The sequence below is a fragment of the Micromesistius poutassou genome (genome assembly GCF_964030765.1).
Source record: "Micromesistius poutassou genome assembly, chromosome: 10".
Taxonomy (NCBI): Eukaryota; Metazoa; Chordata; class Actinopteri; order Gadiformes; family Gadidae; genus Micromesistius; species Micromesistius poutassou.
The window spans coordinates 19,296,889-19,428,895 of record NC_140280.1 but is presented as its reverse complement, the minus strand read 5'-3'; the positions used below and the strand labels follow the sequence as shown (position 1 = coordinate 19,428,895).

The 132,007-nt window shown below is 44.7% G+C and overlaps 16 protein-coding genes across 27 annotated transcripts; 7 read left to right on the top strand and 9 right to left on the bottom strand.

The window, feature by feature from the left end:
- Window positions 1-18,914: 18,914 nt before the first annotated feature.
- On the top strand, window positions 18,915-20,990 carry LOC311354482 (uncharacterized protein; the record flags this gene model as incomplete). Its single annotated transcript, XM_084474278.1, has 3 exons — window positions 18,915-19,253; window positions 19,419-19,515; window positions 19,624-20,990. 3 exons carry the CDS (start codon window positions 18,915-18,917, stop codon window positions 20,988-20,990), a joined length of 1,803 nt encoding a protein of 600 aa, XP_084330404.1.
- A 4,735-nt stretch (window positions 20,991-25,725) lies between these two features.
- On the top strand, window positions 25,726-27,622 carry LOC311354570 (uncharacterized protein; the record flags this gene model as incomplete). The annotated part of the gene is made up of 6 exons (XM_084474378.1): window positions 25,726-25,766; window positions 25,909-26,023; window positions 26,286-26,535; window positions 26,684-26,757; window positions 26,885-27,136; window positions 27,575-27,622. The coding sequence occupies 6 exons, from the start codon at window positions 25,726-25,728 to the stop codon at window positions 27,620-27,622; spliced, it is 780 nt and encodes a 259-aa protein (XP_084330504.1).
- A 2,455-nt stretch (window positions 27,623-30,077) lies between these two features.
- On the top strand, window positions 30,078-35,796 carry LOC311354564 (multidrug and toxin extrusion protein 1-like; the record flags this gene model as incomplete). The annotated part of the gene is made up of 16 exons (XM_084474372.1): window positions 30,078-30,155; window positions 31,200-31,301; window positions 31,440-31,508; window positions 31,620-31,768; window positions 32,111-32,153; window positions 32,292-32,336; window positions 32,494-32,591; window positions 32,762-32,859; window positions 33,366-33,547; window positions 33,780-33,888; window positions 34,036-34,111; window positions 34,422-34,491; window positions 34,787-34,919; window positions 35,049-35,143; window positions 35,243-35,306; window positions 35,534-35,796. The coding sequence occupies 16 exons, from the start codon at window positions 30,078-30,080 to the stop codon at window positions 35,794-35,796; spliced, it is 1,674 nt and encodes a 557-aa protein (XP_084330498.1).
- Window positions 35,797-39,217: 3,421 nt separating this feature from the next.
- slc25a1a (solute carrier family 25 member 1a) lies at window positions 39,218-44,277 on the top strand. The gene is made up of 9 exons (XM_084474375.1): window positions 39,218-39,466; window positions 40,041-40,148; window positions 40,594-40,693; window positions 40,853-40,991; window positions 41,420-41,504; window positions 41,762-41,866; window positions 41,999-42,114; window positions 42,209-42,282; window positions 42,389-44,277. The coding sequence occupies exons 1-9, from the start codon at window positions 39,223-39,225 to the stop codon at window positions 42,501-42,503; spliced, it is 1,086 nt and encodes a 361-aa protein (XP_084330501.1). The 5' UTR covers window positions 39,218-39,222; the 3' UTR covers window positions 42,504-44,277.
- A 957-nt stretch (window positions 44,278-45,234) lies between these two features.
- Window positions 45,235-54,753, bottom strand: nle1 (notchless homolog 1). Its single transcript, XM_084474371.1, has 13 exons — window positions 54,723-54,753; window positions 53,770-53,921; window positions 53,136-53,356; window positions 52,908-52,987; window positions 52,568-52,644; window positions 52,179-52,276; window positions 49,846-50,038; window positions 49,511-49,646; window positions 49,334-49,380; window positions 48,859-49,061; window positions 48,087-48,246; window positions 47,295-47,365; window positions 45,235-45,661 (listed from the first exon to the last, which is right to left on the bottom strand). Exons 2-13 carry the CDS (start codon window positions 53,905-53,907, stop codon window positions 45,649-45,651), a joined length of 1,437 nt encoding a protein of 478 aa, XP_084330497.1. The 5' UTR covers window positions 53,908-53,921; window positions 54,723-54,753; the 3' UTR covers window positions 45,235-45,648.
- An 895-nt stretch (window positions 54,754-55,648) lies between these two features.
- LOC311354562 (uncharacterized protein) lies at window positions 55,649-59,259 on the bottom strand (the record flags this gene model as incomplete). 2 transcript variants are annotated; one of them, XM_084474369.1, is made up of 6 exons in its annotated part: window positions 55,649-57,178; window positions 57,684-57,747; window positions 57,897-58,186; window positions 58,440-58,500; window positions 58,627-58,736; window positions 58,965-59,259. In XM_084474369.1, 6 exons carry the CDS (start codon window positions 59,257-59,259, stop codon window positions 56,343-56,345), a joined length of 1,656 nt encoding a protein of 551 aa, XP_084330495.1. In that variant the 3' UTR covers window positions 55,649-56,342. The 2 variants fall into 2 exon arrangements, with proteins under 2 accessions (XP_084330495.1, XP_084330496.1); XM_084474370.1 differs by having other exon boundaries at window positions 57,924-58,186; window positions 58,440-58,503; window positions 58,627-58,721.
- Window positions 59,260-62,083: 2,824 nt separating this feature from the next.
- Window positions 62,084-65,396, bottom strand: LOC311354481 (uncharacterized protein; the record flags this gene model as incomplete). The annotated part of the gene is given in 5 exon segments (XM_084474277.1): window positions 62,084-62,953; window positions 62,955-63,250; window positions 63,747-63,813; window positions 64,701-64,795; window positions 65,039-65,396. Coding segments are annotated over 5 exon segments (1,623 nt in total). The 5' UTR covers window positions 65,334-65,396.
- A 1,735-nt stretch (window positions 65,397-67,131) lies between these two features.
- Window positions 67,132-71,422, bottom strand: LOC311354558 (uncharacterized protein). Of its 6 annotated transcripts, none has more exons than XM_084474364.1 (7): window positions 71,017-71,422; window positions 70,679-70,773; window positions 70,508-70,568; window positions 70,007-70,296; window positions 69,790-69,856; window positions 68,684-69,326; window positions 67,132-68,347 (listed from the first exon to the last, which is right to left on the bottom strand). In XM_084474364.1, the coding sequence occupies exons 1-7, from the start codon at window positions 71,309-71,311 to the stop codon at window positions 68,155-68,157; spliced, it is 1,644 nt and encodes a 547-aa protein (XP_084330490.1). In that variant the 5' UTR covers window positions 71,312-71,422; the 3' UTR covers window positions 67,132-68,154. The 6 variants fall into 6 exon arrangements, with proteins under 6 accessions (XP_084330490.1, XP_084330489.1, XP_084330485.1 ...); XM_084474363.1 differs by having other exon boundaries at window positions 69,790-69,853; window positions 70,508-70,571; window positions 71,017-71,401; XM_084474359.1 differs by having other exon boundaries at window positions 67,132-69,326; window positions 70,508-70,571; window positions 71,017-71,371.
- A 1,028-nt stretch (window positions 71,423-72,450) lies between these two features.
- On the bottom strand, window positions 72,451-75,391 carry LOC311354479 (uncharacterized protein; the record flags this gene model as incomplete). The annotated part of the gene is made up of 4 exons (XM_084474276.1): window positions 72,451-73,262; window positions 74,018-74,081; window positions 74,263-74,546; window positions 75,085-75,391. 4 exons carry the CDS (start codon window positions 75,389-75,391, stop codon window positions 72,451-72,453), a joined length of 1,467 nt encoding a protein of 488 aa, XP_084330402.1.
- A 1,128-nt stretch (window positions 75,392-76,519) lies between these two features.
- LOC311354478 (uncharacterized protein) lies at window positions 76,520-78,719 on the bottom strand (the record flags this gene model as incomplete). The annotated part of the gene is made up of 3 exons (XM_084474275.1): window positions 76,520-77,532; window positions 78,101-78,161; window positions 78,405-78,719. 3 exons carry the CDS (start codon window positions 78,717-78,719, stop codon window positions 76,973-76,975), a joined length of 936 nt encoding a protein of 311 aa, XP_084330401.1. The 3' UTR covers window positions 76,520-76,972.
- Window positions 78,720-81,843: 3,124 nt separating this feature from the next.
- LOC311354683 (uncharacterized protein) lies at window positions 81,844-85,918 on the top strand. 3 transcript variants are annotated; one of them, XM_084474511.1, is made up of 8 exons: window positions 81,844-82,252; window positions 82,506-82,600; window positions 82,729-82,789; window positions 83,051-83,367; window positions 83,517-83,580; window positions 84,188-84,504; window positions 84,649-84,715; window positions 85,259-85,918. In XM_084474511.1, exons 1-8 carry the CDS (start codon window positions 81,946-81,948, stop codon window positions 85,813-85,815), a joined length of 1,785 nt encoding a protein of 594 aa, XP_084330637.1. In that variant the 5' UTR covers window positions 81,844-81,945; the 3' UTR covers window positions 85,816-85,918. The 3 variants fall into 3 exon arrangements, with proteins under 3 accessions (XP_084330637.1, XP_084330638.1, XP_084330636.1); XM_084474512.1 differs by having other exon boundaries at window positions 83,514-83,580; window positions 84,652-84,715; XM_084474510.1 differs by having other exon boundaries at window positions 83,514-83,580.
- Window positions 85,919-88,704: 2,786 nt separating this feature from the next.
- Window positions 88,705-96,232, bottom strand: thsd1 (thrombospondin, type I, domain containing 1). 2 transcript variants are annotated; one of them, XM_084474701.1, is made up of 8 exons: window positions 96,161-96,232; window positions 95,409-95,533; window positions 94,200-94,591; window positions 93,351-94,065; window positions 92,254-92,415; window positions 91,351-91,765; window positions 90,538-91,063; window positions 88,705-90,353 (listed from the first exon to the last, which is right to left on the bottom strand). In XM_084474701.1, the coding sequence occupies exons 2-8, from the start codon at window positions 95,461-95,463 to the stop codon at window positions 89,724-89,726; spliced, it is 2,895 nt and encodes a 964-aa protein (XP_084330827.1). In that variant the 5' UTR covers window positions 95,464-95,533; window positions 96,161-96,232; the 3' UTR covers window positions 88,705-89,723. The 2 variants fall into 2 exon arrangements, with proteins under 2 accessions (XP_084330827.1, XP_084330828.1); XM_084474702.1 differs by lacking the exon at window positions 96,161-96,232 and adding an exon at window positions 95,991-96,127.
- Window positions 96,233-97,577: 1,345 nt separating this feature from the next.
- On the bottom strand, window positions 97,578-104,356 carry vps36 (vacuolar protein sorting 36 homolog). Of its 2 annotated transcripts, none has more exons than XM_084474726.1 (14): window positions 104,198-104,356; window positions 103,990-104,058; window positions 103,819-103,889; window positions 103,326-103,440; window positions 103,129-103,215; window positions 102,018-102,107; window positions 101,391-101,423; window positions 101,170-101,247; window positions 100,744-100,878; window positions 100,074-100,139; window positions 99,788-99,852; window positions 98,849-98,933; window positions 98,333-98,409; window positions 97,578-98,221 (listed from the first exon to the last, which is right to left on the bottom strand). In XM_084474726.1, the coding sequence occupies exons 1-14, from the start codon at window positions 104,291-104,293 to the stop codon at window positions 98,140-98,142; spliced, it is 1,149 nt and encodes a 382-aa protein (XP_084330852.1). In that variant the 5' UTR covers window positions 104,294-104,356; the 3' UTR covers window positions 97,578-98,139. The 2 variants fall into 2 exon arrangements, with proteins under 2 accessions (XP_084330852.1, XP_084330853.1); XM_084474727.1 differs by having other exon boundaries at window positions 102,018-102,104.
- Window positions 104,357-104,519: 163 nt separating this feature from the next.
- Window positions 104,520-114,189, top strand: proser1 (proline and serine rich 1). 2 transcript variants are annotated; one of them, XM_084474406.1, is made up of 12 exons: window positions 104,520-105,187; window positions 105,292-105,357; window positions 105,549-105,617; window positions 105,952-106,046; window positions 106,189-106,282; window positions 106,798-106,908; window positions 107,146-107,247; window positions 107,563-107,641; window positions 108,127-108,219; window positions 110,332-111,613; window positions 112,307-112,451; window positions 112,743-114,189. In XM_084474406.1, exons 1-12 carry the CDS (start codon window positions 105,143-105,145, stop codon window positions 112,866-112,868), a joined length of 2,307 nt encoding a protein of 768 aa, XP_084330532.1. In that variant the 5' UTR covers window positions 104,520-105,142; the 3' UTR covers window positions 112,869-114,189. The 2 variants fall into 2 exon arrangements, with proteins under 2 accessions (XP_084330532.1, XP_084330533.1); XM_084474407.1 differs by lacking the exon at window positions 108,127-108,219 and having other exon boundaries at window positions 104,522-105,187.
- A 1,377-nt stretch (window positions 114,190-115,566) lies between these two features.
- Window positions 115,567-122,061, top strand: stoml3b (stomatin (EPB72)-like 3b). The gene is made up of 7 exons (XM_084473949.1): window positions 115,567-115,700; window positions 118,194-118,297; window positions 118,404-118,476; window positions 118,848-118,930; window positions 119,063-119,266; window positions 119,721-119,855; window positions 121,370-122,061. Exons 1-7 carry the CDS (start codon window positions 115,637-115,639, stop codon window positions 121,556-121,558), a joined length of 852 nt encoding a protein of 283 aa, XP_084330075.1. The 5' UTR covers window positions 115,567-115,636; the 3' UTR covers window positions 121,559-122,061.
- A 3,667-nt stretch (window positions 122,062-125,728) lies between these two features.
- Window positions 125,729-128,911, bottom strand: slc46a3 (solute carrier family 46 member 3; the record flags this gene model as incomplete). The annotated part of the gene is made up of 7 exons (XM_084474274.1): window positions 125,729-125,840; window positions 126,227-126,383; window positions 127,083-127,329; window positions 127,499-127,603; window positions 127,751-127,977; window positions 128,062-128,347; window positions 128,726-128,911. The coding sequence occupies 7 exons, from the start codon at window positions 128,909-128,911 to the stop codon at window positions 125,729-125,731; spliced, it is 1,320 nt and encodes a 439-aa protein (XP_084330400.1).
- Between the last annotated feature and the right edge of the window lie 3,096 nt (window positions 128,912-132,007).

Here is a 132,007-nt window from a genome sequence, read left to right as displayed (position 1 = left end):
AATTACAAAATGCAATGAACAATTATATTTAATTGAATGTAATTTGAAACGAACATCAGTATAACTCCACCATAATTGGGGGATATGTATCAGTCTTATTTGATGGTTATCAGGCACTGTAAGGGCCTTGCCTAGGCCTGCCTGACCAGCGCATGTTGACTTGTAATATTACGGCGCTGGTGCAGTCAACAGCAGCCACCCAATACCTGTTTTACACATATAGCCATATAGTTTAGCGGCTCTGCTTACACAATTATGGTGCAGCTGTGTTTGATTGATGCAGAACAGCAAGCGTATCTGGGTGAAGTGCCTGTATTGTCCAATTTGCCTGCATGCAGACTCTTAAAAACCATCCACGACCTGGCCAATCACCAGACTCTTCATTCCGCGCGCCTCACCCGCCATTTTATTTGTCACGCTGTTGTTTGGAAAATTAGCCTCCCCGTGCGCTCGCACTTTCAGTGGGAAAAAAAAATCTGCGAAGGGAAGGGGAGGAGAGGGCAACTGATTGCTCCTATTGTTAAAGTGCTTGCCGCCTCCGATTGGCAAGCATGAGGGTAATGTCGGGGGAAGGGAAGCAAGCAAGATTCAAAGAGAGAGAGACGGCAAAAAGGATAGAGGAGAGGTCGCAGTGAGTGGCTTCGATTTTTTACTGGCAAGAAACAGCCAAAAAAAAACAATATGCAAGAGTGCTGGGTGAGATGTTCCCCAGTCAAACACAATGGACTCACCTGATGTGCACAGAAGGCCTTGCCTGTATCTCCTCGTCTCTGTGTTGCATTTAGCCTGGTTGGTGCTTTTCAATTAATTCAATAAATAGGCCTTTTTTTTTTGAAAGAGTTTTGCTTTCGCTTGTGATCAAGTGATTTTTTGGGGGATTATCTTAGTCCACAGAATATATAAATAAAATGTTATGATTGTTCCAGTAGAAAAAAAAGGCTGAGGTGTAAAAATAAGGAACACATAGGAAATAACACACATAGAAATGTGTGTTTCATCTTATTTACTGGTGTCTGTGTTGTGACATGTATGGCCTCTATATTGCATATGAGGAGATATCCAATACATTGAATATTGCATATAATCATAGGAAATAAATACAGTGTATGCTTGGGTGCAAAAATCATTTCTTTATAGGATCTTCTCTTTTATAGCCTTGCTCATGTCAACTGAGGAGGAGATATTCCAACATTACAACAAACATGCCTGCATCGCTGCAATGGAAAGATATTATTAATGCTATGGTTATTCAATAATAAAATCTTGTTACATTCTCGTTCTTCTCTTTGAAGAAGATCTCTGAGCATTGGGATGAACATTTGTTATATTATCATAGTTATTTTGTTACTGCTGTTAAACTGAAAAAAATAAATAAAGAAAAGGTGTCCAAACGGCTGTAAAAACCCTACAAATCCCCTGTTTATTGATTTTTTTTGATTCTTCATTTAAGTCCCTTTGTGGACTTCATGTTGCAGACCTGTTGATGTGTGCTATGCTTTTGGAACATTGTGATTCGGAGGATTCGATAAGGTATGTACCACTGGTGCTGTTGGTTATCCAATGTTGAAAGCAAACCAAAAACGAAACACAAACAAAATGTGTAGAGTTCATAGATCTAGTGCCCATTTTGCATCCAAACATCTTACAACTGTTCAAAATGGACGGTTGTCTTGCGGCTCAGGTTGCAGGTTATTTTGTCATTCTAGGATGTGATATATTTTTTATGTGGATGTTTGTGTACTTCTGTGTGTGTGTGTGTGTGTGTGTGTGTGTGTGTGTGTTGCGTGCACCTGCCAATCATAGGTTTGAGGAACAATGTGATTGTGTATGTGTGTGTGTGTGTGTTTGTGGGCATGTGTGTGTGTGTGTGTGTGTGTGTGTGTGTGTGTGTGTGCGCACGCATCCGTGCATGTGTGTGTGTCCGTGCATGTGTTCATGTGTGTGCGTGTGTGTGTGTGTGTGTGTGTGTGTGCACTTGTGTGCGTGTGTGTGCTTGTGTGTGTGTGTGTGTGTGTGTGTGTGCACGTGTGGGTACAGTGTGTCTAAATTGGAGAGCTGTAATTAGATGTGTAGACCTCTTTAGTATCTCCTCCTCCAGCCACCGCCAGTGACGCACACTGCCATGAGTCATCAAACCCCCAGGTTCACCAGCGCTCCTTCATCCTCCCCTCCGCCATCCCCCCATCCCTCCACTCCTCCTCCGCCATCACTCCATCCTTCCACTCCTCCTCCTCCTCCTCCTCCTCCTCCGACCCACTCTATCCCTCCCACATCCCCCCATCCCTTCACCTCCTTCTCCGTCTCCCCCTCCTCCACCACCTCCACCACCTCCACCTCCTCCTTCTCTGTCCACCTCCTCTCTCTCTCTCTCTCTCTCTCTCTCTTTCCACGCATTCCTCCACACCACTCTTCTTCTAAATTACCCACATCCCACTCCTCCTTTGAACACACACACACACACACGCACACACACACACACACACACACACACACACACACACAGCCTCCTTTATATTCTCCCTGGTACACACCTGAATCTGACACACAGAGCTTATCTGCAAATATCTGTGCCTCCCTCCCCAGCCGCCTCCTCTTCACTTGATTTGTTGCTCGCCTCTATATCTGTGCTGTTAACCTCCACAGCCCACCAGCTGGCTGGCTAACAGGTCTGCAGCCAGCACGCTGTGCAGCTTCTCCGTCCCTCTCTCCTGCCTCACACAGCCCTCAGCCCTTCTGCCATTTAGCCCTGTTCTCCTTTAGCCCTGTTCTCCATTATCCCTGTTCTCCTTTAGCCCTGTTCTCCTTTAGCCCTGCTCTCCTTTAGCCCTGTTCTCCATTAGCCCTGTTCTCCTTTAGCCCTGTTCTCCATTATCCCTGTTCTCCTTTAGCCCTGTTCTCCTTTAGCCCTGTTCTCCTTTAGCCCTGTTCTGCATTAGCCCTGCTTTCCATTAGCCCTGCTTTCCTTTAGCCCTGCTCCTCTTCTAGTCCAGCTCACATTAAGCCCTGCTTCCCTATGGTACTTGTATTTTAGCCCAGGTCCTCTTTAGCCAATTGGGTGGGAGAGAGAGCGTGAAAGCGACTGGAAGAGAGCGGGAGGGAGAGAGACTGTGAGAGTGGGTGGGTGAGAGACTGTGAGAGTGGGTGGGAGAGAGACTGTGAGAGTGGGTGGGAGAGAGACTGTGAGAACGGGTGGGAGAGAGACTGTGAGAACGGGTGGGAGAGAGACTGTGAGAGTGGGTGGGAGAGAGCGGGTGGGAGAGAGACTGTGAGCGGGCAGTGGCGGATGTGCATTTTACTGGCAGAGAGCGCAGAGTGCAGAACCAGTCAATAAGAGCAGCAAGGCCAGAGGAACAATGTGACAGAGAGAAAGGGGGCGAGAGAAAGAGAGAGACGGGGGGGGGGGGGGGGGGGGTGGGGGATAAAGTGAAAGGGGGAGGTAGAGAGGGAGAGCTAGATAGAGAGAGAGAGAGAGAGAGAGAGAGAGAGAGAGAGAGAGAGAGAGAGCATTTGAGACATTTGCCACCTGGCGTCCTGAATCATTATCTGATTCATGCTAATCTCTTAGTTCTTCTCAGCCACTGTGACGCACACACACACACACACACACACACACACATACACACACACACACATACACACACACATGACACACGGCACACAACACGGCATACACACATGGGCGCACACGGAGGAGGAGGACAGAGGACGCAAGACAAGGAGGAGAAGAGGAGAGAGAGAAGGAGAGAGAAGGAGAAAGAAGAGGAGGAGAGGGAGGAGGAGGGAGAAAGAGGAGGGGAGAGGAGGAGAGGAGAAAGGAGAGGAGATGGGAGGAGAGAAGACAGGGGGGGGGGGGGGGGAGCATGTAGATAATCTCAGCAGGGTGATGAAGCCTCGACTACGTTTGAAGAGAGAACGTGGGGGAGGGGGTGGGGCGGGGGGGGAGAGAGGAGGTGCTGTTTCATCTTGGACCTCGTCAAGGTTCAGAATGTGAGTAGGAAGGAAGAGCATATTGCATCTATGACTCACGGACGCGTGCACCGCCAACGCTCGTAGTGAGGCTGCAGCGCAGGGGAAAGAAGGCAATTTCGTGCTTTGCTTGGTGTGGTTATCCAATTAGTCACACAAAACATGTGGCTTAGCGCGTGTGTGCCAACAAGCCTCTGTTCCTGATAGATGTTTTATCCCCACACAAGAGCTCCTCACAAATATCACACTTCTCTTGATAGACTTTTTTTTCGGTATTCAGGAAGGGTTGGTTCACGTTCGTATATATACCCCGTTACCTGGAGACCCAGACGGGGTATAGTGCCCCCAATACTGCAGTATGATAATGGAGGGAATTAGTCAACAAAGTGCCGGTGTCTGCCTGCGTGTATTAAAGAAAATGTGTGAGGATCTCTAGGATGTGTCTTTACCACCGTGCGTTGTTCATTCATTCTGCTTTGCGATGTTTGTTGCTTGAATATTCACAGACAGAAATACCGTTCTGTTAATTGTTCTCACTCAGCTTATATAGTGAGGAAGGTTTAGTACCACAATGAAAACCTTAACGGATGCCACAACCTATCTCTTGTCTACGTTTGCTTCATTTGAATTAGAATTTGTATTCAATGAATACGGTAATAATCGTTCATTCATCTTAATAATCATAACCATTATAATATATTTTGTGTTCATTATTATATCATTTGTAACAATGGATTGAGTCATTTTAGGGGGAAGGTCTCCTAACTTCATTTGAATGCACATCACGACAGGAGCCACTTAAATGACTTCCATTTCATTATTTGTATTATTAAATCATACACTTAGACCCTGCCTAATTATTTAGTTGAAGAAAGTAGGAATGATTAAATAAACACATTTAACAATCGTGTCTCCATTAAGACTTAATTGTTGAATTTTTAAAACTGCTTGAGTTTCCAAACATTACCCGCTAATCAGGGCGCTCAAGAGCACGGCCCCCAGAGCGTGGCCCCTAGAGCGTGGCCCCTAGAGTGTGGACCCCAGAGTGTGGCCCCTAGAGTGTGGCCCCTAGACCGTGGCCCCTAGACCGTGGCCCCCAGAGTGTGGCCCCCAGAGTGTGGCCCCCAGAGCGTGGCCCCCAGAGTGTGGCCCCCAGACCGTGGCCCCTAGAGTGTGGCCCCTAGAGCACAGCCCCCAGAGTGTGGCCCCTAGAGTGTGGCCCCTAGACCGTGGCCCCTAGACCATGGCCCCTAGAGTGTGGCCCCCACAGCGTGGCCCCTAGAGTGTGGCCCCTAGAGTGTGGCCCCCAGAGCCTGGCCCCTAGAGTGTGGCCCCCAGAGCGTGGCCCCCAGAGTGTGGCCCCATCTTTGCAGCCAGTGGCTATATTTGTGCTGATACTGATTTCTGATGCTTTAAAGCGCTTCATCCACACATTATACTGTGTTAGAGAATCCCAGGTAGGCAGGTTAATCCTCATTTTCCTACACCAGAACATAACTGTATGTACACTCACCTGAGGTTCAGGAGAAATCATGCAAAAGGCCACCGGGATGGAACCTCAGGGTCAGGTGGTCCAAATCAACCACCCACACCACAAACCACAACATACTGCTCTCACATGTGAGCAGCATTTTGGTTTCCTTGGCGTCAACATTGCAGATCTTGTTGAAGACAAACAGATATGATTCAGAATGTAGCGCAGCAGGGAGCCAGGGCAGATTGGTGTCTTGGCGGGGGAGACAAGCTCTGCTCAACAAGCCCTGCACTGATGAAGCCCCTGATTACAACAAGGCTCATTGCGTTGCAGGGGGTGGGGGGGATTTCTTCCTGCTTACATATTGAATATATTTGGTTATATGACATATTTGCCATGTGACTTATTTTCTTAAGAAATGCTGCTTCGTTAAGTTGAAGGATCATCCAGAACGTCACTAAAGCCAGTGCGTGTAAACCATGAAGAGTTTCTATTTTGAGAGAGACTCTCTCAGTGACTCAATATTATACACCAATTAAAATGCAGTTCCAGTAATCAGAGCGGGCTTGCAAGGCTTAAAACGAAACCATTTCTGGATGTATTCTTCGGTTGGCCTATTTGGCTCACTCTTTAATTATAAATAGGGATCCATTTTTTGGTGTTTACAATTTAAATGTTCATGTAATCTAAAGCCATATTTCCAGCCTTAGTATGCAATGTATTTCTGGATGTCTGGATGTCATCCCTTACCTTTCATTACACGCTTTGCCTCGATGTAGGGGGTGGAGGGGTAGACCACTGGCAGCCCAGTGGGTATTGCAAAAACACACATTTTCTAGTCTAAATTTGCTTCATAAGCAAAAAAAAAGCTAGATAAGGCCCGGAAGTTAGGCGGATTTTAAGGGTTGTCTAGCAACCAAGCGTTAACCAAGTGAAGTTTGCCTTACTGGAACATACTGGGATTCGGTCCCAGTGTGGCCCTAAAGACATCCAGAGGCGTTGCATTCTGTCATCCCTTCTATTCTGACAGCTCTGCTGCATGCATGTCCTCCTTGCTTTAAAACATGCTAGTCTCAATTGAGGTCAATAATACAATATATGGTATAATATAAAGCATTCCAAGCATATCATGCTATAGTCATGTATAGTTTATGATATCTAACCCTATCTAATTATATATGGTACATAACGATTTGAACTACTAGTTGCAACACAATTCTATTGACAGCGGACACGCAGTGTTGACAGCAAAGCATTGTGGGACAGCATTGTAAGTGGGACACTTGCAACATCGTGACAGCTGAGTGCGGGTAACGATAATGCTCCAACATGACAGGGAACAGAGGGGGAAGACAGGCACTACATATAAAACCAGAGTCTGGCCAGGCAGGCGATCAGCTAGGTAATATATCTTCCCCATAAATTGCTCCAGCAGCTTTAATGGAAGCAGAGAGCCTCGGAGATGGAGGGACCTGATCTCTTGAGGTGTGCATTACCACAGTTTGGTGTGTGGATGCATGGGAATTCAAATGAGACCCGTGGGGGCGGTAAACAGTGCAGAACTCATCAAATTAAATGATCTAAAATCTTTTTGGGAGGATTTCCGGCGTGCCACAGTGAGATTGATAAGAGGTGAAGCGGTGGGTGTGTGTGATGGATCGCGCGGGGCTGGCAGGAGAGGTGCACTCCACAGGGATTGGTTTGTTACCAGGTTCCTTATTGGCAGCTCTGTTTGAGGGGTTCTGTGTCGGATTTAGATTAAATCTGTTTCAGCACATCCTATCATGTGTGTTATCAAATCGTATCTTAATTTGAATCACAAATGGAGATAAGGGCACTTCGTGTTAACTATTTAGCGCCCTAAAGGTTGTTCTCATCACAAAGGTAGTTTTAACAGCAAATGGTAAATGTACTAATGTTATTTCTCTTAACCAAGGCAGTAAGTGCTAACAGTATTCAGTAAATGAGCTTGTGTGTGTTTCAAAGGCTAGCTAGTTCTAAATACAACAAGATGAACCCACTTTTACACATCTAGAGGCTTGGCACGACATTGTTAAACATTAATCAATTCATATAGAAAACAAAAGGACCAGTTACAATTTCTGTTGTTTGTTTTTGCCTTCTATTCATTCTATTCATCATACAGCCCCAGTTCAAGGACTGGGCTATCAGCACAGAAGGGCCACAATGTTCTGTGTTGGCCTCTAGTGCTTTAAAATGCTATTGAATACTTAATTTACAGATTTTATATATATCGCCTTCGCTGCGCGTCGGGACGGACTAACGCCCCTTAACTGTGATATAATGAGAACATTCCACAGCCTGTCTATATATATATATATATATATATATATAAAGCATTTTTTTTCTGTGAAAGCAAAAGTTCTTAAGACACAAAAAGGTTGCGACAGCGCACGTTGATTTGCTCCACTGATCCATGAACGGTTCAGCACTACCGCAAACGGACAGCGAATGGAGAGACTACAAAACTCATCGCGGCCAACGCGGTTTTCTTTCAGGTAGGATAGTGCTCACTGCACAAAACGTATCTTAGTCAAACATGTGCAGCGATCACAACACCTAAAGCGTAGGCTAGACATTCACAATTAACGAGTAAACAATACAGAGCGGTCCATAGCGCAAGGCAAGGTGCAGTAGACCTAGCGGTCTACGGTGAATCCCACAGGGCGTTTGTCTCTCTTGCTCTCTCTCTATTACACGCTCGCTCACTTGTATGCGGTGCACAACGGCAACGCTATAAATGAAACACTACCCCGGGGTCTTACAAGGACTCGCAAAACACACTGCATAAGCGGCACGCAAATTCCCAATTAAAGTCACGCATATTCAATCGAGGCTGTTCAGGGGCCCAGCAACGTTAAACGCAGTGGTCTCAGTTATAAATTACAGGAGCTACATGCCTACGGTATAGGCAGATATCCTTCTATGGCAAAGAGATCTTATGCCCTGTCTGGGTTTGCTGCTGAATTGTAGAACAGGTGAACGTCTTAAAAGTTTTTTTTTGAATAAAACATGTGAACAAATGAACTATATGTACAGATCTGCAGGAGCAAGGACAGACTTCCGGCCCTAGGGCGCCTGCCCCTCCTGCCCAATCACAGCAATGCTTGAGTTGTATCTGTCTCTCCATCCCATGTTCCTGGATGTTCCTACATGCTTTGCGTTAGCAAGCTTGAGCAATCTTTAAGACTTTTAAGACCTTACCGCGTCGTATTTTAAAGGTTATGAACTAAGTGAGCAAATGCAAACTGAAAGGTACAATTGTGAAGGGTCGGAGCACATTTCACTCACACACAGACACACACACACACACACACACACACACACACCCTGTGCACATCCTCAGCCAAGACTATTCCCATTCAGTACAAAAAAAGGAATTTATTAGGTAGAGCTTTTCCACCCATTGCAGTTCAGTATTATTCATCAAGCATCGGAGGCGGAGAGATTAATACCAACTTCCTCCTGTCCTGTTCGACACTAGCAGTAATGCGGTGCAGTATTTTATTTCGGGTGGAGTGCGGAGGTAAGTGAAGTGGCGTTGAATGGATTTATGTTTCCGTTGTGCGCGGTAACCCATCACACCCTCCTATAGCGCACCGTGCTGTCATCAAGCCAGCGGGGGAAATGCATCACCAACTGCACTTCTATTTCTCTTTTTATGCCCAACTCAGCAACACTGGGCGCCAGGCGTCCGACCCGGGAGCACCTCTCCGTACCGCATGAGGAGACCCACAATATGGATCTGAAGAGAGGGGGAAGTCTTGTGGGAACTTTAATCCAAAGTGACTTACAGTGCATTTTGAAACCTGTCTTTGAAGGAGCAGGTGTGCGGTGAGGGGGCATCTTGGTCTAGGATGCCTATAGGGTTGGCTGGGGATCGAACCCGGGAGCTTTTGGCGTGGAGTCGAGCACCCTGGTGGCGTCACTATCCTGCGCCCCAGACCACAGCTTTCTGTGTCCTTATATTCTCCAGTGTGAAGATGGGCGTATGTGCTTGTTCTTGTTTTTATAAACAACACCAATTCAATGGGAGCCTTTGAGAAATGCTTCTGATATATCCATGAACCAGTGTAGCGCCAGTACGACTTATGAATGACGATCCTAGGTGTGTGATATGTGCTTTAGGTTATCTTTACACCTGCAACTCTGAAACATATATCTTTCTATGGCTGGATAAAACACAAACACGCACACACATACAGACACACACACATACACGCACGGTTGCATGCACGTATGCCCACACAAGCACGCGCACACACACACACACACACACACACACACACACACACGCACACACACACACACAGCTGTGAGGTGGGGTGGCGCTGGTCTTCGGTGGATGGGTGGGAGCGGTGGGTGTCTCGGATGAGTCACAACTGCAAATGACAGCGTTTCAAGCGCCGCTGAAACGACTTCACGGCCGCAGCTAACCGCTAACAGTTTTCATTTCAAACAGGAAGTCAGAGAGGACTCTGTACCCGGGTGTCCGTCTCCTGTGGGAGGAGACCCAGGCGGTAGGGCGCAAAGATTAAAGCCGCTGAACGCACTTGCACTGCAATCACTGATGCACTTGGATTTAAGTTGTGCTTCGTTTTTTTTAGGGGTAGTTTATACCATGACATTAAAGAGAAAATGTACTCTGTACACTGCACATGATTTATTTGAATTTTAACTATCTTTTTATATGATAGTATGATTTATTGTATGCACTACTTTGAATAGTAGAGCTTTGATCATGAGATACTGCAGACAGAAAAAGGACGGCAGACCTGTATACAGATTGACACTTTGTACGTTCACAGTTCACTGTAATGAACACATGAGGGAATGACTATGAAGCAATAGGCTACTTACATTTTGATACTTCTCTTATTTATATCTCAATAACTTCTGTAGGATGAGAATGTTTGAATAAGGACTGTTACTTTGTACTGTTTTACAGATTCAAGCTTTAAGATAAGATGAGATAAGATAGTCCTTTATTAATCCCCCTTAGGAGAAATTCGCAGTGACCAGCAGTACAGTGGGAAAAGAGAGTGCTAAACAAGAGTATATATACAAATAAAATTTACTAATTTGAAAATAACATAATAAAAAACTATTTGAATAAAGATAACATACTATACTATAACATACTCAATGAAATACATGACGTGAATACATCTTCCACCAGCAAGAGATGGCTTGTAGATGTTTTAGGTGGGCTGTAGAATAACCTTTCAGGTCTGGTCCGTATATATATATATATATATATATATATATATATATATATATACACGTGTATATATATATATATATCAGTGTGGCTAAAACCTCTGTTGTAAAGCTGTGGAGTTAATTTTGTAGTCAGAAATTAATTGACCTTGGTTTACTTTCCACTAATACTTTAAGCCACAGAGCAATTATAAATTTAAACCATATTAACTTTTTTCAGCTGGTAAGATCGTTGATAACATCTAGATTAACCTCTCGGCTGCATATTAAATTGAACACGTGTAGATTGTACGGACGGTGACTACACTATAATATGATAATACCATCACCACTTCTATACCTGTACCATCCTTATACTCATTCAAGCTCACAGGAAGCCCTTTAATCCACCTACGTGACAATTGAAGCCGTAACAGAAATACACTGAACTGTACATTAACCTGTGCATGTCACCAAAAAGGTTTGCTCAAATTTTACGCCAAAAATAACGTAGGAATGGACTTTTAAAAGGCGTATAGGGATGAATGTGTAACAAACCATGAGAGTGTTTTTCTTGAAAACAAAACACTGTGGATGGGAGCATCCAGTATAGTATATGGCACCCTTGAAGTTTTCTTAATTCTGTGTCTATGTTTGTGTGTGTGTGTGTGTGTGTGTGTTTATGTTTGTGTGCATGTGTATGCATGCATGCATGCTTGCGTGTGTCTGCACCCAAATGCTTATGACCGAGCATGTGTACTTGCCAGGGCCATGTACATGTTGGCTGGGGTCGCGTATGGGGAGGTGTCCGGGAGCGACCAAAGAGATGGATCACGGGACAAGCCCCCATTGAGTCGCCTCATCAACCCCCAACGCACTGCCGTGCCCCCCCCCCCCCCCCCCGACGCCCCGACGCCCATCTGTCAGCCGTATATATATACTCCCCGCTTCCCGGGGTCGGCCATTACTCACAGGGTAAGGTTTTCTGTACGGTAGACGAGCCACCAGAGGACAGCAGTCACCGTAATGAGAAGAGATTATTCACAGAGCGTCTCTCGCTCCCACGGGGACCGTGGAGTCGATCCATAACCCCGGCTCCGGGGCCTCGTCTCCCGCCCGCCTGTACAATCACAGGCCTTCCAACTCCGCCCTCATTCATTCCTTTAGATACTGGGCTGTCACTAGGAACACCGCCGTTCCCCGGAGCTATACCACAAATATGGGGAGATATGGAGAAAGCTGTTGAAGCGGCACAACTATGGTGGACCCGGGCCATATATGAGAAAAACAATGACACTGACTTTTGTTCAATTAAAGGCGCCCACCCCCCCATCTCAGGCCTTTGCAGACATTCAGAACGGTTTCAATTGTTTTGTTTTGTTTTTATCTTGAGCGGGTCTCTACGTGAGCAAGCCATTTGTTAAATATCCACAGAGTACCATTTAGAGGGCTGTCAGCAAGTGACAGCTTAAAGGTCCCATGACATGCCACCAGGTGTGAGTGTGATTAGCCGTTACAAGCCGTTTTGAAAATCGGGCTCTTATGACATCACAAGTGGGCGTGTTCACCGAGATGTGTGACGGATAGATGAGCAACGTTTGCTACGGTCCACTGGGTAGGCTGGTAGACTGATCTATCCAGCACACAGCTAGGTGGACACAGCCACTTGTGATGTCAGAAGAGCCAGATTTTCAAAACAGCTTGTAACGGCTAATCACACTCACACCTGGTGGCATGTCATGGGACCTTTAAAGCTTTTAATCACTATTAAAAACCTACGCTAATGTTACTCTTACAACAGAGGAAAAGAGGGGAGTGTGATTTTGCAAGACATGGCGTCGCAGGAAAGAGGTGAAATTGTTTTGATATGGGTTTAAAGAAAGGTTTGGCGTTCCCACATCCGTTTTTGGAGTCGGCTGCGATCTACGTTGGACATTTTTTGTTGACTGTTGTCTGCGAGACTGATCACACGCCTGCCTGTGTTTGCCTATTAAATGACTCTCATGGTCCCCTCTGCGATCAGATCCTTTATTGTGCATGAATAGCATTCTGTGTCCTGGATGATTAGCTGTAATTACCAGCTTTTACTGGCCATAGATAAGCAGATGGACCAGGCCTGGACAGAGGTTCTTCATTCTGAGCTTTATGTCCTGGCTGAAGATGAATCTTTTAGCACTGAATCTGCTCTGGCACAACATTGCACAGCTTTGCGAATGTAGTGCTTTGCTACGATGAAGACACATACATACATACATACATACATACATACATACATACATACATGCATACATGCGTTAAAAAAAAACAACATTTATACATTTATATAAAACACGGAAAAAATAACATGTCCTAAACACATTGTACCTTATATATTATACATTATGCATGATGCGACACACTAAACATGTACCTCAATTTAATTTGTGGGTTGAAGTGGTGTGAGGTACATTCTGAGCACTGGAGTGCAGGGATAAAATTACACTGATTGCAGTACTATAAAACCATGCGGCGTTAAGTGCAGGGCTGCCGTTGTGTGGCGAGAATCCCGTGGTACCTTTCTCTGCCTGCCGCACAAAGCCTCTATTCATCTGCACTATTCTGTCCTTTCCCCGAGCGGCGGCCATTTCTATTTGTGCCCCGCATACGGACACTTGGTGAAAGGATCCAAGGCAGCATTGCAGTAATTATGGCTGTAAGTCAGCACAAACAAGGAATTTGTCACCTGCCATTGCCTTTTTTTTACCAACTGACGTTTTCTAAGCTGTGGCTGTTGACCTTAGCACCTCCCCTTCACCTCCCCCTTAACCCTCCTTTCTCTTCTCCACCGCTTCGCCACTCTCCGCTCCTTTCTCCGCCCAACCGAGTCCCTCCTCACCTCTCGCCTCCTTTCTCCTATTCCCCCCTATCCTCTCCTCATCTCCCCTCTTCTGCCATCTCCCCTCCTCCTCCCCCCCCCCCCCCCTACTTTCTCCTCCACCCACCTCTCTTCTTCGCCTCCTCTGCACCCCTCCTCTGCCCTCTACTCTCCTAGCCCCTCCTTTCTCCTCCCTCCTCTCCCTTCCCCCTCCCTTTTTCCTACTTGCCTCCCCTCTAGTCTCCCCAAGGCACCCCTACTATCCTCTGCCCTCTCCTCCTCTCCTCTTCAACCCTACTTTCTCCTCCCCTCCCCTCCACTCGTCTCCCGCTCCTGTGTCACCAGAGAAAGAGGAAGGTTAATTAAATGGAACAATAGTCCACTGATGCCTGTGTTTCTGTTTATTTTCGCCTGGTCATCTGAACTAACCCGGGCCTCCACTTCCTGTTGAGGTGGATCATTTCAATTATATTGACACATCATTTGCACAAACTACACTATGTGCTGGTTTGTGATTGTTCATGTGGGGTGTGTGTGTTTCCGTATGTTTGGATGTGTGTGTGTGTGTGTGTGTGTGTGTGTGTGTGTGTGTGTGTTTGTGTGTGTGTGTGTGTGTGTGTGTGTGCAGGTGTGTATGTATGTGTGTGAGTGGTGTGTATGTGAATGAGACTAAGTGTCTCTTTCTCTTTCCCTGTGAGTTTGTGTGTGTGTGTGTGTGTGTGTGTGTGTGTGTGTGTGTGTGTGTGTGTGTGTGTGTGCATGTGCTACATTGGTTTGTGTGTCTGCGTATTTTTTTGTTGTGTGTGTGTGTGTGTGTGTGTGTGTATTAGAGCAGGTGTATCCGTGTGTGTGTGTGTGTGTGTGTGTGTGTGTGTGTGTGCGCACTCCATTAAATGGGTGGTGCATGTAAAATGTACTGGTGCTAATCTGTTTGAGTGGCCGAGCGGGCGAGAGAGAGTGAGTCAGTGCGGGGGTGCGACATAGAGAGCGATTTTTAGAGAGAGAGAGAGAGAGAGAGAGAGAGAGAGAGAGAGAGAGATGATAATACCAGGATGTTATAGCATCTTCTGCCCCCCAGTGCTGTGCTTACCTCAACACACACACACACACACACACACACACACACACACACACACACACACACACACACACACACACTTAAACACACACCCACACTCCAACACACACACACACACACACACACCCCACCCCCCCCCCCCACACACACACATACCCACCCTCTAACCACAATGTGTTACCCAGTCAAAAAGTGTCTTGTACAGAAATCTAATCAAACAGAGGTTATGCGCTGCCTGGAGCAATCCTCCATTTGATCCGTGCATATTTCAACAGAACGCATTCTTAGACACACACACAAGGCATTGAGAAGCCCTGCGGGAGCGGGAGAGAAAGGGGGGTTGGGGGGGTTGGAGGGGGGGGGGGGGGGGGGTGTGTGTTGAGCATTGGATGGAGAGCGGCTCGCCTCTAAAGGTTACCCCTGACTCTGGAGCTCAGCGTCAGTGCTCTGTCGTCACACAGAGTTATTTTAATCCCACCGCGCTGGAGCCTCAGTGGCTCAGATGTTCACAGGATAACATCTTTTTCTAGAAGTAACGGGGGGAAAAAAAACACCACATCCAGCCTAGAACTGATTCTGGTGCGTGGCCGGGAGATTGGGGCTATGGCATGTCGCAGCTTTTAAAACGTGTTCTTTCGGGGGTGGGGGGGGGGGGGGGCGTTTGGGGAGTGGATGCACGCGTCTTCACTCTCTGAAGTCCTCTGAATGCTCGTTAAAGTACGATTTAATAAACGACTCGGAGGGTGAATCGGAAGACATTTGTATGCGGATATGCACAATTACACACACACACACACACACACACACATTAACAAACAAACACACTTTCACAAATACACCCACCCACCCACACACACAGACACACACACAGCCGCACACACACATGCATTAACGTCTGATAATGGATGCATCACTATTGATTTTTCAATCTGTTCACATTTGTCTTTGAAAGCCACTAACATCACAGCGTGTTACAGAAAGCCGCATGGGATCTGTAGAGTTGAAATAAGGACTTATTTATGTATAAACAAGGCCTGATATTTTACATATATACAGGGGCTCATAATGAACATATAGGCCTTGTATACAGACCTTATGTAAGACCTGTATATGTAAGGCCTTTTATAGCTAATGATGATTTAGCTAATGTGTTTTTCACAGGCCACTGTAATTTTCTTGCAATGTTATTATGAAGAGGTCTTATATAGCCTGTTGCGGTTATGTCCACCGCCTAATATGCTCTGATAACCATATATAAAAGGTCTTATATGGTCTAATAAGACCCAATATTGCCTATATAGGCCTATTGGTCTGATGTAATTATATACAAGGCCTAATATGGCCAGATGTACCTTAATCAAGACCTTATATGTTCTGATATGTTCCTTATATGTTCTGATTCTGACTAATTTCGAGGGCCATATATGCCTGACGGACCTATATATGTAAGGCCTTATATGATCTGGTTTAATAATATACAAGGCCTTATATGGTCTGGTGTACCTATATGTAAGGCCTTATATGGTTTGATGAACGTACAAACAATGCTTGAGCAGGGACGAAAATGAAGGACATGTAAATGGTACCTACGTAGAACCACTAATACCTGATATAGCTTTAGTAATAGAAGATAAGCCTTTAACAAAGTTTACGACTTATCAACACAGACCTTTAGAGCTGTATGGAGGCAGTACAACAAAGATGAATCAAAGAGCTGGTGCTTATAACCTTCTGTTTCATTATAAAATGTCATAATATATTAGAAATATTTTAATCTAAATGTCTATTTAAACACCCCGTTGGGGAGTAAGCTATGGCCAGGAGTGCTCCATAGTGTTTATTTTATTATTTTTAAGTCAGAGACTGAGAAGATTTCTCTCATTCATAGTTCGGAGCCCATAAAAATAATCCAGATTTAAGAGGACACGTTTTTTTCTCCCCCTTGCTCCTGGAAAAAAGGGGGAAGGAAGGAAGCTACGTGTTGTTTTAATGTGGAAGCTCACAAGCTCATCTCTACAATTTTCTCTTTTCATTGAAGAAAAGTGCTATTTCATTCATGCCATTTCCGTTCATTCACCAGCTGGGGCCAGCGTAGACTCGGTTCCAGTTCGACATGAACGTTCTTATCAATGGACGTGACGTCAGCGTGGCGGGCAGGTCGAAGGGGGGGGGGGCGGTCACGTGGGTGAGCCAGGGGTATATACAATAAAGTTGCGCTGACCGCGGCGCTGAAAACATTCTCTCAATTGCATGTTATTACGACTTCACATGCAATACAAATACACCACACGACCGAACAAGTCGCCGTTTTTATGTTGGTTACAGGCTGAAGACAGTGGGGAAAAACAACACCTTTTTTATTTTTTAAGAATCAAGAGTCTATCCAGTATTATTGAAATATTCTGGGCTTTAACCTCGTTGTGAGTTGAACCGTTTACCCGCGTGGGACTACAGGTAAGAACAATGGACCATATATATATATATATATATATGCCTATATATTAATGCTTTGTAGGCACTTTGAATTAATTTGATTCGTATAGTCATTCCATTTTTTTTTTATCTTGGCCAATTTATTATTAATTCAGGTATATTGATATATTTAACATGTATCCAATTAAGATGTTAAGATGGATGTTATCTTGTCTGTCAAAAAAAATAAACCAGGGTTTATTTTAAAATATTAACATTCATTTGATTCAGAAGATCGTTTTGTAAGTGTTTTTTAGTTGTGATCTTATTCAGTTATAAAATATCATATTTTATGAAAATTCGCCACTGGAATTATGTGACCCGTCCGCCACATCAAGCAGTCTTTATGTGCGGTTATTGTTTCCGATTTGGTTTTCAGAACACTATTCGAAAAATAAATGAAATCTAGATTTAATCATGATTTATCTCAGTGTTAATCGACAGTGCAGATATTTACACGTCATTATTAATTGACAAATATTTTACAATATTATTTCTTTAAACGATGGTGCATGTCCAAAAAATAAAAAAGGGTGTGAAACCAGCAGTGCTTTAAGAATAAAACCATGTTAACCAGTGATCTCCGTTGAGCAACACGTGGTGTTGATCAGCTTGCTGATCAAATAAAAATATAGTTCTTTGGACTCGGCTTCTCGGTGCATTGTTCATCCATAATTGGACACGACTGCATTCCGCCACTGCAACAGTGGACCATGGACGAGTCGTTGCAAAAAACCCAAAACAAACCCCTTCTCTTCAACCGACTGGTCGTTTTGCAACCTCGGTGCCTAAACACCAAGCCTTAATAACGCACAACCATATGCCTACATTTTAAAATTGAAAATCGCTGCTTCAGAGCCCGGAGGGTTAAATCGCCTACCGTAGCTGGCGCCTTTACGCATGACTCCTCTCCCAGTGCCGTCATCCTGATGGCTTCTGTGGTCACATCGCCATGGCGCATGGCACACCAGACTAGCATCTGAATAGAGCCATCTCGGAATAACCACTATGTTAAGTTAATGCAATCTGAACAGAGACATATCGGATTAACCACTATGTTTGGTTTGAAACGAGGGAGCAGAACGCGCACTTGGAACCGATGGCGCTCCTTGCGTTTAAAGGAGAATTGGGACGTTTTCTGAATGCAATTAACTTTGAGCCGGGGGCTCGCAAGACTCAAATAAATAATGATGACGTCCTACCGGGCTATTCTTCTTACTTTAATTAAATCCATAGAAGGAAATCATAAAACATATTGAACATCATCAATGAATATGTTTCCCTTTTTTTTTTTTGCTTTTCCTTGCGCTGTTTCGATTCGATTAACGCATGCTGGACATAAAATAGGCTTCTCCTTTTCGATAATGGCATTCATCTCCAAATCAATTACCTCTGCCTCTCACCACTCTGCGAACTACTGTGATGCGAAGGCAAATTGGGTTTGTTCGTTCAACGCTCGGAACAGAAATTGTCACGAGAGCCTCAGCGCACAAAACGGAACGCATAATGGGATATATTTCCAAATGTATGTAAATGTGTGCAAATATGACATCGTGAGTAAGTATTTTTTTTTTATGCATAAGTTTCTTTCTCTGCGTGTATCTCGTCTCAATACGTTTATTCCATCTGACATTGATCGAATTCTGTAAATGTGACAAAAATGACGATCAAATAATAATAATAACACAAAAATAATATATCCTAATAAAAAAATATAACAATCATCAGGCGCTGCAGTCATTGTCTCATTGAAGGAGGTATGTGCTCAGCGTTCTCACACTGTGTCTCTCTTTGTGTCCCTCCCGTCCGCACGCCATCCAGGTGCTTAACCTCCCTCCTGCCAGTTCTGCATGGTCATGACCTGTCGTCACGCCTCTTCCCCAGCCCACCTCGTCCTATTGGTCCTGCTCTTTGTCACTCCACAGCTGGCTGGCGCCGCCCCTGTGCGGGGGGAGGGAGGCGAGGGAGGGGCGGCCGAGGGGCGCGCACGGACAGACCTCAGGGAAGACAGCCTCGGCGGCGGCGGCGGCGGCGCCCTCTCGCTCCCACGCCTCCGCCTCCCGGAGGAGGAGCCGGGCCGGGGGGAGCTCAGAGATAACCCCCCCCTGGACCCCGCGCTGCTGCTCCACGCTCTGCTGGAGGTCCTGGACCGCCCGGGGGCCCGGGGGGTGCAGGAGAACGGGACGGGGGCCCGGATGGAAACCCAGGGGGGGGAGGATGGGGGGGATGATGGGGGGGACGCAGAGCGAGGGGCTGCCAGGGGGGAGGAGGAGGAGGAGGAGGAGGAGGAGGAGGAGGAGGAGCAGAGGGGGAGAGCAAGGGTCGGCGAGCAGAGATATGTGACGGCGTCCCAGGAGGACATGGTGCAGGGAGCGGGGGCAGCGGAGGGGGAGAGGCCTGGGGGGGATGCGGGCTGGCTGCTGGGGGAGGTGGGGCTGGCCCTCGTGGGGAGTAGAGAGGGAGGGCCGGTCCCGGAGGAGCGGCGGGAAGAGGAGGAGGAGGAGGAGGAGGAGGAGGAGGGGGGGGAGGAGGGGGGGGATCCGTCGCTGGGGGAGCCAGACAATCCGGGCCCCCGGGGGGACGAGTCCAAGCTGCGTCGCAAGACCAGGGGTTACTTTCAAAACATTGACCTGGGTCTCCAAGACAACGAGATCCTGCCCCCGCTGAAGGGCTACAAGGCCTACAACACGCAGCTGGCCCGCGCCGGCAAGAAGCAGCACTGGCCCGAGGAGCAGGCCCGCAACCGGCCCGCCCAGGGCGGCAACTTCATGGACGACTTCGACAACGAGGGCGAGGAGCTGGAGGAGGAGGTGGAGAAGGAGGAGGAGAGCCTCTCCCGCCTGGAGGAGGAGGCGAGGGCCCGCGCCGAGAAGCAGGAGGTGCTGCGGCAGCAGGAGGAGGCGGAGCGCGCCCGCGAGGAGGAGCAGCGGCTGGCGGACATCGCCTCGGACATGCTGCTGCAGTACATGGGCCGCAAGACGCCGCCGCCGCCCTACTTGAAGCCGCGGCAGAAGAGCAGCGCGGGCGCCGTCGGCAACACGGCCGAGGACAAGCGGTCCGAGGAGGTGGTCACCGGCGGCGGCGGCGACGACGACGACGACGACGACGACATGGACCAGCAGATGATCGACCGGCTGATCGAGATCAGCAGCAAGCTGCACCTGCCCGCCGACGACGTGGTGGAGATCATCAGCGACGTGGAGGAGAAGAAGAAGAAGAGGAAAGAGCTGCAGCAGCTGCCCGCCAACCTCCACCCCGTCACCCAGCGGTTCCGGCCCCTGGTGCCGCCGCCGCTGGCCGCTCCGCCCATGTACCACTACACGGCCTCCAGCAACCCCAAGAAGGCCGGCTACAAGTACAGGTCGGGCAAGAAGTGGCAGAAGGACAAGGTCAGGGCGTACAAGCAGGACTTTTGGTACAAGCCGCAGAAGCAGCGTGACTACTGGTACAAGCCGCAGAAACAGTTTTTGGCCTTCCCCTCCTATCCCTACTACCAGAAGCCATATCGCGCCTACTACCCTGTGTATTTCCCGTACCCTAAGCAACACTATTATGGCAAAGCGTCCCCTTCCATGGACCAGCAGTTCGGACCCCCGGAACTCGAACTCCCGACCCCGAGGCGCAGGTTCCGGTCGGGGGGGAAAGGTCGCGGGGGGCAGGGCTGGAGGCAGCAGCCCCCGCCCCAGAGCGCCATCACCCCTTATATCTCCAATTACATCCTCCCCCACCCACGGACCTACCAGCCCTTACCCCCCCCCAAACCAATAACTCCGGCCAGGAGAGGCAGGCGCCCCCACTACTTCTACCCCCAGGTGACCCCCCACGCAGACGACTATGAGGAAGACGGACTGGTTCCTCAGCTGGACAGTGAGGAGGAGCTGGAGAACTTTATCGAGAGGATCTACATGAAGCGCAGAATGTACTGAGGGGTGTCCGGACCTGGGTCTGAGCAGAGCCCAACCCTCTGTGGGGAACCGATAGAGCAGATGAGAGAAGAGAATGAAGAGATTAAAATATTTAAAAAAAGAATCAAAGGCGATGACGTGGGAAGGGAATGTGTACATTTAAGCCCCGAGGGAATGCAAGGGTTAGGAAGAAAAAGGGTTTGCTTTTGTGTTGTTGATTTCTTCTCCTGTCGTTTTGTTGATTTAGGGTCGGGGAGGGGAAACAGGGGTTTCAGGTAGAGTTTCGCCCTGTGACCGTATTCAGCCTCTGGATCAGTTTACATTCAAAAACAGAACGTACCCCAGTGTATGTCTGGCTCCATTCAGGTCAATCTCTGATGTTCTTACGTTCTGTGTTTCAGAGTTCTTGGTGAGAAGGCACACACACACACACACACACACACACACACACACACACACAACCGCAAGCATGCACCCACGCACGGCGCACGCACGCACGCACGCACGCACACATATACAGATACACAGTGACAACAATTCATAAGAAAATGTGCCAAATGTGTGAAACTCATGTTTACAAATGTTTTTATTTTTGGTCTTTGACATATTAATGTCATGGTACATATCAAATATTACGCACAATACTTGTGTTTTTGTCTTTCATGCCAAATATAACATCCATTATACCATCAACCAAATTCAGATCTATCCCATCATGTAACAACAATCCTAAATGATCCCAATGAGTGAACCCGTGGATTCCAAAAGCACAACTTTCACCATTGAACATCTCTAGCCTGGTGCTCTGAGGGTTTATCAGTTGTTTTGGGATACAGATGTTGTTATAGTAAAGACATTGTATTTCAAATCACGTTTGCCAATATTAGTTTAGTATTAATAGTCATGGACAACCCTTAGTTGCCAAACATCTATTGTGTTTTAATTGTCTTTCCCAATGTGTTACTTGTGTAACATCATTAGCTGCTGCCAGGGCACCTGTCTTTTATTTCGATTTTATTATAATTTCTTTGACCTTTTTCACCCCTCAAATCTGCTTTTTCTTTGTTCTGAAAAAATACTTGAAGTCACACATTTATTCTGCAGCCTGCAGCCTCAATGGGATTGAGAGAAGATATGAACCAAGAGGCAAAACAAATGTTATTCATTTCTGAAGAGTTGGTATTGAAAAGATACAGGTTGGAAAGTCAGGGATTGCGTTCAAAACGTTAAATGCACGTCTTTTTACTTGCAACAAAAAAAATAAACAAAAAAAAGATGAAAAAAAAGAGAAAAAATTAAACAGTGTGGAGAAATCAAGATGGCTGTTTCTCTGAATAAACTGTGAACATAAAAAAAAGAATTATTCTCAAAGGAAGATAGCCACTGTGTCTGCAGGTAGGCCGTCTGTCTGTCAAAGGAGAATGTTGTGGTCCATGTCACTTTTAGCATTGTAAGATGTACAGTGTGAAATAAATATTCCTGTGCAATGTGTAAATAACAGCATGATGATTAATAGTTTTGCTATAAGAGAAAGAATAAAAGCAATTATTTTATTAAAGCTCAGCTTTTTTTCATGCCTTCTTCAAGAGCGCCATGGTGGAAGGACTGAAGTCCACGGGGGGGAAAAAACATACAGTAAATAAAATGTGGCTGAGGAAAACAAGGGAACGCGCTTGCAACCAACTGTAGCGTGCTTAGCCTATGAATCCGCTGCACCTAGAGAATGGACAACGACACAAAGAAGTGCAGAGGAGCAGAAACAATATGGCAGAGGGCTGGAGACAGAGGACAAAGAGTTATGAGAACCAGAAAGGGAGAAGTCACCAAAAAAAGACGGGTAATTTTCAGGATGTGTTGGGGGAGGGGGGTGGGTGGGAGGGAGAGGTTGCAGTGGGTGTGGGGGGGGGGGGAGAGAGGTTGCGGTGGGTGGTGGTGGGGGGGGGGGGAGATGGGCACTGCAGTGATTGATGAGTCACATGATTGGTGTATGAGTCATCCATCTGTACACTTTACTCCGCAGTATTGCACACACTACAACACACTAACACACTCACTAACACACTCACGCACGGGCACACAGACACGTAGAAACGCCCGCACGCACGCACGCACACACACACACACACACACGCACGCACGCATGCACGCACTCACGCACGCACGCACGCACGCACGCACGCACGCGCGCACACACACACACGCACACACACACACACACACGCTCAAACGCACGCACACACACACACACATGCACGCACGCACGCACACACACACACACACACACACACACATGCACACATGCACGCACGCACGCGCACACACACTCTCTTTTAACTGTATAAAAATGTAGCTGCTGGCATTGGAGATAGTGACTGACTCATGGCCCCTCAGTCGTCCAATCACAGAGTGAGGTGCTGTTGATGGACAGGTTCTGCCATATCTTGTTTGAATTCCTCTCCTCATTCGCTGGAGTTGGAAGTGTTCTCCCAGTGTGCAGCACATACACAGCCATTAGGTGTCTCTGCACTGTCGCCGGGTGTCACTATTAACCATTATAAGCACTCATGCATATTAATGCATTAATCAGACTAACGACTACATTATCACTAGCTATTAGGTCGATGTAGACAGACTCTGATTGATGCACATTGAGTGGGTTCAATGTTTGCATCGGGGAAGTTTGTTCCAGATGAACGGTACTGTACATTTCACCCATCTCATACAGACTTCCTTCCTTTTTCATTTGTTCCTATTGAATTTGCCCTTCCGTTCCTTCCTAGATTCAACGTTGAGGGTAATCTCTAACCTCATGAGATGAGCTTTTGGGCCAATATATTGTCATGATCCATTTAAATGACAAAACAAGGTTCAGGGTCCAGTATTAAGTATATTGGGGATGCACTTATTATGGGATAATGAACAAACACTCATGCAGAGACTTCGACTTGGAACAGCAATTTGAATACATGCCCCGGTTGTGACCCATGAAATGTGCTTCAGTCCAATCACAAACGTTTATTAAATAATGGGGATAATTCATTGTAATGCAACAGAAAGGCTCATCAAAAACATTCATGTTCTCAAGCAACACTTCACAGGTCAAAGCCCTTTCTGTATAATCCCTTTAAGCTGCAATTATAAAAACCCTACCTCCTGTCACTATATTTGCTTTTGTTTGTTCTTTGTGGAATATATTCCCCTTCTTCCCCGAAACCACAACACAACAAGCTTTTACCAGCCATTTACAGACCAGACGCAGCGTTTCAATTGTGCCTGGCCACATGCCTTTCTTTCTTTATTAAATTTTCAATCCTCTTTCCTTCTTGCCTTTCATCTATGTTTGCTGCTCTTGAACCTTGATCATCTTCTCAGTGTCCTTACCTTCTCTCTGTGCTATTATCAACGTCCCCTATTCTGGTTAATTCTGCCTCCCAGCCAGTCCCTGCCCTGCACTGTGTGTTATAGAAAGCCACTCTCTCTCTCTGCACCACTGTCACAAAGGACCGGTGAGTCATCGCCTCTTATGTTCCCGGAGCCCTCCTCCCACAAAAAGGCACAAAATACACGGAAAACACTCAATTTATCCTGTACCTGCCATGCCATTACAAACAGGGCTACACACACACACACACACACACACACAGATAAACACGCATATACACACACACATAAACATACACACACGCACACATAAACACACACACACACACACACGCGCACGCACACACACACATTCAGTATATACACACACACACGCATGCACAAACACACACGCGCACACACACACACACACAGATATACACACACAAACAGACACATGTGCACATACACACACATAGTACAATGGATAGTCTATGTCCATACGTTGTATATATACATGGAATATTGTGAAATCTCAATCATGTAGGAGTGTGGATCTAACTGAATGTGGATCTAACTGAAAAGGAAATATTTTAACAAAATTGACAAGAAAAGTGATTGAGATTGAAAACCCCCATGGCGAACAGACAACAAGAGATAGAGAAGAGAGGAGAGAGGAAGAAAGACCAATGCTGAGGCGTGGGTTTGTCAGCGGTGCTTCATTGTTACGCCTCATTGACGAGGCGAACCTCTACCGCCATCTTCTGGACAGACTTCATACTTGCAGCTTTGTTACTCTTAAATTATGTGTAAGAAAATACCCCAAGACAAACAACATTTTTATTAAATCTCAAATTACACTGCCATGTAACAACATGATCTGCTGGACATATTTACATCAAAAATGGCGTTAACAATGACTAGGTTCATAACTTTTAACATTAGTGCTCTGTTGACTGAGTGTTCTGTTGATCTGTTGACTTTCTGCCTATTTGATAGATGTAGGTTTAAGTTGTTTCAAACATAGGGTGTTAGAAGTTACACTGTAGCCTATATGCCCCAGTATGTCAGGGTGTGTTAGACAACGGAGACATCGGAGCCCTAACCTGCTTGCTCTTTACAGCAAAGCTGCTTGTGAGCTATTCAGACACATGAAATATTCAGACACTGGAGTTTCCGTTTCAGCGGGAGTGGAGTGAGAGTTGCGGGGAGGAACGGAGAGAAAGAGAGCGATAGATAGCACAAAGAGGGGAAGAAAGGTGTGGAGAGAGAGAGAGAGAGAGAGAGAGAGAGCGAGAGCGACGTGCATCAGGTAAAAAAAAAAAAAGTCAGAAGTCAGCGAGAGGAGAGATTACGGTAGACAAGCCGGACATCCTGGGCGGGAAACCAAGAAGGGATGGAGGGAGAGAGCGAGCACGAGGGAATTTATACGCCACGGTAGGACGGTTGTGGTAGGCCTATATGTGCGTGTGCGTGTTGTTGTTGTTGTTGTTGTTGATGCTATTAATCAGCTGTAGTAGATGTCCATGTCGATAACCTAATCTTGTTCTTGCACTCACAACTCTCGCCCTCGTTTCAGCGACGAGCCTTTAATCCCGGTTGACGGACAGGCCGAGGTGGTGGGTGGTGGTGGAGGGGATGACAACACAGCCCCCCCTGCGATCCACGTCACTGAGGAGGGTGGCCCCAACCAGGTCCGATTTATACACTTTTTTAGATTCCTATTTATTTTCATTGACCTCAGCTAAACTCAAATCAACAAAGGGCCGAGTGAAGGCCCATCCTATAGGAAAATAACCACGATCAAACCACCACACACCACTACACGTGCACACAATCACACAACTGTCATCCACTCAATGTATTTTTCAAATATTCTGAATGATACAAAAAGACAGTCTGTTGACAGACGCATGTGAAAAGGGGGGTTGTTGATCTGCGCTTGTTGTTTTCCAGTCGGAAGACGCTAGCTGTTATGTCGCAGCGGGGGGCACCGCGAGTGTCATCGACAATGAGTCGGACGCACGCAGGCTGGGTGACGCAGAGACCTCGTCGTCATCATCATCATCACAGGCCCCTCCCGTGGCCAGGGACTCCCGGGAGGGCCAAGCCAACCGCCTGTCATTGTCTGACGGGCTGCTGGGGGAAAATTCACCCCAGACGCAGCCTTCGTCGCCACTCTCTTCACATTTCACCGGGGTACAGGGTGAGGCGTTGTGGTTCGGCTGATGTCCTTTGCCCCTCGATGAACGAATATGGCCTATTTTGGGGTTATTGAAATCAACAATAGTGCTTCAAGGGATTTGAAGTGAAAAGTGCATCAGTTTTTCTATTTTTTTTTTTTTAAATCTAAGATCGAGTCTCTGAGCCCTGCTGGTATTGCCTGAGGTCTCTTGAGCCAGAGCATCGCCCTCATGATCCCGAACAGGTTAAAGTATCATTGTCAATGTTGCTCTGTTGAAGTGAAGAAAGACTAAACAGTAACAGATCTGAAACATTGTTAAGCATTAACAACACAACATGTTTCTTTTGGTCCCTCCAACTCTCTGGCACAGCCTGACGTGATGGTGTTGCAACAGGACTACAATTCTGTGACACCAGTGCCGCCCAGTGGCCAGAGAGTGAACTACCAGACGGACCCTCGGCCTCACTTTGGCGTGGCCTACTCCTCCCGCTCCACCGCACTCCCCCTGTGGGGGAGCGAGGGTCCGAGCTGGGTCATCAGGAACCAGGACCTGGTGGATCAGACTCACACCTGCCCTCACTGCCATATAGCACTACCCCCAGACACACTGAGCTGGCATGAGGTCCGCTCACACACACATACACAATTATATTTTATTTCAAATTGGTAAATTTATTTGTATATATACTCTTGTTTCACACTCTCTTTTCCCACTGTACTGCTGGTCACTTGTGAATTTCTCCTAAGGGGGATTAATAAAGGACTATATCTATCTATCTATCTATCTACAAACAAACATACAGTTGTGTGCACACACCAGCACAAATACACTCTCACACACACACACACACACACACACACACACACACACATACATACACACAAACAGTTTGTTTGTGCACGTCTGTTCCTGCACAAACTAACACACATGCACACGCACAGTAACACAAACACACACACATCCACACACACACACACGTATGTGCTTGCCTGTGTCAAGTGTAACAAGTATAACAAGCAAAGCAAAAGCAAACTGAGTCTTCTTCTCTCCCCTCCCCAGGCAAAATGTTTGCTCTTTGATGGATTCAAGAGTATAGTCAACAATTAAATCTCCTGTGGGATGAAGCTTTGTCATGTATCCTGATCGATTTCACACACCTACAGGATGCTGTTTGCGCCTCAGGAAACACATCCATGCCCATCCTTGTACAAAAGAGTATTTTTTTTTAACTATGATTGCAGAGGACGTGATTGTCTGTTGTTGTTGTTTTCAGAAAACATGTATATTTCAAGGACACCAATAAAGAACATACATTTATGTCTGATCTTGATAAACATTGTCAACAAAACTACTGGAAGATGTATTATCTTTTAGAAACAATGTGGTATTAAACATGTCATGGTCGTGATTTCAGAGTTAATATTAGACCTACTGGTTACTGACCGGTTGAGGGTAAAACCCGACCATGACCACTATTCAGAGTTCAAGCATATAGAAAAGCCTAAGAACGAAAAACTAACAAGGTTGTGCAGAAGAACAGCAAAGCCAGAGGGGCAAATAGTATACGATAGGATACACTTTGTTTATCGATAAGGGGGAAACTGGGTTGGTCGCTCATGTACACAATCAAACAACCTCATAGAGAAAGATAGAATACATCACATTCCAAGAGGGCTTGATGATAGCTCAGTGTAGCATACCAAAGTAATAAAGCAGCATTGAGTAGTAGACCTTTGACTACGCCCCTTGTCCTTGCTACTTTGGAGCCCAATGTGTATGTTTTCTCTAAAACCTTTATGACTTTCACGACTGCTCAGAACCACACACTTACAAATTGAGTGACCCGATCCCCTCCTTACTCCTCCAGGCCATCTCGAGTGACATCCTGCTATTTCTCACATTTCTTATCAACTCCTTACTCACTTCAGGCCTCATTCCAGCATCCTTCAAGATGGGGAATAAAGTTAAGAAACCGACCCTTGACACTACCGACATCCAGAACTACAGAGCGATATCTTTTCTTTCATTCCTTTCTAAAACACTGGAACGTGCCATCTCTAACCAGCTGTCCTCCAAGCTCTCACAAATCAATCTTGCTTGACCCTCATCGGTCAGGCTTCAAGACGGCACACTCCACTGAGACGTCTCTCCTCGCGGTGACTGAGTCATTCTGTGTTGCCAGAGCCTTGTCCCTCTCATCGGTTCTCATTCTCCTCGACCTGTCCACAGTGAAAAACCAGATCCTCCTCGCCACTCTCGCAGAACTTGGCATTGCTGACTCTGTGCTTACCCATCAGGTCACATGGAATGGCTTCTTCTCAGAAACCCGCACTCTCGACACTGATGTCCCTCAAAGCTCTGTACTTGGTTCCCTTCTGTTCTCTGTATATACTAGATCATTGGGCTCTGTAATCACATCACCGTTTTTTCCTATCACTGCTACGATGACAACACTCTCACAACACTCTTCCTCTCTTTCCCCATCCTCTGACAGCACACTGATTGCAACACACATCTCAGAATGTCTGGCAGCAAGCAAAGGTCGATCATCTCATTGATCATCATCAACGAGCTCCCTGTCGATGCCCAGACTGCAGAGTTGCTCACCAGCTTCCGCAAAAGAGTTCACCTAGACTCTGCATAGCCATCCCCTCCCACCCACTTATTGTATGTGTACGTCCTGGCACTTAATGTAGGCACTTATTGTATGTTGTACATCCTGGCACTTAAAAATAGTACTAAGATGTGTAGCATCTTATCCTAGCTATCTTTGTTGTATACAGGGAATGGGTTAACCTATCAATTGTTGGTGCTGGCACTTGGTCTATGAACATTCTTACTGTACCGACAGTGATATATTGTTTCTCCTTCTTCTAACAAATGTACTTTATTGTAAGTCGCTTTGGATAAAAGTGTCTTCTAAATGCCCTAAATGTTATGTAAATTGATTAGACCAGAGCTGGCCCTAGTGTGACCTCTGAAGCAGTTATCCTTCTGTAGTCAATGACCTCACTCTATTTCTCAGTTCACTTGGATATTAAGGTTAACTTGGTATTATTACGATTAAAGCTAAACGTTTTCACTGATATTTACCATATGGTTAAAGGAGCCATTATCCGGCCCATTTGAAGGAAAGGGAAATACACGTGTCACTTATTCACACCATTTGCCTTTAGGTGAACCTTGGTTACTGAGCCGACTGTTTTGACCCCTCACCATGAGAGGAGACGAGGAGGGCTTTGTGAGGTCCAAAAGGGAGAAAGGGCGCCCCCTGCAGTCTCCCTCACTCATGGTATTTACACTTTAGTTAACCAGTCAATACTCCAGTTAGAGTCCATCTCGACCTCTCATATTTTGTTAAAGGGTCGGTTTTTATCCACAACACTTTCTCCCAAGCTCAAAGTGTTTGTTAGCAGCTAGACTGGCAGTTGACCATCACAGGCCAAACCCATGGATGTATGACTAACTACAGTATCGTGTGCTTCAGGTCAAAGTTGAAAAGCGACACAAAACCGAGCCCTTGTTCCAGGACGGTGTGTTTAGGCCGGGGAGAGTGGACAAGATGGAACCCATCCGAAACTGGAAAGCTGAGGAGTACAAGAATGAACTGATCCTACTCTTCAAAGTGACAGCTCCAATCGTAAGATTGAATTCACTTGCAAATGGAGATCCTGTTGGTCATTTTACGAATTTCTATAGAGCATTTGATTCTGCTTGTAAAAATTGCTTTTAAACATCAGATTTGGTGGTAATACTTTACAATGAAGGACCATTAATCAGATAATGTAGAAATAAGAACCAACTAACCATAAACTAAGACAGTTAGACTGTTAATTAACAGTTACCTAATGTTTGGTGTTCATGTATTGATTTATACAATATTTAACATGGTTAGTGTTAGTGGTTATGCCGGTTGACCTAACCTTAACCTATCCCGTATACTAATGCTATATAATAAAGCTTATTACTGCACCATTGTTAATTTAAGGTTAATTAATGTAGACTTATTTCAAATTGCTACTGATTTTATAATAATTATTTAGCTTGATATTTTTTTAAAACCTTAATATACTTCTTCTTCATAATAATATAAATAATAATAATAATAATAACAACAACAATCAGTCAAATAATAATTATTAGTAGGCCTATGTTATTTGTATCATTATTTCATTGTTTATTATTTGTAGTAGGCTTTTATATAAAAGGTGACCATTATGAATAAATCATCAACATCGACAAAAATTAACATAGCAAATGTTTAAACCTGCATTGGGTAACTTTCTGAACCTATGTTTAGTTCAAACCTTTTTTTTATGAATAAGTAACCATATCAATTTTGGCTCAATCTATCCATTTATATCCTCTCTCGATGGTCTTTGGGGAAAAAACAAATATGATGCATTAATAGTAAAAGTAAAAGCTGCAGTAAAAACATTACACACTGCAGGATTAGTGTAGGCCCTTGCTTTGATTAAACTGTTTTAATAATCAAGATTTATCGTCGAAACACTGTTTGAATTATTGTTTGTATATGAGTATGAGATCCTGTAACTATATTTTCCCCCTTATTTTTGGACTATTATCTTGACTGATTAATTTATTATTAAATCAACATATTAGATAGATGCCATGGTGTTGTAAATCCACCACATGCATTTATAAACCACTGTACTCTTCTTAGTTCCTTTCACAGTTGATGACCTTTCTAATCGGTTTTGTCAGTATGGTGTTCTGTGGCCACCTTGGAAATAATGAGCTGAATGCTGTAGCATTGGCAATAGCGGTAAGAAAATAGTGGCTTTAACCTAAATAACAACATTTTCCCCCATAGTCAAACACCCCAAACAGATGTTTTCTGTCTACTACCTTTGTTTATGTCAAATTCATGGCGGAAATGATGTGTCATCGAACTTCTATACAGGTGATTAACGTCACTGGTATCAGCATTGGCTTTGGACTGTCTTCGACCTGTGATACTCTCATGTCTCAGGTAGAGGGCACTTGTAGACATCATACTTTTATATCAATTATCCATACATTGCCAACATTTATATTATCATGATTACAAAGTTGATATTTTGATAATCACTCGTTACCACAGACCTTTGGTAGTGGGAATTTCAAGCAAGTGGGAGTCATTCTCCAAAGAGGAATCCTCATCCTGCTATTGGCCTGTTTCCCCTGCTGGGCGGTTCTTATCAACACACAATCCATTCTATTGGCTGTCAGACAGAGTGCTACGATTGCCAGGTCAATAACATGATCAATTCCTCTGCTTTTATCCCCCTTGAATACCAGATAGACTGAAACTCTGTTGCTCAGCTGTGTGGGAGGCGACAGTGGGAGGTGTTTTGTGATTGACAATGATTGACAATTGCAATATGAGAAACGTAGGAAGTTATTGTAAACAAAAAGAGAGGTGCGGGCTGGCCAGCAGTTAGTATTTGTAGAATATATCAGTTATTGTATGTGATTTTATTGATACAGTTATTGAAATCACTTTTAATCAGCATTGACTACAGATAAGTCCATTAAGCTAGTTGAAATGTTATGTATTGCAACTTTAACATTAATGCCATTTATTTTTCATAGACTATCCCAGCTGTATGTGGAAATCGTCATGCCTGCTCTGCCGGTAGGTTCTGTTTGCATGTTTACACAACCCCAATAGGGTCAGGAGCTAACTAACCTACCGTCACCCTGCGGTATTCATTGTTTAATTCCTCGTGATAATGTGATCTTAGCTGTGTTTGTTTGTTTTATGTTTTTTCAGGCTACTTTTATGTACCTACTACAGGGACGATATCTCCAGAATCAGGTCATTGATTATGACAAACTGAGAAAAACTGGAATTCACCAGACTCTGCTCAAACACTAACACACCAATACAGAGTATCTGTAGGTATCATGAGGGTTTGATTCCTAAAGCTTTTTGTTGACTCATTTCCTTTGTTACTATTTGTGTTGACCTGCAGGGCATCATGTGGCCCCAGGTGATAACTGGGGCCATTGTGAATGTTGTGAACTTACTCATCAATTACATTTTCATCAATCGGCTGGATATGGGTGTTGCGTAAGTAAATAATTTAAATCGAGTTTCCAAAATGTACAGATATCTAGTGATAATTGTGCATGATTTAGGGAGGTTCTAAAGCTAATTCTGTTTGTAAGCATAATTTAATTATTGTGTGTATAACGTGTTCTGGCTGGATTCTCTCTGTGCTGTCCTTGCACCCTGTGAAGAGGCTCAGCTGCAGCCAATGCGATATCGCAGTACGCTCTGGCTGCGTTCCTGTTCATCTACATTATCTGCCGGGGGCTGCACCGGGCTACATGGGCAGGTCAGCTCTCTCTCTGATTCCTCACCGCCTCAGTGAGTATCTCCACTCACAACCGACATCTGCTCTCACACTGGTCCGCTCCTGAGCATGAGAACGACCACACCGTATCCAGGTGTTTGCTCCGGTGGAGGTGAAAGGGATCTGTTCGGTAGCTCTCTACTTCCTGCACGGGTCCAGAACCTTCTCATCACTGAAGTGACGTTCCATGTACCTTGACCCTGCATCTTTTGAGGTCCAGAGCGTCTAGAGGCGCTCTGTCCTTTCCCGTTCCCGTTGTGTCTGAACATTACTCATGGTCAACCATTGGAGGTGGTCTAGGACTGTGTTTGTCTGGATCTTTCCCCCCGTCCCCAGACCTGTTGCCCATACCAGGGTACGGTGCCACCCCACTGAATCTGGGTCAGACGTCACTCTTCAGAGATGATGTTCACAACAGACCTAAACTCTGCTGGTAAACCCTAAACTCCTGTTGTTGTGTTGTCCTACTATTCACCTGTGACCCATAGGTTGGTCACGTGACTGTCTGCAGGAGTGGGGGTCCTTCATCCGGATCGCCATTCCCAGCATGTTGATGCACTGTTTGGCCTGGTGGGTCTATGAGGCGGGGGGCTTCCTCACCGGCCTCATCAGTGAAGTAGAGCTAGGCGCTCAGGCCATCGTCTACGAAACAGCAGCTTTTGTTTTCATGGTAATCTCAAGAGGCGCTTTCCAATGTCAGGGCTTCCCTGGACATTTTATTTTCCACACACTTTGGGCAGTAAGCAAAACATTTAGATTATAATCAAAAGGGATTCCCACATATCAACTGGGACTGGGAGGCGATACTGCGTCGCCTCCAAGGATACACAGGATACGCAGTATGCCCCAAGTCTCAAGGTGGGCCTGGCATCGCTGAAATTGTGGTTCATGCTTTGGTACAGCTCCCAATGGGAGTGTCTGTGGCGGCCAGTGTGCGTGTGGGAAACGCCCTCGGTGCTGGAAATACGGAACAGGCCATAATGTCTTCCAAGCTCTACACCATTGTCGGAGGTATGAGTGAAACCCAACTATACGTATATAAACTGGTCCCTCATATACGTGTCATTCTCATCTTGGTGTTTAATATTTGCAAGTATATTGCCCCATATTGCCTATTTAAATGATTACCTCCCATTACCACCATAACCTCCCTGATAGCTATAGGGGCATGCACTACCGCGGTTGTGCTCGGAGTCTCAAAGGACGTGATTGGATACATTTTCACTACAGACCCGTTAGTATAAAAAGCATCATTGTGTTAATACGTCTTTTGCACAAAATCAAAAACCTTAACTGCAATCGTTCATGTATTAGCTCCAATATAGAGACTTCATATTGACTCTGATAAAACAACGTCTCATGATTTTGATCAACTTTATTGTAATCAAAGTTAGGCAATAGGGCTGTCGATCAGTAGCATTCAATATGCACGTGAACATTTACAAATTAAAGCTGCATGAAAATTTCACAATCAATACATTGACATGAATCATCATCATTGTATATCCTAGTTTACGTTTCTTTCTTTGTTTGGGGTCCTTTAGAGAAATTGTTCAGCGGGTTGGTGATGTCATGATCTTGTATGGCTTTGTACATGTCGCTGAAACTATTGCGGTGAGCTCTCATAATAGCATAATAAAAATGACCTTCTAACCAGAAGCGATAATTTTGTAAATTAAATGACTTTTTATTTAATGTCCCCAGCCCATGCCATAAAGTGACTGTTTGATGTCAACAGTGTGTGACGTAAAGGGACTTCCTTTTTGTCCTCAGAATGTGACATAAATTGACATTTTTTTATGTACCAACAATGTTATATACTGCTTTTACTGTCCTCAGAATGTAGATAAATTGACTGCTTTTATTGCCCCATAATGTGATATAAAGTGACTGTTTTGAATGCCTGCAGGGTGTGACTGGAGGGGTAATCCGGGGTGTAGGAAAGCAGAAGGTTGGTGCACTGTGTAACCTGGTGGGGTACTACATCATCGGATTACCAATTGGACTTTTGCTCATGTTCCCAGCTGGATTGGGTATTGTAGGTAAGGATGAGTTATGTATTATGACTGTTATAGTGACTGACTGTTGCACAAAATTATCTAAACTCTAAAATTATCTAAAATTATCTAAACAAAATAACTGCTATTTTGATCCTTTCGTTTCCTTTTCAGGTTTGTGGTCAGGACTATTTGTTTGCGTTGCAATAGAGAGTAGTTTCTATTTGGTGTATCTGCCCAAAATGGACTGGCAGAAAGTCACCAAAGAGGTTGGTACTAGAAACATGCATGTACATGTTTGTTTTGTTCCTATCCCATGATATGATATATAATGCAGATAATTAATTGTGGTTCTTGTCTCTGAAAAGGCATTAGTGAGAGCAGGTGCACACCAAACAGATAGAAAGGAGATGCCTGTAATGCAGAACAAGGGTAAACTGACTTTGATCTGTCTTTATGATTTAGTGTGGTTGCAAGGCAAGCAATGCATCATTATCCAAATTCTGAATTATCTCCTGCCTGATTTTGGAACTGTATCTCCTTCTCTAGTTTAATCTTTGCAGGCTTGTGACCAATCCATATGGGTCTGTTAGTACACAACAAGCTTGATATAACTGCATGCAAATGTATGGATATAACTTCATGCAAATTTCCTCCAGATTGTTGGCTGGAGAAGGTCGGTGAGACAGATCAGGAGAAGGCCCAGGTGAAGGCCTCTGGGCCCGCTGATCCAGGAGTCCCCAAGGTGACCCGAGAGCAGGGAGCCCCTAGTCCCAGCCAGAGCGGATCAGCTAGTGGAGAAGTGGTCACAGTCGGGCAGCTGGCTGCACGGCGCGGCCTGGCGCTGCTGCTCATGTCTCTCATACTGGCTGCTGGGGTCCTGACCAACGAGCTGCTCCTCAGGTTTTTACAAGTGACTTGAATGACAGAACTGCTCGTCGCTGCCGGTCGACCACAGAAGTGCTGTTTTTGGCTTTAATCTCCCTTGCCCCTTTTTGGGCAGAAGTGCAACTCTGATACCTACATTGAATGCAGTACCCTCATCCTTTATTGTCTAATGTATTGCCGTCCAAACTACAAACAACCTAACATCACATTAATAATATTGGTGTGTTTGCTAGAACCGCAATGTTACCGTCCTTATTCTGCATGGTGTTCTGCATTATTCATCTGACTGTTTTAGAGGTATCAAAACCAAACCAATTCCAAAATGTTGGGAATGTCGCCTCTATGTCTCTTGCTGATTCAGCTTTTTTGCTCATTCATTTTTTTCCACACATTGAAAAGATAAAAGTGGGCCGATGGGTATAGGGCGAAAAAATAATGCCCTGGTCCCTAAAGCCTTTGCAATGCCCTTATCCTGACCAGTAAGAACAGCCTAGCAATGCACCAGTATATTAGCTTTAGCATTTTAGCTAAATTGTTATGCATGAACCTGGCTGGCAGCCAGGTATGAAATACAGACAATCATGCACCTCCTAGTTTTAGTTTGTCATTTCTAGAGAGAAAGAACGACACACACATCAACTCAAGGTCATAGGTCAGGTAAATCACCACAAAGGTAAATGTGTCACCCGAAACGTGCTTGAGCAAGACAAAGGAGATTTTTCACATGTCACAATGTAACAAACACCCACAACTTTATATATATCCTTTTGACTTGAGCTGATAATCTCCCCTAAACCACAGAGATCTATTGCACATAAAATGAATCAACAAAACATTTTAACATAATAAGTAAAAAATGTTTAACATGCGTGTACGCTCTCTATATTACAATTTTAGCATTTATTCCCTGGGTTGGATCTGTTAAACAGGTCCTGTCATACCCTAATACTGCTAGATATAAAATTGTGGGGTTGTGTTCGGCTCTGACCAGGAGAGCAAGGTTAAGGATGTATATGGATGGTGAATTTCCCGATGTATCAACACATTTAGGTAAATATGCACAAAGGGGGTGTGTGATTTGTCTAAATATGGCACAGACTATAAATGTACACTCTAAAGTGTTGACTATGATTGGTTCTTTCCATAAAGAAAGCAGTGCAAATTACTTATAACTAGTCTCATATCCCTCGACACTGGTTTACATATTTCAGTGAATGATCATTCAGCATGGCATATTTTCGCCATGTGGATTGCTCATTAAATGTTAGTTAACTGCATTTGGTTTGCAATTGCGTGCTGAAAGTAAGAACTAAAAATAAAACATACTTATAATATATTTGACAATGATTTATTATTTAAATGTTTAATTCAAGAAAAAGAACCAAACACTTTAGAGGTCAGAGAGAATGACAATTAAAGCTGCAAGCAGCATTTTACGGTGCCAAGCATAGGCTGACCAATAAACCATCAAACCAAACCCTAACCCTACCGACCAATAAACCATCAAACATAACCCTAACCATTAAGACCATAGACTAACCATAACCTAACCCTAACCATTAAGACCGTGACGCAGACCATAAACCTAACCCTAACCATTAAGTATAACCTAACCAAAAATGGCCAACTTTGATGGCACGCCACGGACATACCCTTCAACGTACAGTCACAAAAAGCACAGCGTTCATTCAGCAACATTATTCAAGTGTACTGTCCAGTTTTGAAGCAGATCTGATTTGTTTGTTTGTTCAAATACAAGACCACACAATTCAAAATGGCCAACTTTGACGGCAAGCCATGGACACGCCCTTCAACGTACAGTCACAAATAGAATGGCGTTGATTCAGCAACATTTTTTGACCGTACTGACCAAATTTGAAGCAGATTTTAATTGTTCAGAATTTGATTCTGAACAACTTTTGTATCGGAGTCAACATCATAGGAGTCAAACTTGATGTTGATATGAGCATTTAACTCTTTTCGAGGTTTAAACCACGCCCCTTATAGAAGACTAATCTTAAAGACCGATTGAAGATAATGGTCCATAGATGATATGGGCTAAAGGATTTTTGTTAAAGTAAAAAAACCTGGGATCCTTAGGGAATTTAATGTTTTTAACTAAATTCAAAATGGCGGCAAATCTGGAAACCGGAAGTTATAGGTTCTTGAGGCATATTTGTTCAGCATGAGGATATGTGTGAGCAAAGTTTCATGAGTGTAGGTCAAACCGGTTACGAGATATGCTTGTGCAAACTTTGCATTTTTGGACAGTTGGTATAGCGCCACCTTTGGGCCAATCAGTGTAATATTTGCTGTCTGTTAATCTTGGGTCAACCTCGACAGGTCTAGTAAGTTTCATAAAAAGCGTGCGAGCGGTTTAGGCTGTGTAAGTCAAACGTGGCGGAATAATAATAAAAACACGATAAACACGAAACGATTACAATATTGCCTCGCACTTTGTGCTTGGCACCTAATAATAGTATTACGCCTAAGGAAGGGATAAGAAGATGAGCTATAACGTGGAAGAATTCCATGTTGGTGTCAACTTAGTCATCAGAGGTGATTAGTGTTGCCAATTTGGATACCTGACAGGCAACAGCACTTATGCGATCTTGCGTGAAGCACGCACGCACGCACACGCATGCGCGCACCACGTGTGGCATAGAAGAACACTATCAATTTCGCATAAAAGCTACACTTCCTAGCATTGATGCAAAGCAAGCAAAAACAAACCTTCTAAGGATAAGGAATAATCTATATTTTGCACTATATTTGGCTGTTTACAATCTTCATCTGTGATATTTGTCATCAATGAGATTTAACCACAGACTACGTCGAGGGTCACACCCATCGGGGGGAATATAATGCATGACCCAGTTCCGTTGTGGGGTTGAATTACACAGTTTAAAGGTATGGGGATTGACGTGAGGATTGCGAGAAAGTCACTAACACCTACAGGAAAAAAATACATAGAAATACACAGAATCTACAGGGCTTACACGTTGTTAAAATGTATGATCTAAAAAATTAAAAGCTATAGATATTTTATGAATATATAAATTTTACAAATGTCACGTGTCTCGGTATGACGACAGGTATTAAATGTCACAATGACAGCCACAATTCAAGACAGTTGCGTTTTAAGTAACCTTTAGAAAATGCATTCGGTCTATAGTTTATTCATTGACTTTAGAAAATTCAGATCACCAGTCCATGTCAAGCGATTGGTTATGAAAAATGTCATGCTGGGACACGTGATTGAATTACCCGGAAAAAAAACGCAAGTGTGAGCCAATGGCGTGCTGCATCACGAGACTACTATTTTAATATTCATGATCCCTCTGAATCCACACCGGAGCGTCTGTGTGTTGTGTTGTTGACTGTCTGTCCGACATTGTCCTCGCTGGACCTGCGCTATTATTGACGGACGATCCCCGTCTGTTGACAGTTTGACATAAACATGTCTTCGCTACTGAAGCCGTTTTCGGTACGCGAGGGCCCATGCGAGAGGCACGCTGGCAGCAGTGGATGCCTGACCACATCACTGCCACCCCCAACCCAATGTTTGGGTGCTCGAAATGCCGCGGCGGGGTTGAGCCCTCGACCCGTCGCCGGTTACCAGGCGTATGGAGCAAGGCGAACCCTGGCAGCGGCTGCCATCGGAGGAAGGAAATCGACCCACCCGGGGAAGGCAATTCTTGCAGGTATACTTGCAGAATAGGATCCCCCAGTATGTCTATTTCCATGTCTGCCCCATCACTAGCACCAGATTCACCTCGGTCTGTCGCCGATTAGGCTGCTCAACCGAACTAGGTCGAAAACGCACTAAGGAATCAACTGATGCAATGCAATATCTGTTTGTTATTACAGTGTATCATCTATCTATCATCAGTGATTGATTGATCACACTCTGTGATCAATGCATTCATGTATAACTTATTGCGTTCCCTGCTTAGGATCTGAGGATGCATCTTAAATGATTAATTACCTAGACAAAGCAGTCCATGTATCTAAGTCACTGACATCCAAAGCACCAGACAGTGAAACTGAAGTAGCTCCCCTGTCATTCTATAATACATTTATTTTTATTCTGTAGACATATCGGCCATACATCCCTATTATATATATATATATATATATTTTTTTTTTTACGCATCTCAATGCTTAACTGTAGCCGGCCAATGAAAGATAGCTGTGCTAATAGAACGTTCAAGAACAGATCTGCCCACCATGTGGACTGATAAACACAGCCACTCCCTGGCTCTCTCCCCCCCACAGGCGGTATCGCAGGAGGCATAGAGATCTGCATAACCTTCCCCACAGAGTACGTGAAGACCCAGCTGCAGCTGGATGGGAGGGCCAACCCACCCAGATACAGAGGCATCGGTAGGACATCTACCTACTTCTCTCCACCACAATATGTATGCATGTGTGCGTTGTCGCATGGTGCAGACCGTGTATTGCTGGTTGCATGCATTGTATTCCAGTGTCCATGCAGCACACCATTGCTGGTTGCATTTATGTTGATGCATGGCGTTGCAGAATGATATGCCTTGCATTAAAGGGGGGGGGGGGGGTGGGGGTAGCAATTTATTGCTGTTAGGTACGTAGATCGTTGGATGCATGCGTTGCATCTACAGAGTTGAGTTTATTTTGTTTAAGGGACCATGTATAAGATACATTAGTCACATAGTGCAAAAAGATGTTCTGTACCAGATTCTAGCCAAAAGCTCTGCAGTCCCTGTCCCTGGGGGGGGGATCTGTCACTGGAGCCCTGCGTTGTGGCTCAGGGTGACGTGACAGATGGCGTGTGTGTACTTATCGATTGTAGGTGACTGTGTCAAGCTGACGGTTCAGGACCACGGCCTGAGAGGGCTGTACCGTGGCCTCAGCTCCCTGCTCTATGGATCCATCCCCAAGTCGGCAGTGAGGTCGGTGCACACACTGTGTGGGCTGATTGTTTGTCACCATTCCCATGACGCAATCTTTTTTTTTTTTTTTTAAATGCTTTTTGCCAGACATACCGGATATTTACATTCAACATAGTAAAAGTAGCACGAGTTTCATTTCACCTCTTCTTTCCTTCTCAGATTCGGCACCTTTGAGGTGCTTAGCAACCCGATGCGGGATGCTACCGGTCGCCTAGACAACACGCGGAGCCTGCTGTGCGGACTCGGGGCGGGGATAGCGGAGGCCGTGGTGGTGGTCTGTCCCATGGAAACACTCAAGGTGGGCGGGGCTTCTATTCTCCTTCCTGCCTCGGTTCAGCGTCTCCATGTTGAGAGTACCCGGCGCTGCCTTTCAAATGTGCCTGTTTAACTGGTTCAACCCTGAGATGTAGTTTGAGCATTTTCCCATGTAGTTGTTGTGAGTGCGTCACCAAGCCCTACTATAATAATATAATAATATGGATAAGCTTTTGAGGCAGAATATTCTAGCAGTCAGCGTGTTCATCGACATCCAGCAAAAAGGTTCTGGGTTCAAACCCCCAATGTCTGATCTGATGGCTTCCTCGAGCAAGACGCCTGACCCTACCTGCACATGAATGAACTGCGTGTAAAAAAAACCGCATTCATTTATTGTGAATTAATCGTTACATTGAATCAAGCCACAGATACGCACTCTGTCTGTAACGTCTGTAACTAATTACCTGACAGGTGAAGCTGATCCACGACCAGTGTTCTCTGCGGCCGCGCTACCGGGGATTCTTTCATGGCGTCAGCGAGATCATCAAAGAGCAGGGTAAGACCCCCCAGCACTCCATTTATGCCTTACTCACCTAGCGGCCATCTTGACTGTGAATGCTAGCAGGGCAGGGGGAAGAGGAGTAGAGGAGTGTAGATGGAGTAAACACAGAATGTGACGAGGCCTTTTCTCCTTCGTTGTCTTCGTTGTCGTTTTTTTTTATTGATACCTTGGGATTCTGGCCGGCTCTGGTGTTTGGTCTGCTTGAAATTGCAGCGGAGGCTGTCTTAAATTGATTTTATATTGATTTCTAGGTGTGAGGGGGACGTACCAGGGCCTGACTGCGACAGTGCTGAAGCAAGGAAGCAACCAGGCCATCCGCTTCTATGTAATGAACTCGCTCCGTAACTGGTACAAAGGTAGGACGGCTGAGCCTTACGCTTTCAGTTAACATCAGTTTGTTATTATTACGGAAATATTTAAGTCGATTTATTTTGGAATTTGTTTGTTGGTTCATTCACTTTAAAATAATCGTACAATCGATGTACAAGGGGACGACCCGAGGAGGGAAATGCACCCGGTTGTCACGGCGATATTCGGAGCGACAGCCGGAGCGGCCAGCGTTTTCGGCAACACCCCGCTGGATGTGGTGAAGACGCGAATGCAGGCGAGTCTTCACACACCTTAAGAGACAACCTATCCTATCACGAGTCTCATTGCGAAGGTCAAATGTTAACACGTTGTGTGTGTGTTTTCTGTAGGGCTTGGAAGCTCATCGGTACAAGAGCACACTGGACTGTGCCTTCCAGATATTAAAACACGAAGGGCCCCAGGCGTGAGTGATCCCAAACAAAAAAACATTTTGTATTGAACAGTTCTGTATCCAGTACATACACAAGGCTGCATGGAACTGACCACACCTGACCCACATCTCCCCCAAGGTTCTACAAAGGCACGGTTCCCCGACTGGGCCGCGTGTGTCTGGACGTGGCCATCGTCTTCGTCATCTACGAGGAGGTGGTCAAGCTGCTGAACAACGTGTGGAAGACCCAGTGAATAGAGTGAAGCAGGTCAGAAACACAAGAGAGGGTTCAAAGCAAAGCACAGACCAGGGTCGGAAGCAAAGTCCATCCCGTGTCATTCTACTATCCTAGTACGCAGCGCCCTACTAAGCCCCATTGACAATATCAAAGCATCAGTGTGAATCCACCGCTCTCTTGATTATCCAATACTAATGGGGTTGTGATAGATCGGGTGAGATTGGTTACACGATCCAAGAGAAGAGTGGCCAGTAAAAAAAAATCCCATTCCAAATGCATGTATTCAATAGCACGTGCATTCCACAACTCAGTTCAACTAGAATGGATTTCCAAAACGAGGCTAAGCCGTGAATGACACTACTTTGACTTGCCAGGGCAAAGACAGGGCTTTTAAAAATAAATTAAACCGATTTTTTGACAGATAGAAGACTAATTGGCCAATATCCTGATATAGATGTCCACCTCTAAGTAGCTTATAGAATAAGGGCGCAGGATACTAAAGGGATTTTATGAGTGGTAGACTGGTTGGAAACACTGGAATTATAATGCAAACCTGCAGAAAGAAAAGTACTAAACAACATTAACATTTTGGTGTGGATGCAGAAAACTATAACCTCTAGGTAACCATATGTGTGTCTTTTTCAGCGTATAGTTGAGCAGAAATAAGACATTTCACAATGTCACTACTTTAACAGGACTTTACTGAAGCGCTTCAACATTCTTTAATAACCATTGTACGGCTACAATAATATTGCCATTTTCACCCTAATGTAGTCACAAATATCGGCTTTTTAAAAGATTGAGATTTTTTCTCATTTGTATTTAGCGGCAGTTCTTTCTGGTTCACACTGAAAAGTCCACAGATTTCTTCCCAAGATGTAAAACCTTGCAGAGTTTGGATCTTTTATGAGTAGGAAATGCAACATTGTTTGTAAAACTCAAGGTTATACAATTTAGGCCAAAATATACTGATACGGGAGGTTTTTAAAAACTAAATGGCAGTCAAAAGATTGCAAAAATGTAATGGTTACCAATCTAGCCACATTAAACCTGGCAAAGAAGGTTTCAGAAGGCCAATATACATTTCGACCACCAAGCACCTCAATAAAACATATACATACATTTAAAAAACATCACACCAACTGGACCTAAATTGTAATGGTATCGTGTAATGAAGTGTTTTTAAGTTTCCATTTTTTATTTTTTTTATTTACCCCTTGTTGAAGTTCAGGTTACGGTATAATTGTATTTGATAACTGGCTGTTGAATAGATAACAGGACTAATAGGACTCTGGTCTCCTCGCTCTCCTTCCATGGAGTTTAGAAAAGGTAAACCAGAAGGAGACTAAAGGAATGTGACAGATACCCACTGAGCCACCAGGACTGTGACCTTTAGTCCTCCCAGTTCCACCATAAACGGCCTTGCACTTGAGTCCTTAAAATTCTCTTTGCCAAACTGCTTCGGTTCAACCCGTTACCAATGTAATGTAAGTGTAATTTCCTAAAAAATATTATTTAACCCATATTTATCCACTCTGTTCAGTGTATGTATAGTAGCACATTTGTATGTATATCTTGTTATTTTTCTACATAGGCCAAGTGCATGTCAACATTCCCACAGCATATCAGTTACGTTTTTAAGGGTTTTCGATAAAGTGTGGAGATCCTTGCCTATTTTACTGGTCATTGTTCATGTTTTCATTCAATGCTTCAATGCTCATGTTTTCATTCAAACACCCATTGGCATGGTTACAAGAAAAAAACAATCAAACGATGATCTGGTTCTGGTGAAAAAGCCTTCACTGCTAGACTACATTGCACAGACTTTGTATTGGCCTGAGAATAAACTTGTTATAACAACAATCTGATGTCTGTGTTTATGGATAACATTTACCACTAAACTGGTTTACTATTCCCAGTGGAGGGAAGGCGGGAGAGTGAGTGTGGCTAGATGAATGAAGCCAGTAGTAAAAGTTTGATTGGTTTCACTTTAATCAAACCGCTTTGAAATCCACGAGATTACAGCGAAAGCAAAAAGCACATTGCTAGCATATCGAGTCACCTCCAAGATGGCGTTTCCACCACTTCCTCTCAAGAGGTGACCTTAACAGACATTACAACACAGAAGCCAAAAACACATTCAATTCATAACAATGTGTTCCACTGTACTCCGTTGTGGGCGAGAGAGTCAGATAACTCAGTAGGAGATAATCTCCTCAGTCAGGAAGAGTCTCAGAGCCAACAGGAGACGGCCTTAAAGCTGGCCCCACCTGTCGCCATGGCGCTCAACCTGTCACCTATATAACCCCCGCCCGTGGCAGGGAGCAGACACCAGCTGCTTCGGAATGAGGAGGCCGTTGGTTTGCAAGTCTGACCTTGCTGGCCGTGCTCCACTTCCTCACCTAGTTCACGCTCAGACAGCTGAGCCTCTGCTCGGCTCACGGATCCCAAAAGAAGCGGTAAAGGCGCGGGACGGTTTTGTTTCAGGGGGTCATCGTTATTACAGTTACGTTAAATCTCCACTATGAGGATCACGTGTCAAAACATTGACCTCCGATTGAGATTTTTTTACGTTGGCTTAAAAGGTCTCGTGACATGCCACCAGGTGTGAGCTGTTACAAGCCGTTTTGAAAATCGGGCTCTTCTGACATCACAAGTGGGTGTGTCCACCTAGATATACCCTGGATAGATCAGTCTACCAGCCTACCCGGTGGACTGTAGCAAACTTTGCTCATCTATCCGTCACACACCTAGGTGGACACGCCCACTTGTGATGTCAGAAGAGCCAGATTTCCAAAACGGCTCGTAACGGCTGATCACACTCACACCTGGTGGCATGTCATGGGACCTTTAACAATTCTAGGTAATCTTATATACAAGGCTTTGTGGAGCAGGGGGAAAGGCTCATCATTCCTACTGCAGGTCAACTCGTCCGTCTGCATGGTACGGGGAGCCCTCGAGAAGACCTATGCTGGCAGAGTGAGGGGACGTCCCCGGGCCCGCTGCCCTGGAGCTGCCCACAGGGTGCAGATGGAGGCACTGGTTCTAGCCCGTGTCCCAGGCCCCGCCCTGCAGAGGACAGGGGGTGGAGAGGCTCCGAGAGGGGTTGGGGGTCAGAAGCCAGAGAGAGTCTTCAGCCCAGAGAGATCCCAACACCCAGGCTACCTCCTCCATCTAGAAATCGCACACAGTAGGAGTGTCATGGTTGTGCAAGTGTCATGATTGTACAAGTGTAATGCTTGGCCACCGAATCTTGGAACAAACAGTCCTACATATTAAGAGTAAAGCTTCTGAGGGGGACATTGCACAGAGCATGGGTAAGAAACCAGAAACAGCAAGTGGCTGATTTATGACTTGTTTGCGATTTAAATTTAAATTATTGCCGTTTTGAGACCGGTTGCAACTAATATAATGATAATATAATTAGGGCTGCCCCCTAATAGTCGACCAAACGTTAGTCGATGAGAAGAGTCTTTTTTTTTTTTAACTCCAGCAAATCATACTAATCAAATCAAACTAATTATGATATTGACGGTGTCGGATCTGGCTGAGAGTTTATCTCCAGCTGAAGCTGCTCAGAGAGAGGATGGTGACAGCAGTACAGAGGAGAGTGAGCCCGGCCCCGCACCAAAGAAGAAAAGGGAAAAGCAGCAGGAGAGATCCACGCTGATGGCTGCTGATGAAGAGGAGCAGACTGAAGGCTCCATTTTGGAAATAAATGTACAAGATGTTCAGTCTCCTGGCTGGTTGTTCTGACACATTCAAAACCAATACCGCTTTGCCGTTAACAGGCGGCTCGCTTTGTGCGTGCGCTTGTAAATTTATTATTTTAAAGGCTCATTATTACGGTTATATTATTATTATAACATTCTTTCTCAGCCTTGGAACTCAAACCATCTTCTGATGCCCCCCAAAAAAGATAAAATACTAATCGACTAATGGCTTGTACTAACGACTACTAGTTGACTAGCAAAATCTTTGGTCGGGGGCAGCCCTAATAATAATATAATGATAATGATAATAAGTACAACCTTTCAAAGATCAATAAACTGTTATTTCTAAAGAATATTTAACACTGGAACTGGAAGACATTTTAAATATCCAAAATAAAACCAAAATAAATAAAATGGACTGTCTTTAACAAAAAATGCACTTGAATAAAAACCAAACACAACAAATAAAATTAAAATAAAAACGACATGAAGTGAACTACACTGTCTGAGTGCGCACCATTTGCACTGTCCTGTGTACTTTGTTCGTCAACTAAACGGCCCTGTGATTGTGAAATGTCGGGAAGACAAGACATCCCATGATCAGTTTTTTTTTTTTTTTTCGCAGCTGGGAAAACTGCATCGGATGATTTATGCTTTAGGTGCAGAAGTATGTTTGTTGTATTGGCGCGTTTAGTTACTACCGTTTTACAAAAAAAAAAAATGCGACATACCGGGCAGCTCACACAGGTTAAGTTGTGCTCCCACAAGCAAGCTGTCGCGTTCCGCTTTGAAACTCCATCTTTGTTTTTTATTCCTTCAAATCATTCAAATCGCAAATTCCTTCAATAGCGTTTTCTCTGGCTTGCTACTCCTCACGAGGCTCTCATGCTGCACTGTCAGAGAATGTATATTCGGAAGACGGGCTCTGAAGCGAGAGGGGTCTGTTGAGACCGACGCTCCGGAGTATGCGAATGGGAATTATCGCGGCCGGCAAAATTATCAAACTTGTTTAAATTGATCGCGCAATTACTTGATTTATTGCTTATCGCGACAGGCCTAGCTAGGTGGATCATAAAGAAGGTTAAAGAACTCACATTCTCAGACACTTGTCTTTTCCTCCACTGACCACTCTCTGTCCATCCGGGCTCCAGTCCACAGCAAACACCTGTACAAAGGACATTAATATTAAATCATCTATGGGAAATAATAGCCGTTTCTCAATTCGCGTTCTCCTGTACTTGCGTTCTCGATAAATGTCATCAGTGACAGCCCAAGCACTGTTCCATTTTCCAAGTACGCGAGTACTGTCGTAAAACCCGTGTGTGTTCTCGATGCGTTCTCGATGAGGCCGTTCTACCGAGGACGCATCGGAGGTGACTCGTGTGGACTTGGGACCGTTAAATATCCCAGGATGCATCATCGAGTCCGCTGCTGTTCCAATTGCAGGTGCGTACTCGCGTTCTCGGAAGTCTGTACTTGAAAGTCCGGACTTGCCAAGTACGTACTTCCAAGTCCGCGAGAACGTAGTCCGCGTACTTGGTATTGAGAAACGGCTAATGTCAATTCTATGAATATTCCAGTACAAAACTAACACATATACTTTTCACTCCTATATTATATTTTATGTTATGCATGTTATGTACCCCTTTATTAATGTATACATATAACATAATACCCTTGACCCACAATAGAAGCAGAATTGGGCCCTGATGCACTTTGAACTACAAAACCCAAACACTTTAAAAAGGGAATAATCTCTCAATTATATGGAAGACCCTACAAAGTGAGGACAAGTATCAAACAGGTTGTCGGGAGTGAGATCATTGAGAGATCTGTGGTGGGTGGTGTTGGGGATCAAACCCTGATCCTTTGGGCCAAGGGCTCACCTCGTCGGCGTGTCCGGGGAGGTCCATGCTCAGCTTGGCCGTCTTGACGTCCCAGACCTTCAGTGTGCTGTCGCTGCTGCCGCTGACCAGCAGCCTGCTGTCAGCGGACCAGGCCACCTGGTACACTGAGCCCACGTGGCCGCGGAGGGACTGCAGGTACCTGCCGTGGACACACAACCATCAGCTTGTGTACCGCTACCCTCATTACCAGGCCTCGGTACAGGGGCTCCAACCTTTTGGTGTGGACCCAACCACACACGCAAGGCACACAGTCTTAAAGGGCCCATGACATGGCACAAGGTGTGAGTGTGATTAGCCGTTAACAACAAGTTTTGAAAATCTGGCTCTACTGACATCAGAAGTGGGCGTGTCCACCTAATGACAGATAGATGAGCAACGTTTGCTACAGTCCACTGGGTAGGCTGGTAGACTGATCTATCCAGCACACATACACACCCACTTGTGATGTCAGAAGAGCCAGATTTTCAAAACGGCTTGTAACGGCTGATCACACTCACACCTGGTGGCTTGTCATGGGACCTTTAATGTCTGACCTTTGTGTTGTACTTTAAATCTCTATTCATCTTATTGTATAGTATTTGCTATTGTGTCATTGCTGTGTTGGCCTGGCGACTACTGCAAATGAGAAGCTGTTCAAGGAACTTGCCTCGTTAAAATATATCATACACTTATTAACCAGGATTAGTCATCAGCCATTTCTGCAGTATTTCACACAGTTTTGTTGGCTCTCCATGTTGCTGTCGTTGCTCACTTTCCGGTGCGTCCATCCCAGATCTTGATGGATTTGTCGAAGGAGGCCGAGGCGACCAGCCGGGTGTCGGGGGAGAAGAGCACCTCGTTGACCAGGGCACAGTGGCCGGTCAGGCGGGCCAGGGGCTTCTTCTCCTCCGCCGGGTTCCACAGGAACATGGTGAAGTCATCCGACCCCGACACCAGCCTCTCTGGGTTGGAACCCTATGGCACCAGAAAACCGCCAGGATGGCGGGCAGACACGGTTAGTGGGTCAAAGAAGTGCAAGTGTTTTACTCTTGTATGTTTATGAGACTATCTGCAGTCTACTGCCATCTACTGAATGGGTATGGAATTGCAGTTATGCTCAAAAGTTGTGTCAGAATACAAGTCTACTCTTCTTTGGTGCGCTTAATATTGACTAAAATAAGAAAGATTATGAAAAATTGTTACCCCAAAAATAAGTGTACAATGTCCACAGACAAAAGAGCACTCACCCTGACTTTGTTGTATCTCTGCAAGGCTCTCTCCTTCACGTCCTCCACTAAGAAACCAAGAACAAGAGAACACTCCATTTCAGAACAGATCTACGGAACCGGTTCATGGACAGGCTTTGGCTGTATCACAGAGGCTAGGAGGTCTTTAAACGTGGGGAGGTTCTGTTGAGGACTCACGTGAGCCGGTCACGTCCTGGGCGTTGATGGTGGCATGGGCCGGTTCAAAGGCCCCGGTACGCAACACGTAGTCTGTACTCAGAGCCAGCGTGTTCACCCAGTGGGCATGGCCCTGGAGAGTCCTGCACTGGACACCCTGAACACACGTAATACATGAAAGTTACTTTAATCCATCCAGTGAACACATGGAACAGACACAGATTCTGATATAGATCAATCAATTATCACAGTAGTACTTCCCCATAACAGTGAAACATTACAGCTCTGCTGATGTCTTTGAATGAATTTTACAAACTAATGTAAACACAAGGTACGGCATTAGCCTTAAACCGTACATCCTTGGCCCTCCAGACTTTGATGGTCCTGTCCTGGGAGGAGCTGTAGAGCAGACCGTCTCCTCCCCACTTGACACAGGTCACCGACTGCGTGTGTCCCGTCATGATCTTCTCTGTGCGACACAGCAGCGTGTCCCAGATGCGGATGGAGCCGTCCTTAGAGCTGCTGGCCAGGTAGCGACACTCAGCGTTCCTGGTGAGGAGATCACACTGTTCACACTATCTATCCAGGCTATGAAGTATTGGATGCCCATTTTCATAAGTGATCGATAGGAGCTGCGCTAACATGTCAAGTGCCATGACATCCTAATGGCTCCGTGTGTCATATACAACACGTCTACAGGAACTAGGAGACGACCTATGAGAACATGGGGAGAACATGCCAGGTGCATAAGAAGAACCCAGGACCTTCTTGCTGTGATGTACTTCTACTGACTCAGTGACTATGTGTTGGTCTATATATTAGTTGTGCTCCAAACTTGTCTGTGGTAATCTATACATTGGTTGTGTTGCACACTGGTCTATGTAATAGTCTTTATATTGGTTGTGTTGCACACTGGTCTATGCAATAGTCTTTATATTGGTTGTGTTGCACACTGGTCTATGTAATAGTCTTTATATTGGTTGTGTTGCACACTGGTCTATGTAATAGTCTTTATATTGGTTGTGTTGCACACTGGTCTATGCAATAGTCTTTATATTGGTTGTGTTGCACACTGGTCTATGTAATAGTCTTTATATTGGTTGTGTTGCACACTGGTCTATGTAATAGTCTTTATATTGGTTGTGTTGCACACTGGTCTATGCAATAGTCTTTATATTGGTTGTGTTGCACACTGGTCTATGTAATAGTCTTTATATTGGTTGTGTTGCACACTGGTCTATGTAATAGTCTTTATATTGGTTGTGTTGCACACTGGTCTATGCAATAGTCTTTATATTGGTTGTGTTGCACACTGGTCTATGTAATAGTCTTTATATTGGTTGTGTTGCATGCTGGTCTGTGTAATAGTCTTTATATTGGTTGTGTTGCACACTGGTCTATGTAATAGTCTTTATATTGGTTGTGTTGCACACTGGTCTATGTAATAGTCTTTATATTGGTTGTGTTGCACACTGGTCTATGTAATAGTCTTTATATTGGTTGTGTTGCACACTGGTCTATGTAATAGTCTTTATATTGGTTGTGTTGCACACTGGTCTATGTAATAGTCTTTATATTGGTTGTGTTGCATGCTGGTCTATGTAATAGTCTTTATATTGGTTGTGTTGCACACTGGTCTATGTAATAGTCTTTATATTGGTTGTGTTGCACACTGGTCTATGCAATAGTCTTTATATTGGTTGTGTTGCATGCTGGTCTGTGTAATAGTCTTTATATCGGTTGTGTTGCACACTGGTCTATGTAATAGTCTTTATATTGGTTGTGTTGCACACTGGTCTATGTAATAGTCTTTATATTGGTTGTGTTGCATGCTGGTCTATGCAATAGTCTTTATATTGGTTGTGTTGCACACTGGTCTATGTAATAGTCTTTATATTGGTTGTGTTGCACACTGGTCTATGTAATAGTCTTTATATTGGTTGTGTTGCACACTGGTCTATGTAATAGTCTTTATATTGGTTGTGTTGCACACTGGTCTGTGTAATAGTCTTTATATTGGTTGTGTTGCACACTGGTCTATGTAATAGTCTTTATATTGGTTGTGTTGCATGCTGGTCTGTGTAATAGTCTTTATATTGGTTGTGTTGCACACTGGTCTATGTAATAGTCTTTATATTGGTTGTGTTGCATGCTGGTCTGTGTAATAGTCTTTATATTGGTTGTGTTGCACACTGGTCTATGTAATAGTCTTTATATTGGTTGTGTTGCATGCTGGTCTGTGTAATAGTCTTTATATCGGTTGTGTTGCATGCTGGTCTGTGTAATAGTCTTTATATTGGTTGTGTTGCACACTGGTCTATGTAATAGTCTTTATATTGGTTGTGTTGCATGCTGGTCTGTGTAATAGTCTTTATATTGGTTGTGTTGCACACTGGTCTATGTAATAGTCTTTATATCGGTTGTGTTGCATGCTGGTCTATGTAATAGTCTTTATATCGGTTGTGTTGCACACTGGTCTATGTAATAGTCTTTATATTGGTTGTGTTGCACACTGGTCTATGTAATAGTCTTTATATCGGTTGTGTTGCACACTGGTCTATGTAACAGTCTTTATATCGGTTGTGTTGCATGCTGGTCTGTGTGTTGGTCTATACAGGTATCTGTTGTGATCCAGGAGGGTCAATGTGTTGGTCTTTAATATCTTGGTTGTGGTCTACGTTGGACTCACAGGTGCAGAGGCTCCCAGCAAAGCCAGGTGATCCACTTGGTGTGTCCAATCAGAGTCTTCCCAATCTGCTGCCCTGTGACCGGGTCCCATATGCAGATCTACACACACGCACACAGGCCGGGTTCAGTCTTCAGGACATTTTATCATCCTTTTGTTTGATTACTTCTTACATCATATAAACATGAATATGGTGATACAAATATATATATAAGAGACAGGTATAGAAGAAGCCCTCTAAATTAAACAAGAAAGTAATAAATTAACAATAAACTGCAGATATGGCTTTATTCATCAGTTCCAATTACGATTTGAGCTACTCCTATGTAGCACACTGTTAATAAACCAGGTCAAAGTGCAGTTGATTTGAGCCAAAGTCATCAAGGCCTCACCTGGCTGTTTTTGCAGCCTGAAGCCAGCTTCTTGCCATCCGGGGACCAGGCGATACTCAGGATCCAGTGGGTGTGGCCTGAGGGAAAGGAAATAGCATTACTTTCAAACTAAAAGCCATTATATTATTCTAACACTCATATAGAGCATCACTAGATACTATGGTTTACAATGGTGAGAATACATTTGTTTTTTTTTAACATGGGATGTACAGGGTATTATAAGACCTTTTGAATAAAATAGTCCATCAAATGAAAAAAAAAAGTATTAACCCAGTTCAGGTCCATAACCAAGAATTGGTGAATCAATCTAATGGTAGAATAATGACAGCATTATACAGACCTCTGCTAGTGTGGTGGGGCGTCTCTGTGGTCAGGTCCCAGAAGCGCACGGTGGTGTCACCAGAACCACTGGCCAAGTACCTGCAAAAACCACAACAACTAAGTACAGCTATCTAAAAGGTAGGAGTACCATGTCAGGTGTCAGCGAGCAGGTTTCCAAACCACACTACGATCTCCATAACTATAAGCTTGGCTCTCAGAAAAGACCATTCAAATCTGCGTGACGTACTTTCCGGTGGGACTGAAGGCGGTGGAGATGACCGCCTCTGTGTGTCCCTGCAGGGAGCTGGTGCAGCGGGCCACAGCTCGCACCCTGAACACGGCCTGTGGCTGGTACACCACGGGGAGGACCTGCTCCGTCTCAATCCCCAGGGCCTTCACACACACGCCCAGGCTGGACACCACCTCCGCCTCCCCGCGCGCATAGAACGCAAACGGCACCGGCTCTTCCTGCCGAAACAGAAAACAAAATGATATCAGTGTGGCTGGATAGTGCAATGGCTAGGGTGCCGTTGACTGTTGCGCAAAAGGTACTGGGTTTGATACCCAATGTCCTCAGTACAGCTGTAGGCATCGTTTAGCCAGATGAGTCAGATAACTCCTGACTCGTCCTCCTTTCAACGAATAATACAAATAGTCAAATAACCAACTTTGTGTCCCGAGTCCTGACACATAAGCAAGAAGTCCATTTGCTCTTTGGTTGCCAATTGCGTTAGTGACATCATTAATGAAGGGGATGCGTGGCTGTTTGACACAGGGTGTATACATGGAATTGACGGGCCAAACTATTCTCAAATCTCATCTTGTTTTTAGCAAGCCAATGTGCACAACAGTACCGTCTGTCACGTAATTCAATGCGTTACCTTCTCCAGGAGTGCATTGCAGACCAGCTGGAGTTTGTCTGGGGTGATATCCAGGGGCACGTCGAAGGGACTCCCCAGAACCTCTCCGCTCTCATCCTGAAACTGGATCAACAGTCGCTCCACATCTCCACTTGTCATCCTGGCTTTATGTTCTAGAAAATAAATTATTCACAAAGCTAAGCGAGTTACAAAGTTAAGTAATACGAGACAAAATATATTGTTCACAGTAACATTATAAACATCTTATTCTGATAATATTAAATCACACCATGAAATTGATTGAAGATCAAATCTTCCCATCACAACCAGTCGATATCTTCATCTCACGACTGCACAATACCCCTCAAACACGAAAAAGTGTTACCCAGCTCTATATCGAACCGACAGCCTTTTGTCATGCTGTCAGTTCTATACTGAGCAATACCCAGCCCTACTTGAATACTACATTGCTTTGTAAGACATGTTGTAAATATTTCGTTGAAACACAGACAGCATTTGAGGAGGTTCACCAAAAGGAAACTGTAAAGGTTTAGAAGGGTTTCCGTCCTGCTTGTTGTGATTGCAGATAATATAAATCGTATTATGCACATGCAACATTAGCGTTATATTCCTGTTATAGCCCATCATAATTGAAATAGCTTACTACAAAATACAGCCATACTCCAAGTGGTTACATACGTTAGTATTTAACGTCAACATTTACCTCTATTGTTTAAAATATAAACTTACAAAATACATATAAATGTAAAGGTATTCCATGTGAAGAGGCTTTAGGTAGCATAGTGTTAGCTTACAGAAGTTTGTGTGTGACTTCTCGTGTAAACCAGCTGGCCATCACTGACACCATTTGACTTTAGAGTCAATATACCTTTAAATTGATCATACGTGTATAGGTACGTGTTACATTCCACACTTGATAATACACATTTTACAAACCCTCGTCACAATCTTACCAGTTATTGCTACAAGCGCCGAATCCACGTGTTTTGGAATGGGGAGATGGGCTGTAGCGTTTGTGGCGCAAGGGATTATGGGAAGGTGCGGTTATGCCAAATGCAACCAGTAGAGGGAGCACATTGATGGTGTGTTTTTAGATCTACTTGGGTCCGTGTACGAAGTATAATTAATTTACAATTGTTCATGTTGTATAATATATAACAGGCCAGTTTAGGGGGTATTGCCTAATTTCATTGTCCGAGACGTGCAATGCAATTCAGCGCGCCAAAGCGTCAGCTTGTTTCATTAACCAAGTTGTACAATGATATTTGAGCAAGGAAGTCGAGAGCCGGAAACGGAGACAGCTCGCCTTCAAAGTAAAGCTCGCCTTAGAAGTAAAAGTCGTGCGTTTTGAAGCGTGAATTTAATTTAAGGAGCGCCAAACTAAATAAATAAACAAATAGCCTAAATAATGAACATACAACATAATTCATAACTGTTATATTATTACTGTCATATTTCTGCCACTTTCCCACAACTGATTGTCAATAAATTGCCAATAGGCGCCAACACTGGAATCATTATAGAGCGCTGTGATTCATAGTTATATAGTGTTGCGACCTGCAACACTAACAACTAATAACCCCTTTGGTTACATAGTGTTGCGACGTTATTGAGCTAGTTTACTTCAGGTGTAGGCCTACGCCTTTTTTGGTACTTTTTTGGTATTAAACATTAATGTGTTTTTCACTTAATTGTGAGTATTTGAACACACCTACATTATTTATGTTCATTCAAAAAAACAATCTCCCAAAAATGTTTTGCGCTTATGTAAGCCTCTAGGCCAGTAGAGTACTCAGATATGGACTAGTGACTAGGTTCGTAAGGAGGGAAAGAATAAAGTGACAACACAATGATTAACTGGAGCCACAGGTTACTTTTAAGTTGACTGTATTCAACTTTGTAGAAAGAAATAATATAGATGAGTTCAGTGCAAGCAAGAATATTCAGCAGTTTTCAGTTTAGACAATAACATTAGGTCAGAAACAACTCTTTAAACACCATTAAATGTTGGACAAATGTCCATAAGAACAAATAAAAATAAGAAAATAAATCCCTTGGAAATGTTCCTTTAAGTTTTGTTTTCCTTGAAGTTCAGTTTTTGTTCCTTTAGTTTCCTTGGTTCAGTCAGTTCAGCATACAAAAAGGGGTGTCAAGTAAGATTAAGAAGTCAAAAAGTCAAGGCTTTGTGTGTGGCGCTTCAGAGCGCTTTCACCTGATGAACTCAAGTGATGGAGGTAAAGGAAGAATGGTCTCTTCCTCGGCACAGGTGGTCTCGGCCCACTACTTTGGATAAGGAGGTATGTTCACTAGCTCGTCAAGGGGAATTCGATCCAGATTCTCGAGTTTCCAAGGACTCCAAAAAACCTAGCCAAGTAATAAAAATCCCGGCGCACGATCATCAAGTCACTCACTCTCACTTTGGTTATGTTTCAGTTCAATTTCACACATACATCAATCATTAACAATAAAAACAAAGTTTTTTTTAATAAATATCAAAAGGTGGGAAAGCATCCTTAATCTTTATAAAAAACCTTAAAGCAGACATTTCATCACATACAGGATAACGGTGTCAATCAAAGTGTCCCGTTGACCTGTGTCAAAGAACCGCATTGCCCGTGTGCATTGATCATGTGCCCACGCAAACATCTCGGGTCGCTGAAGCTGGCCTTGCACTGGTGACACACGCAGGGCTTCTCCCCAGAGTGAATCCTCATGTGGATCTTCAGGTCGTAGTTCTGTCTGAAGCCCTTCATGCATTGGTCACACCTGTAGGGCTTCTCCCCGGAGTGAATCCTCATGTGGATCTTCAGGTCGTAGCTCCGTTTGAAGCCCTTCATGCATTGGTCACACCTGTAGGGCTTCTCCCTGGAGTGAATCCTCATGTGGACCTTCAGGTTATAGCTCTGACTGAAGCGCTTCATGCATTTGTCACACCTGTAGGGCTTCTCCCTGGAGTGAATCCTCATGTGGATCTTCAGGTCGTAGCTCCGGCTGAAGCCCTTCATGCATTGGTCACACCTGTAGGGCTTCTCGCTGGTGTGGGTACGCATGTGGATGGTCATCTTGGAAGCGTTGGGAAAAACCTTGCCACACAAGACACAGGGCCGGCCCTTGCGGCCGCCCCGATGCCCAGTCAGCTCCTCACAGTGGACGAGCCGCTCGCCGCAGTCCAGGCTCTTGGCCACACTGTGGTCCGCAGACAGTGAGTTCAGGGCCTCCAGTTCGGACGCGGTGAAGAGGGTGTCATGGCCGTCCAACACCAGTTGCCTCCCCCCTTGTCCGTGGACACTCAGGATCCGAAGCTCCCCGTCGTGACCGGATATGTGGGAAGAGCCAGGGCCGTCCGGATGCAGACTATCCGAGGTGGCGTCGTGCTGTTTGCTGCATTCTCTAATGTCATTGCAATCTTCTTCAGAGAGGAAAACAGAGACAGAGAAAGTAATTGTATTAATTCATTATTACTTTGTACACACTTAACATCGAGAATGTGTACTGCAGTCAACAACACGCCCACTTGCTTGTTATAAATTCTCCGGCTCTCCTTTATACTAGGGGCCTGGCTGGGTGAATTCCAGAAGGGCAGATTCTGCCAGTTAGGTTCCCACATACAGCCCCTCAGGGTGTAATCCCGAGGATGTCCGGCTTACAGTGCATGTGTGAAAGGGCTACCTGTAACTTGATAAGCTAACATTTACACGTTTTTCAATTTATTATTATTTGAAAATGATAAAACAGCACATTTGTCACCCGTCTTGATAACCTGGGCTCTTAGGTATTTCCCTCTTTGAAATGTTTTTATGTCATTATGCAATTTCAAAAGAGGTCAAGACGTTTTAGTGCAGGATGAATCGAGTACAATCTCAGTGGATCGAGGTAATTTGCTTGCTTGTATGGCTACAATGGTTATTACTTACCTACAGGTAGCATGCATCCACCCATATCCTCTTCATCCTTGATCAAAATGGTGTCTGGGGTCTCCTGCTTTCCACATTAAAAAGGAAACACAAACACAACATATTCTTGCATTTGCACTGAAAAGTTGTCAATCCCCACTAACGACAAATTGAATCATAACGGTGTGTGCTTTCTATGGTTGCGTGTTGGAGTGGTAACAGAGAAAGCCTCACTTTTGGATGGTGAATGGGAAATTTCAACTGCACAGCCAGCTCTCTGCGGCAATCCAACCGCTCGCCACAGTCCAGGCTCTTGGCCGCGCTGTAGTCCGCAGACAGCGAGTTCAGGGCCTCCACTTCAGAAGTGGTGAAGAGGGTGTCATGGCCGTCCACCAGCAGTTGCCCCCCCCCTTGCCCGTGGACACTCAGGATCCTCAGCTCCGGGGTTTGACTGGACAGGCTGGAGGAGCCAGGGGCGTCCACACGCAGAATCTCAGAGGTGTCTCCAAAGGCATCGCAGTCTTCTGCAGAGAGCAAAAACAAAGACAAAGTAATTATTTGCACAAAACTGTACTCTGTAGAAGTCGACAAAACTAATTTAAAATACAATATATAACATTGCCTTGAACCCCTTCTGGGCCCCTGACTGCTTCCATCTTTGAAATGCAACTCCCAAGTTTTACTTGCTCTGGTCATGATACTTTTTCAAAAGAGGACCAGCCTTTTAGCGCAGGTAGAATCTAGCCTAGACTCTATGCTGCAATATGTATGACTCACCTGCTGGTCTGCATCCACTGATATCCTCTTCAATCTTGATTAAAATTATGTCTGGGGTCTCCTGCTTGTCGTAAAAAGGGAAACACACAAGACATATTCTTGAATTTGCACGGAAAAGTTGTCAACCCCTATTCTAAACACATTGAATCATAAAGGTGTGCGCTTTCTATGTGTATGTTGTGCCTACCTCTGCTGGACTTGTAACAGACGAAGCCTCACTTTTGGATGGTGAATGAAAAGGGGAATGTCCAACCGCCTTGTGGTCCACCAGGGGCTTTAGACCTGATGATGAATACATTGCATCCAAGCCCATTCAGAGTTCAGGAAATGGGCATATCGTCAAATTATGCTAGGCATCTGTTGTGAAGCAGCCTGCTTCTCCGATATAAATCATTATTAATTGTTAATTTTGAATCATGATTATTATAACTATTTCCTTTTACTGCAAATGTTACAATTAATAGTACCCCCCAATTAACACTTGTACCGTCCTGTTTTCCACCCATTAGTCTGAACTCCACTCACCATTTCCCAGTGATGTAGTCCGTGGTTTGCAGATGTTGGCTCGACGACTTGCCGCACGCGATGCATTCGTTCTTGTTTGAATCCGCAGTGAAAACAGCTCACTCCTCATCACCTTCATCCTCGTCCTCAGCGCTTCGTTTTCTTTGCGGCTCTCAGTTATTTGTAAGCGAAGAGTAGCCGACCCATCCGAGAAGAGTTGGCTAATTTCAGATACAGCCGCTTTCGCAAGTACGTCCATTATGGATGAAAGCTGTTCTTCCAAAGTTGAGCCGCACGGTGACATGTTTATGGACATATTTTACTCGACTACCGGCGAGCGGTAACAGTTACTGACATCAAAATGAACCCTGTGAAGTGATGTATTGGCCTATGTGTGATGTTTATCCCAGAACGGCATGCGCCCAATGGCCTCTTCCGGTATATTACCGTAACTACTGGAAAACCAAATCGAAGAGCAAATGGGAGTACGCGTACCCCTAGGGGTACTTTGGAGTATTGCAGTGTGGTATTCCACAAAGCCGGTTTTATCACTTACCCAGGTAAGTTAACCCAGGGTTAGCGGCAACCCTAGGTTTTCCCAAAATGAACACGGTATGTAAGTTGCTATAGAAACATATGCTCTCAATCAAACCTGGTCGGAGCAGGTTTTGCGCAGGTTAAGTTTGGAAGATAAACCGGTTTTGCTCAGGGTATTTAAACCCGCGTTCACCGCAGCTTTTACGTGTTCACAATGGCATGCCCTTTTGACGAGAGGCCTGTTGATATCGGAGCGAAAATAATTCGTGCAATTCACAGAGAGAGATTAATTAGACCACGGCTTGACATATTGTCCTTTTCGGATGACTTTTTGCCGGAGAAATATCGTTTTTCACGCGATTCTTTGATATATTTAAATAGCCTTCTCCAACCCTACATTGCAAATGTTACCAATCGTGGATCTGCCCTCAGTTCACTACAAACAATTTGCATCGCTCAGTTTTTTTGCGACGGGTAGCTTTTTGTACAGTGTAGGAGATGCTGAGCACATAGTCAAAGCCGTCTGCCGCTCAGTGCGTAAAGTCTGTCTTGCGCTGAAGCGGTTGTTGCGTAACTTCATCGTAGCCTATTTCCAGGCCATAAACCCACGAGACGCATTAAAGTGGAGTTTCACCAACTTGCAGGTCAGCATTATCTACTTTAAGTGTTCCCAAATGGCACATCAATTATCCTTGTTGTTGACTTTTCATCTGGGTGTTATATTTCAGGATTTCCAAATGTAATTGGGTGCATTGATGGCACACAAGTGCCAATAACGGCCCCATCTATAAATGAGGCTGATTATGTGAACAGGAAAGGCTATCACAGTATAAATGTTCAGGTAGGTACGCAGCCTATATTGGCTATTTTCAATATCTCCATGATGGTTTGTTAATCGCTGTCGATCTTGATTTTTTTTTTTTATCATTACTAGATGATATGTAATGCTTCCAACATGATCACGAATGTAGAGGCAAAATGGCCTGGTTCGGTCCGCGATGCCAGGATGTATCGTGAATCCAATTTGAGCAATAAATTTCAACAGGGTGCGTTGCATTATGAACATATCATAGACCTCATATAATTGTTGTGCTTGTGCAAGATAGCTCAAAATTTGTATTTGATCGCAGGGCAATTCGATGGGGATCTCCTAGGAGATCGAGGGTATCCATGCCTTCCGACGCTCATCACCCCGTAGGCCTACCCTAATCCCGCTCCTGGACCACAGACAACATTTAACCTGGCACACAACAGAATCCGCGTCGGGATATTGAAGTCCAGATTCCAACGTGGACTAAGAGTTTGTCCGGAACGAGCGATGTAATTGTTGCATGCGCTGTCCTCCACAATATAGCCACTCTGCGCAAAGAGATGCCTCCCCCCCTTTGACCCGTTCCTCGAGGAGGAAAAATGGAAAAAATGGTTGTAAGGGCTGGACAAAGGATGCGAGACCACATTTGCAGAAATCATTTCAATAATAAAAAATAAAAAAAACACACCAAACACTGTTTTCATCCATAATTTTTATTCTTTAGTTGCTGAGGGAGGAAAAATAATATAATTAGTAGGCCTACCTTGAATAGCAATATCATGTCCACTTTGAATTTCTGCTCGAGATCAGTAAAATATGCGGCCCGTTGCACCATTTTGATCGGGATTTCCATGATCCATACATCACGTCTTTATAGGTTTGCAGTGAACGCGCACAACCCTGTGTTAACCAACCCTGTGTTGATTGAACTAATTCATAACCAGCTCCGGGTTAGTCGGCACAGGGTCAATCAACCTAGAGTTCAGCGTTAACTCTGTGTTTGTTAAACCTCCGTTCTTGGAATACCCCACTGAACAAGTTCATTATTTGTGAATGTGTCTCTTAAATCAAAATCAGACACGTTTAACAAAGTTGCATTCATCAAAAATCATTCAACAAGTGTATTTTGTCAGGTAATTATTACATTTAACCAATATTTGAGATCTGTGAAACACTATTTGACTGAAATGGTTATCAGAAATAATGTTATTTTTAAAAAGACTAAAATGTTTAGACTAAAACTTGACTAAGATATATTGAGTTTTCTTTTGACTAAAATGACAAGACTTTAAGTCGACTAAAACTTGACTAACAAAAAAAGATATGTGAATGACTAAAACTAACAAGGACATTTGGCACAAGACTAAGACTACATTAAAAATAGGTGACAAAATTAACACTGACCCAAAGTGTATTGAATTTTAATTTGGTCTCTCCCACCGTGGCTGACTTCAGCCATGGCCAATCCTAAATTCCCCACGACGGTCATTCCTCAACTTTATTTCCTTTGCATTAACCCACGATGTGACAGTTTCCCAATAAGAAACATGTAAAGCCATCGTATCATTGAACATATGCTTGGTAACTTTGCTGCCTGTATGTTCCCATGATCATGCTTTAAAATTGAATCAAATATTTTGCTATCCCAAGTTTCCTAAAAATAAGTAGTTCTTCATCACACAGACATAGGTTATTGACAATAGAAACAGATTTTTTTTTATGAATATCAAAAGGCTGGAAAGAGTCTTTAATCGTGATAAAAAAAAAACCTTAAAGTATTCATTTCAGCACATCAAAGCATCCCGTTGACCCGTGTCAAAGCACCGCATTGCCCATGTTCATTGATCATGTGCCCACGCAAATGTCTCGGGTCGCTGAAGCTGGCCTTGCACTGGTGACACACGCAGGGCTTCTCCCCGGAGTGAATCCTCATGTGTATCATCAGGTCGTAGTTCTGTCTGAAGCCCTTCATGCATTGGTCACATCTGTAGGTCTTCTCCCTGGAGTGAATACTCATGTGCTTTTTCAAGTGGCAGCTCCGACTGAAGTGCTTTGTGCAGTGGTCACACCTGTAGGGCTTCTCCCCGGAGTGAATCCTCATGTGGATCTTCAGGTCGGAGCTCCGTTTGAAGCCCTTCATGCATTGGTCACACCTGTAGGGCTTCTCCCTGGAGTGAATTCTCATGTGGATCTTCAGGTGGCAGCTCTGACTGAAGCACTTCATGCATTGGTCACACCTGTAGGGCTTCTCCTTGGAGTGGATCCTCATATGGATCTTCAGGCTAAAGCTCTGACTGAATTGCTTCATGCATTGGTCACACCTGTAGGGCTTCTCCCCGGAGTGAATCCTCATGTGGATCTTCAGGTCGTAGCTCCGTTTGAAGCCCTTCTTGCATTGGTCACACCTGTAGGGCTTCTCTCTGGAGTGAATCTTCATGTGGATCTTCAGGTTATAGCTCTGACTGAAGCGCTTCATGCATTTGTCACACCTGTAGGGCTTCTCCCCGGAGTGAATCCTCATGTGGGTCTTCAGGTCGTAGCTCCGTTTGAAGGACTTCATGCATTGGTCACAGCTGTAGGGCTTCTCGCTGGTGTGGGTACGCATGTGGATGGTCATCTCGGAATTGCTGGGAAAAACCTTGCCACACAAGACACAGGCCCTTGCAGCCGCCCTGATGCCCAGTCAGCTCCTCACAGTGGACGAGCTGCTCGCCGCAGTCCAGGCTCTTGGCCACACTGTGGTCCACGGACAGCGAACTGAGGGCCTCTAGATTGGATGCAGGGAAGAGGGTGTCATGGCCGTCCACCACCAGTTGGCCCCCCCCTTGTCCGTGGACACTCAGGATCCGCAGCTCCCCGTCGTGACCGGATATGTGGGAAGAGCCAGGGCCGTCCGGATGCAGACTATCCGAGGTGGCGCCGTGCTGTGTGCTGCAGTCTCTAATGTCATTACAGTCTTCTGCAGAAAAGACAGAGAAAGTAATTGTATTAATTCATTATTACTTTGTACACACTAAACATCGAGAATGTGTACTGCAGTCAACAACACGCCCACTTGCTTGTTATAAATTCTCCGGCTCTCCTTTATACTAGGGGCCTGGCTGGGTGAATTCCAGAAGGGCAGATTCTGCCAGTTAGGTTCCCACATACAGCCCCTCAGGGTGTAATCCCGAGGATGTCCGGCTTACAGTGCATGTGTGAAAGGGCTACCTGTAACTTGATAAGCTAACATTTACACGTTTTTCAATTTATTATTATTTGAAAATGATAAAACAGCACATTTGTCACCCGTCTTGATAACCTGGGCTCTTAGGTATTTCCCTCTTTGAAATGTTTTTATGTCATTATGCATTTTCAAAAGAGGTCAAGACGTTTTAGTGCAGGATGAATCGAGTACAATCTCAGTTGATCGAGGTAATTTGCTTGCTTGTATGGCTACAATGGTTATTACTTACCTACAGGTGGCATGCATCCACCCATATCCTCTTCATCCTTGATCAAAATGGTGTCTGGGGTCTCCTGCTTTCCACATTAAGAGGGGAACACACACACACAACACATATTCTTGCATTTGCACTGAAAAGTTGTCAATCCCCACTAACGACAAATTGAATCATAAAGGTGTTTGCTCTCTATGGTTGTGTGTTGGAGTGGTAACAGAGAAAGCCTCACTTTTGGATGGTGAATGGGAAATTCTAACTGCACAGCCAGCTCTCTGCGGCAATCCAACCGCTCGCCACAGTCCAGGCTCTTGGCCGCGCTGTAGTCCGCAGACAGCGAGTTCAGGGCCTCCACTTCAGAAGTGGTGAAGAGGGTGTCATGGCCGTCCACCAGCAGTTGCCCCCCCCCTTGTCCGTGGACACTCAGGATCCGCAGCTCCGGGGTTTGACTGGACAGGCTGGAGGAGCCAGGGGCGTCCACACGCAGAATCTCAGAGGTGTCTCCAAAGGCATTGCAGTCTTCTGCAGAGAGGAAAAACAAAGAGAGAAAGTAATTATTTGCACAAAACTGTACTCTGTAGAAGTCGACAAAACTAATTTAAAATACAATATATAACATTGCCTTGAACCCCTTCTGGGCCCCTGACTGCTTCCATCTTTGAAATGCAACTCCCAAGTTTTACTTGCTCTGGTCATGATACTTTTTCAAAAGAGGACCAGCCTTTTAGCGCAGGTAGAATCTAGTAGGCAGCCTAGACTCTATGCTGCAATATGTATGACTCACCTGCTGGTCTGCATCCACTGATATCCTCTTCAATCTTGATTAAAATTATGTCTGGGGTCTCCTGCTTGTCGTAAAAAGGGAAACACACAAGACATTCTTGCATTTGCACGGAAAAGTTGTCAACCCCTATTCTAAACACATTGAATCATAAAGGTGTGCGCTTTCTATGTGTATGTTGTGCCTACCTCTGCTGGACTTGTAACAGACGAAGCCTCACTTTTGGATGGTGAATGAAAAGGGGAATGTCCAACCGCCTTGTGGTCCACCAGGGGCTTTAGGCCTGATGATGAATACATTGCATCCAAGCCCATTCAGAGTTCAGGAAATGGGCATATCGTCAAATTATGCTAGGCATCTGTTGTGAAGCAGCCTGCTTCTCCGATATAAATCATTATTAATTGTTAATTTTGAATCATGATTATTATAACTATTTCCTTTTACTGCAAATGTTACAATTAATAGTACCCCCCAATTAACACTTGTACCGTCCTGTTTTCCACCCATTAGTCTGAACTCCACTCACCATTTCCCAGTGATGTAGTCCGTGGTTTGCAGATGTTGGCTCGACGACTTGCCGCACGCGATGCATTCGTTCTTGATTGAATCCGCAGAGAAAACAGCTCACTCCTCATCACCTTCATCCTCGTCCTCAGCGCTTCGTTTTCTTCGCGGCTCTCAGTTATTTGTAAGCGAAGAGTAGCCGACCCTTCAGAGAACAGTTGGCTAATTTCAGATACAGCCGCTTTCGCAAGTACGTCCATTATGGACGAAAGCTGTTCTTCCAAAGTTGAGCCGCACGGTGACATGTTTATTGACATATTTTACTCGACTACCGGCGAGCGGTAACAGTTACTGACATCAAAATGAACCCTGTGAAGTGATGTATTGCCCTATGTGTGCTGTTGATCCCAGAACGGCATGCGCCCAATGGCCTCTTCCGGTATATTACCGTAACTACTGGAAAACCAAATCGAAGAGTAAATGGGAGTACGCGTACCCCTAGGGGTACTTTGGAGTATTGCAGTGTGGTATTCCACAAAGCCGGTTTTATCACTTACCCAGGTAAGTTAACCCAGGGTTAGCGGCAACCCTAGGTTTTCCGTTCCAAAATGAACACGGTATGTAAGTTGCTATAGAAACATATGCTCTCAATCAAACCTGGTCGGAGCAGGTTTTGCGCAGGTTAAGTTTGGAAGATAAACCGGTTTTGCTCAGGGTATTTAAACCCGCGTTCACCGCAGCTTTTACGTGTTCACAATGGCATGCCCTTTTGACGAGAGGCCTGTTGATATCGGAGCGAAAATAATTCGTGCAATTCACAGAGAGAGATTAATTAGACCACGGCTTGACATATTGTCCTTTTCGGATGACTTTTTGCCGGAGAAATATCGTTTTTCACGCGATTCTTTGATATATTTAAATAGCCTTCTCCAACCCTACATTGCAAATGTTACCAATCGTGGATCTGCCCTCAGTTCACTACAAACAATTTGCATCGCTCAGTTTTTTTGCGACGGGTAGCTTTTTGTACAGTGTAGGAGATGCTGAGCACATAGTCAAAGCCGTCTGCCGCTCAGTGCGTAAAGTCTGTCTTGCGCTGAAGCGGTTGTTGCGTAACTTCATCGTAGCCTATTTCCAGGCCATAAACCCACGAGACGCATTAAAGTGGAGTTTCACCAACTTGCAGGTCAGCATTATCTACTTTAAGTGTTCCCAAATGGCACATAAATTATCCTTGTTGTTGACTTTTCATCTGGGTGTTATATTTCAGGATTTCCAAATGTAATTGGGTGCATTGATGGCACACAAGTGCCAATAACTGCCCCATCTATAAATGAGGCTGATTATGTGAACAGGAAAGGCTATCACAGTATAAATGTTCAGGTAGGTATACGCAGCCTATATTGGCTATTTTCGATATCTCCATGATGGTTTTTAATCGCTGTCGATCTTGATTTTTTTTTTTTATCATTACTAGATGATATGTAATGCTTCCAACATGATCACGAATGTAGAGGCAAAATGGCCTGGTTCGGTCCGCGATGCCAGGATGTATCGTGAATCCAATTTGAGCAATAAATTTCAACAGGGTGCGTTGCATTATGAACATATCATAGACCTCATAATTGTTGTGCTTGTGCAAGATAGCTCAAAGTTTGTATTTGATCGCAGGGCAATTCGATGGGGATCTCCTAGGAGATCGAGGGTATCCATGCCTCCCGACGCTCATCACCCCGTAGGCCTACCCTAATCCCGCTCCTGGACCACAGACAACATTTAACCTGGCACACAACAGAATCCGCGTCGGGATATTGAAGTCCAGATTCCAACGTGGACTAAGAGTTTGTCCGGAACGAGCATGCGATGTAATTGTTGCATGCGCTGTCCTCCACAATATAGCCACTCTGCGCAAAGAGATGCCTCCCCCCCTTTGACCCGTTCCTCGAGGAGGAAAAATGGAAAAAATGTTTGTAAGGGCTGGACAAAGGATGCGAGACCACATTTGCAGAAATCATTTCAATAATAATAAAAAAAAAAAACACACCAAACACTGTTTTCATCCATACTTTTTATTCTTTAGTTGCTGAGGGAGGAAAAATAATATAATTAGTAGGCCTACCTTGAATAGCAATATCATGTCCACTTTGAATTTCTGCTCGAGATCAGTAAAATATGCGGCCCGTTGCACCATTTTGATCGGGATTTCCATGATCCATACATCACGTCTTTATAGGTTTGCCGTGAACGCGCACAACCCTGTGTTAACCAACCCCGTGTTGATTGAACTAATTCATAACCAGCTCCGGGTTAGTCGGCACAGGGTCAATCAACCTAGAGTTCAGCGTTAACTCTGTGTTTGTTAAACCTCCGTTCTTGGAATCTGAACAAGTTCATTATTTGTGAATGTGTCTCTTAAATCAAAATCAGACACGTTTAACAAAGTTGCATTCATCAAAAATCATTCAACAAGTGTATTTTGTCAGGTAATTATTACATTTAACCAATATTTGAGATCTGTGAAACACTATTTGACTGAAATGGTTATCAGAAATAATGTTATTTTAAAAAAGACTAAAATGTTTAGACTAAAACTTGACTAAGATATATTGAGTTTTCTTTTGACTAAAATGACAAGACTTTTAGTCGACTAAAACTTGACTAACAAAAAAAGATATGTGAATGACTAAAACTAACAAGGACATTTGGCACAAGACTAAGACTACATTAAAAATAGGTGACAAAATTAACACTGACCCAAAGTGTATTGAATTTTAACTTGGTCTCTCTCTCTCTGACTTCAGCCATGGCCAATCCGAAATTCCCCACGATGGTCATTCCTCAACTTTATTTCCTTTGCATTAACCCACGATGTGACAGTTTCCCAATAAGAAACATGTAAAGCCATCGTATCATTGAACATATGCTTGGTAACTTTGCTGCCTGTATGTTCCCATGATCATGCTTTAAAATTGAATCAAATATTTTGCTATCCCAAGTTTCCTAAAAATAAGTAGTTCTTCATCACACAGACATAAGTTATTGACAATAGAAACAGATTTTTTTTTATGAATATCAAAAGGCTGGAAAGCGTCTTTAATCGTGATTAAAAAAAAACCTTGAAGTATTCATTTCAGCACATCAAAGCATCCCGTTGACCCGTGTCAAAGCACCGCATTGCCCATGTTCATTGATCATGTGCCCACGCAAATGTCTCGGGTCGCTGAAGCTGGCCTTGCACTGGTGACACACGCAGGGCTTCTCCCCGGAGTGAATCCTCATGTGTATCATCAGGTCGTAGTTCTGTCTGAAGCCCTTCATGCATTGGTCACATCTGTAGGTCTTCTCCCTGGAGTGAATACTCATGTGCTTTTTCAGGTGGCAGCTCCGACTGAAGTGCTTTGTGCATTGGTCACACCTGTAGGGCTTCTCCCCGGAGTGAATCCTCATGTGGATCTTCAGGTCGGAGCTCCGTTTGAAGCCCTTCATGCATTGGTCACACCTGTAGGGCTTCTCCCTGGAGTGAATTCTCATGTGGATCTTCAGGTGGCAGCTCTGACTGAAGCACTTCATGCATTGGTCACACCTGTAGGGCTTCTCCTTGGAGTGAATCCTCATATGGATCTTCAGGCTAAAGCTCTGACTGAATTGCTTCATGCATTGGTCACACCTGTAGGGCTTCTCCCCGGAGTGAATCCTCATGTGGATCTTCAGGTCGTAGCTCCGTTTGAAGCCCTTCTTGCATTGGTCACACCTGTAGGGCTTCTCTCTGGAGTGAATCTTCATGTGGATCTTCAGGTTATAGCTCTGACTGAAGCGCTTCATGCATTTGTCACACCTGTAGGGCTTCTCCCCGGAGTGAATCCTCATGTGGGTCTTCAGGTCGTAGCTCCGTTTGAAGGACTTCATGCATTGGTCACAGCTGTAGGGCTTCTCGCTGGTGTGGGTACGCATGTGGATGGTCATCTCGGAATTGCTGGGAAAAACCTTGCCACACAAGACACAGGGCCGGCCCTTGCAGCCGCCCTGATGCCCAGTCAGCTCCTCACAGTGGACGAGCTGCTCGCCGCAGTCCAGGCTCTTGGCCACACTGTGGTCCACGGACAGCGAACTGAGGGCCTCTAGATTGGATGCAGGGAAGAGGGTGTCATGGCCGTCCACCACCAGTTGGCCCCCCCCTTGTCCGTGGACACTCAGGATCCGCAGCTCCCCGTCGTGACCGGATATGTGGGAAGAGCCAGGGCCGTCCGGATGCAGACTATCCGAGGTGGCGCCGTGCTGTGTGCTGCAGTCTCTAATGTCATTACAGTCTTCTGCAGAAAAGACAGAGAAAGTAATTGTATTAATTCATTATTACTTTGTACACACTTAACATCGAGAATGTGTACTGCAGTCAACAACACGCCCACTTGCTTGTTATAAATTCTCCGGCTCTCCTTTATACTAGGGGCCTGGCTGGGTGAATTCCAGAAGGGCAGATTCTGCCAGTTAGGTTCCCACTTACAGCCCCTCAGGGTGTAATCCCGAGGATGTCCGGCTTACAGTGCATGTGTGAAAGGGCTACCTGTAACTTGATAAGCTAACATTTACACGTTTTTCAATTTATTATTATTTGAAAATGACAAAACAGCACATTTGTCACCCGTCTTTGAAATGTTTTTATGTCATTAAGCATTTTCAAGAGGTCAAGACGTTTTAGTGCAGGATGAATCGAGTACAATCTCAGTTGATCGAGGTAATTTGCTTGCTTGTATGGCTACAATGGTTATTACTTACCTACAGGTAGCATGCATCCACCAATATCCTCTTCATCCTTGATCAAAATGGTGTCTGGGGTCTCCTGCTTTCCACATTAAGAGGGGAACACACACACACAACACATATTCTTGCATTTGCACTGAAAAGTTGTCAATCCCCACTAACGACAAATTGAATCATAACGGTGGGTGCTTTCTATGGTTGTGTGTTGGAGTGGTAACAGAGAAAGCCTCACTTTTGGATGGTGAATGGGAAATTCTAACTGCACAGCCAGCTCTCTGCGGCAATCCAACCGCTCGCCACAGTCCAGGCTCTGGGCCACGCTGTAGTCCGCAGACAGCGAGTTCAGGGCCTCCACTTCAGAAGTGGTGAAGAGGGTGTCATGGCCGTCCACCAGCAGTTGCCCCCCCCCTTGCCCGTGGACACTCAGGATCCGCAGCTCCGGGGTTTGACTGGACAGGCTGGAGGAGCCAGGGGCGTCCACACGCAGAATCTCAGAGGTGTCTCCAAAGGCATCGCAGTCTTCTGCAGAGAGCAAAAACAAAGACAGAAAGTAATTATTTGCACAAAACTGTATTTGCCTTGAACCCCTTCTGGGCCCCTGACTGCTTCCATCTTTGAAATGCAACTCCCAAGTTTTACTTGCTCTGGTCATGATACTTTTTCAAAACAGGACCAGCCTTTTAGCGCAGGTAGAATCTAGCCTAGACCCTATGCTGCAATATGTATGACTCACCTGCTGGTCTGCATCCACTGATATCCTCTTCAATCTTGATTAAAATTATGTCTGGGGTCTCCTGCTTGTCGTAAAAAGGGAAACACACAAGACATATTCTTGCATTTGCACGGAAAAGTTGTCAACCCCTATTCTAAAGGTGTGCGCTTTCTATGTGTATGTTGTGCCTACCTCTGCTGGACTTGTAACAGACGAAGCCTCACTTTTGGATGGTGAATGAAAAGGGGAATGTCCAACCGCCTTGTGGTCCACCAGGGGCTTTAGACCTGATGATGAATACATTGCATCCAAGCCCATTCAGAGTTCAGAAAATGGGCATATCGTCAAATTATGCTAGGCATCTGTTGTGAAGCAGCCTGCTTCTCCGATATAAATCATTATTAATTGTTAATTTTGAATCATGATTATTATAACTATTTCCTTTTACTGCAAATGTTACAATTAATAGTGCCCCCCAATTAACACTTGTACCGTCCTGTTTTCCGCCCATTAGTCTGAACTCCACTCACCATTTCCCAGTGATGTAGTCCGTGGTTTGCAGATGTTGGCTCGACGACTTGCCGCACGCGATGCATTCGTTCTTGTTTGAATCCGCAAAGATAACAGCTCACTCCTCATCACCTTCATCCTCGTCCTCAGCGCTTCGTTTTCTTTGCGGCTCTCAGTTATTTGTAAGCGAAGAGTAGCCGACCCTTCCGAGAAGAGTTGGCTAATTTCAGATACAGCCGCTTTCGCAAGTACGTCCATTATGGACGAAAGCTGTTCTTCCAAAGTTGAGCCGCACGGTGACATGTTTATGGACATATTTTACTCGACTACCGGCGAGAGGTAACAGTTACTGACATCAAAATGAACCCTGTGCAGTGATGTATTGCCCTATGTGTGCTGTTGATCCCAGAACGGCAAGCGCCCAATGGTCTCTTCCGGTATATTACCGTAACTACTGGAAAACCAAATCGAAGAGCAAATGGGAGTACGCGTACCCCTAGGGGTACTTTGGAGTACTGCATTAAACTTTGTAGAAAGAAATAAAATAGATTTGAGTTCAGTGCAATCAAGAATATTCAGCAGTTTTCACAGTTTAAACCATAACATTAGGTCAGAAACAACTCTCTTTAAACACCATTAAATGTCGAACAAATGTCCATCAGAACAAATAAAAATAAGAAAATAAATTCCTTGGAAACGTTCCTTTAAGTTTAACAAAAAGGGGAGCGTCAAGTCAGAAGAAGCAACATTTTCAATTTTTGGTGTGTCCACCTCCAGTCAATAGATCACTTCTCTTCGATGGCAAAGGTGACAAACCTAAGACAGGATGTTTTGGAAGACTTGGTCAGTAAGAAGTGGTTTGAGGAGGACAAGAAAAGGGAGTGTCTGAGGTCCAGCCCAGGAGAGGAACATCCCTTTTACTGTGTCCACCTCTCTGATGTTGCCCAATCTTTGTGTGTCTGTTTATGAGCCATCTGTGGCTTATTACAGCCGACTGGAACGTGTTATGGTTGTATATAACAAAAAGCTTAACACCTGGCATTGCTGCTGCAACAAAACAAGGCGGTCATGTCCTCACAAATACATTGCCAAGTGGCACTTTTTCCAGGAGTGTCCTAGTGTATTTCAAAAGGTCAGGTCCAGTGAGTACATCTCAATTTCTATACATTCTCCTTGGACCTAGAGATACCTCCCGTCCTCTCTAATTAAAAAGATGTTAAGATCGTTTTCATTTGAACTGAACTAGACTCCCCACGATGTCACCCCCCTCCCCTCAACTTTGTTTTAACACGCGATGTGAAAGTTATACTTCATCACACAGACATTTATTAACAACAATAACAAAAATAAATATATATATATATATATTTAAATATCAAAAATTTGGAAAGGGACTTTAATCGCGATAAAAACTAAAAGCAGTCATTTCAGCACATACAGGATAGAGGGGTCAATCAAAGCACCCCATCGCTGTGCGCATTGATCATGTGCAGACGCAAATGTCTCGGGTCGCTGAAGCTGTCCTTGCACTGGAGACACACGCAGGGCTTCTCCCCAGAGTGAATCCTCATGTGGATCTTCAGGTCGTAGCTCTGTCTGAAGGCCTTTGTGCATTGGTCACACCTGTAGGGCTTCTCCCTGGAGTGAATACTCATGTGGATCTTCAGGTGGCATCTCTGCCTGAAGCGCATCATGCATTGATCACACCTGTAGGGCTTCTCCCCGGAGTGAATCCTCATGTGGATCTTCAGGTCATTGCTCCGTCTGAAGCCCTTCATGCATTGGTCACACCTGTAGGGCTTCTCCCTGGAGTGAATAGTCATGTGGATCTTCAGGTTGCAGCTTTGACTGAAGCGCTTCATGCATTGGGCACACCTGTAGGGCTTCTCGCTGGTGTGGGTACGCATGTGGATGGTCATCTTGGAAGCGTTGGGAAAAACCTTGCCACACAAGACACAGGGCCGGCCCTTGCGGCCGCCCCGATGCCCAGTCAGCTCCTCACAGTGGACGAGCTGCTCGCCGCAGTCCAGGCTCTTGGCCACACTGTGGTCCACAGACAGCGAGCTGAGGGCCTCCACTTCAGATGCGGTGAAGAGGGTGTCATGGCCGTCCACCACCAGTTGGCCCCCCCCTTGTCCGTGGACACTCAGGATGCGCAGCTCCCCGTTGTGACTGGACATGTGGGAAGAGCCAGGGGCGTCCACATGCAGACCATCTGAGGTGGCGCTGGGCTGTGTGCTGCAGTCTCTAATGTCATTGTAGTCTTCTGCAGAGGAAAACAAAGACAGAGCGAAAGTAATTTAATTAATTCATTATCTGCAAAAAGGGATACAGTATGTACTTTGTACACACTTGTATTGGAAAAATTATATTTAGATACCCTAACCCTTTCTTTCTAACTTCCATTGGTTGATTATGCCTTTTCCTTGTCCCCCTTGGGGTGGTCAAGGGTCAAAGGCTCCAGCTGCGAAAGCACCGCTATGTGTCCCTCTTTTAAGCATGTGGGGAGGTCATAAAGACACATCCCAGGTCATTCTACTATAAACTATATAGGTAAGTTGGCGGGAATTTACAGACCACGTCAATCGTTTTCTATGTAAACCGTGTAGAATTGAGAGTCATCCAAACTTATAACAATTATGGTCATATATTTGGGTAATAACGTTTATTTTATTCACTAATTACATGGTTAGTAGTCAGCATACAAGATCGATCAGGCGGCGAATTGCATTGCGCATCCTGACGGAGAACTTTGAATGCTCGAGGGGTCTCCATAGTTATGGAGTCTGATTACAGATACGGAGTAGTATACTTTGGCCTTTAGGGAAACCTCACATGAGTGAATACCGAATTGTCCCATTACAGTAGTCCTTCAGCAGTGTTTTAGCAGGGCTCTGGTCATGATGCGCTTTCAAACAAGGTCCAGGCTTTTTAGCGCAGGAAGAATCGAGTACATTCTCAGTGGATCCAGGTTGTTTGCTTGCTTGCATGACTTCAATGGTTGCAATGGTTATTACTTACCTACAGCGGGCATGCCTCCACCAATATCCTCTTCATCCTTGATTAAAATGGCTTCTGGGGTCTGCTGCTTTCCACATAAAGAGGGAAATGCACACAGACATATTCTTGCATTTGCGCAGAATTGTTGTCTATCCCCACCAATGACACATTGAATCATGAAGGTGTGTGCTTTCTATGGGTGTGTGCTGGAGTTGTAACAGAGTAAGCCTAAATTTTGGATGGTGAAAGAGAAGATGATTTCCAACCTGCACAGTCAGCTCCATGCGGCGGACAAGCTGCTCGCCAACATCCAGGCTCTTGGCCACGCTGTAATGTGCAGACAGCGAGTTCAGGGCCTCCAGTTCGGACGCGGTGAAGAGGGTGTCGTGGCCGTCCACCGCCAGTGGGCCGTCCCCTTTTCCGTGGACGCTCAGGATCCTCAGCTCCCCGTTGTGACTGGACATGTGGGAGGAGCCAGGGGCGTCCACATGCAGACCATCTGAGGTGGTGCCTCGCTGTGTGCTGTGATCTCCAAGGGCATCGCAGTCTTCTGCAGGGAGGGAAAAACATTTAACTTTAACATTCATACGTTTTGAATTTATTTGTGTTTGGGAATGATAACCCAGCACATGTGGCATCTGTCTTGAAACCCTTCTGGGCTCTTGACTGCTCTTTAAAATGCAACTCCCATGGTTCACTTGTTTTATCCGGCCTCTGCTCATGATGCTTTGCAAGAGGACCAGGCTTTTTAGCGCAGGTAGAATCTAGTAGGCAGCCTAGATCTGTGGGTGGTGTAAGACACGGGTGATTTCAAACCGCCTTGTGGTCCATCAGGGGCTTTAGGTCTGATGACGATGATGAAGGATACATTACATCCAAGCGCATTCAGAGTTCAGGAAATGGGCATATCGTCAAATTATACTAGGCATATGTTGTGAAGTAGCCTACTTCTCCGATATTAATCATTATTAATTGTTAATTTGAATCATTATTATTTTAACTATTTCATTTTAATACAAATGTAAAAGTTAATAGTACTGAACACTTGTACCGTCCTGTTTCCACCCATTAGTCTGAACTCCACTCACCATTTCCCAGTGATGTAGTCCGTGGTTTGCAGATGTTGGCTCGAGCCAGGGCAAAACGACTTGGCGCACGCGATGCATTAGAACTTGTTTGAAGCCGCAAAGAAAACAGCTCACTCCTCATCACCTTCATCCTCGTCCTCAGCACTTCGTTTTCTTTGCGGCTCTCAGTTATTTGTAAGCGAAGAGTAGCCGACCCTTCCGAGAACAGTTGGCTAATTTCAGATACAGCCGCTTTCGCAAGTACGTCCATTATAGACGAAAGCTGTTCTTCCAAAGTTGAGCCGCACGGTGACATGTTTATTGACATATTTTACTCGACTACCGGCGAAAGCTAACAGTTACTGACATCAAAAGGAACCCTGTGATGTCGATTTATCCCAGAACGGCATGCGCCCAATGGCCTCTTCCTGTATATATTACCGTAACTACTGGAAAACAACATCGAAGAGCAAATGGGAGTACGCGTACCCCTAGTGGTACTTTGGAGTACTGCAGGGGGTACTTCTAAGAAAAAATAAAAACAGCCAACTATCATATTTATTTCACCCTGAGCAAGTTTAAATTCTGGAAGCTAGACAAAAGAAAATCGAGAAAATTGACAAGTGGTTGAAATGTAAATTTGAAAACAAGGAGAAAGGAGAATCTGTGAAAAATAAACTGCATCCAAGACCAAAATGTCGTTTGCAGCAACTATATTTTATTGCATAGATAGTGCCTATGCTGATGAATTCGCCAGTGTCATTCTAATGTTGATACAAAGGATAGGTAGGCTAGACACAATCAAGTTGGCAAATATTAACCACAACTGTATAACAAGCATGTAGTCTAATATATCAAAGTTTGTGAGGCTGCCACCTGTGAATGATTGAATGCCTCAGAGCAACTCTGAACTCCTCCTTCAGAAAACATCTGTTCACTATGTATTAGCTGATAAGTACGCAGCAATCAACAAAGTCAGCTAGGGGAGGAGGAGGACTCAACCAACACCAATCGCCATCAGGGGCACGGAGGTGGAGGTGCTCACCAACCCCTGGTACCTTGGTGTGCAGCTTGACAGTAAGCTGGATTGGAAGAGTCACATGGAGGCGGTGTACAGGAACGGACAAAGCCGACTATATTTCTTAAGGAGCGTTGGTCGGTTCGGTTGGGTTAAACTTTATCGTCCCAGTGGGGAAATTTGCCTTGGGCACAGTGCATCATTGCTTTTATAACATATACAGAGAGAACAATAAAAAATAGACAAACCAACATTTTAACATCGACAACATGGAGCTTGGTACACTGTGCGTTAAATTGCGCTTTGCTGTATAGACATCTGCAGTATGGGGATATATTGCAAAAGTTATTATATTGTGTTGCATATTGCCCTATTGCACTAGAACTAAAACTGAACAAAAACTAGAACTGCTAAAGTGCTAAAGTGCTTTGCACTTGGTCATTCAACATCTGCCAACCTCTGCTGTGCAGTGTCTACCATTCAGTGGTGGCCAATGCTCTGTTTTTCGCTGTGGCCTGTTGGGGAGAAGGCGCCCGCAAAGCGGACAAAAACAGACTGGACAAGTTGATCAGGAAGGCTGGCTCCGTGGTCGGGGCTGAGCAACAAACGGACTGATTGCACCAATGTGCAAAACAGAGATATAGGAAGTCTTGTACAATTAGCTATACGGTTTTACAATGCACAAAAATAACACACTCTTTGCACTTTTTTTTTGCTATCCAAAAGATAAGTAGTTCTTCACCACACAGATCAATTATTAACAATAAAAACAGAAATAGGGATATTTATTATAAATATCAAAAAGTTGGAAAGTCGTGATAAAAACCTTAAAGCAGTCATTTTATCACATAGAGGATAAAGGCGTCAATCAAAGCGTACTTTTGCCCAGTGTCAAAGCACCCCTTTGCCCTTGTGCTTGGTCATGTGGCGACGCAAACTGCTGGAGTACCTGTAGCTGATGTTGCAATGGTGACACACGCAGGGCTTCTCCCCGGAGTGAATCCTCATGTGGATCTTCAGGCTACAGCTCTGACTGAAGCGCTTCATGCATTGGTCACACCTGTAGGGCTTCTCGCTGGTGTGGGTACGCATGTGGATGGTCATCTTGGAAGCGTTGGGAAAAACCTTGCCACACAAGACACAGGGCCGGCCCTTGCGGCCGCCCCGATGCCCAGTCAGCTCCTCACAGTGGACGAGCTGCTCGCCGCAGTCCAGGCTCTTGGCCACACTGTGGTCCCCGGACAGCGAGCTGAGGGCCTCTAGATCGGACACAGTGAAGAGGGTGTCATGGCCGTCCACCACCAGTTGGCCCCCCCCTTGTCCGTGGACACTGAGGATCCGCAGCTCCCTGTTGTGACTGGACACGTGGGAGGAGCCAGGGGCGTCCACACGCAGACTATCCAAGGTGGCGCCGCGCTGCATGCCGCGGTCTCCAAAGGCATTGCTGTCTTCTGCAGGGAGGAAAACAAAGACAGAAAGTAATTATTTGCACGAAACTGTACTTTGTACAAGTTGAAGGAACTATTTAAAAATACAATATGTAACATTGGCATAGAGGGTTTAAAATATGTACTGCACTCAGATTCAAAGTTTCAGAGAGAGAGGTCTCCTCCAGCCCCCTCCTCCCTAGACTTGAAGCTCAAGTGTCCAGGTCAAGGACACTGAACGAACACCAGCGCAGAATGATCTGAGCACATTACATTTGAGACAAGCTCAATTATTGTATTTCGAGTCGACCATAACAAGAAACAACGTGCCATTCCCTGTATGCTGATCATCTAACATTTATACATTTTGAATTTATTTATGTTTCAGAATGATAAACTAGCTCATGTGGCTTCCGCCTTGAACCCCTTCTGAGCTCTTGACTGTTTCCATCTTTGAAATGCAACTCCCAAGTTTTACTTGTGTTTTATCACGGCTCTGGTCATGATGCTTTTTCAAAAGAGGACCAGCCTTTTAACGCAGCTAGAATCTAGTAGGCAGCCTAGACTCTATGCTGCAATATGTATGACTCACCTGCTGGCCTGCATCCACTCTTATCATCTTCAACCTTGATTAAAATGATGTCGGGCGTCTCCTGCTTGTCGTAAAGAGGGAAACACACACAAGACATTCACACTCTGCTGCACCACAAGACCCGGGCATGGCAGCTTCTGCACCTCCCTCTCTCTCTCCCTTTCCACACTACCAGGGAGGCTGGACCAATGTCCAGCCCAGAGGGCAGTCATCCCCTCAACACACCCCCAACTATCCCAGCGATCCCAGCAACAACAACCCCAACCATCAACAGCAACACCAGCCACGTGAGACGGCAGCTCACCAGGACCAGGACAAACAAGGCCAGAGGACCGGACGACATCAGCCCGGGGGTGCTCACGGTCTGTGCGGAGCAGCTGGCAGGAGCGTTCACGCATCTTTTCGGCCTCTCCCTGAGGCTGAAAAAGGTGCCAACACTCTGGAAGACATCCTGCGTAGTCCCTGTGCCGAAGAAGGGACGACCCAGCGCTCCAAAAGACTTCAGACCCGTGGCTCTAACGTCACACGTCATGGAAACCTTCGAGAGGCTGGTCCTGAAGCACCTCAGGCCCTTGGTGTCGTGACTGCCTGGACCCACTGCAGTTTGCGTACCAGACATGCCATCATCTACTTGCTTCACAGAGCTTACACGCACCTGGAGAGGCCGCAAAGCATGGTGAGGATCATGTTCTTCGACTTCTCCAGTGCTTTCGACATCGTCCAGCCAGTCCGGCTGGCTGAGAAGCTCCAAGTGATGCAGGTGGATCCTGACATGGTGGCATGGATTACAAACTACCTCACGGACAGGCCGCAGTATGTCAGGCTGCGACACTGCTTGTCAGACGAGGTGACAAGCAACACCGGCACACCCCAGGGAACTGTACTTTCACAGTTTTTGTTCACCCTCTACATCTCGGATTTCTGCTCCCTAACATGCCACCTGCAGAAGTTCTCTGACGACTCCTCCATTGTTGGATGCATCACAGACAATAAGGAGGAGGAGTACAGGGAACTGGTTGAGAACTTTGTGGGATGGTGTGACAGGAACCACCTTCAGCTCAACACTGGAAAAACCAAGGAGCTGGTGGTGGACTTCCGGCGCAGAAAGAGCCCCCCAATACCTGTTTCCATAAACGGGGAGGGGGTGGAGATGGTGGACACCTACAAGTTCCTTGGGGTGCATCTAAACAAAAAACTGGACTGGTCAGACAACACTGAGGCCCTCTACAGGAAAGGACAGAGCAGGCTGTTCTTCCTGAGGAGGCTCAGGTCTTTCAATGTGTGCACTAGGCTGCTAAGGATGTTCTACCAGTCTGTGGTAGCCAGTGCCACCTTCTTTGCTGCAGTGTGCTGGGGAGGAGGCATCGGGAGCGGAGGTGCCAGCAAGCTGAATAAGCTGGTGAGGAAAGCGAGCTCTGTGGTGGGGATGAAGCTGGACTGTGTTGAGGCTGTGACAGAGAGGAGGATGAGAGGAAAGCTGCAGGCGATCATGGACAATCCCTCTCACCCTCTCTACACCAAGCTGAGGCAACTCAGGAGCACGTTCAGCCACAGACTCATTCAGCCACTTGCCTCAAAGCGCTTGGGGGGGCTCTTTCATCCCCCCGCTCCAAACACCTCCAAAGCCCCAACACCTCCTTTTCTAGACTTGATTAAGGACTAAACCCCTTTATTTCATTTTCATTACCTCAGGAACCCTGCACATTGGCACATTTATACTTATAGTCATATTTATTTTTTAATGCACAAGTCACCTACAAATGGACAGTTACGTGTATATAGTATGTTTATCTTATTCAAATAGTTTTTTTTTTAAATATATTTTATTTCAATTGGTAAATTGATTTGTACATATACTCTTGTTTTGCACTCTCTTTCCCACTGTACTGCTGGTCACTTGTGAATTTCTCCTAAGGGGGATTAATAAAGGACTATCTTATCTTATCTTATAATTTGAACAGAAAAGTGGTCAACCCCCGTTCAAGACACATTGAATCATAAAGGTGTGTGCTTTCTATGTGTATGTTGTGCCTACCTCTGCTGGACTTGTAACAGACGAAGCCTCACTTTTGGATGGTGAATGAAAAGGGGAATGTCCAACCGCCTTGTGGTCCACCGGGGGCTTTAGGCCTGATGATGATGATGATCATGAAGAATACATTACATTATTGATCAAGACCATTCAGCGTTCAGGAAATTAGCATATCGTCAAATTATATTAGGCATATGTTGTGAAGTAGCCTGCTTCTCCGATATACATCATTATTAATTGTTAATTTTGAATCATGATTATTACTATAACCACTTCCTTTTACTACAAATGTAACAATGAATAGTACCCCCTGAAAACTTGAACCGTCTTGTTTTCTTCCCATTAGCCGGAACACAACTCACCATTTCCCAGTGATGTAGTCCGTGGTTTGCAGATGTTGGCTCGAGCCAGGGCAAAACGACTTGCCGCACGCGATGCATTCGTTCTTGTTTGAAGCCGCAAAGAAAACAGCTCACTCCTCATCACCTTCATCCTCGTCCTCAGCGCTTCGTTTTCTTCGCGGCTCTCAGTTATTTGTAAGCGAAGAGTAGCCGACCCATCCGAGAAGAGTTGGCTAATTTCAGAAACAGCCGCTTTCGCAAGTACGTCCATTATGGTCGAAAGCTGTTCTTCCAAAGTTGAGCCGCACGGTGACATGTTTATTGACATATTTTACTCGACTACCGGCGAGAGTTAACAGTTACTGACATCAAAATGAACCCTATGAAGTGATGTTTTCACCTATGTGTGATGTTTATCCCAGAACGGCAAGCGCCCAATGGTCTCTTCCGATATATTACCGTAACTACTGGAAAACAATATCGATGAGCAGGGCTGAAATGGGCACTTGTCAGCGCACATGTTACGACGGCACGTGACGCGGCCGCAAGCCGGTACGAGGTCCCGTTCATCACTGCGCGCAGTTTTAAAAAAGCGCAGTTTTAATTTATCTTTAAATTATTAAACTAATTAAGTGCCCTTTTAAGGTGATAATAACTCATCTGAGTGGTGCTTACATTGATATGCTTATATATATATATATATATATATATATATATATATATATATATATATATGATAGAATTGTCTTATTTCCCATGGCCCCCCTGACTGGTTCTTGGTCCCCTCCTGTTCAGTGTTCCACAAGTGTAACCCTTCTAAGATATGTTTTCAGCTGAGTACCCCCTTCACAAGCACAAAACTTTTTTTTTAATGAACAAAAATATTGTAATGTGCGTTCTATTTGGCAGTGTAAAGAAGAACAACAAAATGGTGCAAATACTCACAATTTAGTGAAAAGCATGTGCCTGTGCTTCAACTGTTGGCTAATACAAATACTTCTCCCCACAAAAGAAGGACAACACCAGGGGATGGTGAGAGCATGTAGCTGTAAATTCCGTAAAAATATATTCTTACCTCAAGACCTTTTGGTCTTTCTGGATGCGGTTTATTTTTCACTGATTCTCCTTCCTCCTTGTTTTCAATTTTAAATTTCAACCACTTGTCAATTTTCTCGCTTTTCTATTGTCTAGCTTTCAGAATTGAAACTTGCTCAGGGTGAAAAAAGATGATAGTTGGCTGTTTTAATTTTTTCTTAGAAGTACCACCTGCAGAACTCCAAAGTACCACTAGGGGTTCGCGTACTCCCATTTGCTCATCGATGTTGTTTTCCAGTAGTTACGGTAATATACCGGAAGAGGCCATTAGGTGCATGCCGTTCTGGGATAAACATCACACATAGGGCAATACATCACTTCACAGGGTTCATTTTGGGATCAATAACTGTTACCGCTCGCCGGTAGTCGAGTAAAATATGTTAATAAACATGTCACCGTGCGGCTCAACTTTGGAAGAACAGGTTTCGTCCATAATGGACGTACTTGCGAAAGCGGCTGTATCTGAAATTAGCCAACTGTTCTCGGAGGGGTCGGCTACTCTTCGCTTACAAATAACTGAGAGCCGCAAAGAAAACGAATCGCTGAGGACGAGGATGAAGGTGATGAGGAGTGAGCTGTTTTCTCTGCGGATTCAAACAAGATCGAATGCATCGCGTGCGGCAAGTCGTTTTGCCCTGGCTCGAGCCAACATCTGCAAACCACGGACTACATCACTGGGAAATGGTGAGTTGAGTTCAGACTAATGGACTGATTGGCGGAAAACAGGACGGTTCAAGTGTTCAGGGTTAGGGGGTACTATACATTGTAACATTTAGTAAAAGGAAATGGTTCTAATAATCATGATTCATAATTAACCATTAATAATGTTATTTCACAACACTTGCCTAATATAATTTGACGATATGCTAATTTCCTGAACTCTGAATGGTCATAATCAAGAATGTAATGTATTCTTCATGATCATCATCATCATCAGGCCTAAAGCCCCTGGTGGACCACAAGGCGGTTGGACATTCCCCTTTTCATTCACCATCCAAAAGTGAGGCTTCGTCTGTTACAAGTCCAGCAGAGGTAGGCACAACATACACATAGAAAGCACACACCTTTATGATTCAGTGTGTCTAGAATGGGGGTTGACAACTTTTTTGTGCAAATGCAAGAATATGTCTTGTGTGTGTTTCCCTCTTTACGACAAGCAGGAGACCCCCAACATAATTGTAATCAAGATTGAAGAGGATATGAGTGGATGCAGGCCAGCAGGTGAGTCATACATATTGCTGCACTGGTGTTGCACTGGTGTTCGTGTCCTCAACCTGCACACCCGCTTGAGCTTCAAGTCTAGAGAGGAGGGGGCTAGAGGAGATATCTCTCTCCGAAACTGTGAATCAGTGTGCACTGCAGTACATATTTTAAACCCTTTGCTTAAAATGTTACATATCATTTTTTTAATAGTTTTGTCGACTTGTACAGAGTACAGTTTTGTGCAAATAATTACTTTTATGTTTTTGTTTTCCTCTGCAGAAGACTGCGATGCCTTTGGAGACCGCAGCACGCCTAGCATAGCCACTTTGGAGAGTCTGCATGTTGACGCCCCTGGCTCCTCCAGCCTGTCCAGTCAAAACACGGAGCTGAGGATCCTGAGTGTCCACGGACAAGGGGGGGGCAAACTGGTGGTGGACGGCCATGACACCCTCTTCACAGCTTCCGAAGTGGAGGCCCTGAACTCACTGTCTGCGGACTACAGCGTGGCCCAGAGCCTGGACTGTGGCGAGCGGTTGGATTGCCCCAAGGAGCAGGCTGTGCAGTTGAAATTTCCCATTCTCATTCACAATCCAAAAGTGAGGCTTACTCTGTTACCACTCCAACACACAACCAGAGAGCAAACACCTTTATGATTAAATTTGTCGTTAGTGGGGATTGACAACTTTTCAGTGCAAATGCAAGAATATGTTGTGTGTGTGTGTTTCCCTCTTAATGTGGAAAGAAGGAGACCCCAGACACCATTTTGATCAAGGAGGAAGAGGATATTGGTGGATGCATGCCCCATGTAGGTAAGTTGTAACCATTGCAGCTGTGCAAGCAAGCAAACGACCTGGAACCAGAGAATGTAGTAGATTCTTCCTGCGCTAAAAAGCTTGGACCTCTTTTGAACCGACCAGAGCCCTGCTAAAACACGAGTAAAACTTGGGAGTTGCATTTCAAAGATGGAAACAGTCACGAGCCCAGAAGGGGTGCAAGACGGATGCCACATGACCTGGTTTATCATTCTCAAATATCCACATGACCTGGTTTATCATTCTCAAACATAAATAAATTCAAAATGTGTAAATGTTAGATGATCAGATTACAGGGAATGGCACGTTGTCTCTTGTTATTGTCAATATACAATAATTGTCTCACATTTAGTGTTGTGCTCAGCTCATTTTGCGCTGGTGTTCGTTCAGTGTCCTCGACCTGGACACCTGCTTGAGCTTCAAGTCTAGGGAGGAGGGGGCTGGAGAAGATATCTCTCTGAAACTGTGAATCAGTGTGCAGTACATATTTTTAAACCCTCTGTTTAAAATGTTACATATTGTATTTTTAAATAGTTTTGTCGACTTGTACAGAGTACAGTTTTGTGCAAATAATTACTTTCTGTTTTTGTTTTCCTCTCTGCAGAAGACTGCGATGCCTTTGGAGACCGCAGCACGCAGAGCGGAGCCGCCTTGGAGAGTCTGCATGTGGACGCCCCTGGCTCCTCCTGCCTGTCCAGTCAAAATGCGGAGCTGAGGATCCTGAGTGTCCACGGAAAAGGGGGGGGAAAACTGGTGGTGGACGGCCATGACACCCTCTTCACAGCGTCCGAAGTGGAGGCCCTGAACTCACTGTCAGCGGACTACAGCGCGGCCAAGAGCCTGGACTGTGGCGAGCGGTTGGATTGCCCCAAGGAGCAGGCTGTGCAGTTGAAATTTCCCCTTCTCCTTCCCCATCCAAAAGTGAGGCTTACTCTGTTACAACGCCAGCACACAACCAGAGAGCAAACACCTTTATGATTAAATTTGTCGTTAGTGGGGATTGACAACTTTTCTGTGCAAATGCAAGAATATGTTATGTGTGTGTTTCCCTCTTAATGTGGAAAGAAGGAGACCCCAGACACCATTTTGATCAAGGAGGAAGAGGATATTGGTGGATCCATGCCCCCTGTAGGTAAGTAATAACCAATTGCAGCCATGTAAGCAAGCAAGCAAACGACCGGGATCCACTGAGAATGAACTTGATTCTTCCTGTTCTCTTCTCTTTTGAAACGACCAGAGCCCTGTTAAAACACAAGTAAAACTTTCAAGGAGCATATGAGCGTTTCAAGGATGGAAACACCAAAGAGCCCAATAGGTTATCAAGACGGATGCCACATGTGCTGTTTTATCAATTTTCAAATAATAAATAAATTGAAAACGTATAAATGTTACTCATCAACTTGCAGGTAGCCGTTTCACACATGAACTTTAAGCCGGACATCCTCCGGATTACACCCTGAGGGGCTGTATGTGGGAACCTCAATGCCAGAATCTGCCCCTCTGGAGTTTACCCACCCAGGCCACTCATGTAAAGGAGAGCCGAAGAATTTATAACGAGCGAGTGGGCGTGTTGATGACTGCAGTACACATTCTAAACCCTCGATGCTAAGTGTGTACAAAGTAATAATGAATTAATACAATGACTTTCTCTCTATCTTTGTTTTCCGCTCTGCAGAAGACTGCAATTACATTAAAGACTGCAGCACACAGCACGGCGCCACCTCGGACAGTCTGCATCCGGACGCTCCTGGCTCTTCCCACATGTCCAGTCACAAGTTCAGTCCAGTTTACTCCAGGGAGAAACCCTGGAGGTGTGACCAATGCATGAAGGACTTCAAACGGGGCTACGACCTGAAGATCCACATGAGGGTTCACTCCAGGGAGAAGCCCTACAGGTGTGACCAATGCATGAAGGGCTTCAGACAGAGCTACGGCCTGAAGATCCACATGAGGATTCACTCCGGGGAGAAGCCCTACAGGTGTGACAAATGCATGAAGGGCTTCAGACGGAGCTACGACCTGAAGATCCACATGAGTATTCACTCCGGGGAGAAGCCCTACAGGTGTGACCAATGCACAAAGTGCTTCAGTCAGAGCTGTAGCCTGAAGGCCCACATGAGGACTCACTCCGGGGAGAAGCCCTGCGTGTGTCACTATTGCAACATCAGCTACAGTCGTGCCAGCAGTTTGCGTCGCCACATGTCCAAGCACAAGGGCAAAGGGGTGCTTTGACACAGGAAACAGGACGCTTTGATTGACACCTTTATCCAGTATGTCATGAAATGATGAAAGCTTTTAGGTGTTTTTTTTTTACGATTAAAGGTTTTTATCATGATTAAAGATGCTTTCCAGCTTTTTGATATTTATAAAAAAAACGTTCTGTTTTTATTGTTAAGAATTGATGTCTGTGTGATGAACTACTTATTTTTAGGAAACTTCAGTTAGCAAAATATTAGATTTTCTTTTATAGCATGATAATGGGAACATACAGGCACCAAAGTTACCAAGCATATGTTCAATGAGACGATGAATTTACATGTTTCTTATTGGGAAACATTCACATCGTGGGTTAATAATAATAACCTTTAATTTACCAGGTTAGTCTCATTGAGATATAAAATCTCTTTCAAGAGAGACCTGGCCAGGATAGCAGTAGCACATACAGTATAAAACAATTAAAAACAAAACAAATATGACAGACAAACTTAAGTGCAATTACAGGGCATTGGACAAAATAAACTACTTATAACATTTGCACGTATGGGTAGCCTCATGTTTTATAGTTTTAACCAGACCTATAAAATAATTTAATGGAATTAAAAACTTTAGCTTGAGGTTGCCCTGTAGATCGTTCCAAGTAGATGGAGCAGCAAACATGAAAGCCCTTTTGAACAACTCTGTCCTGGCTTGTGGGACGTTCAATAAAACTATCCTGAGACCTCAGGCCATATGAACTTTGATTAAATGACAAAAAGTCTGATATGTAAATGGTAATCTGCCCATGATATCTTTGTAGATGAAGATATAAAGATGACTAAGCCGGCGTGTTGATAGAGATGGCAAGTTCACCTTTGAGAATAATGTACAGTGATCAGTGAGGGGCTTGCAGTTTAAGATGAATCTTAAGGCACCATGATGTACAGAATCCAGCATTTGAAGACTCTGAGATGGGGCATTCATGTACAAAAGATCACCATAGTCCATAATGGGGAGAAATATGGCATAAACTAGTTTTCTCCTAGAAGAAAGAGAAAAACAAGACTTGTTCCTAAGATAAAAACCTAGCTTCAGTTTAAGTTTCTTTACCAGGTTATGTATGTGATGCTTAAAAGAGAGTTGGCCATCCATTAAAAAAACAAGATATTTGTAGGAAGAAACTTGTTCAATAGTTACCCCCTGAACTGTTCCAATATTCAGGTTTAATTCCCACTTCCTAGAGTTTGAGAAGACCATGCATTTGGTATTTTCCTCATTAAGTACAAGCTTCAGTTGGTGAAGCTGAGCTTGCACTTTGTTAAAATAAGTTTGCAAATATTCAAGTGTGTCGATGTGTCGATGCGCAGCAATAAACAACTATCATCTGCATAAAAATGAAATGATGCATCCTGTACATTCACTCCCACACTATTGATATAGATAGTAAATAAGAGTGGGCCTAGAACAGAGCCCTGGGGGACCCCCTTGTAGACTGACACAAATTTGGATTCTAAGCCTTCAAGTTTAGTAGCCTGAGTCCTATCTGAGAGGTAATTGATAAACCAGCCAACAGCATGATGAGAAAAATATGGACAAGTCGCTGAAATAGTGTGGCATGGTCAACAGTGTCAAATGCTTTGGACAAATCAAAAAATAAAGATACACAGTGTTTCTTGCCATTCAAAGCTTTGGTAATATCATTAATGACTTTAATGGCAGCAGTGGTAGTACTATGCCTTTTTCTGAAACCAGAAATCAAACCTAAAGCTGCAAGTTTGGAAATGGGCCTGTAGTTATTTGGTAAGGATGGGTCACCCCCTTTTAAAAGTGGTAAAACATAAGCAGTCTTCCATCCCTTTGGAATTTTATTTGTGACCAATGAAAGATTAATGAGATGAGTCAGAGGTTCAGCTATGATATCCGCAGCTATTTTTTAAAAAGAAAGGTGATCTGGATCGGCCGGTTTACGAGGATTCAGTAACATAGAATTATTAACATATTATTATTAACATAGAAAACACTTACATTTGTGGTTTTCGATCCTGTCGCCTCTTTTCGCCCGCCATCTTGCCTGGGATTTTTCTTGATTTTCCATTTTCTCGCAAGGTACTGCGGGAGCAAGCCACAACCTGCATCTGCTAGTGTGCCCATCGAAAATCTCAACTTTAAGGGGATGTTAGCCCTACCCCTTAACCTTACCCCTCAATAAATGGGACTAATGAGACAACCCTACACTGTGCGTGAACGCGCAACAGCGAGGGGTAGGGTTGAGATTTTGGGTTAAGGACAGTAATGGGATTCAGCGTTATCCAGAGGTCTATACTAACTTATTTTATTGGGTTATTGGGTCAAATCTAAACGTCAATCTCACGTCTATTGGTATTGATTGATGTTTGTAAAATAATAATAATCCCGCCAGTTTTTTCAAAACCAGCCCAAATTGTATGTACCCGCCCAATGCAAATTTTTCCAGCCTAACGTGATTAAAATGATCCTAATTGGGCGGGGAACCGCCCAATATGGCAACACTGAGCATGACATGAAAAATATGAAAAATGATATTCATTTGGGATATTATAATTTCAAGATATGGTGGTAAAAGTTCTTAATGTAACAGTTTGTGCAGGACCTTATGGTCCCATTTATGAAGTTCGGGCTGAAATGCGTGACGGCAGTTCACGATGCAGACTACTGACATTAACAATGTTAGTCAATAAAATACATTTCTAATCACTTAATATGATTATTGAGTGTGGTTGAAAAGCAAGCCACACTATTTATATTTGCAATCTGTTACTCTTTCTGAAAACTTTTCATAAGTTACTTTCAGATTTAATTTAAAGATAGGCCTACTTTTCATAAAAAGTAACATTACTTTTTTTTTTTTTCATAAAAAGTAACATTACTCCTACTTTTTACCTTTTCAACTTTTCCTGTTTTTGTTTATTTTTTCCATTTCATTTTATGGTTACAAGGGACCAGGTCAGTATAAATGTATAAAGGATCATTTTTTGAAGGAACTTAGCCTCAAGTTTTCTGAAAAATAAGGAAGTAGGTGTCAGGAATTGATCACATTACCTGCTGAAATATAGTCAAAGAGCCTATCCTCCCAATAATTGTTGACACTTAAACAAACCTGGTCCATAAATTAATAAGGGGAAGAAAAAAACAAGCATGTCTTAAAGGTGGGTGGTGGGGATTAAACTCTTGATGGTAACCACAGACCACGGGCACTAGAGACCATCCAACAGCTCACATTTACACCGACAACTAAAGTAACAAAAGGGGCAAATAAACAAAACTGAAAACATGTGGAAAAGGAAAAAGAAAGAAAAGTAATCCTTAAATGTAATCCATAAAAAAATAAGTCTGAAAAGTAATACTTCACAGTCTTTTGCTACTCTTCAGAAAAGCACATTCAAAAAAGCCAGATGGAGGGAATTGAACTCACAACCAGTTGACAGAAGAAATTCTTTACACAATCCTAAAATTGTTATCCGTACATGCAATCCATTAAATTACACTAAAAAGTAATACTGAATTGGAATATGTTACTTTTATGAAAAGTATTCAGTATAAAGGTTTTTTCCTGCATAGGTATGACAAATTATAATCTCCTCCCTTTTTTCCTCCTCTTCTATTATATTAGTAATGTGGCAATATAGCATGTTTAGTAATTTATAATGTGGCACATTAAGGCTGTGATTTCAGCATTCAGGGTTTGATGGGCAGCAATGGGAATACCTTCTTCTTAATTTCTAAATAGAGCAGGCTTTGGTTGTAATGTCAGACAGACCCACCCCCTTGCACTTGGTGCCACAAGTCACAAGTATGTTTTAGAGAAAGTTAAGGTTTCATTTAAACGTTAAATTAGTAAAAAATGATTTTATTTGTACATCATTTGAGAAAAAGGGTGAAAAGTTCTTCATGGTGATGCTTGGTGTTCAAGTGGAGGGCAGATCAAGGTCCATCATCCTCTGCTCTGCGTCACTCAGCCTGTAGGGGGAGCCCGACATGGGCAGAGAGCGGCAGCGCCCTTTCCTCTGCTCCTCTGTTGAGGCGCTGAAGGTGGCGCTGCGCTGCCTCCCACCAGGGCCCCCCGGGGCCCCAGAGCAGGCCTGAGCCTCCTTGAGCCTGCGGGCCAGGATGTTCCTCTGGATGGGCGATGGTCCGCGGCGGGACCAGCACTGCTCCGCCCGTTCTGCCCGATCCAGGGCCAGCTGGTTGGCACTCCAGGGGGGACAAAGGGCACCGTTGCGCGGGCCTCCGTGTCGCGGGGGACCGCTACTGCCCGGAGGCCCGCACCCCGCCGTTTCAAGCCTGTCTCTTTCCACAGTGCCGTTGAGCAGAGCTTTGTTGTGCCTGTCTCGTGGGCAGGTCCCTATGGGCTGTGGTGGAGAGAGGCTGACACCAGGAGCTGCAGCAGCCTCCGGCCAGGTCCTCTTTGGGGCGGAGGGCCCCCAGTCAAACGGCCCCAGCTCTGGGATGGGATAGGAAGGGAAGGCTTGGTACGGCTGGCCCTCGCGGACGCCTCTGGCCCTACAGCTCCCCTCAGGAAGGGTCCTGGAGGCCACCTAGCAAAGAGAAAAGACATTTGTTTACATTTATGACAACGTCCAAGTTTTTGAAATATATATATCACAATACGTGGATAAAACGGAACCCTTTGGATGCAGATCCCTGGCACGTTTTAAAAGATTTAGAACACAGAGCAGAAGTAAACAGTTGTTAGGGCTTTGAGTGAAGGAATCGGCTGACCTGGGTCATGCTTCGCTCCCTGAAGGCCTTTGAGCCTGCCAACGCCGAGGGCTGCGGTTTGGCGTCCGTAAAACTACACGTCCTGCGGAAATGAGGGTTCACCGGGTAGGAGGAGTTCACCGCTCCCACGCCTCCTCCCCTGCCCATCCCGCTCCTCTCCACCATCTCCACCCAGTCGGCGGTACGCTCTTGTCTCCTGGAACTCCCTCCTCCACCTCCTCCTCCTCCTCCGTATCCAGGTAGAGGAGGCCCCAGACGGAGCTCCCCCCTTGGACTGAGTCTCTGCTCGGCAGCGTGGTGGTGGTGGTAGTGGTGTTGGTCCTGGATCCCCGGGCTGGCGGGCGGTGGAAGAGGAGGTGGAGGTAGGTGGAGCCCCGTCGGGTTGGAAGTCAGGGTGGCGGTCGGCGAGGCAGTGGGGCTTAGCATGTCGTCGTCCACCGGGCTGGAGGAGACGTGGTAGACCTGGGTGGCCTCCGTCAGACCCTGCTTCTTCATTTCCTTCAGCTGCTGCTGGGCCAGCCGGTAGCTGGGGTCAGAACACACAGCTTACATTAACAATTGGTTTTTTAATCGTATTAAATCATATATAATCATATTAACCCAAAGCAATTTACAGGGACCTTGAGATCCACAAAGGAGTAGTGCGGTCAGAGCATCTTGCTTGAGTATGCCTATTGATGGTGATGTTGGACCTTCAACTGAGAACCTTTTGGCTGCTGAACACCCCGCTACAATTACACTATAAAAGGATTGAAGGTGGACGTTTGAGGACATTGACGACAAAAACCCCGGGATCTTCCATACAGTACATACCCGAACACAGGGGGCAGCATTTTCTGTCCAGACGGAGACAGCCTGTCTGGGTCTGGAGAAAGAGGGAGGACCAGGGGCTGCGACAGAGACTGGCTGCCCAGCAGGGGCGTCTGTCTCTGGCCTGCTATGCCAATCCCCTGTAGCCCCTGCGCCTCCATCAGGCTGGGTCTCTGGAGGCTGTTCCCGAAGATGGAGGCCTCGTCAGAGAGTTTGCGTCCCCCGGTGGAGTGCGTGGCCCCTTGACGCCCGGAGCTGCAGGGAGGGGCCCGGCACAGCTTCCTCCAGGCCGTGAAGAGGAGGGTGGCCAGGATGACAGCCAGGCAGAGGGAGATGCCGGTCACCACCATCAGGTTACCGGCCAGGGCCGTGGCTCCTGCGGGCGACGCCGGCGGGGAGGGAGAGGGGGCGGTCGTCACTGGAGGAGACAGAAGGACATCTGAAACCCAATACAACTATCAAACTGGTTTTTTTATGTGTGCCCTTATGGACAGGACAGTAAAGACACACAGGAGAGTGGGTTGAGAAAGAGAGGGAATGAAAGAATGATGCTTAGGACCCCAGATGAATAAAACTCCTGAATATAGCTAAAGTAAAGTAAACTAAGCGAAAACAAGGTAAGCCAGACTAAGATAAAAACAAATTTAGACTAACCAAGCTGGTCTAAAATTAGCAAAGCTAAACAGCGCAGCACAAATAGCTAAACTAAGCTCAGCTAAACTAAGGAACAAAAAAAAGTAATTAAACAAGGTAGACGGATGTCTGCGCAGACTTCCCATGTGGACACAGACAAACAACAATTTGTAAACAGAATAGAGTTATACTATTTTGGATTATTCACAGCAAATTCAAAGTTCAACAAAGCGACAAGACTTTGCAGGGAGAGGCTGACACCAGGAGACTTACCCGTGCAGTCCTCCAGGGAGCAGGGGGACTGCTCCGTGCCCGAGCCGGGGCACTGCACCCCCACTACGCCCTGCAGCGACTGGCACTGGCGGACACGCTTCCTGAGTCCTTCCCCACAGCTCACGCTGCAGGGACTCCACGGCTCCCACGGCCCCCAGGACTCTACAGAAAGAAGAGAAATAGGACTCTATTAAAGAAGGTCAAAAGGTCAAGATCCTGTCCTCATCTGAATCGTCATGGCATTCTGTCCCGGGCTAACACCCAATATCTTCCTCCCGAAGCCTCTGTGCCCAAGATAGCGTCCCAAAGCTAACTTCAATTCCCAAGCAGACCAATCAGGCTAAAATTCCATTCCAACCAAAAAGATGTTCCCAAGATAACATCCATCCCTAAGCAAGAATCCCCAGGGTACCATCTGTTCCCAAGGTAGACCCTATCGAGTCTCCCAGCCCTTTTTTAGAACCAGATGGACTTTCATAGGATGTAAGCCATTCCAATGTAACACAGGGTTCTGCAAATATGCTATTAGGTCTCTTGTTCACAGCTCAACCAGCCTACATAGGCCTATTCCCTACAGGCAGGAGAACACAGATTTTATTGAAACAGTTTTTTGGAATAAAGGAGACAGATGGAAAGAAAAAGAAACCCACAAGGTAATTTGGATGTCACGTGATTCCAAAAACTATTCGTGGTCTTACAAAGTTGACAAAAATGGGATGATTTCTACCAGCATATAACGAAAAGCAGAATGTAATGAAATTACACAAAAACGAGCCTCAGCCCGCATAAAATAACGTGCCGAGACCACATATCAACTTTGAATCAAACAAAGTACTATTCAAGTCTATTCAATTGTACTGTGTTTGATCTAATGCATACAAAGCACCAATCACTGAAACCCTGCAAACCTATGGCCACAGGGCTGGGGTAAAGATATTGTAAAGAACCCTGACTTTCCCAGGTGCCCAGGTGTCATTTTCCCTGTCCGGGCTTGAAAATGAATACAACTAAGCCCTCTATTTCATAGATAAGATGATCCAAGATCAATCCCAGGCGGGACATTTGTGAAAGTAGTCTCATTAGAAACACATTCTCACCTACACTTCTGTGGACCACCAGACAGGTCTGGGCTGGGCTGGGCAAACGGCTGTAGTTGAAGACAAAGCGGAAGCAGTATTTGTTCTTCCCGGGCTGAAACACGGAGCAGTTGAACTCTGTTTCGTTCTCTCCGTGGGTCAGCAGGTTGAAGGCCAGCAGTGCCGTTGGAGCGGAGGGCTCGTCCTGCGGTCCGAACCCCAGCAGGGGTGTCCCGAGTGACGGAACCAACCCGGGGGAACCGGCCATGGTGGAACCACCAGAACCACCACCACCACCAACCTCTCCAGCTCCAGGCCCAGCAGCATTGTACCGGTACAGCTGCACCTTCCCGTTGACGGCGGCACACGGGGGGGCGAGAAGCCTCACGGTCATGGTCCCGTCGCAGCCGGTACGGTAGATGCTGGCGTCGTCCACCTGCAGCTTGTAGGAGAAGATCCGGGACAGGTAGAGCGGACCGGAGCTCTTCACCTCCTGGCTGGTGTGGGGCGAGCGCAGAGCCACGCGAACAAAGTCCTTCTCCGTGAAGGGGAACGCGCAGGGCAGCTCCACACTCTGGGAGCGCAGCGCCCGGATGGGGTGGTGCGTCCGCACGCGGACCTTGTCAATGCTGTTTCGCCCAATCTGGTTGTACTCCATGTAGCTGACCTCGAGGGAGAGGGCGGAGCTGTGGTCACCTGGGCATCCCTGGAAGTGTTCATTGGTGGATATCCCCACCTGCCCCAAAGGCAAAGAGAGATTCATGAATGTCATGCTTCATGGTGGATCCACATTGATCTAGAATAGGGTATTTTAAAATAATCTTTAACAAACTCTAGCTATAGCTACATGTGTTCTGGGGGAGGCCTTACCTGGAAGGATCCAGAGTGGTTTGCGAGACGTTCTATGCCGATGTGGAAGGTAGGCCACTGCACGTGCAGTTCAGAGCTGCACCACCAGGAGGTGCTATGTGTGCTTTCTGAACCACGGGAATGGCCGTCAGGCTTTGGAATGGCTGTCTGCTTCAGATGGAAGCGGAATATTCCGGCGTACAGAAAATAGGAGCAGTTGAACTCAACTCTGCCCACTGATTGGTCCCCGGGTAGGGTTCGGGTCAGCAGGGTAGAGTTAGTTTCCGTGTCGACCAGGGAGAGGGTGGTGTTGCAGACTGAGCTGCTGTTGCACGCCGTGATGAAGTCAACAAACACGCTGGCGTTGCTAAGGGCGATGTGGAGCGAGGGCCAGATGCTGAGACCCGCCATGGCTACAGAAGACATGGAGAAAGAGAACCTAAAATAGGAATCTACCCCGTACTCAATATGAATCACTTAGCAGATACATTAAGGAGCAGGTAGGCATTGGAAATCTTGCTCAAGGGTGCCTAACATTAGGCCGGACATTTTGGGGTTCAAACCCAGGACCTTTCTGCTGGGAGTCAAAAGCCTAACGACAAGACCTTGCCTCTGAGTGACTGAAATGGACTGCAGTCATGTATCTCTTGAGCAGTCATGGAGGCAGCTCAAAACATACATACTATGCCTTACATTTACACAAACACAAAAAAACTGACTTGTTGAGACCAATCAGGAGTTGGGTATTTTTCACAAGGGCATCTCAACAGGGCCGCTCTCCTGTGGACCACCAATCCCTCTATGAACCTTTTTTGTAGGGTCAGTTTCATTGCCATAATGTTTGTAGTGTGGCTTATAAACTAAGCGTGATCATATGTGCTCATGTGTCTAATGTGTGTGTGTCTACTTTTTATGAACTCACTGTTTAACAAAGCAGAGCCTTCTGTAAGGAAAGAGGGTGTGGGCAAAGGAAGAGAGCACACCACCCTCCCCCCTGCTTCCTTAAACAACACCACTCCACAACCCAATTGTTGTATTTGAATTCAACGTATTAAAAAGCATTTTCAATGTTTTTACTGGTTGCTTTCTGTTAATGCACAATACTAAAAGATAAAATATTTAAATATGTACTTCAAAACTCCTACCAATGAATTCAATGATTGCTATCCGGCTTTCCACCATTCTATGCTAGGTTTAATACTCAAGTGTAAACATTTGTCTGCGGCTCACCATATCCTAGGAGCACCAAAAGGAAGGGCAGCAGCGGCGCACAGCGCTGCGCCATTCGGACGGCAGTGGCGCGGCGTCCCCATGCACCACCACATGACCCAGTCCGTCCACCGGCCGGTCCCCGTCTGGACAGCAGCGAAGAATCAAAAATACAATCAAAAATAAAAATACAAGGCATGCGGGCGATAAGAGTAAATAATTGAAAACAGACCCTGATAATACTTGAAACAATTCAAAATATTGTGTATACATTGTCAACGGAGTCACTCACCTCTACCACGTTCTCTAGTAACCAATAAGTCAGAACTGTATAGCATTTCGTCCAGAAACGGATTTGTATTGACTTGACAATGACATTGTTGACCTAGGCTATGCAAACAATTGTGTAAGCCATGAATAACGATCAAGTTCCACCGAAAATGAAACACCAATTGAGTCGTTAGTAGATAGACCTACAAATATTTAGGCACTCTCTTGAAAAACAATAATTGACCTTTCTAGTGTTCTTCTGGACTCACACATTCTAACCAGGTTTATTTGATTGAACTTTTCTAGCATCCTAAATAATATGAATGTAATTACCGCTCGTCTACTCGGCGACAGGCGACATCATTGTCAACTTTTTAGACGCAAAATAGCCGCAAAATTGTAGGCCGACCTACTTTTCCTGTGGGCTCACAAGAGTAATAACCCGATCCAAAAAAGCATCCACGAAAAACATCCGAAATATTAGTTGATTTAATAAGACTCACAAGACAGCAGAAGCCAAAGTATTCCCTCTGCTCTCCAATTCAGCAGGTCTGCCAAACCCTCCCTGCGTGGAAAGTGCGCGGAACGTGAGCGCGCAAAGCCGCGCATTCTGAAGCGCTCTGGTCAGCCACAAGTTACAACCATTGATGTAGGAGCTAGGACTATAATGAAGAACTGTTTTGCCTGCAGCGCGCAAAACATAAAACCAAATATTGTGATTGAATAAGAACTAAAGATACATTAATATGCACATAGGCGTATATCCCTATTATAGAATATGCATCATAATTAATGAAACGCATTTCTTGTGAGCACAACCAGATTCGCCAGCGAATTTCCTAAATTATTTATTTCTGTGCTACCTTTGAATTCGAAGAATAACTATTTATTTTCCTTTCTTTATTTTCTTTGGCAGTCACATCTTTTTGAAGCCATAATACCACCAGGTGTATTATGGAGGATATAAAGCGCAGGTGCGCAATGAGTTCATATTTTCTTCGTAGGACGATGCCCTTTTAAACTCAATTTGATTAGATGAACATTTATAAGCATGTCTGAATACATATCGTTTTCATGACATAATAAGGAGGGTGTTTATAGGCTACAAAAAAAGAGCCCTATATCAATGACTATTTCATCCATCCTAAACATACACAAGTGTCTGTCTGCATTACAGCCTAGAGTGAAACATCATAAGTTACTAATGATACTAATGATGATAATGATAATGATAATGCTACTATAGTTCTGTGAATTCCTGGATGCCAGTGGCAGTACACAAAGTGGATATGTCTCCTGTGCGGAGCACGAGGAGACATCCACTTTGTTTACTACAGTCAGGAAGGAATGAAACAGAACTGCACACATTAAAATGTCATGAAATTCTTGTAACTATTCAACCAGATTTCTCAAAGGTCTTGTGCACAACGCACCCTTCCAATTCCCAGATTAAATTAATCTATGATCAATGAGCAAGCCACATGCCGCGGTAATCTAATCAGCCCTTAATCAGAGGAGCCACAGGCCTCTGCCGTCCCTTGCCTCCATCCCAACAACACATCCCAACTCAGGGCTAACAGGAAATAGGAAGCCAGACGAAACTGATTGGCGAGATGGCGCCAGGTTGATATGGTAAAAGGTTATAGGCTGTGTAGTAAGCTTCTGAATATCTAATATTTCTAAGCAGGCGTTGCGGCACACTCGGAGCTGTTCCTGGCAGGAAGGGACCTCCCCTGTATGTTCCACCTCAAGGTTTCCTCCTCTTCCTCACCGGGTTTTGAGTATTTTCCAGGGTCTGGTCTAACATGAGCCTGTGGAACCCTTCGAGACGCTACATTGTCATGAAGCACAATAAAGCTCAGGAAAGAATACTTGACACCTCATCATTGACGACTGCAATGAAGAGATGCAGAATGATGACAACGCCAGGCTTTATTAGAGAGTGGAAATGGTTATTTACAAGTTGCACACCAAACCAGACAAATGAAGCCAATGTTTTGTTGTTTCATCAATGTGTCATGGACTAATAATGATACATATGTGAATGAAGTGCTGTTTTCTTGAAACAGGGCGTAGCATTGTTGACATACAACAGTATGATTACAGAGTACAGTATCGAGGAAGACATAACGTTTTGAGGTCATGTGTACAGAACGAAGTGAGACAACACAAAAGGATCCCAGCATAGCGCATGTCCAGGAACCTGCTCATGGAATATAAAACTGGTTTGTGAATACAAAAATAGTCACATGTTGTCACTTGTAGTCATTTGAATAATTCCATAATACCATGTTCCACTTGCAGGGACCATTTTGTATTAACAGCATCTCTTATCCAACCAATAGGACACCAGCTTCCCTCCCAAGCACAATTTTCTGTGCAATCATTTAGAAATATTCAGTAGAAAGTACACTGGGCGAACAGGAAAAGACATGAGCCAATTGCTTCGCAGATGTGGATCGTGACACCACCTGTAAACCAATCAGAAGAGGTTTGGGTAGAACCTCAGTCCCTCGACGGAGTCATCTCTGCATAGATGGCCCATCTTCTCAGCCAGGAGCAACCTGTAGCCCAAGAACCACAACAAAGAACCAAAGTGACGAGAGTGACGCTGTGAAATTCTATTCTAACAATGTTCTTAAAAACCGCGGAACCGGAGGACGGCGGGTACTGACCGCTCTTTGGACAGCAGCACGGACAGTCCTAACAACTTAGCAAACTCCTCAGAGGTCAGCGACCCTTTGTCTGTCACCTGCAGAAGAGAGACAGAGACATTGAGACATACCGAGACAATAAGAGTGGACGGAAAGTGGGGAGAAAGACAGACAGACAGGAAAGACATTGAGACAGACCGGAGAGAGAGAGAGAGACAGACAGGAAAGACATTCAGACAGACCGGAGAGAGAGAGAGAGAGACAGACAGGAAAGACATTCAGACAGACTGGAGAGAGAGAGAGAGACAGACAGAGAGTCTGAACCAGACGAGAGAGAGAGAGAGTCTTGAGAGACGGACAGGAGGGACGGGAATATTGTACAAAGTTTGAGACGAGGAGCAGGGCGATCCCATCACTGCTGCCTGTGATGCGTCCGGGTTAAGTCAACCAAATGGCCCCCCTCTGGCCCAGGGGGCCCCCCGCTCGGGGCCCGGAGCGCCAGGGTCACCGTACTGTTGGTTCCCGCACAGAGCTTACATTGTCCAGAGCCGAGGCGATCATCTCCTCCTCGCTGTGAGACTGCAGCTGTACCACCATCACGCCACTGTCAAACACACGCAGCCTGCGGCAGACCGACAGAGCGCAGACAGGGTTAAAACAAGGTGGAGGTGCGGTGGAAGGGAGGACAGGGAAAGGGAGCAACATCGGCAGGCTTGTACATCACAACGAGTGGCGCAAGTGGTTTCTATTGTTGGGTTGCGCTCTCAATAATGAACTCCAAATGTGCATTATGGTAAACCATGTGAAATGCTGCTAAAAAAACTGATGGCTAAAAAAGTAAAATGTTGGCTGGATCAAATGTTTCAGACTAGGTTGAACACAATGGGATGAGTTACAACATGTTATGCTGATAGTAGGGGAGGTGTGATCTCACACACACACACACACACACACACACACACACACACACACACACACACACACACACACACACACACACACACACACACACACACACACACACACACACACAGCTTAGAGTGCCTTGAAAATAAATGCTATATAAATACAATGATTGAGTATTATTATCATGCTAGTCTCAAACATGGTCGGCTAGGTCAAACCAAATACACTGAGCGTAAACTTGTTTATTCAAAACCTGATGTACGGTTAAACACGCTGGAACGGGTTAGACCAGAAGGTGACAGATCTTATCGGGTATGGGACCTGCTAGGTATGGAAACAATGACTTATTTTTATTTTTTGCTAACACACTGGGAAGTCACAGGAAATGACACGGCCACACAGGGGTGGAGCCAAGGCCCAACAACAGGAAGTCAGGAAGGAAGTGTCTGAAGTGCTGATTCCAATGTGAATGAGGCTGCTACAGTTCCACTTAGCTGAAATGCACACAGATAGATCTCTGTAGTGTAGTGTAGAGAGTAAGGTGGATAGCAACCATGTATGCCTACAGACCTCAGTGGAAGCTGCATGGACTCAAACATCTTGCATGCGTTGACCAGATCTTCTGGAGACAGCAGCTGAGGAAGGGGGCAGGGGGTTGGGAATGGGACAAAGAGGTTAAAACAATCACAGGAAATGCTACAGTATTACTGCGTCAATCACAGGAAGTTCTAGAGGGACGGAGGAATGCGTACGAACGCAAGCAATGTTGTTACTACGACAACATCCCGGGAAATAGTATAATGATTCAAGAAACACACATACCTAGTGTTTGTGTGTGGGTGTGCGTGTCTGTTACCTCCATCCCTCTGGCTCTGTTCACAAGACAGTAAACCTCAGTTAGAGCCATCATTCCCCCGCGCTCCTGGGAGACAGACAGACAGACAGACAGACAGACAGAGAAATAGTCAAGAGAAAGAAACAAAAAGGTTGATTTGAATAAACAAATCTTTGAACGCGGAATTATGGCCAAGCAAACCCCCCAAAAGACGTTCTCACGTAAACTAACGGTGACATATAGCATGAGCACAACATCTACAACCGACACGTGGGCCAGTATGCATAACCTTCATATATGTCAACACGCACACACACACACACACACACACACACACACACACACACACACACACACACACACACACACACACACACACACACACACACACACACACACACAAAGACACAGACACAGACACACACACACACACACACACACACACACACACACACACACACACACACACACACACACACACAAAGACACAGACACAGACACAGACACAGACAGACACACACACACACACACACACACACACAAAGACACAGACACAGACACAGACACACACACACACACACACACACACACACACACACACACACACACACACACACAGACACACACACACACACACACACACACACACACACACACACACACACACACACACACACACACACACACACACCTCCAGAGGAGCCAGCAGCATGTCTCCCAGCTGTTTGGCGAGCTGCATGTGGTAGTGTGTCCCTGAGCCATGGGTTTCCCTGGTTACCGGGTTGGCAATGCCCATGCTCAGCAGGTACGACTTGAACCGGATCGTCTGCAAATAAGAAACGACATGCAGGTTCTCTTCCATACAAAAAGTGGGGAAATGAATCAGATACTAATATGTTCTTAGATATTTAGCCGTGCAGCCTATGTTTTTTATCTGAGGCGATTAAAAAGTTGATTTAGGAACAGGCATGAGGTGAGGCTAGCCCATCAAGGATATCTTCAGGTAGAGATTGTTATTCGCTATTACACTACCCCTGCCTCCCTGAAATAGTGTACTTCAGTCCCAGACAAGGCGATCTGGTGTATCTACCATAGATTTACATGGAGGTCTCCTTACCTCGTCCTCTGTGATGTCCCCATGCTTGTCCTTGATCTTGTTGGCTATGGACCTGGACAGCTCCACCATCTCCTTAGCCTGAAAGGAAACAACTACACTCTCACTCATCATGACACAAACCCTCATCTAGGAGCTAAGGCAATGAGTTCATAGAAGATTTGAAGACAGTACATAGGACTGTGAAAGTACCCAGTAATGCCATTGTAAAAGGTCCTTCTTACCTTCACCATCAGCTGGCTGAGGTCCTCAAAGGCCTGGAAAAGACAGAATTAACCGATAAATTAATGATTGAGGAAATCAGATGTCGTTACCCAGCCAAATATTGTACAGCTTCACTCTTTTCCTGTTCATTGATCTCTGGCAAACATTTCAAATGTTAAAGTGTACCCCACCTCCCTTTAAAAAACAGAAACACAAATATGTGCTAGAGATTTAATTCCCCTGATTATTCCTGACATGCATCATGAATTTACTATGGCTTCATAAAGTAGTAAGAGGAAATGCTTGTATAATGAGAGACACGGATCATGTTCAAAGTAATTGAATTTGATTTAGGATGACTAAAACTGACTAAAACTATAATAAAACTATTCATTCATGTCCCAAGGAAAGAAAGGAAAATAGTTAATAAATTCAATCTAAAAACACACTTAGTACATCTTAGATTTTAAAGACAGCTATCCTTTCCAATTTATAAGGGCTAGATGACATATTCTTTGGACCAATCATGGTCGGAATGAGATAATTTAAAGTTAAGTGAAGACATTTAGAGCAATGAATGAATAGATATCATAATATAACCATATCTTAGGTAGGTGGAGTGTAACTGAATTCCCTCTTGTCCTCACCTCTGATATATTCTGTTCAGTTTCCTTCCTCTTCTGCTCGATCTTCCTCTCGATGCCAACGATTCCCACCGCCCGCGTCTTTCCTGTCTGCTGAGGGAAGGAACCAAGAAAAGATTTTAAAGAAGTTGACAAATAGTCCTGTCCCATTCTGTACTAACAAGCACAAATTTACTACAAATAGTGTTGGGGAATACTGAACTAATGAATGAAAGCACAAGGTGAATCTTATAATTCATTCTAATATTATTAAGATTATAAAGAAACGCAATACAAAGATGCAGTTAATAATGTATCAATTTATCAGATCGTTGGGTGTATGGAATAAACAGTGCCACCATGTGGCCAGAATCCACATAGGCCATATTAACACAGGCTTTCCTCTCCAAGACACCTGAAGCAACAATATATATACAGTATATGTAAGGGATAATGTATAGTACACCGTCATTATGGAAAATAAGCCATGACAGGATCAGAAGGGGATGTAAAGAGGAGAATAGGCAAGGCAAGATCTGCATTTGGCATGATGGGGGCCATATGGAGAGCAAGCAAAATCTCGCTCAAGACCAAAATACAGCTATTCAACTCAAGCATAAAAAACATACTACTCTACGGATCTGAGACATGGAAAACAACAAAGAACCACCTGAACAAGCTACAAGTCTTCACCAACTACTGCCTCAGACGTATTCTTGACATCAGATGGCCTGATAAAATAAAGAACGAAGAGCTGTGGGAAAGAGTAAAGCGACCTGCGATAGAAGTGGAAGTAAAGAAACAAAAATGGGGACGGATTGGGCACACATTGCGTAAACCGAAGAATTCCATCACACCCCCTGCAGTGGAACCCACAGGGTGAACGTGGTAGAGGGAGACTAAGAAACACCTGGAGGAGGAGTGTCACAGCTGGGATGGAAAGAGCTGGATACAGATTGCAAGATCTGGAGAAGCTGGCACAGAACAGGACGAGGTGGAGAAATATCGTCAGTGGCCCATGCTCCTTATCGGAGCAACAGGCCTCAGTAAGTAAATAAGTAAGTAAATTAAATTAATATATAAATAATGACATCACTGGATAAATAATGGTGTATGGTGAATGAGAATGTCCCACCTGAGAGCCTGTTGCTGTCGAAATGGTCTGTGGAATTGTGCTCTCCCATCGTTTCTGAGTCATCTCCTCTGTAAGCCTTCTGAAGAACTGGAACCAGACACCCAGAAATCACTAAGCAGTCAACAACATGGTTTAGTCTCCATGTAGTTCATGCAGTGAAGCACAAGCAGTTTGTTCTTTTTCTCCATGGGTCCTACCTCGATTTGCCCATGCTCTTTGAAGGACAGTTTAATGTAGGGAAACTTGCTTTGTTGGTAAGGACCTGGCTCCTTGTTTGCCGTTACTGGATACAAATGGATTACTATCTTCGCACTAAATGCAACAATAACAACAACAACAAACAAAAATGATCAACGGGGTGCCTCCTCCTTATAATGAAAGATCTAGCTTTATAACAGTTCAAGCAAGACCATTACGTTAAGTCAACTTATAGCATAAGTCAGTTCAATTACCTAACGATTAGGATATCGGTTAGAACCTATAGATATGTGTTAGGTTCTAACCGATGTCTTTGACCCTTTAGAAAGCGATAAAAGGGGGACACCCTATTTCAACACATTTCGACGATGCAGAGACCATCTCTAACCTAAACACCAAAACCGAAACTTGTAAATCAACCATCCAAATATAAGAATTTACTGCATCAACATTGGGAGATAATCGTCCGATAAATCATATTTGTGCACATACCTCTTTCCTATTCCCGCAGCTTGCTCCTCAAAATAGATAATTTGCGACAGCGACAGGGCTATGCAGCATTCCTAAAAAACACACCAGCCGAGCACATTAGACCAGCACCTTGCCCATTACAATAGTCATGCTTTGACTTATAGGTATGATGATGTTGTGTTTCCTCCTTACGTGATTCTTATGATCCCTCCAAATCAGTCGATGAGTGGTCAGCAACACAACTCCGACATCTAGTTTAGCCTACAATAACACACGTTACAAGTAATATATACATTACTCTTTAATAGATAGATAAAAAGTATTATATTAAATGTTGTATTTACATTTATCTTCTTTCTTACACTGGGACAAATTAGCGTTAGCAAAGGGAGCTAGTTACCTTATCATCTCCGTCATAAAGTTTAACACCTCGTTGCTGGATTACTAAGGTTTCGTTCATTTCCAGAAGTCCATTTGTCCATGCAAATCGGTCCATATTTTACGAAACTGTTCAAAACTCTTTATTCACTGGACTGATGACATACTTGTTTACTTCCTGTATTTCCTGAACAGTGTTTAATGCATATGCCTGATAATGCCTGAGGAATAATACTCAATAATATATTTTGAAACAGAAAATAGCTAAATTATATATTTTTTATTGATTATGTATGTACAAAGTTCAATTTTATAATAAGAATTGTAATTAACTTCCATATATTGGTCATCTTTATGTATTTTATTTTTCTGATACTGTATTTTCGTTTAGGATACCACAGCGGGGTCCTATCTACTATTGACGGTACCAGCGCCAGCTGTCAATAGAAGCTAGCATCCTGCTAGCTCTTTTCGCGAAACAGACGCGTTAATCAATTTTACAACATTACGACTAGTATCGTAAATATTCATGCAATCAGATTCTTAACATTATCTATTACGTGATGCGTTTATGGATTAATGTTTGATTTCTGTCTCACTTTCTTAGGCTTGTACCCACAGCTTGGCTAGCTAGCGTCTAGCTTGTTGTTAGCAGCAGCCTCTTATTCTTCAGATCGGAAATATCAGAAAACTGCAGACAATCATTTTGAAAAGAACATGGTGCTTTACAATCGGCTAAACTACAAACTGCGGATTGAGAATTTCATGCCTTTAGATTATGCATCTGTAATTGTATAACTAATTCGGTTCGGTCGATTAAGTTAGGTGCCTTTTTAATGCATATAACGTTATGGAAAGAATTTAGACTAGGCCTACCATCTATTGGATTCGAGAGAACGTATATCTCCTACTTAGAAGAGCTACACCATTTTACAGGATAACGTTGTTATACAATTAACCATCCACAATGGATAAGAAATCATTTGACATCGTCTTGAACGAGATTAAAAAGGTAAGAAATAACTGTCTAGATATTTAATACGTCCACAAAATGTTAATTTTATGTTTTATGTTACTGCGAGTTGAGCTTTGGTTTGACGAATGTCATTTTTTCAGTGTGTCCTGACCGACCAGAGGACCAAAGCCATAGAGCAGGTGCACGGCTATTTCTCCAGCGAGCAGGTACATCTTTTCAGTAGAATAACGTTGAGACGGTCATAACTAACATCTATTGCAACATGATTCGATGTAATTAGCTAGTTGACATTTCATAGACCTTTTTACATTACAGTGGTCAAGGGGTTCGGGATGTTACAGCCTCTTGTGTATTTGAGTGGTGTGTCGTATTGTGACCGAGTGTGTAACTCCTGCAGGTGATGGAGCTACTAAAATACTTCTCCTGGGCGGAACCTCAGATCAAAGCAGTGAAAGCACTGCAGCATGTGAGTAACTACATTAGTTACACTTTACATGGTAGGAAACCAGGGTGTGAAATACAGGGTGCCTTAGACCCTTTGATAGACATTTTAAGGAGTCTTCTCAAAGATTATTCGTCACTTAAAATTGTATCCCTAAAATATATTTTAAAAGCTTACTATGTCTAGTATGCATTATTTAAATTGCAAAACATTTATTCTCAAATATGAATGGGCTGCAGACAAATATTGTTTGTTCATATATTCATTGTCTTAGTATTCAACAACTTTGCTTGAAAATGGTTACTTTGTCCCACAACTTTTGTTTGACGGAAATCAACCTCTTTCTTATTTCCTTTAGAAAATGGTTGCAATTCCAACCACCAAAGTTGCCAATATCTTAAACTGCTTCACCTTTTCAAAAGACAAACTGGTAGTCCTGGAACTGTTAGCACTGTAAGTAGATGATTTGTTTTAAACATACCTCATGTCATTCAGACCTTGTAACAGACTTTTAACGGACAATAATGCCAATTCAATAATTCTAATTATAATAATTTTTGACTGATTCTTGGCTGTTGACTGTTGAATTGAATAGGAACATATCGGACGCTGTAAACTACCATCCGGTCGAGGACCTCTTCCGTATTCACCTGTCTGAGAAGAAACGGGCACGCAGGATTCTGGATCAGGTGAGAGCAGCGTGGATCCTCACTCGTTTGTTACATGTGTATTTTTTATATCTCTGCACAACTGGCAAAAGTTAGAAGCAATTCAATATTAATCGGAAGCAGCTGGTATGAGTCACTTTGAAAATCTGCTGGCCCATGGGATACCGCAAACTATTCCTATTGTCTCCCTATGCATCAATAACCATAAAGAAGAACAATGTAGTGCATAAGGGTGGCAGTGGTGGATGTAATATGCTGAGTTCTGATTTGTGTGTTCATGTGTTTTAAATTCCCGTCCTACTCATCGCTGTATTTTACTGTTCTCTGCTGCTGTATTGAAAGATGAAGCCTTTCGCCCCAAGAGTGAATCACAGCACCACGTTGGATTCCAGTGTTGCTAGACGCCAATATCTGTTCTTCTTTTGACTATTCCTATGTAATAGTAGTATATAACCCAGGCATCCATTCCATTCTCTTGAGCGTTGATGTTTGTTTCCTGATTGGTTAACCCTCCAACCCTCCAACCCCTAATCCAGGTATGCAAGGTGGGCTGCAAGGCTCCCAAGGCTATGATCTCTTCTTGTGGTGTGATACCAGGGAACCCCTACCCCAAAGGCAGACCCAGCATGCTCTCTGGCACCTTCCCTGTGAGTCTACTGTATCTCTTGTTATGCTTCTATAAGTGAAAATGGCTTGCAGTCACTAGTTTCAACTTAACAAAATATACATTACATTAAAAATATATATTTTTTCATAGAATGTCCCCAAAAACAAATTAGGATTATGTATTACGCCTTACGTATTAGGCCTAATACAAATTCACAGGTCAACTCATTATGCTTCTTCAGCATTTTTTTATACATCTGCTTGTGCCCGGCTAACAGGGAATGCCACCGGTGAAGAAAGAGGCGGAAAAGAAGGAGGAGAACCCTGCAGCCACAGAGGCCAAAGGGATTGCCTCACGGATTATCGGCCCATTTAAACCGGTACGTTGATGCTGTCGATGTGGTGGATCCCCCTCTCTCTCTGATCACGCTTTCATGTCAAAACCTCAGAGGTTATGATAATGTAGAGTGATCTAGACTAGTTAGATGGTCTCATACCTAACCCCATTTTCACAGTCTACCTATTGGGTTCCCTTGAGAAGATGCCTATCTTCTTGTTTCTAAAGAGATGCTTTTGATAAAAGGGTTTGGAAAATAATCTTCAGGCAACAGTGATTGATCAGAGAATTATGAGCTGGTTCATTGAATTCATGGCTGATTGCTTTGTATATTCAAACTTTCCCCCCTTTTTTCTAGTTTCCGTCGACCTACAACCCCCAGCGGCCCGTGCCCTACCCTATTCCCCCGTGCAGGCCCCATGCCACCATTGCTCCAAGTAAGAAAACACACACACACACACACACACACACACACACACACACACACACACACACACACACACACACACACACACACACACACACACACCTCTTGTAATACAGAACACGGATGCTACAGGGGAAGGTAGACAAACAATGGCAACCTATGCTTATCACATACCACTGCTCATCACAGACGGTCACTGACACACACACAATCAAATCCAGAGAACTGAGACAATCTTATACCAGTTAGCTAGCCTCACATCCCAGCCGAGGTAGCCCAGCCAGGGTAGCTGGACTGTTAGGCCGGCTCAGGCTCGTGGCTAGCACTTGGCGTACGTAGCCCGGTTTCCTAGCATTCCCCTGAGAGTGTGTTCGACCCAGGAGTGTGTTCGACACAGGAGTGTGTTCGACACAGGAGTGTGTTCGACCCAGGAGTGTGTTCGACACAGGAGTGTGTTCGGCATACGGTGTGTTAACGCTTGCGACTGCTACTCAGGTGCGTACAACAACGCGGGCCTTGGGTCTGTGGGAGGAGTTCTTACGGCCAGCATGCCCCCTCCTCCCTACAGCGCCTCCCACAAAGTAGCAGGTAGGATTCACCTGCAGGGTGTGTGTGTGTGTGCGTGCGTGCGTGGGTCTGCATGTCGGTGCGCTTGAGAGTTTGAGTGCATATGAGAGACGGAACATACCGACTTTACCCTACAGTTGCTGCCTTAACCATCTGGCTTGGCGCTTCATTGCACTGATGGCACAGTAAGAAAGGCGCTCTCTGCAGATAACAGTATCATATCAGTACAGAATCTCATTTTAAATACTATGGGGTAGGGCTGGGCGATTAATCAAATTTTGATCGCAATTTCGATTTTATCGTGAAACAATCACCAAAGTAATATAATTGAGTTGAAACGATTTAAAAATATATATATATAAATATTATATTATTATATATATTATTATTATTTTTCTTTTTCTTTATTTATTGCAGAACAGCTGGATACATATCTGGACATTATTTTCTATTTGACCATTTTGTTTATTTTTTAAGTGGAAATTTCAAAGTTCTCATTTACAAAGTGTTTTTTTTTTTGAGAGAAATTATTAATAAATGCTTCATGTTTTCAAACTCAAAAATAATCATTTGAATAATCGAGATTTCAATATTGACATCATTATTAAAAAATAATCGTGATTATGATTATTTCCATAATCAAGCAGCCCTACTGTAGGGTTGCAAGAAATGCCCACAAAGTATAATTTAATACTTATTAATAATAATATTAATAATGATTATTTATTTTCTGGGCACAATGATGTGCAAAAAAGTACACTAGTACATATTGAAGGTCAGCTTTATCAGCTTTGAATGCAGTCCGTTACACTCACACTGGCGCTCAGGGTCTGACCAGGGTCTGGCAAGGCAGGCAGGGTACTTTGTAATTTGCGATGGCTCTATACTATAGTGCCATCAGGTGGCAGCACTCCCCTCTATAGAGTCTATAGAGGGGAGTGCTGCTGCCCGGCGGCAGCCCTCTAAAGCCCCGTCCTCAACCCACCGTCAGCTGCGTAAGCTGATATTGTAATGTGTGATTTTGCAGGTGGTCGATTATTGTAAAGCTTGTCGACGCGTAAAGAACCCCGCTTACCTGGGCCAGCTATAGAAAGTTGGAGAAACAAACCTATTTTATACAGCCTCTTCAACAACGCATGACTGCACAACCGCAAAGGCTTTTTACTATTTAATGATATTTTGGCCAAAATGCATATAAACAAAATATCATGTACTTGTAACATTTTTGATTACACATTTTGGTTATCGCTTTAGATTTTTGTGGATGAGTACACGTTTGCACCCCTAGATTACTGTAGAGACTTGCTGTGAAAACGTTGGATGATATCGCTGTTAAAACGGTGGATCATTTTGCTGTGCGTACAGTGGATAATCTCACTGTAAATTCAGAGCGAGTAGAATCGCCTTCGGGAGAGTAGAGTGGCTCATGATGGAAGTAGAGATTGAGACTCTTTCTGCAGAAAGGGTAGCCAGGTGCAGACCAGGCCGGTCGCTGTTGGTATTCTTTGGGCCAGTAGCCATTTTATACCAAATGTCCTTTTGTCTGCTTTCATCTGTTTCTTCTAAATCCTGCTTAGCTAATAATACGCCACTTTGTTCTCTTATATCATTTTGGAGGCTCTTAACACGCATTGCTTTGACTGAAGTAACTATTGTCTCGAAGAGCAATCCTGGCAGTTTTCAAGTATGATTTTGAGGTTTGTTGCATATATTGCATGGTTGACATACATTTTTACAATGACACTTTATACATAATTATGTCATTCAAAATTGTTACCCTCACTGTTTTTGGTCCGTATGGGACTTCATAGAATAAACAGCATTTATTATTTTCCATTTATTCATATTTATTCTCAATGAGAACTATTTCAAACCACACCTCATGCAGGAAGTCTTCAAGTGGTTGAAAACTGACGGGAGATGCTCTGTGACGGGATGCATGCAATAAGCTGTATGGCTAGTTAAATCGGCTCTGTCCACATTCTTTCCTCTCTCTCTCCCGGACCTGCTGGGTCTCGGCATGGTGCAGCACGGCTCACAGGATGGCCATTGCACTCCTTTAGCTGCGTGACGTGATTATGAACCAAGGTCACAAGCTGTTTTGAAAACTAATCCTTCTCTCTCCCTTGCCAGGTTACCCCAAACCAGGCAACCACCTGAAGACCACCCCGGGGGTGGAGAGCGGACCCCTGGTCATCCCCCATGGCTCCACGCCCGCCACTCCGGGGCCCCAGCAGCCCCTTCCCTCCGCCCCCATCACTCCTGTGTTCCCGGGCATGGTGCCCTCCCAGAACCCCAGCACACCCAGCCCCTCGCCGGCCCCCTCCCCCTCCGTCATCAAGGGTGGCCCGCCGACACCCGGCGCTTCATCCGTCATCAGGACGCACACGCCCACCCCGCAGCCCGGCAGCTTCTCCCCGTCGCCCTTCCACACGGGACACTCCCGCTCGGACATCCCCCCCAACTCCAGGGGCCCGGAGTCCCACCCGCAGGCCAGCCCCATGGCCCAGGCCCAGCACAAGGCCTTCCTCCAGTCACTGGACCCTCACTCAGGGCCTGCCTTCCAGGGCATGCTCCCGCAGCAGGGCAACCCCCCCGGGTCGGTGATCCGCAGTTACACCCCCTCCGGACCGTCGTCTCTGATTCCCGGAGGCTCTGTTCAGGGCGCCGCCGCCGCCGCCGCCGCCGCCGCCGCGCGGGGCCAGAGCCCCAGGGCGTCCCCGGCCCACATGGCCCACGCCCAGGCCGCCCTGAGCCCAGCGCTGTACGGCGACCAGCAGCGGACCGTCCTCAGCCGGCACGCGGGGAGCAGCGGCAGCAACAGCCCCGTGCCCTCCGCCTTTAAGGGCACCTCGCGCAGCGGCACCCCCTCTGTCGGCTCTCTAGTGGGGGCCGGGTCGGCCCAGGCGGCCCTAGCCCGCTCCCTCGGTCTCTCCCACCCCTCGCCCTCCCCCCAGGGCTCCCTCCCCAGCCCGGCGGCCATGGCCGGCCTCCACGCACTGTCCTCCAGCCCGGTGCCGTCGCATTATCCGGGCCTCTCCCCCTTCTCCATGGCCTCCTCCCTTCCTCCCTCTTCCCTCCCCTCCAGCATGTCCTCTATGGCTCCTTCCATGTCCAACCAGTCACAGGCCCCCATGTACCCGGGCCTGAACCCGGGTGGGGGCCCTGGCGCGGGCTCTCCCTTCGGCCTGGGCCTGACCAGCGCCCCCTCCATGTTCACCGGCCACTCCGCCTTCCCAGGGTTCGGGGGATCGGGAGCGGGCAGCCCGGTGTTGTCGTCGTTCATGGGGCTCCCGGGAGCCACGGCGGCCTCCGTAGCCTCAGTATCTCCCCTCCAGGCGGGGGCCGGGCTGCCCTCCTCGTCGCCCGTCCTGCCGGGCTTCGCCTCGGCCTTCAGCACCAACTTCCAGCCAGGGTAAAGTAGCGCGCTATGAGGTGCTCGAGTCCTCAGCCTCTGCCATCGTGCTTCGTGTTTCGATGATCATTGAAAGCTTCGGGGCGGCCTTTAAACTGTTAATCAAATATGGTTTGGCTCCCCTCCGCTTTTGATAATGGCTTTAAAAATGGCCACAGCTGGATGTGAGTCTTTGCGTCTGAAGGTGTCTTGTGAACAGTCTTGACTTTTTCTTGTGTGGTTCTGAAGCGGCCAAAGTTAAATGCTAAAGACGTGGCATTAAATGCTAAAAACTTAAAACCGCTTTCATGGTAACTAAGTTTACTATCGGTAAACAGGATTTGCCATTTATCCAGTGTCTCACAGACATCCATTCTCAGTATTGGTGGCTCCCAGTCAATCCATGTGTTGCGATGCTGTAAATCTTGCCAAAAAAGTGATATTTTGTTATGTATGATTTTAGCTTTGTGTGGCCGACCACATGGCCGACCACAACAGAACAAACCATAGTTGATGAGAATCGGCTAGAGGCGAATACACTATAGCGCCCTCTGTAGGAGGATGTCATTAACTTGAGTCCAATAAGGTTCACACATTCTGGTTTCTGGCTAGATTGATTTAAAAAACAAATACTATGATTAACTGGTGATACAAGCACCGCGGCATCAAAGAATGGTGACACTAACATGAAGGGATTGTCTGTTGTTCCTCCAGGCTGGGCGGTGGGCTCCAGCCCCCTGGTGGAGGCGGCTTTCCGGGCCTGCTTTCCTTTCCCGGGGTCCCCGCCTTCTCTCCCTCCGGCACCCCCGCCTCCCTCAGCGGCCTCCACAACCCGGCCATGCAGTCTGCGCTGATGCAGGTATGATGGACACACAAACACACCCACCCACCCCACTGCATTGTAAAGAGCCACGTCACAAAGAGGCAGGCGGGGTGTTATGACACTGGAGTTTGAACCCAGAACGCACACGTGCGCGCACACGCACACACACACACACACACACACACACACACACACACACACACACACACACACACACACACACACACACACACACACACACACACACACACACACACACACACAGTCTATAGGAAAGCTCCACACTGCCACCGGAGCTACAGGACTATGTATGTTTCCCTGTTCCAGGCCCACCCCCAGTCGGCCCTGGACGGCTATCCTCCACAGCCCAACGGCTACCCCAGCTACGGGCCAGGCTCGGGGAACCCGTTCCCCATGCAGCCCGGCCTGCACCCCCAGCTGGGCTGGCAGTGAACACACACACACACGCACGCACGCGCACACACACACGTCACACACACACGTCACAATGTCAACTTTCTTCCCTTTAATCCTCTGTTTATAGCTTTGCCTTGGACAAACACACAAAGGCACGCCCATGCAAATACACAACATTGGGTAGACACAGGAACACACTGGTCCCCAGGCTAACCTGAGACACCTCGTTTGTAGTTCATAACTGAACATGCTTGTTCAACCCTGGAAACAGATTGGCTGCCACTGAAACAACCCACCATCAGCGACTTTGTTTACCCAGAACATGGAACTATGGGATTTGTGGAAGTTAGTGTTATAAAAAAAAGAGAGAGCCATGTCTGGATGGTATCAAAAAAGAAAAATCATGAATTTCGACAATTAAGTGAGAGGAAGCTATTTCAAGGATTAACTGTTAACTGGAGAGGAAGGAGGTGTTTTGAATCTACAATAGAATACAACTAATGTATTACCTCATTTTTGGTCAAGCGACTCTTCTGGAGAACGTCGTTGGTCCGGCTGCCACAGAGGAGTTAAGACAGTCATGGGACTTCGTACATCGTAACGTCACATAGCAATGACCAATTTTTTTCATTGATTCATCGTGAAATGATTTGTCATTATGGGGGCACATTGTCATGTTTGAAACTGCCAGAGCGTTTCTCATACGAGATTTGGTGAAACATTGTTTCCATTAGCATAGGTTATGGTGTATTTACATTGATTTAGTATTTTACTGTACTACAACTGAGTCCTCTCGGGATGGTGGAGAATCTGCAACAAAATATCCCATGATGCATTCTGATGTACGAGCCCTAAAGGAAATGAATGTTGCACAATACTTTAAATATTGATTTATGTACCCATTTAAGATGAATGGCTCTCTAAATTGCCATACTTAAAAAATATATTGAAATATATTGAAACCTTAGGTAAGATAAAATAATACCTAGTCCAAAATTGCCAAATTACCTTTAGCTTATTGATCCAGCCATGTATGTCGATATCCAACAACACGACTCCCTAAATGATATAGAGAGTGAGAGCATATGGAGAAGGATGTTGATGCCTAGCTTAGCGTTGTGGATGGTAAGTGAGAGTAGTGATAATCATGATCAAATTTCTGTTTTTGTTTTTCAAACTTTTAGTCCCACCTGTAAACCGTTGATTGTTCAGAGAGGAGCGTTTGTGTTCTTGCAATACTATCCACAACCAGGGGGTGGTGCTGACACGGACTGGGTTGAACACATTGGGTGAACCGTTAAGTGAATGACTCCTTGTGCTGTGTGTGTGTGTGTGTGTGTGTGTGTGGGGGGGGGGGGGGGGGGGGTATAAGTGTACTAGACAATGCTATTATTTAGGTTTGTTTGATAAATACACGGTTTCATCTGTATGAGCCTGACTTTATATGTTTACAAAATACTTTTTACAACTGTGATGCAACATATTCAAGGGTAATTTACAGTGATGAACTGTAGGTGTTTGTGTATTTACTGACACTGATTTCCTAAATGATGCAATGATTCCAAGATGTAATAGGGTTGTATTCCTGAAAATCTTTCTTTGAGTGTGTTTGAAAATAAACTGTTCTTCTAATACTGTGACTATACTTTCCTTATGTGGGTCTTTATTAAAACACTTTTTGTAGCCCTCATTTTGAAAGATTCATTATTCACGGTCGCTCATGGAAAAAACAGTGTATTGGGGGTGAGCTCAAAGTGCCACAAGTCTGTCATGTGAGTGCCAAATCATCTGTGTGAATCTGTGTGAGTGATTGAGTGGCGATTCCATGTATATATTTACAACCCTACTAAACTACAACCTGCCTATCTGGTTTTACAGCCAGATAAGATATGATTTTGCAACACTGGCCTATAGCCTACATCAAGACAGGGGCTTGGTCATGTGCTTAAGTGTCATGTGCCTCAACTGGTGCAATTAACACATCTACTTACTGTTTAGAAATCAGTTTTTTTTTCTAGTAGTCTAAACTACCTTAAATAATAAACAACAATATATAACATCTTTACAATGAAATGTCACACAAATGTCATGTGTTTGTAAATGTATCTTTGATTTTTAAATGGGAATTTCTATATATAGTATATATTTAAAACACAGACACGCACGCACACACGATCACACACACACAAACGAACACTTTTTTTTTTTTTATCATTCTTCAACTATCAACTATCTAACTTGGACAGTGTAGTTTTGAAAGCCCTCTGTGGTAATGAATGAGAGAGCTGGAGGGATTTTCATGGCATTTGCATGGCTATCTGAAGTGCAGGTTTACCTCATAGTAAAATCGTAAAGACTACCCTGTGTGTACCAGGGTGGCACTGGCTATGGTATCCATCTCTGTTACTAATAAAGCAATGGGAATGTAGTAGTGGCTTTATTTCATCTCAATAACGCTCTTATGGATCACTTCTACCAAACACATAACTTTTAGCTTGCTTGTGCGGGCTGTGCCATATGCGTGCAATCCAAAATGACGTTGGCCTGTCATGAACTAATCTACATGGCCATCAAACAATCCTACATTTTCCATGACATTATCAACTATAATAATATTAACCCAATGAGTCGGTGTATGATCCACTCCACACCAGAGCCACGCCCAGCCTCCCATCAACACATATATCCCCTGTCGGCTTCCATTCCTCCATAGGCTCGCTCACTCCCACTGAGGTCCGCACAACCAAATATCTCCGTTACTAAAGTTACAAAACTTCGTCCAAGACGAAGTCGTTGACCAACACATGGAAATGGATCGAGAGATAGAAAGCCAGAAGAAAAGAGGAAGAAGCTACGATGATTTAATATGTAAGTCGAACTTTGAATTGTATTTATTGTCCGCAGCTTCTGAGCAATAGCCCTATAAATGGGCATGCTGTTTAATGTGATAGGCTACATTATAATAGATTACAATGAAGTCAATTGTTTATATGGGGCATGGGCTCATCCGCAAAATAGTGTAGGCCTATCATATTATAGATGTTATAGCCACAGGTGTACCGCTTTCAGCCGCGCCAACAGGTGCGCGGCTGAAAGTGCCACTAGTCCCATGACTCCCATCGTCGTGGAGACCGAATTCACGTTGTTTAGCGCAAACACGCCTGACGTGACTCTATTTGCATTTGCCACCTATAGACTTATTGACTGTGTGCACACAGACCGATTTACCTTTAAGTGAAATACCTACGTATTTTCTATTTTCTATGGCGGCGGAAGTGTTTTGCTCAGTAGCAGTGCCATTAGCAGCTCCGCTTTCAACCTTGATCTGCCTGTAACCTAGTTATAAATGCTGTCATTACGGAGCATGTTTCTGCACCATGGGTGCGCTTATGCTTGGCAGATTTGTCTTGCTGTTGCCCCCTGGGCACCAATGACTCAAGTGCCCACCCACACCAATACACAGGGGTGTGTTGGATGAGTATAAATACTTTCTTACTGTAGGCTACTGAAGTATTATTTCTGAGTATCTGGAGGCCTACTATAGGCTACCAGTTGTTGTTTTGTTAGATGCTCAGCGATATACTTTTTCAGAGATTGATTGTGGCCGAGGATTAACGCACTGGGAGAAAGCCATGAGAATATAACCGCACGGCAGGTTAATGATGTCGTTTATCCCCCTGAAGAGCAGTTATTTTCCATGACTCACTCGCTCCCTCTGCTTATATCACGGCTAACTTGCCAAAGTAATCAATAGGCCTACATGTTGTGGAAATATTATTCGTAACTATAATATACAATTATTTACAAATGATATAAACCTTGATTTTATAATCAATTGAAAAGCAATGTGTATACATTCTCCTTGGACCTAGCGATCTCTCCCTTCCTCTCTAGTGGAAAGGTGTTAAGGTGGATTGCATCTGCATTACCACTGGAGCCACGAAGTCTGGTACTGGGGCCATGCCAATCTACTGACATCTTTGTTGTGTAGATTCCTTTAACTGTCTTGTAGCCATGCAGACATGTCCACTTTTGCAAATTAACTTGCTCTCTCCCAGCCATAGCTGACTTCAGCCATGGTCAATCATAAACTCTCCACGATGGTCACTCCCCCTCACCTTTGTTACCTTTGTTGTTTCTTTGTTTTGTTGGAAAAAAATATATCTAGTTGGTATGACAGGGTCACAGAGCATTTTCTTGAAAAGGAACGGAGAGCAGAATTTACGTATAAATAAATGAGACAATTTTTATGATGTAGGCCGTAAATGAGCTTCCCGTCATTGTAAGATCAGCAGCCACCACTGCAGTGCACCCGTTGTCTCATTGAATGTATGATTGGTAAATCGCCGCCTGTATCTTTCCATGATCATGCTCTAAAATGAATTCAAATACTTTGCTGTCAGTAGTGTCCTAAAATGAATTTATTCCTCATCAATACATTTAATAATTATATTAGAAATCATAACTTAAGACAGTGAAAAAATATTGTTCAATATTTTGTTTACCTTAATTATCATCTCAACAGGTAGGTCAGCTATTAAGATAAGATAAGATAAGGTAATACTTTATCGTTTACACAGAAATTTTTCTTGCAGTACAAGCTCCCAACAATTACACATGAGGATATATATTATATTATTCGTCTAAATCATAAGGAAGTGTATACTTTTAATTTTTGGACTTTTATTGACGTTTTATTGAAAGGGCTGATTTTATGCCATCAGAAACGGCCCTTCCCTGTGCCTTAGTGACATCACAAGTTGGAGTTTCCACCTAGATGTTTGATGAATACATAAGCAAAATTCGCTATGGTCCACTGGGTAAGATGGTGTACTGCGAGCACACCGGTTTCCAAGCTATCTGGTTACAGAGCTCATTCATGTCTTTTGAGTGAGCCTCATGTAGTTTAGGGCTTGTAGGCAAATATGCAAACATTTGCTGAAACCCATATGATTGTTATCTGGCAAACTAATAAGGTGTAATTCAAACAAAAACATTTTGTGGACAAAGGAGAGGACAATAAATAATCTGGTTGCTTTGAATAGATGTTATTTGCATGGATCCGACTATGAGAAATAAAAATCAGACTGGCAGCCTCTGAAATATGCACCAACAGTGAGACCAACATGGATGTATAACATTATGTATTTTCTCTCAACTTATTTCCTCTAGTAGCCTTCACAGAGTAGCTTATCCTTCCTCGATTTAACTTAATCCTAGAGACATACAGGGAACATGTGCCTCTTGAATACATGCTGGGTGTAGCACTATAAAAGTGTAAATCATAACAAGCCGAGTATATTCAGATGGGTTTGGTTACTAACCGATACATGATACATGCCTATCTCTCTCTCCCTCTAGCTGAACAGTCTGGGTCTTTAGGCTGCATCGGATGGGTTCTGGTCATCCTCTCTGGCATGTTCACCGTTATCCTCTTCCCTCTGACCATCTGGTTTTGTTTCAGGGTGAGTCAGCATGGCCCAAACAAACAAACATGGTGTAATATAACCGCTGCTTTCTCCTGCAGCGCCCCCTGGGTCAAATGTCTGGTTCTCATCCTCTCCTCTGCAGATTGTCCAGGAGTATGAACGCGCTGTCATCTTCCGGCTCGGCCGCATCATCGACCGAAAAGCCAAAGGGCCTGGTAGGAAAACACACCCGCGCTGAGTCGTCTTCCCACACAGCCTCCATGACAGCAATTAGGTCCTTTTCAAGGGGACCTCAGAGACTCTAAATAGATTAACTTCACTTCAACGGAGGGGGAAGTCATTTGCCGCCACACATTAGGGCAACAGACACACCAAGCAACAAGCACACTGAAACAGAACAGTGATGATCTGCACAACAGCAGATCATTAGAACCTGATAGCGGCTGCTACAAAAGACCTACCCAACAAATTGGCTGTGAAGTCTGATGTATAAGATATAGTGGTTGATATATAGTGGTTGATAAGTATAAGATATACTGGTTGTATGCAGCTGTAATATTGTTGCGGCCGCTTTGGTGCACTTCAGGAATCTTCTTCATCCTGCCCTGCACGGACTCCATCATCAAAGTGGACCTGAGGACGGTCTCGTTCGACATCCCCCCTCAGGAGGTCGGTTCCACCCTCTAGCATTTAGCGTGTAGTAGCATCACCGCATCGTCAAGGCAACTAAACACGCTGTATAAAGCACCACCACTAATCCATCCGCGGGCGTGTCTGCCGCCGCCGCCGCCGCCGCTGCAGATCCTGACCAAGGACTCGGTGACGGTCAGCGTGGACGGGGTGGTGTACTTCCGCGTCAGCGACCCCATCTCCTCCGTGGCCAACGTGTCCAACGCGGACTTCTCCACCCGCCTGTTGGCCCAGACCACGCTCAGAAACGTGCTGGGAACCAAGAACCTGGCCGAGCTGCTGTCCGACCGCGAGGGCATCTCCCACAGCATGCAGGTGCTCGTCCTCACCCAACACGGCCAGTCAAACCAGTGACCTAGTTCAGTGGTTGCCCCCCCCCCCCATGTTTGAATGTAATCTAATCTGAGCCTGTTCCCGGCAAAGGAAAGCAGCTTTAGAGGAAGTAAGTGGTTACCCGTTTCTGGGAATACAGCTGAATAGCTGAAAGTCTTGCCGAATACTGAAACAATTTCAAAAGTTCTTGTCCACATATGTTCCTTTTTTTACGACCCTTTATGTGATGTCCTGGGGGGAACTACACCTAGAAGGGGGAATAGCCTCTCATTGTGTGTTTATGTGCGTGTATTATTACCAAAGCAGGGAGATATTTAAGTTGTATAATGCCGGGGTTGGAAAAAATGTAGTTCTGATCTATTTTTCTGGACTGTGAGCTCATTTTAAGAAGCATGGGTCTGCGTATGGTTACATTCCACGTCTCTTCCATCTCCAGTCTAGTCTGGACGAGGCCACAGACCCCTGGGGAATCAAGGTGGAGCGGGTGGAGATTAAGGACGTGAAGCTCCCCCATCAGCTGCAGAGAGCGATGGCTGCAGAAGCCGAAGCCTCACGCGAAGCCAGGGCAAAGGTCAGCTCCTCAAACACGCAATGCAAAGCAACACAACACACAAACACCTGCAAACATGAGACAACCGCAGGGCCATGTCGCAGAGCCTTCTTTTCCAATCCTTCTTGGGCAAGCATGGTCTCACTGGTCATTAATGAAGAGCATGAGGGTATTGATGTAGCCAACATTGTAGGATTGATTTACCAACATTTGAATGCAAATAAATCCATTCATTTATTAAATGAAGGGAAAATCCCTAGGGTTAAGTCAACTTAAAATGTGTATATTTCCGATTATTCTTCTATCTTTCTTTCCCAGTCCTTCTGTCTGGTAAAAACAAGAACATTCAATAAGCGTTCTAAACTCAAGTGATACATTATAAACACACCGGTCATTATCCTTTGGCAGGACGCATCCCATGTCCTTCCTGATCGCTCTCTTTCGCTATCTCTATTGCGCTGCTGTTGCCACTGGCTTTTATACGCACCACTTTGTCTTGATTAGTGACAGGGCTCGGCTGGTGATTGTCAATTACCCCCAGCTGGTGCCCATTGCCAATGGTGTGTTAAGCCCAACACACACACCTCCGCCAAAGTGCAGCGTCAAAAAGAACCCCCCCATTATTTCCGACGTCCTAGCCCACACTGGCAGCGCCTTGACGAGCGCAAGCACGCCGCCCCGCTAGGCTTCACGCCACTGGTCTATTCCCTAGCGTCGCCGCGCGTGTAAAAGCATTTTTTTAAAGCTGTTTCGTACGTCCCGGCTTGATACAAGGTCCTAGAGATTGTTGATACAGCAGATGAATAATTCCACAATGCAAAATGAATGAGCAATGAGCAGTAAATAAAGTGACTAAACCGTAAACAAAGTGCCCGACAGGACATAAGTAACTATGAATTAATGTGACGATCATTCTAAGCACAAACAGAGGATCATGGGCATCAGGGCCGTATATGCAGTCATAAAACAACTGGTATAATGTTATGGTAGCCTATAGCGACTGTGTTTGTTGATCTGCTGCTTTCAAAACATAACCACAACGGTGCTGCAGCGCGACGCTTCCTGTTGGTGCCGGGGGCGGCGCTTGATGCGTGGAAACTGACATAAGCCGTTTCTCAATTCGCGTTCTCGTGTGTTCTCGTGTACTTGCGTTCTCGATAAACGTCATCAGTGGTAGCCCAAGCACTGTTCCAATTCCAAGTACGCGAGAACGCGAGTACTGTCGTAAAACCCGTGTGTGTTCTCGATGCGTTCTCGATGAGGCCGTTCTACCAAGGATGCATCGGAGGTGACTCGTGTGGACTTGGGACCGTTAAATATCCCAGAATGCATCATTGAGTCCGCTGCTGTTCCAATTGCAGAGTGCGTACTCGCGTTCTCGGAAGTCCGTACTTGAAAGTCCGGACTTGCCAAGTACGTACTTCCAAGTCCGCGAGAACGTACTCCGCGTACTTGGTATTGAGAAACGGCCACAGAAAAATAATAATGCTAATGTTAGACGATAACAACAGCTTCACACGGCCGTGCTCCTGTAGGTGATCGCAGCCGAGGGTGAGATGAACGCCTCCCGCGCGCTGAAGGAGGCGGCGCTGGTCATCGGAGAGGCTCCGTCGGCCCTGCAGCTGCGCTACCTGCAGACCCTGAACACCATCGCCGCAGAGAAGAACTCCACCATCATCTTCCCCCTGCCCATGGACCTGATCAGCCACTTCTTGAAGAAGTGAGCCGTGTCCGGCTGCCGTCCGCACGCTATACTGCGGTATACAGTCAAACACTGTTAATGTTGTTTTTTTTTGGTTGGTGCGCATCATTCTTTCTGGTGAATAGTCCCATTTAAATGAACCGTCGCTAAGCTGACTTAACCATTTCACACATAACATCTAATCAGCCATCTTTAATCTCAGCCTTTTTAATATTGATGCCATGAATTAACTTAAAGTTGCTGACAAGATGGGAATTAGGATATCAGGGCTATTAAGTATTTATACTGTCATTATGGTAATATGACTCTCTGTCTCACAAACATGGTTTAATATTTTATCAGGTAGTGCAATATTTGCTCATCTGGGTATCAGAGCGAGCCAAACATGTCGGTATGTATGGAGATATCAATTTATTTTTTTGCATTTTATCATTATACACTTTTGCCTTTCAGTTCTTTACTGTTCTTCAGAAAAATGCCTGCTGTCTATTTTAATAAAATAATTTAACTGTAATACACAGATGATGTAATAAAGTTATTTATCAAATATTATGAATCTCATCCATCCCTTGGTGACCTTTAACCCAATCATTTCATCAATGACCCACATTTAGGGACCAGCCCTTGCCAAGCACGGTCCCTCAAGTATGGATTGTACAATATTCAACTGCAGGGTTTTATGTGTGACTCATTTGACAAAATGCTGTGGCCCATATAGCGCAACAGAGCACAACACAATAGGGAAATCATACATGAACTGAAGTTGAACTTGAATTAATTGTATTAAAAACATAATCACAAATCAAAGAAACAATATCAATGGAGGTGTGTAAGGCAAGGCAAGGCAACTTTATTTATATAGCACTTTTCATACACAAGGCAGACTCAAAGTGCTTCACATATAAACATTGTCATACAATAAAATAAAATAATAGATAAGTAAAAAGTAAAATAGATAGAAAATAAAGGCAAAGTTTAAAAAAAACATTTTAGAAAGGCAGAGTTAATAAAAATGCATTTTAGAAAGTGAGAAAATAAAGGCAAAGTTACTAATAAAATAAAAAATAGAAGCATTGTAGATTTAAGATTTAGCAGAAAGCTAAAGCAAACATAAAAGTCTTCAGTCTTGTTTTAAAAGCTGTCAGAGTTGGGGCAAGTCTTAAATCCTCAGGGAGTTTATTCCAGCTATTTGTTGCATAGTGACTAAATCCTGCTTCCCCATGTTTCGTGTTGACTCTGGGGATAATTAACAGATTGGTCTCAGAGGATCTTAGTGGTCTAGAAGACTTATGTAGTGGAAGCATATCAGTTAAATATTTTGGCCCTAAACCATGTAGGGATTTATAGGTTAGCAACATGATTTTAAAATCAATTCTCTGACATACAGGGAGCCAATGTAATGATTTAAGAATTGGTGTAATATGTTCACATTTTTTGGTCTTTGTTAGAACTCTAGCAGCAGCATTCTGAACAAGCTGTAGTTGCCTTAGAGTTTTTTTTGGGAGACCTGTAAGGAGACCATTGCAGTAATCAAGCTTGCTAGTGATAAAGGCATGTACAAGTGTTTGTAAGTCTTCGGTAGACATGACCCCTCTAAGTTTTGCTACGTTTTTAAGGTGATAATATGCAGATTTTGTAACTGATTTGATGTGACTGTCGAAATGTAAATCTGAATCCATGATAACCCCTAGATTTCTGGCTTTGATTGAGGTTTTCAGGGACAGAGAGTGAAGGTGTTGGGTAACTTTAAGCCTTTCGGTTTTAGCACCAAATACAATTATCTCGGTTTTGTCCTCATTTAGTTGAAGGAAATTTTGGCACATCCAGTCTTTGACTTGCTCAATGCACTGGCACAACAGATCTATGGGCTGATAGTCATTTGGTGATAGAGATACATAGATTTGCGTGTCATCAGCATAGAAGTGATGGTCAATATTGTTATTTTGCATGATTTGCCCTAGTGGGAGCATGTAGATGTTGAATAGAGAGGGTCCTAAGATCGAACCTTGTGGGACTCCACATGTCACGTTTGTTGATTCTGAAACAAAGTCGCCAATGGAAACAAAGTAGTTCCTATTTTGTAGGTAGGACCTAAACCAATTTAAAACTGTGCCTGAAAGCCCCACCCAGTTTTCTAATCTGTCCAAAAGTATTGTATGGTCTACAGTGTCGAATGCAGCACTGAGGTCTAGTAGCATTAGTATTGAGATTTTGCCAGAGTCTGTGTTAAGACGGATGTCGTTTACAACTTTAATAAGGGCGGTCTCAGTGCTGTGAAGGGGTCGAAATCCGGATTGGAAGGTGTCATAGCAACCAGTTGATGCCAGGAAGTCACTAAGTTGCTGGAGGACAACTTTCTCAATGATTTTACTTATGAAGGGTAGATTTGATATTGGTCTGTAGTTGTTAATAATAGAGGCATCTAGGCTCCGTTTTTTTAAAAGGGGTTTGATAACTGCAGTTTTTAAGGCTTTTGGGAAAGTGCCTGATTGGAGAGAGTTGTTAACTATTTGCAATATGTCTATTGCTAGGCAGTCAAAAACATTCTTAAAGTGGTTGGTAGGTAAAGTATCAAGGCAACAGGTGGATGGCTTCAGTTGTGTCACAGTTTCCACAAGAGTTTTAGAGTCTGTGACATTAAAGCATGTCATTGCCACGTTACTTTTGCCTGAATATGGTGGTAGTCCAGCATTTTTGTTTAAAGTGGAGACATTGATGGCGCGTCTGATGCCTTCAATTTTATCAGTATAAAATGCTGCAAACTCATTGCATTTCTGAGTGGAATGAAGGTCAGGTGGAATTTGTGTTGGGGGCTTGGTCAGTCTGTCAACAGTTGCAAATAGGGTTTTGGCATTATTAGTATTGGTTTTAATGATATTGGAGAAAAATGTTTCTCTAGCACTTTTTAAGTCTAAGTTGTAAGCACGGAGGCTCTCTTTATAGATGTCATGGTGAATATGAAGTTTTGTTTTACGCCATATGCGTTCAGCCTTCCTGCATTCTTTTTTCTGGGCTGTTACAAAAGCAGCTTTTCTCCAAGGTGCCTTTTGCTTTCCAGAAATCGTTTTAACCTTATAAGGTGCAATGACATCTATGACTTTAATTTGAAAAATTTCAAATTAAAGTTTTCTAAAAGATCATCAGCAGAACATGGGTTGAGAGGTGGTAGCAAGGAGATGGCCTTTTTAAAAAGTACATTAGAATGTTCATTGATATACCGTTTTTTGACAGTATTTGATTTTGTCTGTATGTCTGGAATAAAATATATATTAAAGAAAACACAGAAATGGTCAGACAGTGAAGGATCAGTCACAGAGAGATCTGAAACATTGAGACCCTTTGTGATAACCAGGTCTAGAGTGTGCCCCTTACAATGAGTAGCCTCTTTCACATGTTGAGACATTTCAAATGTGTCCAAAATGGTAAAAAGTTTTTTTGCACACTTATCATTAAAATCATCAGTATGAAAATTGAAGTCACCAGTTATAACTAGACAGTCAAAGTCTGTGGAGATGCTAGACAATAATTCTGTAAAGTCATCGAAGAAATTTGCACCGTATGTGGGTGGCCTGTGTAAGTGTAGAGTTGGTAGTGTGTGTTGTATGGTTGAGGGTTAGTGTGCTCTGATGGAGATGTGGTAAAATGGCAGACACAAAAAGAACATAAAACATCAGCCATCTGCTGACCTGCAGGCTGCGCTGGCATGTGCTCCACCACACCCATGAGTCACTGCAGCTTCTGAAACTTTCCCAAGGAAGTGGTTGCAACCACTCCGACTAAGGCCCCAGCATGTGACCTGGTTTACAGAACAGCTCAGGTGGAACGAGGATCAACAGTAGACTGTTTTACTATTGATTCATTTGAAGCTTTGATCCAAAAGGACATAGATGCCATTGAGGGGCCGGTAGGGTTTAGACGTCTTGCCTCCAGGTAGACTGCTGATGTTAGGATTGGAACCCACAACCTTTGGCTGGTAGTCAAACACCATGAGCACTGGGCTGCCATAGCTTCCCCTTACTCCAGCAGCACTATTGTGTTTTACGTTGTGGCATCGTACCACCTGGCTATCGAGTTGTTCAGAGTGTGGTGTCAAATAGCCAGTGTTGGTCTCTGCCGATGTGAACAATAACAGGAGGTGTGGTAGGATGTTGGGTACAAATACCCGATTGTGGATAACGTTCCAGTGGAGAAGCTATACAACCCCAGTGGTGGCCGCCATGACGACGGCTGTTTCAAGGTCAACTTCCTCGATGGTCAGACTGTATATGTCCTCTTCCCTGTTGTGTGGAAGGCCTTTTAGAATGCTGCAAAACAAATGATATGTCCTTTACATATGTAACATTAACTGTTACTGCTATTGTTTACATCCATTCAAACTTTGAAGTGCAGGACTACTGTGCAACCAAATTGTTTACTTATTTACGATTTAGCATTAATCCAAAGCAGATTTTCTGTGAATTTATATGAGATTTATGGCATTAGGATGCAGGGAGGGATGAGGCCTGTTGTTCAAGCATGCCTGCTCCATATTAGAATCACAAATCAGACTTTAGATTGATCTAACGTCTGAACGGGAAGTTTCACTCTTTTACATATTCATATCTTTTCATATTTGCGCACAATAACTCAAAACATGGGAGCTGATTGATTGAAATGTCATCCAATCGAAAATGACGACGCGTCGACTCACCCAATCAGAAGGGCGGGGATAACTGTGAGGAGCGCGGCGAGGAGGAAGCTGAATCCGGAGAACCAGGCCACTGTGGCTGCGTAGATGCCGTTGAACACCACCAGTGCCACGCACATGCTCAACATCTCAAGGAACACCACACACGCGAAAACGGCACCTTCGGAAACGAGACACCCACACAGACACACCCAGTCCTTTTGTTTGAGTCAAGTGTGTGTGTGTGTGTGTGTGTGTGTGTGTGTGTGTGTGTGTGTGTGGGTGTGTGTGTGTGTGTGTGTGTGTGTGTGTGTGTCTTTGTTCGTGTGTGTGTGTGTGTGTGTGTGTGGGTGTGTGGGGGGGGGGGGGAGGAAGTCTGATGCTGTGGTAACCCTTGTGGCAGCCACTCATCTGATGCCTATGAATGCATTAGACTGGAGAAAGCTGTTAGTATGAGTAGGTTGGGTACCTTGTTCAGAGCTCGGGACTAAGTTTGACATCATGGAGCGGAGGACGGCACTGGGCATGTCAGACAGGACCAGGGGAAGCCTCACTGTCAGGGGGGGCGGGGGGGGGGGGGGGGGGGGGGGAAATACAACTGAGTTGATGTGAGGCTTCCATACAAACACACTTACATATGTGGATGGATACATATGTACACAACACACAAACACACAGACACACACACACACACACACACACACAGACACATAGACACACACACACACACACACACACACACACACACACACACACACAGACACATAGACACACACACACACACACACACACACACACACACACACACACACACACACACACACTCTCTTGCCCACATATACACCCAGCCACTATCACAGTACCACACATGCATGCTTACCCAGAAACATAAGGAGCGTGGTGTTTGCGAAGGCGGCCATGAGCAGACCCCCGGCGAGGGACAGCAGTCCTAGGAGGACGACGTTGGCGTCTCCGAGGCAACGGCAAAACAAGGACACGCCCGCGTAGCTGCCCAGATGGATGATCATGCCCACTAGGGCACTGCAGCCAATCAGGAGCTCGCTCCAACATAGGGGCTGGTTCAGCTGGTACAGGATAATGATGGACATCCCCCCGTCCTTACACATCTGAGAGAGACGACGGACGGACGGAAAGATGGACAGAGGGACCCGACAGGGAGAAAAGATGGACAGACGGACTCATCAACACTCAGAGAAAACCATGTGGGGAAACTACGACAACAGACAGCTTGGATGAGCACGTTGGAGGGACGGTGCAGCGGGTGACCCAGCGCACCTTAAACAGAACAAAGCTTGCGAGGATGAGTCCCAGCGCTGTGTTCCTTCTGCGGCTCCCCGTCACGAACATCATGTACACACTCTGCAGCTGGCCCAGAAACTCCTGCCTGGACAGGCCGAAGCAACCCCGCAACGAGGAGCAGGAGGAGGAGGAGGAGGAGGAGGAGGTGGTGGAGCAGGAGGAGGAGGTGGTGGAGGTGGAGGTGGAGGAGGTGGTGGAGGAGGAGGAAGGCGACGCCAAGGGTATAACCGAGACCAGGGACTCCTGTAGGACCAGGAGCACGTAGGCCAGGTTGAGGAGGTACAACAGGAAGGCGATGAGGAAGGGCCAGCTGAACCCGATGGCGTAGATGAGGACCCCCGTGCAGGCGGGCGCCAGGCCAGCGATCAGGCCCCAGATCAGGTCCACGCTGGCCATGGACATGGTCCGGTGGCGGGACGGACCCTGCCTGACCCTGGCCCTCTCCCTCGGGGAGCCTCCTGGGTCCAAGCTCTGCATCGCACCTCCGACGCCACCCCCCGCCCCCGCCCCCGCCCCGGCAGGGCCCCCCTCCTCTCTGCAGAGGTCGGCCACGTAGGCGAAGCAGCCCCCCAGCAGCGCCGACGGGCCCCCGAAGAGCCCCGCCACGAAGCCGGCCCCCAGCAGGAAGTGCAGGTCCAGGGAGAAGCGGCTGATCAGGAAGCAGCAGATGGTGAAGAACAGGTTGCCCAGCAGAGGGGGCACGATGGCCACCTTCCGGCCCAGAGAGTCGCTGCTGGAGACCAGGAGAGAGCAGGAGAACATGCTGGGCACCAGGAAGCTCAGCTCCGCGCACAGGACGAAGACAGACGCCTGCTTCTGCACCTCCTGGGGTAGCCAGGGGAGCGAGGACAGAGGGGAAGAGGAGGGAACGTTAACCGGATACCTCAAGTCACTCAATCAATACGTATACATCCCATCATTTGTAATACCGTTTGTTATAACAAATCTCCCCAGAAAACAGCCAGTAAATATTAGTATTATAGTAAAGATGGATATATATTTTGGCTCCCTTACTATTGGGGCAAGAAAGATATAATTACCAAGGGAAAGTGTAAAAATACGATATATTGAAACATGCAAATGAATAAAAAATGTAATTCTACCGTCCAGCTTAAAGTAGTTAATCACCGAGAACCATATCCTTCACATACATAGGCCTACACAATATAACTCAAATATGATAAACAAGGATATATTTTTTACCATGATTGTGAAGGTCAAATTTGAAGAACTGTTGGCACATTGTGCGCTCTGAGATGAGGAGTAGGGGGCGCTAGAGAGCTGCTCCCACAGTCTGGCGTACACGTACTGCTGCAGCAGCGGTATGGTCATGAAGAACCCGAAGCCGTAGAACGCCACCACGGGTTGGATTAGGTAGGAGCCGCCCATAGTTTACCTTGGGAAGGGATGCACGTTGTTAACGTGGCTCAATAACGCCGCATAACAGGCCGAAATCATGAAAATCCGCGGGCGCCTACTGCAGGTAAAACAATTGTTATATTCCTTCAGCCGGACTGCACCTCTCCTCACGCCTCTTGTGGTTCTTGAGTGTTGCGTCGGTGTGGTGGTAACGATCACCTGTGCATTTCCCCGGAGGCACTCTACAGGTGAACACACCTGATCTACGCATCGCAGACCCAGAGGGGTGAACAAACATATTGGGCGTGTGTAAAACCGCCAGGTAAACCTGCAGCCTATAACGCCCCCTTCTCTGAGGATATTGTAGGCCTATTACCCCCACATTAAATGATTTTGTCTTTTTGTTATATTGTGGGGAAATGGTGCATTAGGTACAATAGGCCCACAGCCTAGGCCTACAGAGAAAATGGGAAGATAAAGTCTCTAGTATTGTTGTTATGCTTCATTTACTGAACAGTAACCAAGAACTTGAGATGTATACTATTTAAGTTTCTATTTCTAAATTTCTTTATATTTTTTCCCTACAAAGCACTTTTTTTTTCTTTATGCCTATAGAAAATCAATGGTCAACTATTCGTAAGCTTAAACAAACAGTTTTGCGTTATTACCACTAGGATTCAATGAATGAATAATTTTACTAATGATACAAAGCATGTTTTATATCAAGTGCTTAGCACTCCATATCAAGTAAGGACACATTGAGGGCCAAGTTAAAACATGAGCAGGAGAGAATTTTATTCATTCTTAATACTGTATTGTTTCTAAAAAGTGCAAATAAAGGCATAGACATACCTACAGGTCATGTTTAGGGAGAGAGGGAGAATGAGAGAGAGAGGAAGAATGAGAGAGAGAGGGATAGAGAGGGAGGGACAGAGAGAGAGGGAGGGAGAGAGAAGGTAAGGAAGAGACAGAGTCTGTATCTCTCCATCTCTGTAGATGGAGATGGAGAGAGCGCGAGCACAGCAAAGGTACAAAAAGATGAACATGCTTCTTCAACTACATCATCGGTTCTCTATAACTCACATAGCAAATGTATTTAACCTACACACAAATGTACAATCAGAAGTTCAACCAACAGTTACTTAAACTCCCCAGCCCACCCCCTTCTGCCCGACCAGACAACATGGCTGATTGCAGATCTTTTAAACGCCAGCCAAGCGAGTCAACAGCACAATATAATATACATATCAAAATCAACATTCCACCATCTGTTCATTAAACATACCAGCCATGCCAGGAGGGAACTCAACCAAACGCTACATGTTGGAAGAGGACTCGGCTACATATGTGGAGAATCAACACAGTTACTGGATTTAGAGAAAGAACATGAAACGCTGTCGTTATTACATTTTCTCGGACATTGGTTTTGATGGTCAGGTGACGGATGTCCACAGGACAAATCAACAGGGGCGGTTCCTGGTTCAGAGACAATTAGTCTATGTTGTATGTATCTTTTTTTTATTGTGTTATGATTATTATTTATGTATTAAAATTGGTCTCCAGAAGTGATCTTCTCGGATCAGAAACTATAGGTTCTATGGTAACCGTTTATTGACTCAATACATCCACAACAAACTGTGATTCTGAACATTGCGAATCACAGTGAGCGACTTTGCTGAGCTCTGCACCGTGTTGTATTACTATTATTATATGTCATCAAATACATTCTTGTAAGTATCACTGCACAGAGCCCAGACAATCAAAACATGTGTATACTTGACATTCTTTCGTCCGACAGTATTTCAAATTATGCCAGTAAAAAAAATATTTTATAATAATGACATTGGCTTGATCAACTTGCGACTTACAGAGCAAGTGATCTTCATTCCTTAATGTTTATGTGTGTGTGCTTGCACGCATTGAGGCCTACATGAATTGTATTTACATGTATGTCTTTGCATTTGTATAAGTCTATGCATATGTATGTATTTTTGTGTTTGCATGGCCGTGTAAATGTGTGTGTGTTTGTGTGTGTGTGAGGTCTTGGGTCTAGCTTCAGGGCCAGTTTGTGTAAAGTTGGAAGCACACTGGTTAATAAGCATGACGTCATACTAACCTTACCGACAACCTAATACACAATTATGCAAAGCATCAGCGTTTTTGTGATGATCTGAGGAGTTCAAATAAAACGACAAACGGAACTTATACTGGACAGAGCTGAGCTTTGGACAGAACTAGCGGTCATAGCTGGATAGTCATCAATTGTCGTGACTAATGTGCCAATATTGATGTCAAGCCTGTTTCCAGGCTAACGAGTTGAACTGTCTCGTTCATCCAGTATTCTGTATTTACACTGTAAGTATACATTGTAAAATGCCCTAAATTAAGTACTGTTTGAATGAGCAAAATTTAGAAAATAATTCCCTGAACAGAATTGTTGCTCATTTCAGAATCCTAATATTGAGTAGCAAAACTTTAAAACATACTATTTAAGGAAAGATCAAATAAAAGTCCATTCTGTAAACAAAGGGAAGCATGTAGAAAAGTGCTTCGTTGCATTTGTTGCTCATTCGTTTATATTGAGGTTGATAAAGGTTTGGAAAATGTATTTAGTCATTAATAAAGTGGCCATGGTGACCTATACAGCTAATGAAGAAACTTTTACCCTTAAACAATAAAAACGTTTTTAAAGGACAAAAAAATATCCAACATAGCTGGACATTAATGCATTTCCCCTAGCTTAATGGACTCCCTCTTCTCTCATGTCCAACATCTTAACCCTATACAATGTGATAACCCCCCCCCCCACCAACTCTATAGCTTAATACGCTTGATATCGAGACGAATCACAGACACTTTTACAACACAACACGTTCCAGTACATGCTTAAGTCCCAAATAAACTTATAACAATAATAAACAGTATAAATACTACATTATAAAACAAACAACATCAACGTTGGAACAACGGCAGCTGGTACAGACTTGGAATCTTCCAGAGCTGTTCTGTGTTGCGCTACACATCAACCACTACACCTTCCTTGTTGAGGTAAAATACAAAATGGCGGACAGAAGTTTGCGCAGGTTGCCCTGAGGGGTTGACTGTGGAAAAGGATGCTGTAGGAAG

What these genes read in the sequence shown, in the direction of transcription:
- slc25a1a (XM_084474375.1), top strand. Translation starts at nt 39,223, where the DNA reads ATGTCTTCGCTACTGAAGCCGTTTTCGGTACGCGAGGGCCCATGCGAG. An exon ending in ACCCAGATACAGAGGCATCG is followed by an intron (nt 40,149 to 40,593) that starts GTAGGACATCTA and finishes TATCGATTGTAG; the next exon opens with GTGACTGTGTCAAGCTGACG. An exon ending in GTCCCATGGAAACACTCAAG is followed by an intron (nt 40,992 to 41,419) that starts GTGGGCGGGGCT and finishes ATTACCTGACAG; the next exon opens with GTGAAGCTGATCCACGACCA.
- LOC311354683 (XM_084474510.1), top strand. Translation starts at nt 81,946, where the DNA reads ATGTTAATAAACATGTCACCGTGCGGCTCAACTTTGGAAGAACAGGTT. An exon ending in CTGTTACAAGTCCAGCAGAG is followed by an intron (nt 82,601 to 82,728) that starts GTAGGCACAACA and finishes TACGACAAGCAG; the next exon opens with GAGACCCCCAACATAATTGT. An exon ending in TTCTCATTCACAATCCAAAA is followed by an intron (nt 83,368 to 83,513) that starts GTGAGGCTTACT and finishes TAATGTGGAAAG; the next exon opens with AAGGAGACCCCAGACACCAT.
- stoml3b (XM_084473949.1), top strand. Translation starts at nt 115,637, where the DNA reads ATGGAAATGGATCGAGAGATAGAAAGCCAGAAGAAAAGAGGAAGAAGC. An exon ending in AAGCTACGATGATTTAATAT is followed by an intron (nt 115,701 to 118,193) that starts GTAAGTCGAACT and finishes CTCTCCCTCTAG; the next exon opens with CTGAACAGTCTGGGTCTTTA. An exon ending in CCGAAAAGCCAAAGGGCCTG is followed by an intron (nt 118,477 to 118,847) that starts GTAGGAAAACAC and finishes GGTGCACTTCAG; the next exon opens with GAATCTTCTTCATCCTGCCC.
- vps36 (XM_084474726.1), bottom strand. Translation starts at nt 104,293, where the DNA reads ATGGACCGATTTGCATGGACAAATGGACTTCTGGAAATGAACGAAACC. An exon ending in AAGAGCATGGGCAAATCGAG is followed by an intron (nt 103,216 to 103,325) that starts GTAGGACCCATG and finishes GTCTGGTTCCAG; the next exon opens with TTCTTCAGAAGGCTTACAGA. An exon ending in GGGACATCACAGAGGACGAG is followed by an intron (nt 100,879 to 101,169) that starts GTAAGGAGACCT and finishes TCTTATTTGCAG; the next exon opens with ACGATCCGGTTCAAGTCGTA.
- nle1 (XM_084474371.1), bottom strand. Translation starts at nt 53,907, where the DNA reads ATGACAAGTGGAGATGTGGAGCGACTGTTGATCCAGTTTCAGGATGAG. An exon ending in CCAGGACGTGACCGGCTCAC is followed by an intron (nt 49,381 to 49,510) that starts GTGAGTCCTCAA and finishes TTGGTTTCTTAG; the next exon opens with TGGAGGACGTGAAGGAGAGA. An exon ending in TGGGATGGACGCACCGGAAA is followed by an intron (nt 48,247 to 48,858) that starts GTGAGCAACGAC and finishes TGTCCACGGCAG; the next exon opens with GTACCTGCAGTCCCTCCGCG.
- proser1 (XM_084474406.1), top strand. Translation starts at nt 105,143, where the DNA reads ATGGATAAGAAATCATTTGACATCGTCTTGAACGAGATTAAAAAG. An exon ending in CAGTGAAAGCACTGCAGCAT is followed by an intron (nt 105,618 to 105,951) that starts GTGAGTAACTAC and finishes TATTTCCTTTAG; the next exon opens with AAAATGGTTGCAATTCCAAC. An exon ending in TGCAGTCTGCGCTGATGCAG is followed by an intron (nt 112,452 to 112,742) that starts GTATGATGGACA and finishes TCCCTGTTCCAG; the next exon opens with GCCCACCCCCAGTCGGCCCT.
- LOC311354558 (XM_084474359.1), bottom strand. Translation starts at nt 71,311, where the DNA reads ATGTCCATAAACATGTCACCGTGCGGCTCAACTTTGGAAGAACAGCTT. An exon ending in CTGTTACAAGTCCAGCAGAG is followed by an intron (nt 70,572 to 70,678) that starts GTAGGCACAACA and finishes TTTTACGACAAG; the next exon opens with CAGGAGACCCCAGACATAAT. An exon ending in TTCCCATTCACCATCCAAAA is followed by an intron (nt 69,857 to 70,006) that starts GTGAGGCTTTCT and finishes TAATGTGGAAAG; the next exon opens with CAGGAGACCCCAGACACCAT.
- thsd1 (XM_084474701.1), bottom strand. Translation starts at nt 95,463, where the DNA reads ATGGCGCAGCGCTGTGCGCCGCTGCTGCCCTTCCTTTTGGTGCTCCTA. An exon ending in ACCACTCTGGATCCTTCCAG is followed by an intron (nt 94,066 to 94,199) that starts GTAAGGCCTCCC and finishes CCTTTGGGGCAG; the next exon opens with GTGGGGATATCCACCAATGA. An exon ending in ATGCTGCCCCCTGTGTTCGG is followed by an intron (nt 91,064 to 91,350) that starts GTATGTACTGTA and finishes TTCTGACCCCAG; the next exon opens with CTACCGGCTGGCCCAGCAGC.